The 144,179-nt window shown below is 34.7% G+C and overlaps 1 protein-coding gene and 2 long non-coding RNA genes across 3 annotated transcripts; 2 read left to right on the top strand and 1 right to left on the bottom strand.

Moving 5' to 3' along the window:
• Positions 1-32,534: 32,534 nt before the first annotated feature.
• On the bottom strand, positions 32,535-79,985 carry LOC135274163 (uncharacterized). The gene is made up of 4 exons (XR_010341947.1): positions 79,869-79,985; positions 78,412-78,510; positions 66,434-66,521; positions 32,535-32,741 (listed from the first exon to the last, which is right to left on the bottom strand). It is a non-coding gene; the product is annotated as an uncharacterized LOC135274163 (long non-coding RNA).
• Positions 67,066-78,423, top strand: LOC105729820 (uncharacterized). The gene is made up of 5 exons (XR_001110313.2): positions 67,066-67,158; positions 69,892-70,045; positions 73,434-73,540; positions 74,626-74,752; positions 78,243-78,423. It is a non-coding gene; the product is annotated as an uncharacterized LOC105729820 (long non-coding RNA).
• An 8,631-nt stretch (positions 79,986-88,616) lies between the features above and the next one.
• LOC135274197 (fas-activated serine/threonine kinase-like) lies at positions 88,617-110,975 on the top strand. The gene is made up of 2 exons (XM_064374521.1): positions 88,617-88,731; positions 110,302-110,975. The coding sequence occupies exons 1-2, from the start codon at positions 88,617-88,619 to the stop codon at positions 110,973-110,975; spliced, it is 789 nt and encodes a 262-aa protein (XP_064230591.1).
• The last annotated feature ends 33,204 nt before the right edge of the window (positions 110,976-144,179 follow it).

Below are 144,179 nucleotides of genomic sequence, written 5' to 3'. Positions count from 1 at the left end.
TTTTAAAATTTTGTTTAAAATATTCATGCTTGAAATTTATTCAGAAAGTGTGAACATCCATATGTTTGACTTTAAGGGTTGTCAAGTTATGTTCATTTTTACTTTAATAGCTGGTAATTCCTACCACAAGGAAGGTAAAGCCTGTCACATTTCCCCCTCAGAACTAGCATAAATACAAATGTGGTTATTTTGTAAGGCTCTTCTGATACCAGGGCTGTTAAATAATACTTGGAGTTCAATTTTGGAGTTACTAGTATTGAAAACATTTAAAGAAGATGAAAGTCTATGGAAGCCTTATAATTGTAAATACTGAAGGAGGGACAGTTTCCATAATTCAAAATCAGGAGTGTTAACATTATCACAGTCAGTATAATTATAAATATGAGATTTGTGGAGATCTTATTTAAGAGAACAAGATCACAAAATCAAAGACTGAAAATTCTGCTATGAAAAGTTGAGAGTCACCTGAATTCCCTTTACCCAAGCAATAGCTAAAATACATACTTCAAAAGATTCCCTTAAATTTTTATTAACATTTAAAATTTATTGATGATGTAAATAAAATGTTAAGAGAATTATGATGTGAATTATAAAAATTAGCTGCGTTGTGTCAAGTCAGAATATCTTGAGGGTAAAGAAGATAACGGAGTCATAAGAGCGAACAGGTGTTATGTAAAACTTCTATGTGTAATATTATTCATTGAAAAAGGGTATGCTTTTCCTAAGGGGATAAAAATTATGTGGAAATATGATATTTCTTTATTTTAACTATGCTGAATAGCACTCTGGGTCTTTCCACAACTTATTTTAATGGATTAAATTTCTGTAGCTGTTAAAATATATGAATTAGTATTTTGATATGCTGAGGACAATCTATTTCTTGGTTGATGTGGTAGAAAAATGACTAAATTTCAAATTTAGATTTTCTTGGTTCATATCCTATGTTGATAATATGGCATCAGGTGGCCAAGACATAAATAGAAAGAAAATATATGCTCAAACCTGTAGGGGCTTCTGAGGATGTGCCTATGTTTTTGAGATAGTGTTTTAGATTCTGTTGGTGGATGCATGGTTACTGATATGGAGAGAATATTGCCATATACATTAGGTAAAGGAATTTCTATTTGGAGTACAAGTGCTGATTACTTACAAAATGCAGAGCACAAATAAACATATGCTGGAACCATAATTCCAATAGGACAGACAATTTATCTAATTGTTTGAGAAGTTAGATAAATGCAGAAAACAGCAAATGTGTTAGATTTCTATTAATCTTTCCCAATAAGTGCTCTTTTTAGACAAAAAGGTTGCTATAAATTCTAACCACCTCATACTCTTTATGCTTTCTTCAATTTATTTTCATTTCATGCTTTCTTGCTGTCCCCTCTGCCTAGAATGCATTTTTTCTGTCTTTATTTAATTATCAGTTACATATATTTCAAATAGGTTTTTCTTAAATAAAGTCATCCTCAATCCAGCCTGAGGCAAAATTAACCACAGATCTCTAATTGTTCAGTTATTATAAAAGTATCTCCTTATCCCTCTGTTTCCACTTTTAGATTATTTTTTCACAAAGACAAGACCATGCCATTTTCTACTATCTCCAAACCCTCTCTTAAATATTTATTGAATTGAATAAAATAACTTAATGTTTAATAGTTTTGTATTACTTTGTAACTCTCACACACACATTGTTAATTTATTTCTGTGCATTGCTCAATATTCACAGTTTTAATATCTTCTCTATAGCCAATTTCATATTGTTTTCAATGTCCAGTTACACTTTTTTATTTTTAAATTCTTCATAGATTTTGCTTCAGGCTTTTGTCCTGAAACTCTAAAATATAAGAGAAAGACATTTATTTTATAATCCATTTAAAAGAAACCTCTTTCATATTGAGAGCCTACAAAAGTTATTGTATTAGCAGGTATTCTGTATTTTAACAAAAATTCAACATGAAGAAAGATTATTTGCCTCTTTTTTCTGTATATTTGTACACCACAAAATAGGTGGCCTACATGACACATTTCCACTATTTCATACTTTCATGATCTAATCTCAGCTGTAGTCCCAAAATCAGTTTGTCAGCAGCCTGCTGCTTAAATCTAATACCCTTGTCTCCCATTCATCTTAGTTGAAGTAGAATTATTGACAGAAATGATTTCTATAGGGAAATTAAGAATGATAATTAATGTGGTGCCCCTTATAGTTACTAAATGGCATGTCTATCTCTATTTGTGTTGGGGGAGGTGTAGTAACGTCATCCAATTTAAATGAATTGGTATAAAATTCGGCACCAAGAGGCACAACTCGAGACCTTATTAAATACAAGAATGATGCCACATTGCATTTAAGCAGCACCTGTTGAAAATTAACACCTAATAATAGGGTGCAATTGCTTAACGGTTTCCTCAAGAGGAAATCTGCCTTATATCTTTAATTCAATTCATTTTGCTTTGAAGAATTTGATGTATATTAATTCAGCTTCTGGCTCGAAACAGTGGCAAAAATATTTATTTGGAAGAAAGTAAGTGCCTTGGTTGTTAAGCAGACCTCTTACTCACCAGACACATTTTCCCCCACTATAGACTTTTGCTTCAAACACCTACTTGCATTTTATTTTGTAGATATTACACATAATGAATTATTTAGCATCAAATTGATCAGCTGAGAATAAAGAGCTAAATATAAGCAAATATATTTATATTTTAAATTAATTTTAATTTGACATCTGTATGGTTTGGATCTTGTGTCCAGTTGTAATACCCAGTAGGGACTGGTGGGAAGTGATTGGGTTGGGGTTAGATTTCTCAAGAATGGTTTAGTATCATCTCCTTAGTGCCATTCTTACCAGTGAGTGAGTTATTGTGAGATCTGGTCATATAAAAGTGTGTAGCACCTCCCTCATCTCTCTTGCTCCTGCTTGGGCCATGCGATGTTTCTGTTTCTCCTTCACCTTCTGCCATGATTCTAAGTTTCCTGAAGGCTCCCAAAAAAGCCTAACAGAAATCAGCATCATGTTTCCAGTACAGCCTGCAGAACTATAAGCCAATGAAACCTCTTTTCTTTGAAAATTACCTAGTCTCAGGTATTTCTTTACAGCAATGAGAGAATGGCCTAATACAGATATAATTTACACATATTGCTTAAATGGTCAAACAGCATTTCAAGGCTTCTAAAATAACAATTTCCTATCCCACTCTTTCCTTCTAAATTCCCATCCCCAAGGTGGTTGTTTGGGTTGTACTGATTGCTTGTGGACAGAGACTATTGGATTAGTTGGTATGTATGTAAGTTATTGGTTGTTAAATATTTTAATATTCAGCCTTACTCATCCCCCTCCCTAGTTCTTATTCCAAAGGACCTTTTATAAAGGTCCTTTAATAAAGAATTAGAGATACATGATGGATGAAAAGGAAAAACAAGGCCATTGTTATTCCAGAAAAATGGCAAACTGTTATACAAGAAAGGAAATTCATTTGTAATAAACTTGTTTTAGCAAGTAACATTGTTGATATAGTCATGACATTGTTAAAGCTGAATATTGATTTACCTCAGAGCCATGATATAACTATATTGGGAAGGACACAAGAAAAGAAAATGGTATGGGGTGTTAAAAGTGGTTAGATCACACAAAAGGCAAATAATTGATAGTGTTTAAAATTGATCAAGCATCCATGTAAACAGATTGCTTAGAAATATGAAAGTACACAGCAGAAGAAACAGCTAAAGAATTTATTTCCTCTCTGCTCACTTAAAAATACACTTTTTCTATTCTTTTAGTAATAACACTAGAAATAAAAATGTGCATACTTAATTTACTAATCCAATCGTACTCAATACTTTTGTCTTCCTCTCAGGCAATATTAGAACTGTAGAACATTGTATTTCCACTTAATGACCCTTTCCAGACTTACATGTTATTGATTTATATACTTTAATTTTAATATTGAACAACAAAACATATTATTGTTTTATATGACCATTCTTCATTTTTCGCTTGCTTTTTTCTCCATTCCTAGGATTACCATCCTTCTGCCTAAAGTTCCTCCTTTTTATGAGACAAGGTAGACCATAGCTTGGGTGAAAGACTGTGTTTGTGCTGGACACTGGGAATCTTTTATGCAGAAGAAATCTTACAAGGCAGCATTTTAAAATAAAACATGAAGACGTAGAGCTTTCCTGATTGAATTTAGGCACCTAAAATCCTGTGTAGGCATTGCTTTAATCATCTGTAAATTGAAGCTTTACAGAAAAAAATGGGCATTTTTCTCATTTAAAATTTTCAATTCTTGAACTATCTAAGATCTCTTCACTCTTCAATATAATCTATCAATTTGCCATTATCTATAATTGAATGACCTGCTATTTCTTTCATTCATATATAACTCCTTTATGATTTTCCCACATAAATAGCCACAGGGTATAAAAGGGAAGGAAGCATAATGTCGTATCATGGATGTAAAATGTTGCCAGTGACTTCTGTCCTTATCTCAGACTACTGGTACTTTTAGTGGTGATGGTGAAGCTAGTTTCATATAGCGTCTATATTTTACTGGAACCCAAGGTTTCGGAGGACTCACATAGCATGCCTTTAGCAAAACAAGTATGTCCCTAAACCCCAAGGGACAGCACTAACATTGTTTTCTATGTGAATAGTCCCTTAAGAACTCCAGGAACTTCAAAACATTTATATCCAGGCTTTTGCTATACTTTGATTAATAACCCTTAACATGGCACCCAAGTGACAATCCACTAGCCTAAAGATAAAGTCCTGAACAAATTCTTTTTTTTTTTTTTTTAATGACAAAAGAACAAAAGAAAGATGGCAAAGAAGATACAGGGAAAGAGAAATGAAAGTTGTTTTTGTTTGTTGCTTTGTTTTGTTTTTTAAGAATGGGGTCTTTCTATGTTTCCCATACTAGTCTTGATCCAGTCTCCTAAGTAGCTGGGACTCCAATGGCATGTCATCATCAAACAAGCCCAGTCAAGTTTTGACTCCTGGTTATAGCTCCAGTCATGAGAGCAGACTTTAGGAAATCACAAGATGCAAGCTCAATTAATAGCATGGTATTCTCTTAAAATCATTAGAACATCAGCCATAACAATCGGCATGTATTGCTTGCTGTAGCTGTCTTTTTATTTCAGGAAGCTCACTTCACTCCCAAAGGGGGAAAACATACAACACAATTACTTGCCTCCCCTTTCCATTTCCTGCCTAAAAAGTTTTCTTTTGGTTTGCTGAAAGAAAAAAATCATTGGTTGATACAGTTGTATGTTCACAGTAGGTGATGCAACTGAGCTCATTTTCACTAATAATACATACATCCACTGAAGTGGGATTTTTTTGAAGGAAGAAAAGGCATTTTCACAATCAATCAAATTCTGTTTCAATTTTTTCCTGTGTAGTAAAGTTAGAATTACAGTTATCCTGAAAAACTATGCAAATGACAACCTTCTTTCTATTTGTCTACCTATAGATTTCTTCACAAGTGTGGGCTCTTGGGAATAAATAAGACAACTATGTCATTGGTTTGACTCCATTTTTTCCTTTAAAAATCTTGACTACATCTCTGTAGAAAGAGAATAAATAATTTCTTTATTTCTTTTGTTATAATGTGGTTTATTATAAGGAAAAGTAACTTTCAAAATCTTCCAATCAGTTATTATTCTGAGATTTTAATCCTTTCAGGGGACTGAGGCACTTCCTTTTCTACCAGCATTAACTGTTGCTGCCTGAATTTGTATCCCTTTCATCCTTAATGGTACTCCAACTTATTTATCGTTTGTCCATTCCTGAGGCACCTTTGATTCCTTACTTTTTTATGTAATACATTTTGTCATCCACCTCTTTTGATTCTATATTTACCCATTTTCATTTGGACAGTTAAATATGGTTAAAAATCTCACTTAACTGCTACTAAATTTAAAGACAGAAAAATATACATACTCTTATTCTAACATTGGTAAATAAAGTGAAGTGGACATATTATACAATGTATGCATGTATTTCATTTTCAGATAGGACAACAAATTTTGAAGATGAAAGTAATGAAATGGTCTCTGTAACTACCTACATTAATTAATATGAAATGTACCACATATTCAAATATGTGTACAAATATCTAGATTTATTCCATAACCTTCCTCATTGGTTGCAAAATATTTTAGTAACTTCTGTATCAAACCAATTATGTAACCTTTTAGTGGTTAAAATTTTAACCACTAATCTAGTAGATCTTAACCACTAATATAGCTTAACCACTAAGTTATATTTCTAACCACATTTTAAACATTTGCAAATATAAACTATGCACCCATTTTCTTTAAAAGTTACAATAATATTTATAAGATGGCACTAAAAAGTGCCTTGTTTCATAGTGTAACAAATAATTAACTGTCTTCTAATCATTTATTTCTCTTTTCTCAGTTTCCAAAAGTTCTCAATTTCCACTGAGTGATACTTGTAGTTTTAGAGAAACTGCTTTCACTCTGGACTACAGTAGTGGAATATGTAGACTACAGTAAGAATCTTATTCCATATTTCTAACTTAAGTCAGAAGTAATGTGTGATTTAAGCTGTTCTAATTAAAATAAATAACAGAAATTCTGCTGGGTATATTGGGGTTAAGATTCATACATTTTAACTCTCATTATTATTTTTAAAATAAGTAATATAGAATATGCAGAATTTTCTGATCTGAAGATGTAGACTGGGTCACAATAAGGACCAATACCACCTATATTAGTCATCTTGCAATAGGTTATGACACATAGCAAGTATCTCTTAAATCTGGATTGCTTATGACAACAAAGTTATATGGCTTCTCTAATTACATGTCATCTGTAGGCCACTGCTAATCAGAGATAACCCAAGTCTACTCTTTTTCTATGAGTGTTTTTCATTTGAAGATTCAGGTGGAAGAAGCAGTCTCTATTTGGGCCATGCAGTTCTTACGGAATAAGTAAAATAGCTGCTAAGTGAGACCAACCACGCGAATGCTCAAAGCTTCTATTTGGTCGTGGCATACTTCATATCCGTTCACCTTCCATTAGCCAAAGCATATCACATAGTGAACTCCAAGATTAATTGGGCAGGGTAATTAGGATGTTAATAAGTAAAGTCAATTTGCCTTTATGTGTAACTGGTATAACTTTCTGAAATTTTGTACCTACCAAGAGATAATGGTTATTAAAAAGTAAAGAATAGTTAAATGTTATTAAAAGTTGGATTTTAGTTTTAATTACTCAGAGAAAAATTATGTCACTTTAAATAATGATTTGCCTTTGGTTTTAATGAGAGAAATTTGCAGTAAGGAGTTCTGAAACATCCAGTGGAACTTCTCTAAATTTACCAAATGTTTCTCCAGATGTCTATAAGTGTCAAATTAAACTTGCAAATTATTTTGCTTCATGTGGGGTTTTTAATTGAAGAATCACTCATTTTCTTCTTTGTTCAAAATTTGTGATGTTTGGTAATTGATAATATTATACAGGAAAATTTACTTTCAATAAATTTACCTTTCCAGTATAATCAAGAAATACTTTTTTCCAGTATAATCAAAGCATGCCCTTGCAGCTTTCAACATGTACATGTTGTGGTGAGTGACACCTATTTTAAATAAAGCTTCCATGTTGCTTTATCAACAGATTATGTAAATTAAAAATTATTCAGCTGACCACATTTTTTCTTTTAAAGTGAAAAGAACGTTGCTATGTATATTACAAAATTCTTAAGGCATATGTGAGTCCAGATTTGTTTTCTTGTTTAAATATAACTTCATTAAGCAAATTTGGCAAATATGTGTCTGACAATTAAACCTGAAATTTTGCTATACAAATTAAAAACAGAGGTAATAAAAGAATATATTTTGTATTGCTTTGTGTATTAATTTAAAAATAACAATTACATAGTCATCGGATTATAGAAGGCTTAGAAATAAGTAAAAGGAAAGAAAGTCATGGAACTAAGCCAGAAGTGGCCGTGCAGACAGGTGTATCAGGTGGCTTACATAATCAACATGGAGGATGAGAACCAAGACTGAGCAAGATCTTGGTTGTGCAAAAAACTTTGCACGGCTAAGATTTTCTTATAAGAAGTGTTTGCTTAGGGCATCACTATTGGCATAATTGTCCCTAGTCATATGACATTTCTGGTCCTGATGCCACTGGACAATTAGCTGATCTGCTGCTTGCCTACATCTTTGAATATTGGGTTTACATCATGCCACTATGGTGTCAACTCTTGGTAGTGGCTTCACAGAGCCCCTATTTGACCCTTTATCTTTGTGTCACTCCTCCAGTTTCCTTTTTCTTCTGTAACATCTACTAAGTTGCTGTGTTGAGTCACGTGCCTAATTCTAGCTGCTAAATCATGTTGAGAGAGACACATTTTCACATACTATAGAGGTGGGAGGAAATTGCTTGCCATACTGAATATTTGCATGCTGGGCAGACAAGACAATAATACTCTGTCTACCACTGTCACTTATGATATTATCACACAAATATGGGATCACTAGCATTTTTGTTTACATATTTCTAATTATTTTTATTACAATTAGTATACCAAATAGAACATTTTATTAAATACCTAATTTAATAAAACAAAACAAAGAGATTGAAAACTGGAGGATATCTGCACCATATATGATAAAAATGTTAATGATTTTAATACATACAAACATTTCAAAATCAGTAAGATAAAATGAACATGACAACTACAAATTGGCAAAGGACATAAACGAGCAATTCAAAAGGAAATGTAAAAAGCTATTAAACAAGTGACATGTCAACATAATTGACATTCAAAAACACATATACACAAAACAATGATGTTTCACATTTTGTTTGTCAATCTGTGAAATAGTAAAATGATTGACAATATTCAATGTCAGTAAAGACATGAGGAAACAAGCATTCACACTAAATTGGTACTTTCAATGGGACAGTTTGTTAACAAATGTAAACTAGTAAAACATAAATATGTTTTAGCAGAGATATCCTATTTTCCAGGAATTTATATGAAAAATAAATAAATAAGGAATAATACATGCCAATAGATATTGCTTATAATAAAGTGTTAAGCTAAATGGCAAATAAAAAATTGAGGAGAGAAGTTCTAGCTAGGGCAATCAGACAAGAGAAAGAAATAAAGAGCATCCAAATTGAAAAGAAAGAAGTCAAATTATCCTTGTTTGCTGATGATATGATTTACATTTGGAGAAACCTAAACACTCCACCAAAAAACTGTTAGAACTGATAAACATATTCAATAAAGGCACATAAAATCAATGTATACGAATTTCTGTCTCCAGCTATAATTTGTCTATTTCTCTCAGTTTTTCTTGCATCTGTTTTGCAGCTCTTTTGTTAGGTATATACACATTTAGGATTGGTATATCTTTTGGTGAGCTAAAGCTTTTGTAATTTTATCGTTAGAACAGGTAGTCAGGCAGACATGAGTAGTGCAGGAGAAGGACCCCCAGGCCTACCCCTGCCAGGAATATCAGGCAGCCATCAGGTGATGGTCAGGCGGTTGATAAAACTGTCACTTTAAAATAATGATTGGTTGCAGCCAATGTCAGGGAAAGAAATAGAAAACAACTGAAACTGGTGATCAGTAGCTTCCTGATAAGATCTCTGAAGTTGGGCAAGTGGGCTCAAGCATGTGCACAAAGAGACAAAATGGCTGAGTTTAACCAGTATATGACCTTCCTCAGGGATCACCTGGACTGGTAAGGGAAAAATACCTCAAGTCAGCATGTGCACAATTTCAATAAACATACTGAGCATGTGGCCACTGTGCGTGTGGACAGCCTGCTCCAAAGAAAGAATTAAGGGAGAAGAAATCCAAAGCTGGAACCATGCCAATGTGTAAAACCCCAAGTCAAATGCCAGACAAAGCACTTGGATCTCTCAAGACACCTGCTTGGCCCTCTTCCAAGTGTACTTTACTTCCTTTCATTCCTGCTCTAAAACTTTATAATAAAATTTCATTTCTGCTCTAAAAACTTGTCTTGGTCTGTTTAATAAAATTTCATTCCTGCTCTAAAAACTTGTCTTGGTCTCTCTTTTTACTTTAAGCCTACTTCTGCCTCTCAACCAAATTATTTCCTCTGAGGAGGGAAGAATCAAGCTGCTGCAGACCCATAGGAATTCACCACTGGTAACAACATAGTGCCCTTCTTTATCCTTAATAATTTCTTTGCTTTAAAGATGACTATATTTTAATAAATTCAAAGACATTCTTCATTTTTTTCCAGCTACTTTTTATTGGTGTTGAATAGTATGCCTTTTTCCATTTTGTAAATTGTAACCTACCTACATTATATTTGAAGTTGATTTTTTAATAAACAATATGTAGTTGAGGTCATGTTTGTTTTTACATTCTGACAATCTGTGTTTTTTAAATTTTATGTTAATTCATTTAACACTATATAATTTTGATATATTTGGATTTAGGCATATCACATTATTATTTGTTTTATGTTTGTCCCCTGTTTTTCATCCTTCTATTGTACCTTTCTTGCCTTCTTTTGAGCTAGTTGAACATTTTTTTAGCATTTAGTTTTATTTATCTTTTGTGATTTTTACTATATCTCTTTGAATTTTTTTTGTTTTGTTTTCGTGGTTGCTCCATGGATCATAAAGTACTTACTTAACTTTTCATAAATATTGATTCTAAAACTTAGAATATTTTTGCTGGATAATGATCTGGATTGACAGTCCTTTTCTTTCAACATTTTAAAAATGGTGTTCCAGTAGTTATTACTCAAATCAATATAATTGAAGGCTTAGGTGGGGGATTTTTCTAAAGCAGTTTGGGAAAAATAGTGGGACTGCCTAGGCAATGGGCGCTTGCTGCTGATTGGTTGCAGCAGAGATTAAATCATAGCTGGTCAAAGCTGTCTCTTGAGCTGAGTAGCTCATTGGTGGGTCCACAGTAGCAGTTTAGTGGGTCCAGGTGGAGCCATCAGTGTCAGACATGCAAAACACTTAAAAAGATATTTCAAAAGGCCAATGTACAATAGTGATGTTATCTGAAAGAGTAATTGGGGAAGTTGCAAAAATCTTGTGACCAGTCTATACCTTAGCAGAATTCAGCTCCTCTCTTCCCCCTAGCTTGGTGGTCTTTCATTAGCTTTATAAAAGCAGTTGAGTTTTGGGGAAGAACTATTATCATTTAAACTATAACTTAAATATCTTCCAAAGTTAGCTTGGTCTAAGTCTAAGAATAATTAAGGCAGCTCGAAACCTAAAGGCAAGAGTAGGGATTGGTTAGATCAAATCTCCCCCACTGCCATATTTTCTTGCTGATGTAATTTTTGCAAAGGCAAACTCATAATCAGTCTTTCTGCATTCCAACTACAATGATGCTATTATAGAGACTCAGGATTGAAGTAAGTATTACTGAAACTTAGTGGGATGGGAATTAAGACTGGAATTTCCAGGTCCTTCTCAATGTTTGAGTCAGTGTGGCTGGACTATAGCCTAGTTATTATATGCATTTAAAATTATCTTCCCAAATAATCTAAACTTGGTGGTCTAAGAGTATACAGTATAGATTCTACAGAAATGGGTAAAACATGTATAATATTTAAAGACATTATCAGAATCAACCAAAAATATTTTTTACATGTATAGACTCAATGCCTCATATTATTTCTACTCCATTAGAATTTTTAGTGATGTGCTCCAGAGATCTGTCATTGTTGCTGTTGTTTTAATGGTCCTCAAAGGATACTGTGATTATGTAGATTTGAGAATAACTGCTTTATATTATTTTTGTAGAAATTACTAGTTTATTATAGGAGCTGCATAATAAAATAAAACTACTGCTTGAGATCACTGGGGAGTAATAAGTATTTTGGATGTTTAATTAAATGGAGAAATTAATACATTAAAGATTTAATAAGAAAATGATGCTTTATTATGTGAAAGTAAAAAAAACATCATTTTCTTGTTCAAATAGAAAGCATTCCATATTCATACATTATAATAAAGCCAAATTGTAGCCACAAAAATATATTTTGTTTTCCATTTTGCAAAAATACATGCTTTCACTTCATCAATTTCACATACAAAATGATGGAGCTACAACTTAAAGAGGATGAAAGTTAAGGACCACCAGGTTTCTTCATGAATTTATTCCTTTAATATTGGAATCTTGTCAGTCTTCACTTGGGATGTATATAGTCATAAGGGTTGAGACTGGGTTGGTGCCATCTATCTCAGTTCAAAGAATTAATTATTTCTAGGATCCCCTAAGCTTTCATACCTAGTTATGAAACCTTGCTATAATTTGCTAGGCTAAAACAGAAAACATTAAAACAGAAATTCACTAAAAAACAAAAAAGGTAAATAAATTAAAAAAAGTTTTTATTTATCATAGTGACACAAATTAAAATATTGATTTTTTTTTGAGAAAAATGTAAACAAATGGACATAGTCATTAACATTGGTTGAGGTATAATTCCATATCATTTTTTGGAGGGCAATTTGGCAGTTTCTATTAAATCTGAAAATATGCATACTTTTGATTCAGTAGTTCTACTTTAAGAAATGAATGCTACAGAAATACTATTAAAACTGCCTAATAAATTTGTACATGGCAGTAAATATATATTGTAGTATATTTTATAACAGCAAAAATTGTAAGTAAAGTAAGTTCATCAGTAAAAGATTAGTTAAATAAATTGTGGTACAACTAGATTATGGTATAAAATGTAACTAGAAAAGAATAAGACAGTTTGAAATGACTGAACACAGAGGTAAACAGGCTAATGATAATTTAAATAACAGCATTCATAGAACAATATTTACCATGTAAGCCCACTTTTGAAAAATATGAATATGTGCAATTATAACAGAAACAGGCCAATACATCTATATAGATATATATGTAACAAACATTAAAAATAGTTACTTTTGGAAAGTAGGATTGCAATAGGACTATTCTGTGTCTAATATATCTATTTCTGTATTGTTTAAATTTTACAGCAAGCATGTGTTAGTTTCGTAAGAAAATACAAAGGAGACAAATAGAAAAAAAAAGATTAATGGGTTGCTGCCATCTGGGAATGCCACAAGGCTCTGTCTTCTGCCTTCATACTGTGGAAAAATGTTATCAATTATTTGGGTGAAGTCATATATGACAAGTTTATCATACTTTCAGATGGAAAAAAATTGGGAAGGATAGTTAATAGCATAGTTGATTGAGTCAACTGTTATCCTAACCAGAACTAGAAGGTTGTGTTGAAACTAACACAAAATTAACAAAGAAAAATATAATTTACTACATTTAGGCATAAATAATTGGTTGATTTAGTTTAAGATATAGAAATATCTGGCTTACATTTCATGTGGAAAGAGATTTAGCTTCCCTTAGCTCACTACAAACTGAAGATTGACATCCTTACAATTTTAGGTTATCCAGGTCTCAGGAGTGTTTGTGGTGCTTTGTGCTGGTCCACCAGGGTGATCATGATCTATTCAGAGTATCAAATCTTTAGAGAAATATTGCAAAATTAGAGCACAACAGAGAACAGGGATCAAAGTGATGAAGAATCTGTAAAACTCTGCCACAAATTTGAGTTCTTTAACTTAGAGAAGAAAGGAATAAGATGAGACAGGATGGTTGAATTCAAATATTTGGAGGTTGCCTTATGATAATACTTTTATTTGTTAAGGAAAGAACAGAAATGGTACCAGTGAAACAACAATGTGAGCTCACCTTATGAAATAAGAAGCTCATTAGCTGGATGTGATGGCAGGTACCCGTAGTTCCTGCTACTCCGAGGCTGGGGCAGGAGAATCACTTGGACCTGAAAGGCAGAGGTTGTAGTGAGCCAAGATTGTGCCACTGCATTCCAGCCTGGGTGACAGAGTGAACCTCCATCACAGAAAAAAAGAAAGAAAGAAACTCTCAGTTCTTGCACATCTGAGCAGAAACTAGACAATGTACACAGACCTTGGAAAATGTATTCTGTACTTGCATACCCAAAGCTTCTTACACTAGATCTTGCCCTAAATAATGGGGGTGAGGCAACTGAATATTCATGGAATGTTAGTAATACTAGTTTAGACTTAGAGAGCTATATGTGCAGGGAATTAAGCAGACTATTATACTATCATTTTAACAATGAGGATTGTTATATTCACACTGTCAGTAGTTGGCTGGTCAATAATATTCCCTGGGTTTTTGTTTTGTTTTGCAATATGCAAAATCTTAGGGTGACAATTGTAAGTAGTCTTTTGGTGGATTTTAAAAGTTTTATCTCAAATAGGAAAAAGATTTTTTCTCTAGCTGTCTAGTCAAGTTTACACAGAATATTAGTAACAAATTTATTATTGCAATGAAGATTGAGATCATTCTAGTTAAGTACTGAAAAAAGTAGAATAATTTGGTTGTCAGAGAAAATAAGACAGCATTGATGTGCTCCCTACAATCTTAATGAAATAATACTTTAATAAAATGATAAAATACATCATTGAGCATTTTTTCCCTGAAGGAACTAAGTTAGACAGTGTTCAGAGCCCAAAAATATTAAAACATATTTTAATATTCATAGCAACCAGTGACCTATGGCATATTTTTGTTTCAAGAATATATTCAAAGTATACTCTTTCCAATCGAGACAGCAATTATCCATTGCACTAGAAAACAAACAAAAACACCATGAAAAGGTAGCAAAAAGACAAAATATTATGAAGAGAAAAACTATAGAAACAAAATTCCAAATGTGCTTTCTAATTAATACCACCTATATTGAATTACTGTTAATTTTTGATTCTCAAAGTATGATCCATGGATCACCCTGAACCTACTGAATCAGAGTCCACATTTTAATATTATCCCCAAGTATATGCACATTTAGGTTTAAGAAACACTACTGTAAACAATTTATATTATTGTGAGATCACACTCAATTTCTGCCATCTTAGAGAAGCTGTTTTGGGCTTTCCACTCATAGCTAGAAATTGTGGTATAACTATATGATGGTATGATACATAAAAAATTAACAGTGCAACTTGACTGAGTTCTGGATTTCTAGTTATAAAACCATGCCTAATGTAGAGTAGAGCTTACTAAATAATTTTAAAATGAATAAATAAATAAATGAGCACTCCCTTGGAGAATCTAACCTTCTGTTGTATCTCCAGCACCTTTAGAAGTTGTAGACACTAAAAAGTGTCACAATGCAGAAATATAAAGGATCATATGCAAATATTAAAAGCAATTATATGCCAACAAATTGGGTAACCTAGGAGAAATAGATAAATTCCTAGACACAGACAACCTACCAAGACTGAATTATAAAGAATTGGAAAATCTGAACATATAAATAAAGGGTAAGGAGACTGAATAAGTAATAAAGTCTCTCTTAAAGAAAAGTCCAGGATTTTATAGCTTTACAGCTGAATTCTATCACACATTTAAAGAAAAATTAATCCCAATCGTTTCAAACTCTTCAGAACAATTGAAGAAGAGGAAATACACCCAAACTCATTTTACAAGGCCAGTGTTAACTTGTTACCAAAGCCAGACAAGGACACTTTAAGACAAGAATTTTGGAGGCCAATATTCCCAAAGAACACAGATAAAAAAAAATCCTCAACAAAATAATAGCAAGCAAAATCAATTGGCACATTAAAAGAACCATTCACCAAGATCAAATGTGGTGAATCACCAAGATCATATTTCAGGAACGAAAGGATAGTTTAACATACACAGATCTATAAATGTAATATACCACATTTGAAAGACAAAAACCATATGACCATCAAAATAGATGCAGAAAAAGCATTTGACAAAATTCAACATTCTTTCATGATAATAACTCTTACTACATTTGATATAGAAGGAGTATTCTACAACACAATCAAGGCCACGTATGACAAACCCAGAGCTGACATTATACTACGGTGAAAAGTTGAAAGCTTTTCCTCTAAGATCAGGAGCAAGACAAAGATGCCTACTGTCATCATTTCTATTCAACACAGTAGTTAATATTCTAGTATTGGAAGTCCTAGCCAGAACAATTAGGCAAGAGAAATAAAAGACTTCCAAATTGGAAAGGGTGAAGTTAAATTGTCACTGTTTGCAGATGACATTATTTATGTATAGGAAATCCAAAAGACTCCAATTAAAAACTGTTAGAATAAATAAAAGAATTTGGCAAAGTTGCAGGATACAAAAATCACTAGTGTTTCTTTTCAACAACAAAGAACCATTCAAAAAGAAATCAAGAAAACAATCTTATTTACAACAGCTACAAAAAAAAAAAATACTTAGAAATAAATTTAACCAAAGAGGTGAAAGACTTGTATATTGAAAGCAACAAAATATTGAGGAAAGAAATTGAAGACACAAATAATTGAAAATATATCCCATATTAATGGGTTGGAAGAATTAATACTGTTACAATAGTCCATACTACCCAAAGTGATCTATGGATTCGATGCAATCTGTATAAAAATTCCTGTGACATTTTTTCACAGAAGCAACAATCCTAAAACTCATACAAAACCATAAATGACATTGGCCTGGGCAAGAAGTTTTTGGATATGACCCTAAAAGTACTGGCAACAAAGGCAAAAACAGACAACTAGGATTATATCAAACTAAAAACCTTCTGCACAGCAGACAATCAACAGAATGGAAAAAAAACCTGTGAAGTAGGAGGAAATATTTGCAAATGGTACATTTGATAAGGGGTTAATATCCAAAGTATATAAGGAACTCAAAGAACTCTAGTCCATTCTCACACTGGTATAAAGAAATATCTGAGACTGGTTAATCTATAAAGGAAAGAGCTTTAATTGACTCACAGTTATGCAAGGCTGTGGAGGCCTCAGGAAGTTTACAATCATGGTGGAAGGTGAAGAGGAAGCAAGCACCTTCTTCAAAAGGCAGCAGGAGAGAGAAGAGCAAAGGAAGAACTTCTAAATACCTATGAAACAAACAGATATCGTGAGAACTCACTCACTTCAGGTGCACAACATGGGGGAACCATCCCCATGATCCAATTACCTTTCTCCCTCAGAATGTGGGGATTACAGGTCCCTCCCTAGACACATGGGGATTATAATTCAAGATGAAACTTGTTTCGGGACACAGACCCAATCCATATCAAATTCAATAGCAAGAAAACAAATAACCCGATTGAAAAATGGGCAAAGAAGCTGAAAAGTTTCTCAAAAGAAGGTATTCAAATGGCCAATAAATGTATGAAAAATACTCAACATCGCCAATCATTAGAGAAATGCAAATTAAAACCACAGTGAGATATTACCTCAAATCTATTAGAATGGCCATTATCAAAAATATGGATGATAATAAGCATTGGTGAGGATGGGGAGGAAAAGGAACCCTTGCTCACTGTTGGTAGTAATATAAATTAGTACAGCCATTATGGAGAATAGTATGAAAGATCCTCAAAAAATTAAAAATAGAACTATTATATTATTCAGCAATCCCACTACTGGGAATCCAAAAGAATTAAAATCAGTATGTTGTAGAGATACCCATACTCTCCTATTCATTGTAGCATTATACACAATAGCCAAGATATAGACTCAGTTCTAGTGTACATCATTGGATGAAAAAAGACAATGTGGGATTTACACATAATAGAATACTATTCAGCCTTAAAAAGAAGGAAATCTCATCATCTGCAACAATATGGACGAACGTGGAATACATTATGTTGAGTGAAACAAGTCAGGCTAGTAAGACTAATAACACACATATCACCTATGTGGGATCTAAAAAATTGAATTCATAGATGTAGAGAGTAGACTGGTGGTACCAAGAGCTGGAGTGCAGGTGGGAGGTTGAGGAGATGTTGTTCAAGAGACACAAAAGTGCAGATAGAAAGAATAAACTCAAGAGATCTATTGTGCAATCTGGTGACTATTGTTAATAACAATATTGTATTTTTGGAAATAGCTAACAGATTTTAAATGTTGTCATCACAAATAATACATATAAGAGGTAATGCATATATTAATTAGCTGGATTTAGCCATTCCCTAATGTATGTATACTCTAAAACATCATGTTTTATACCATAAACCTATATAATGTTAATTTGTCAATTTAAAAATACGTTAATTTTTTAAAAAAGTGTTATAGAACTGATAGCCCATACTTAGCCATACTAAGAATGTGGTTAAACATACTGAAGGTATGAGGCTTATGTTATACACTTCATAATGATATACAAATAGTAGTCATTCGTGAGTGCTGTATGCTATTACAGCATCACATATGGGGGATACAATGATGAAAAACACACTAGTCTTCACCATTGTCAAAACTGCATTTTAAGAATCCTGTTCCTAATCTCTGGGGTTTAATCCTGAGACTTTTCCCCCCCAGGTGTTAATCTCTCAAAATCATCTATAATTTTCCTACTGTTGATCTGACAATACTGTCTTTACATTTATGAATAATACTAACAATTTCTTTCTGAATGTCCTTCCTTTTTCCTCGTGTGTTAGATTTTAATGTTTAAAACACTGTCTATAGTTCCATTCAGTGAGTTGTTTTGCCTAAGTCTACCTAATGATGAAGAAAAATGTCTTTAAGATTTTTTTTTAAATTTCTATCCCAACCCCTATTTACATAGAAAAGGACAAATAAGATAATAAGAATGGGGAAGAAAAGAATACATCTCTTTGTTCTGGTTCTTGGATCAAGTATAAAGCATCTCACAGATAATATGGCTATTCAGACCTTCTGCTGACTGTGACTTTTTTTTCTTTTTGACTCTCCCAATTGGCTTACCTCTGGGATAGGAAAGCAAGTGATAAAGTTCTTATTTCCTTAAATCTGAATACTTTACTCATGCTTGGGGTCCCTTTTCATAAACAATTCTATTGCCTGAGTCTATTATGTACTGCATATTTTGCATAGGGTCCATTTCACTTAAGTGCTCACGGTCTTTCCTTCAATTATTACCCTCATCCTTCTACACACTTTCCTGCCCCCACCACGATATAAACATTTTCAGTTCTCTCTAGTTTTTGGAAAAGACACTCTCCTTTTACTTTTCTTTCTGAAACATATTTTTGAATATTGTCTCAATTCAAGCGGCTTTGCTTTGATGGAAAACTACAATCATGCATTGCGCTGGTACCTTTCCGAGAAATGCAACATTAGGCGATTTCGTCACTGTGTCAACATCACACAGTGTACTTACAAAATCCTAGACCAGGGGTCCCCAACCCCTGCATCACCTCCCTGACCTGTTAGGAACCAGACTGCAGAGCAGGAGGTGAGCGGTGGGCGAGTGAGCTAAGCTTCGTCTGTATTTGCAGCCACTCCTCATTGCTCGCATTACTGCCTGAGCTCTGCCTCCTGTGAGATGAATGGCGGCATTAGCGTCTCACAGGAGCGCAAATCCTGTAGTGAACTGCGCATGCGAGAGAGCTAGGTTGTGAGCTCCTTATGAGAACCTAATGCCTGATGATCTGTCGCTGTCTCCCATCACCCCCAAACCGGACTATCTAGTTTCAGGAAAACAAACGTTGGACTCCCCTTCATTCTACATTATGAGTTGTATAATTATTTCATTGTATGTTAGAAAGTAATAATAACAGAAATAAAGTGCACAATAAATGTAATGTGTTTGAATCATCCTGACACCACACTACCCTCCCTTCCGCTGCCACTGCGTCCATGGAAAAATTGTCTTCCATGAAACCGGTCCCTGGTGTCAAAAAGGTTGGGAACCATTGACCTAGACAATATAGCCTGCTGCACACCTAGGTTGTATGATATAGCCTATTGCTCCTAGACTACAAATCTATGCAGCATGTTGCTTTACTGAATACTGTAGGCAACTGTAGCACAATGTATGTTTTTATGTATCTAAACATGTCTAAACATAGAAAAGATATACCAAAATACAGTACAAAATATTTATGATAGGCTTGGTGGCTGAAGCCTGTAATCCCAGCACTTTCGGAAGCCAAAGTGGACATATCGCTTGATCCCAGGAGTTAGAGAGTGGCCTGGGCAGCATGTGAAACTCTTTCCCCACAAGAAAGAAAGAAAGAGAGAAGAGAAAGAGAGAAAGAGAGAGAGAAAGAGAGAGAGAGAAAGAGGAAGGAAGGAAAGAAAGAAAGAAGAAAGAAAGAAAAAAAATGAGAGAGGCCGAGTGTGGTGGTGTGCACCTGGAGTCTCAGCTATTTAGGAGGCTGGTCCCACCTGGAACTGGGAGGTGGAGGCTGCAGGGAGCTGTGCCCTTCAATTTACATCTACAATGCAATTTTGTCCTACAAACTCTTCCTAGAGTAATCTCTGCAAACACATTCGGTCATTTAAGTGCTCATGAAATACCTTAAATGTTTCAAGGATAAAATTTAAGCTCCTCTGGCTAGTATAATGAGCCTTTGGTTATCCAACCCTTTCCTCATATCCCCTTTTCCTCTATTCCATATTAATGTGTGTACTCCAGCCCAAATATGTCAAGCCATCAATTCCTTGCATTTGTACAGACTTTTTACTCTGTCTAGAGTACCCTTCTGCTATTTACACGCCTGGTTAAATTCTATGTATTGCTGAGGACTCAGGTGAATTGTCATCTCTTTTGAGAAGTCTGTAATCCCCTTCCCTCCCCATAATGTGGGTAGGGAATGTTTCTCCTCTGGGCTTCCAAGGCGTTTTGTGCATATTTCCATTACATCACTCATTTCTGTGTATTTGTTTAATTTTATGTCTCTTTCACTAGAGGACAGGAATTATGCTTTTCAATTTCTGTGTCTCTAATCAGTCCTGAGGACTTGAGCATATGTAACAGGCATGGCACATTGGAGAATATGACACAATTATTTAAGTAAATGAGTCAAACAAAGGATGAGATGATTGGCTTCTAGCATTAATTGATGACTGTTTTTTATTTATTATTACTGGGTTCTAGAGGAATATTATAGGAAGTATTGATTTGCCAGTGTTACAGATTATGAAGACATGCTTTTGTCCTCAACTCCAACTTATTATATATATATACTCTGCTTGGTTAAATCTGCCCCAAAACTTACCACGGTTGACTACTTAATAACTTACAACAATTTTAAGCTGCTAGATAGCTTTTTGGTTTCTGTAGTTTTATATGCATATTGTTTAATCAAATAACTTTCATATTATGCCTCAGCATGAGTCTCTGCTCCAGAAACACGATTTGTTTGAATATGTGGTACCTCACTTAGGATAACTAAGGTCAGCATCATTATACTAAAACTCATATTAATAATGTCTTACAATGCTTAAAATGAGAGAAGTGCATTTCCCTATCATGTTGAACTTTTTTATGAGCTGATTTAGACACATACGGTGGTTGCTCAAAATCACAGGGACCCAGATTATTTTCAGTGTGTTTCTTCCTCATCCTTAGATGTGTTACTAGAGCTAGCCATCACAGACAACTTCTGTGATGGCTATAGCAGGACAGAGGCAGGGCATAAGATGAATAAATAATCCTCCTGTAAGATCTACAGGACATTTTTACATTTCACTGGCTATGATTTACAATGAAATGTTAAGAAGTGCTGTTCAACCTCATAAGATTTCCACTAATTGTGTGGCTTGGGGAAGTGACTTTATCTCCTTGAAAGTAATTTTCTTCATTTCTAAAATGTAATTAATGAGATGAGCATTCTCATCTCATAGAAATACTATAAAGATAATAAATGTGCATTTGAAACTCTAGTCCAGTGACAGGCACATAGCAGGCTTCCAATAATGGTAGTTGCAGTTGTTAGTGTAGATGACATTACTGATTCAGAGATATCATGGCTCCTGCAAGGTCCCATAACTAGCGATGGTTAAGTAAGTTTTCAAACCCAAATCAGGCTGACTCTGAAACTTTCTCTCTTACAAATGCAATGAAATATGGCAGGGACTTGAACTGAGAGCTTGTATTTTCCAGTTCAATTCTCTATGTCATGAATCGTGATATACTTTTGGTCTGAGTTTTCAGGACCATTGAAAATAGAGTTAAAATAGAAAGATTTAGTTTCTTTGGTTTGACTTATCCAAATAATTGCCTTGCTTCCACTTATTTTTGTGGAGACTTGGCTGAAATCAACAGCATTAATTGAGTGTGTAATTCTGGAACCATCTAAGAAAGCTAAAATCATTTAAAATTAGTTGGGGTTTAGTAACTAGGTTGAACTTTGCCTTTGTGAGGCAGTTTCCAGCTGACTCACTGCAGCTGCAACAATTGACATCATTTTGTGCCTTTCATGCAAAGACTAATTTGGCAGGCAGCACTCCCAGTGGAGTGGGTTTCTGAGCCTCGGTGGATCTCAGAGTTGGAATGGACTTTAAAGGTCATGAAATCTAAACCTTAATGTAATGACTGAATTGGCTTACATCAACCCCATCAAGAGGTTTTCTAACCTACACTTGGATAAGCCCAGTGACTAATAAATAGTGAAGATTTCCACATGGGCTGAATTGCATAACCCATTCTCTATTTGAATAGCTCTTACTTCCTTATGCTGAACTGCAATCTATACTCTTAACCTTCCTGCCACCAGCACGACTTCTATCCCTAGTACAAATAGTCCTTTTTGGAACCTTACAGCCTTTCAAATGTTTGAAAACCATGACCTTGCCTGATCATAGAGTTTTCTCACTGCTAAATACCTCCAGGTTCCTTTAACTTCTCTCGTTCAATATGCCTTTAATTTTCTTCACAATCCTGAACTCATAGAGAAACCCATATGGCTTGGCTAGAATCTTCTTAAAGTGTTCATTCCTCTCTTATCCCAGGAATGAATGAAATCCTGCAGTGTAGATAGAGAGAATGACCTTATCAAACTGTCCTGGTAAAGTAAAAAGGAGTTGCTTGAAAAATGATAGAGAATGGTGACAGTTTAGGGAATAATCAAATTGTTGAGATTTTATTGGTTCTCCCTACAACTAAGCCAATGTGACAAAATAATTTCTTGCTGTAAAAAGCACAAAGGCGTAACAAAGTCATAGTACTCTTTAAGCACAAAGTAAGTTGAGTTATTTATTGTGATAGTCCAGACTCCCTCAGCTTTATTTTATTTGTATGGTTGCTTTACTTTAGTGCTGAGTGATATAATTAAGATAAAAAGAGGATGAACAAATGAATGGATGAATGAATTGATAGACAAACTGCTCAGGAACAAATGTTAGTTATACTTCAATAGATACAGATTTAAAGGAAAACAAACCAAAAACTTTTTCTCTGAATCTGACAAAATTTCAGGTTCTGTAGGGAATTAAAATAGCAGTTTTGATTCATTCAATGATGTACAAATGTAACCCTTCAGCATTCTCATAAATCTTGTCTGCTCTTGAGTAAAGAACATTACACTGACTTAAAACTTAATAACATTTATATCTGATACTAAATAACTGTGTGCTATTTGAAAAATATCACTAAGCATCTCTGCTCATGAAATGGTGAAACCAAAATACCTTCATTGTGTCATAAATATGTGGTCAGGATAAAATCGTATATTTTCATTCATTCTATGGGGATTTATGAAGTGATTTTCGTCTTTTATTTAAAGTTCTGCGCAGTGAAATTTCGGTGGGGAAAAACTTAGAGAAGGTCTATGTCCTCATAGAGCTTATGTTTTTATAACAAAATTTAAAATCAAAGAGTTTTAAGAGCCTTGAAACACAAGGTACTTTTAAATGGTTCTGAATCTTTGATTTTTAAATTGATGTTGTTGCTTTGTGGTACATATTCTCAAATATTCTCAGTTTTAAAACTAGGTTCTAATACATTTAATGCAAATTTTAAAAATTACTTATAGTTTTTTTCCTACACAGAAGGAAAAAACTTATATTGAAGTTTTCATTTAACCTAAGAGATATTCTTTTGCTTTATTTTGGACTTATACTCAATGTTTAATTGCCACTATTTACTGAAAATATTTTCTCTTTCTCACATCTTATATCCCTTCCAGAAGAAATGCTAATGTGCTTAAAATGGATTGTATTTTACAGAGTTTTAGGGTGACTGATTATATCAGTCTTGTGGACGTGGAGGTCTAATATTGCCGAACTTGATTGATTTCTACTTAAAATCCTGGAAAAATTCTTATTAAAAAAGAGCCACTAGTAAAGGATTGTCTTTCTTTTTTTCTTTTTCTTTTATTTAATTTTTAAAACTTGGTTGTCTGACAGGTACAACATACGATCTCTAACTTATGGATCTTGTATGTTTCCTTTGTAAAAAACAAAATTTTGCATTTGGGAATGAAACTTTATTCTTATTGATTTTTTAAAAATATTTACAACCTTGAGAGTTTTGAAGGCCCTTTACATAACAGTATATAACTTCCTTAAAGATTACCTAGTTCTGAAAATCATTCACTTGTTGGAGATATCCTGAAATGGAGATTAGAATTGGGATAAAGTATGTCTTAATTCTTACAAATTTGCTTTAACACAAATTAAAAAAAAGCATTAGTGTTGCTCTCATATGGTATGTGGCAGAATAATATTTTTAATATATTAACTTCTGTGTTACTTTTAGGATTTTCTATTACTCAGAACTACTCGCTGTCTCATACCTTGAGGTTATGAAACACCTACTCTTCAAGGAAAGTCATTACAGATTTTGGACACCTGAAGCCACTTTTAAGAAAAAAAAAAAATGACACTTCTGACCTTCAAAAGCTTAAGCCCTGAAGAATGTTGGGCATAAAGTTCAGTCCATGAAATATACATATTTGGGAAAGAGAGGATCTCGCTGTTGCCTAGGCAGAAATGCAGTGATGCAATCACCATGCACTGCAACCTCCGCCTCCACCTCCTGGGCTCAGGTGATCCTCCCACCTCAGCCTCCTGCGTAGCTGGGACTATAGTTACAAACCACCAAACCCAGCTAATTTTTTGTATTTTTAGTAGAGATGGAGTTTCACCATTGTGGCCAGACTGGTCTTGAACTTCTGGGCTCAACACATCCACCTGCTTCGGTCTGCTGAAGTGTTGGGATTATGGGTGTGAGCCACCACGCCCAGCCTCATAAACAATATATTTTTTTAAAAAATACACAGTAAGTCAGAAAATGTTTCCTTCCTGCCTCCTTTCTATCCAGATTAAATAATACTTCCATTACTCTGAGAAAAGCAGAGTGGGAGTAGATGTAGTGAGGAGACTTAGTGAGGAGGGACATAATTAGGTACTGAGGTGGGGGTGTGTGTGTGTGCACATGTGTACACAAACATGGCCTTTGCCTTGATCCTCTTCTATACACCAACAAATTGCCACAATAGATGTGATCTTCTCATTTTTTCCTTTGATGAGGAGATAATAGAGATGAACACTTGGTATATTTGAGAGGTATGTTTGAGGAAGCCAGAATTCAAATGTTTTCTGTGTGTAAGAAAGATGTAGACATAGCTAAGACAAAGCACAACTCAAGAGGCCTATGTTCAGAAATGTGGAAAACACATAACTGGCTTTGACATGAAAATGAGTAAAAAAATGTGGGACCAGAAACATATGTCTGTCAGCAAGTTGTGTGGGTTGAAGGCTGAGTACAGGATGGGATAATCGATAGATTATCATCTACCTGACTTCAAACTGTATTAAAAGGTTACCATAACCAAAACATCATGGTACTGGTACAAAAACAGATTGTACCCCAATTGGGGTACAAAAAATTGATTGTACCCCAATATAAAGCTTCATCAGCCATCTGATCTTTGCCAAAGTCAAATGGGGAAAAGACTCCCTATTCAATAAAAGGTACTGGGATAACTGGCCATATGCAGAAGAACAAAACTGAAGACCTATTTTTCACTACATACAAAAACTAGCTCAAGATGAATTAAAGAATTAAATGTAATGCCCAGCGTGGTGGCTTATGCCTGTAATCACAGCACTTTGGGAGGCTAAGGTGGGCAGATCACAAGGTCAGGAGTTCGAGACCAGCCTGACCAACATGGTGAAACCCCGTCTCTACTCAAAATACAAAAAAACTAGCCAGGCATGGTGGTGCATACCTGTAATCCAGCTACTCAGGAGGCTGAGACAGGAGAATCTCTTGAACCCAGGAGGTGGAGGTTTTGGTGAGCCGAGATCGTGCCATTGCACTCAAGCCTGGGCAACCTCAAGCCTGGGCAACAAGAGTGAAACTCCACCTCAAAAAAAAAAAAAAAAAAAAAAAAACAAGAATTAAATGTAAGGCCTTAAACTATAAGAATCCTAGAGAAAAACCCAAGAAACACCTCTGGATATGGGCCTTGGGAAAAACATTATAACTAAGTCCTCAAAAGCAATTGTGACCACTAAGTCCTCAAAAGCAATTATGACCAAGACAAAAATTGACAAATGGAGCCTCATTAAACTAAAGAGCTACTGCACAATAAAAGAAACTATCAACAGAGTAAATGAACAACATAAAGAATGGGAGAAAACAATCACAAAATATACATCTGAAAAACTACGCATCATAGATTCTAATATCTGGAATTTATAAGGAACTTAAACAATTAAACAATCAAAAAACAAAAAACCACATTAAAAAGTGGGCAAAAGACATAAACAGACACTTCTCAAAGAAAACATGCACCTGACTAATAAACATATCTAAAAATGCTCAACATCCCTGATCATCAGGGAAATAAAACTCATATACACCATGAATACTACACAATCATAAAAAAATTAAATAATATTCTTTGCAGCAAGATAGATACAGCTGGAGGCCATTTTCCTAAACAAATTAATATAGGAGCAGAAAACCAAATACCACGTTTTCACTTACAAGTAGGAGCTAAAAATGGAGTAAACATGAATGTAAAGAAGGCAACAATAGACACTGGAGACTACCAGAGTGGGGAGGGAATGAGGAGGGCACAGTTGAAAAACTAACAAAGGATGCTATGCTCATTACCCGGGTGGCAGGATCAATCACACCCCAAACCTCAGCATCATGCAATATACCAAGGTAACAAACTTGCATGTGAAACCCTTGAATCTACAATAAACATTAAAATTATTTTAAAAAAGAAAAGATGAATAAAAAAGATAATAATGAAAAGTGCTAAATATTTGGAATTGAATTTGCCACACCTCAATGTTTATAACATACAACTGAATATTACTTAGAGAGAAAGATATTGGCTTAAAAGTTACCTGGCATGATGTCATTACACCAGAGGGACTGAGATAAATGAGCTGAGCATTCAACCCAAAAATTAAGGGAAATAAACCCAGAATAAATCCAACTAATATAAAAGAAATGAAGAGTAAATATAATGTTACGTATTGAGAAAATAAATAAAAAGATGCAAAGAAGCAAGCAAATAACAAAGAAATTATTAATAATATTAAAATAAGTCTGCTAAAATACTAATAAAATAGATAAACATTTGAAAAACTGATCAAAGGTAAAAAAGAGATATTTAAAATAACAGCATTAGGAATGTGAAGAAGGACAGGACCCCACAAACACTACAGATTAAAATAGATAACTGCATTATTTTGGCCAGATGAGTCTGAAGTCCATTAGTTTCAGGTATGTCCTGTAGTTGCCAAGAATGAAAGTCAAGCTCCATTTTTGAAAAATAAAAAAATACAGAAAGTAATAGAGTTGAAGTATTTTCTAACTTTCACATCAAGGAATATATGCCTTGGGATACATATTTGTTGGATCACTAGTGACCCAGCAAAAGATCACAGATTCCAGAATCTCTTTCATGTTGCTCCCCAGAATATAGTGAAAATTCTACAGCAGTTTGCTCTAATGAACAGTAAAAAGGCATTCACAGCAGTATCTTGGTAATTGTTATTTACAGTGCCTTCTTCTACCCAGAACAATCTCTTCAGCCATACCTTCATATATCCTTGAATCCTGAATGCTACTTGTTATGTGAACTAAAGATTAAATGTCATTGAAATTGTATATTTTATTGTAATTCCCATTGAAAGCAAAGAAATATACAATCCTATTGGTAAAGTCCACTTTTATTCATTTATTCAACAAATATTCTGTAGTATCTCCTATGTCCTAGTCAATATATTAACTCCTGTGGCAGATACAGAGACAAATAATATTCTATAGGGTAGTTCTTACAGGAAAGAAAATTGGCAAATAAACTAATCAAATTTCATATCAGATTATCATTTGGTTACAGTTATCAATCCAATTTTTCTATGTTTGATAGGGGCTTTCTCTGTTTATAAACCTTAGCTATTTCACCGTTTTAGATTAAATAAACAAACATTACTGTTGAAAAGGTTGAGGGGCCTGGCCATTGAAAGTATAATAATCAGATGACTTTTGGGTTATGCTAAACTTTAAGAATCTTTAAAGATTATGCTAAACTTTAAAGTTTAAGAATCTAAAGTTTATGCTAAACTTTAAGAATCTTAAAAATATGAGTGTGCTTTAACATGACAGAATGTGATTTTTTTTTAACATGAGAATACATTAATTTAGAGGGAAACAAAAGGTTGCATAATAATTTGCCTGCATGATGAATCAGATTTTAAAAAACAAGAAATATACCTATTGCAACTGCAAATACACTACTTCAACATATACACGTTTTTTTTTTGTTTTTTTTTTTTTTTTTGAGATGGAGTCTCACTCTGTTGCCCAGGCTGGAGTCCAGTGATGTGATCTCGGCTCACTTGCAACCTCTGCCTCCCCGGTTCAAGCGATTCTCCTTCCTCAGCCTCCCAAGCGGCTGGGATTACAGTTGTGCGCCACCATGCCTGGCTAATTTTTGTACTTTTTTTTTTTTTTTTTTTTTTTTTAGTAAAGATGAGGTTTCACCATGTTGGTCAGGCTGGTCTCGAACTCCTGACTTCAGGTGATCCCCCTGCCTCAGCCTCCCAAAGTGCTGAGATTACAGTTGTAAGCCACCAGCCCAGCCTGTTTCCTACTTTTTAATTAATAAGGGCAAAACAACAACAACAACAACAACAACAAAGAACCAAAAATGTGCCCTCATAAATCAACAGTTTTCCTGTTAAAAATAAATGAAGCCTCATTCCTGCAGTATCAGTATTAGTGAAACAAAGACTTTGAGAATATACTTGCTATTTCCTCAACAGTAAAAGAATATTTGTTGAAAGGACAATTTTGATGCATTAAAATGTTATAATTCAGACTTTCTTATTAGTTAATTTCAAAGTGAAAGTACATCATCAGTTCTGGAATATTCAGACTAATGGAGGAAAAGCAGATCAAACCAATAATTAAATTGTTCAATCAATACAAAATTAAGAGTCTGCTGGCCGGGCGCGGTGGCTCATGCCTGTAATCCCAGCACTTTGGGAGGCCGAGGCGGGTGGATCACGAGGTCAAGAGATCGAGACCATCCTGGTCAACATGGTGAAACCCCGTCTCTACTAAAAATACAAAAAATTAGCTGGGCACAGTGGCGCGTGCCTGTAATCCCAGCTACTCAGGAGGCTGAGGCAGGAGAATTGCCTGAACCCAGGAGGCGGAGGTTGCGGTGAGCCGAGATTGCGCCATTGCACTCCAGCCTGGGTAACAAGAGCGAAATTCCGTCTCAAAAAAAAAAAAAAAAAAAAAAGAGTCTGCTGTATGTAAGCTAGGCAAGAGCGCAAACTGGAATGGTAAGTAGTGGTCAGAAATTTACCAGAAAAGGAACATTTTGAAAAATTATTATCATTATTAGTTATGTATAAAGCTGATGTTTATTTCTGGACATAAGTTGACAGGTTGCATTGTCTTTTTTTATGCTTCTCAATAATATTCATAATTTCTTTTATAATTTACTAAGTTACCTGTGGTTTGTAAGAATAATTGGTTTGGTTTGGTTTGGTTTTTCCCCAAAGTTAGATAACTTGCTCTTCTGGAGTGGCTTGAGTACTAAACGATTCCACTTAACTATATAAGAAAACCCACGGGGCAAATTTATTATTACAAGACCCAATTTGCAGTCCTACTTTATCAATATTGGTATAATTTTGTTATAGCATCAATATCATTCTTGAAATAATTTTAGAGGATTACTAGAAAAGAGAAGCATTTGTTTTTTATTTTTTATAATTTTTATAATTTTTAATTTTTATGAGTACATAGTAGGTGTACTCATATTTATGAGATACATGAGTTATTTTGATACAAGTATACAATGTGCAATAATCACATCAGAATAAATGGGATATCCATCACCTTAAGTATTTTTCCTTTCTTTGTGTTACAAATAATCTAATTATAGTCTTGTAGCTATTTTAAAATGCACAATAAATTATTGCTGGCTGTAGTCACCATGTTGTGCTATCAAATACTAGGTCTTTTTCATTCTATCCATATTTTTGTGCCCAATGACCATCCCCACTTCCACTCCTCCACTATACTTTTCAGATTCTGGTAACCATCATTCTAACACAAATATGAATTACAATGTTCTAATATAACTTTAGAAATGTTTTGTTTCTCAGTAATTTTGTGATGTGAACAAACGTTAAAAAAAACTGCTATTATTTTTTTCTAGTAAAAATATCCTATGTTAAAATTTCAAATATTATGTTAAATTCTTTTCATGTTTATTTGGATAAAAGTAAGGCAGGTTAAGTAAGTATAACTATCTCATTTTTGATTCTTTTTTTTTTTTTTGGAGACAGAGTCTCACTCTGTCACCTAGGCTAGAGTGCAGTAATGCAATCTCAGCTCATTGCAACCTTGCCTTCTGAGTTCAAGCAAATCTCCTGCCTCAGCCTCCCGAGTAGCTTGGACTACAAGTGGATGCCAGGAGGCCCAGCTATTTTTTTGTATTTTTAGTAGAGATGGACTTTTGCCATGTTGGCCAGGCTGGTCCTGAACTCCTGACCTTGTGATCCACCCACCTAGGCCTCCCAAAGTGCTGGGATTACAGGTGTGAGCCACCGTGCTTGGTGATTGTATACATTCTTTAGAAGGTAAGAACTATTTCTGCTCTGATAAAGATAATGACATTGCGTATACCTTCACAAAGAACAAGCACCCTCATGGGAAGTTATTTCGATGAACTTTTTTCCCCTCTCTTATTAGAGCACATTGCCAAAAATGACAAGAATTTGGAAAACAACAGCATTTTGCTGGTAGAAACAAACAAACAAATAACAACTGAATATACCCAGACTGTTGGGATTGGATATTAGAAATTTGCAACATATGTGGACTATGAGATTTCCCCTGATGTGGCACAATTTACACTATAAAATACTTGCTTTTGTTTATTAGGAAATTTACGTTGGGTTTTGCCAGCTCACTTTACCAAAATCATCTGGATTTTTCTACCCAGGTCCACTCATATGACAAACATAAATACATGAGAATAGTTTTCATTTTCTATAAAAGAAAATGAAACATTTCTTTGTCTGCTAAGAAATACTTTGGCAGACAGTATGGTGTAGTAAAAATGCTGTGGCTGAATCTCACCATAGTAACTGAAAGCTATGATATTGCAGGTGAAGGTGTTAGCGAGAGACTACACAGGAATTCCTAAGATTCACTTGCTCTCCTCCCTAACCCAGATATGATTCTGAAAGGAGATGGATTCTGTCATTTCCATATAATCATTTTTCCATCTCTACGTTTATCAATCCTAGTCTAGATTAACAGAAAATAATATTTTGGTGAGTTCTTCTATATTGATGCAAAATAAAGGAAGAAATGTGATTTATCTCATTATAGGAACACACTCATAAATTCCTGTGCAATTTCTTTGTTAACAATAAATACTTAGGTAGAAAATAGACATAATGAAATATTTGCATAGGACATATTAGGGTAAAGTATACATTTCTGTGATATATGTAAAAGAAAAATTCAGCAGCAAGGTTGTCTGTAGCTGGATTTTATATTTTATTGTAATTCCCATTGAAAGCAAAGAAATACACAATCCTATTGGTAAAGTCCACTTTTATTCATTTATTCAACAAATATTCTGTAGTATCTCCTATGTCCTAGTCAATATATTAACTCCTGTGGCAGATACAGAGACAAATAATATTCTATAGGGCAGTTCTTACAGTGAAGGAAATTGGCAAATAAACTAATTGTATCTGATACTGCTATGTTGGAGGTGTGGTCCTGAACAAAGGCAGAATGTTTATTTCTCTCTGACATGTGATTTCCAGTCACTAAAGTGATGCTGGAGTTAAGAATTAGAGAATGAGCTATATACACTAGATGAATAATCTTGGAAAAGCCATTTTTATATAGACTAACAGCTTCATTTTTTAAAAAGGAACTGAGTATGAGTATGCACAGTATATTTAGGGGATAAACAGGTAAGAGATGTGTACTCCAATAGAAAATGTCTACTGGGACTATATTGTTTCCTGGGGCCCTCTATCACACCTGTAGATAGAACTCTTTGTCAACAACAACAAAAAATCTCAAAGATTGCTGAAATTTTCTCTTTCTGGCTCCTACCTTTAAATGAATGATGCTATTATTTAGGGGAAAGCACATCAATTAATTAACAGTCTTAAGAAATTAGGACATTTTATCAGGAAAAGTACTGAAGAGAAAGCAACTTAAAAGATAGTTAAAAATAGAACATTTTGATGGCCACCATTTATGTGGACTCAATAGGCAGAAACTTATTACAAGATTCAATTCAAGTAGTGTAAATGGGGCATGAAGGCTTCAGTGCATATATATAGAATTGGAGATGCTTTCATTTTCCATTTGATGAAATTGAATTTCTCAGAATGAACTCTATATCTTTTTAATTCCATGATTTTTAGCAAGCAGAAGGACAATATCCTGTAATTTATGAAGATAGTTTATTATTATTTTTATTAGCTCTCAGCTTTAGCAACCACTTTCCTCTCCCTCCCTCCCCAGCCATGTTGCTGCTGGTGATCCTTATAAGGGAAGCTGCTTTTCATTTTCATTTTCCTCAGCACAGCTGGTGCTTACACTACCCTAAACATTCATTGAGTCATTTCCTGCTGATAAATGTCTATATGTAGTCACGATTGTCACCTATGCGTGTGATACTAAAGTGTCCTCTCTCTTTTTAAACCAAGATAGCATTTGTACCAGCCTCTAATCTATGTACCACTTTCTCCCCTTTCAGAACTAAGCTGGCAATTCTCATCTTGAATAGCTTTAAAATTGCTCATAGCAATCAATGACAACTGAGGCATCACTAAAGAATTTCTTTTATCTCCAAGCTCCAATTTAGATCTGTCATTAAGCTTGAGTAAGCTTGAACTGTCAGAACATTTTCCCTCATCACATGCTCTAAGCACAGAAAGTCAACTTCAAAATCAAATTTGTTCTATCTCTTACTATACTTTGTAATGGTTTCATATGAACAATAAACTTTACTGAAATAGTAGTGTCAGTCTTTAGTAACTCAGATCACTATGGCTTCAAAAAGTAGTGAAATGCTGCCAAAACTCAAGTATGACGTATGGTAAATCATTCACTCACATTCAGTTGCTCTTTGCTGTGCTTTAATATTGGGGGAAAGAGAACTTGGCAGTGGGCATGGAGATGTGGAGTCTCTCTCCTCCTTTTAGAGGAAAGGTTGTGTAATTTTTCTGGCAAGACACTTTCCCTCCCTACGCCTTTGTTTCCATGCCTGTAACATGAGATAGTTTCATTAGATGAATTCTAAGTCCCCACTCATTCGTAACTTTGGCCTCTTAATAAATTCGACTTTTCATTGTGTGGTGTTATTCTTCTTCAAGAAATGGATTAGGAAGGTTACCATACAAAGCTAGAAGTCATAAATTAATTAGGAAGCCCATAATCCAAATCTAATTGTCAAAATGCGTTGGTTTCATCTTCTGGAACAAAATGATGTTTTGTTTGGGTTCGGCTGATGAACAGAAACTGTCTTTTAAAGATCACAGTTTCTATCTTGGAGATCTTTTCCACTGACAGATACTTCAGTCTCATCCACATATTTAAATGTACTTTGATCTTTCTTTGTTTTGAAAATTTCCTTTTGAAACAGTCTGTGAACATTAGAGTGCCAAACTGAGACTAAAGACCACTAAAATCTGGCAGAGCTACACATATGAAGTGTTCAGCAGCTCAAATATGTTTACTTTACAGAGTCCGTGTTCAAAATAAATGATTGCTTTTTTACAATTTTTTCATCAAATCCAAATTGACTTGTATTTCTTCTTTTATCCATAAAGGAAATAGGAAGCTTGTTAATAATCACTTTTTAAATTTGTAAGTACCATAGTGTTAATGTGAATTTATTCTTTTCTTGTCTATCTTCCTGTTAAATGATGGCCTTAACAGAAACACAATTCAGGTCTTGATTATCATGATGTATTAGAGTGAGAAGAAAATTGATTATTTATTATTTTTCTTAGTGATGGGGGTCTCACTCTGTTGCCTGAGCTGCAATGCAGAGACTCAAACATGGCTCACTGTAGCCTTGACCTCCTGGGCTCCAGCAATTCTCCTGCTTCAGCCTCCTGAGTAGCTGGGACTACAGGCACATGCCACCATGCCTGGCTAATTTTTGTGTTTTTTGTACAGATGGGATTTTGCCACATTACCCAGGCTGGTCTCGAACTCCTGAGCTCAAGTGATCTGCTCATCTTGGCCTCCCAACCTTCTGAGATTACAGGTGTGAGCCACCATGCCCGGGCTTGGTGATCTTTTAAACCCAGAAATCAAGATCTTAATACAAATATTCTAGCAGATGACCAGTCGAATTAAGAGTAACATTCTGTGATTTTTTTCTTTCCTTTTCATTGTCAGATCTTCTTTATGATGGTTCTGTACTTTAGTCCAGAATTTCTTGGTATACTTCAAGATTTCTCATCACTAGTCTTTCATTGATGTCACTCTCAGCCTGAGTAATGTATCAATGTTAAAATATGATGGGAATTTTTACAGTCTTTGCCACGTTTTCTTGCTCCTAATCAAAATGTGTGTTATTCCTTAGGGAATCATTTGATAATGGCTAACAATCTTTTTATTTTTATTTATTTAATTAAAATTTTAATTATACTTTAAGTTCTGGTACACATGTGCAGAACGTGCAGGTTTGTTACATAAGTATACACGTGCCATGGTGGTTTGCTGCACCCATCAACCTGTCATCCTCATTAGGTATTTCTCCTAATGCTATCTTTCCCTTAGCCCTTCACCTCCAACAGGTCCTTGTGTGTGATGTTCCCCTCCCTGTGTCCATGTGTTCTCATTGTTCAACTCCCACTTATGAGTGAGAACATGCAGTGTTTGGTTTTCTGTTTCTGTGTTAGTTTGTTGAGAATGATGGTTTCCAGCTTCATCCATGTCTCTGCAAAGGACATGAACTCATCCTTTTTTATGTCTACATAGTATTCCATGGTGTATATGTGCCACATTTGCTTTATCCAATCTATCATTGATGGTCATTTGGGTTGGTTCCATGTCTTTGCTATTGTGAACAGTGCTGCAATAAACATACATGTGCATGTGTCTTTGTAGTAGAATGATTTATAATTCTTTGGGTATATACCTAGTAATGGGATTGCTGGGTCAAATGGTATTTCTGGTTCAAGATCCTTGAGAAATCATCACACTGTCTTCCACAATGGTTGAATTAATTTACACCCCCACCAAGAGAGTAAAAGTATCCCTATTTCTCCACATCCTTTCCAGTATCTATTGTTTCCTGACTTTTTAATGATCACCATTCTAACTGGTATGAGACAGTATCTCATTATGGTTTTGATCTGCATTTCTCTAACAACCAGTGTTGATGAGCTTTTTTCATATGTTGGTTGGCTGTATAAATGTCTTCTTTTGAGAAGTGTATGTTCGTATCCTTTGCCCACTATTTGATGGGGTTGTTTTTTTCTTGAAAGTTTAAGTTCCTTGTAAATTCTAGATATTCACCCTTTGTCATATGGATAGACTACAAAATTTTTCTACCATTCTGTAGGTTTCCTGTTCATTCTGATGATAGTTTCTTTTGCTATGCAGAAGTTCTTTAGTTTAATTAGATCCCATTTGTCTATTTTGGCTTTTGTTACCATTGCTTTTGGTGTTTTAGTCATGAATTCTTTGAATGGCTAACAATTGTTTTAGGCTATTTTATCCTGGAATGTTAAGGGCTACTAGTAGTTCAGGAATGAGCCATCTCAGATATAAAAAGCATTTCAAGAGCAATGTCTCAACCAGGTGGATCAAGGATCTGAGGCACTATGGCAGGGAGAGTTAGTTATAAATTTGTGGCCAATTTGCATTTTCCATCATCTTCTAGAATCTTACAACACAGGTTGATGCCTGCTTACCTTTTCTTATACTTACTGGTGTTAAAATAATCATACTTCTTTTGTAAATAAGTTTCAGACATTTCTCTTAGATACATGCTAATATATAGTTTTTAGACCTCTGAGAAAATATTAGAAATCTGTAAAATTGTTTCAGTGAGAAAAGGAAAGTACCAAATAGATTTTTCCATCTCCAATATAAGGAACTGTTTTTTTTTCAGATGTAACAACTATACATAGTTGATATTGCTCTACAGATCTTTCATATTTAAATGCTTTTACTTTCTTCTTTTAAGTAAACCTTACATGTCACAAAGAAGTATCCAACACTTAAGACATTTCTTAATACATAATCCTAGGTTATAATTTCTTAATTTTTAATACTAGTTTATAATGACTTTTTCTATAAACTGAATGACATAATAAAAGATAAATGAAATATATAGTTACTTTATTTTATATGCTAAATAATTGACTACATTTAATCAATCTAAGATGACATCATTTGTTACATGTACCATTATTATGTATTATTAATAGAAAAGAAAAAAAAGCTTGTCAAATTGCAAAACACCGCTAAATCTAAGTTACATACGTATTTAGGGATGTTAAAACATGAAACATGTATGCATTTTAGAATGAAGGAAATGTAATAGGATTATCTTAAACAATAAAAAATGAAACTTTTGTTTAAAACATTTGAAATAATTTGAAACATACAATTTCATTTGTTTTCACAGATCTTTATAATATACATTAGGATGCAACATATTTCCTTCTCAGGGATGCTAGGAAAACTGAGCAAGAGTAAAGTAGAAAGAAATAAAACCTTTCAATATACATTAATAATATATAATATCTATTGAATTTTTTACATTTTTAAAAATTGCTGTTTGAAGAGTATTGAAAATACTTAGAATTTTATTGGAAATATTTTCAAATTCAACTTCAGTTATACTGAGGCAGGCATACTTTTATATATTATATGCAAGTGAGAATTACTTGCATATAATACTATATATTATATATTAATTCTGAGAAGTTCTTTGTAAGATATGAATGGCTTTAATATTAGTATTAGTATTGCTTTCCAATGAATGACTACTGCTCCAGTTTATTTACATATTCATATATAGCTCTCACAGTAGAGAAAGAAGAATTCAGTGACACAGAACAAATCTTTGCAAAGAGAATCTAAATCTGGGGAAAAAACAGTGTTTATCTACATGAAAAATTTCTGAAATGTGTGTTATTATAAAAGTTAATTCCCCTCCTGAATAAATGATACGTGATTTTCATATTATCATTCTAGTTTGAACAGCTGCAAAGAACTGCTTAGATAAATATAAAAAAAGTGAAGTTTCAGATCCAAATTTTGCTTTCAAATTAACAGGTGCAAAAGATTCCAAGATATGCACTTCTGTTTGAAGAAAGTGTTTAGCTTGGGATACACAGACTAGCTTTGATTGAAATGCATTTAGTGATAGTAAAAACTTTTACAAACCTAAGGTTTTTATGTATATTAGAAAGAGGGAAACACCTAGCCCTCTTTACTGAGCAATATTAGTAATGGTAAGCAGCAAGTCACTGGACAAACAGCCCTACCACACAGGTGGTTTAGGTGCTGTCACACCAGAGCCTCCCATTTCTATGTATTTGAGTGTGTTTTAGAGAAGTGCTGATTGTCAAAGAGAATAAAGCTTTAGTGAAGGTTATTTGAAGTACAACCAGTTGGGCTACACAAAGCATATGAAGTATAAAAATACAAATTCCTTGTCGAATTCAGCTATTGATTATTGGCTTGTATAAAACGGCAAAAGTACTATATTTGTAATTTGTTACTAAGAATCATTGTTTAGACCATATAATAACACAATGTAACAGTATAATATTAGTATTTCTATTATATAGTACAATGAAATGCTAAATGCAATTAATAAAATATACACAATTTATAAATAAAATAAGCACAATTTATAAAATGAATTAGATCACTTTCAAATATTTAAATGTTTTATCCAGCGTTCATCTATAAATGCTTACATTTTATGATAATTTAAAGTCTGTTTAAAACTTTATAAATAATATAAAACTTTGTATTATTAGCAAAAGATGATCAGGAAGAGCATGAAATAATCTCCTGAATCCATTGGCTTTCTTCCCTACACGGACAACAATTTAAGTGTGTGAGGTAATGATCTTTTACCTGTGTTGCCTCACTTTGCTTCTCCTTGCTTGGCACCATTCGTAAATAATTTATTTATTCACTCATTTTCTCATTCACATGTTCACTGTTTCAACCAATGTTTATTGATGCTGCTATGTGTCAGCTACTATGCTCAACTTTAGGGATACAGAGATGTGCAAGGCAGGTATGAAACCAGGCTCTCATGGACTTTCTGGGTTTTGGAGAAGAGAAATGACTAAATAATTAAGTCTCACTGTATGTGAGGGATGCAGTGAGAGAGGATTATGCTATGTTGTGAAAGCACCTAATCAAGTTTGCAGGTCTGGGAGAAGCTTTAGTTTCTGTTCACATACTCAAATTATAAATTATTTAACCCTCAGTTTCTATTTGGTTAGAATATTTCTGACTTTATTGGTTTCCCATGGTTGCTGTAGCAAACTACCACAGATTTAGTCACTTGAAACAGAAATATACTCTTTTATAGATAAGGAGGCCAGAATCTCGAAGTGGATTTGACTGGGACAAAATGAAGGCATAGGCAAGGCCATGTTCCTTAGGGAGGTTCTCTAGGAAAAAGCGATCCCTTATCTTTTCCATTCTGGAGATGCATGCCTTGACCCAGGACCCCTTCTTTCACCTGCAAAGTCAGCAGCGCCCTCACATTGTCTCCTGTAATAACCTCTCTCCATCTGCTCTGTATAAGGTCACTGATGGTTAGATTTAGGGTCCATGATATAATGTAAGATAATCGCCCCTCCTCAAGATCCCTAATTAAATCACATCTGCATCATTTCTTTAGCTAGGTAAGAAAACATCCACACATTCCAGAGATTAGGGTGTGACTATTTTGAGGGGCTATTTTTCAGCTGACCATACTGGCCCATCAAAAATTCATGTCTATAAATAATTATCTGAATGTATAACCTAAGAGAGTTCTTGTAAATGATTTGAACAAATATTTTATACCCATTTTTGGAAAAGAAGCTCAAAATTTCTTTATGAGGTACTTAATCTTTATGCTTTAGTAAAGTTATAAATTCATGTTTTATAATATTATAAGCTGTTTTGTATGTAACTCAAGAAAGCTGGGCTACATTCATATAACTATTAGAAGGGCAGTGACAGCATATGGACAGAATCAAAATTCTGAAATTTCTACCTGTCTCATACAGCAGTTGTAGCCCTCCTTGACCATCTCAACTTGAGTCCCATGTGCACAGATACCATTTCACAAAAAGAAAAAGAATAATTACTCATTTGGCTCTAAAGCACTTATGTGTCCAGCACTCCAGAGAACTAACCTGTACTTCATATGTGTCATGAGGACTACCTTGGCCTAAATAATGTGTGGGCCTCACTATCCTGTCTTTCAGTTCCTTCTTCCTGGACTCTTCCTCCAGAATTGTGGGTGTTTCTTTTCCAATAGGATTAGAAACCTTTCAGCCACAAGGAATTCTAAGAGGGAGAGTATTTCATGAGAAACAGGAATGTGTTTGCCTGGGTCTCTCTGTCGTTATGATTCCCAACAGAAATTCCACCTTCTGGTACAAACACCTATTCTTATTAATTCCATTTGACTATTATTCTGTTCTTCCCCCAGCTATAGAGGAAGAAAGGAGCGAGGTTGTGGAGAGAGAAGGTCTTGGGGTATTTCAAAAGATATACTATATGGTCAAAGTGATGAACACCTTGAGATAAAGTAGAATATACAAGACTGAAGCCAAAATTGCATCAAGCAACCTGAAGCTTTCGAACAGTAGCTAATAGCATAGAAATCAGAGTGAAGATAATAACTGAAGAAAAAGAGATGAGCGAATAAATAATTATTGAATGCCTATTATGTTTCAGAATATTTGCTGGGTACATGCCTTCAATGGCTCTGTTTGTGTAGTGAACTCTCTTGCTGTAGAAAGAACTAAGGCTGAGAAGAGTTAACCGATTTGTCTCATGTGGTGAATGGCTATGCTTGTACTTAAAGTCTAGTTTGTCTGAATCCACAATCTATTGGTTTTTTGATATCCCAGGCCCTCTCTAGGGTGCCAGAGTTTGTTGTTTCATCACAGAATTACATGGAAGAGACTGGGAAGATAACTCTTCAAATGTCAAATCATTCTCCTCTAAAAAATTTTGCCACAGCTGTTGAAATATGGCCTTAGGGTGTATGATAGAATTTGAACCAGCCCCATGGAAAATGCATCTTTATTCTGCTTTTTTTCCTTTTCCTGCTGAGTTCCTAATAGAAAATGAATGTCTGTTGCTTTTGTCTTGATATTCACGGCACTGCTCCTCTACCTCCATAGGATTATCTTATATAAGTAATCAGTCTCTCAAATTTTGGGTAGATTTCAAAAGGACTTGCTCTAACAGGGTTCACTCTTCTAACTAACACATCCTCTGAGTAGGTTTAAATTCAATTAGTTTGGCTGGTGCCAAAATACTATCAGCTATTAATGAGTGGTCTGACACTTTTTTTTTCTAAACTGAAAGAGTGATTCTGTCATTCACTTCCTGAAAATTAGAAAAGCTCTTCTGATTTCATTTGCATGTTGAGATTTTCTATTATGACTTGTATTCAGTTTAGCACACTAAAATATGAAGCAAATCTATTCATTTAATCTGCTGCCTGAGCCAATATCTCTGCAGCAAGAGATAGGCTACCTTCATGTGTGCATGTGCTTGAGAGCAATTGTTTGACTATAGCTCTTATTAATATAAATCAACATCTACAAAGAAAGCCGCTTTTATTCCTGAAATTCATATTTATATAAATAGAAAAGTAATGGATTTCAAAATGGGTCCAATAGGTTTGAGCTTCCAGAATTATCCCAAGAGTACAGATAGGATTGAAATATTTCAAGGTGTTTTGGAGAGGGGTGTTGATAAAGTATTTTCATGTTTGCTGAGTGCCTCTAAGCTGGCAGATTCCTACTAATAATGGCAGAAGCCAGGAATAGTTATAATACGCTTAATTAACTCTAAGCTTATTTAATGCCATGGTCCAGATGAACTCTAGATAGGAAGACATAATACATATAGCTCATTAAAAAATAATTTGGACTTTTCTAATCTATATTTGCATAAAGTTCAGGTCCTTGTCCTGAAGGTATTAATTATTTTTCTAATATTTTTGTTGAAAAATGGATGCCCATGAAAAAATGGTAATTAGAGAAATGCTGGCTAACATAATTCAATTTCATATAACATGCTCATGCCAATTATGTTATGAATTTCCTTTGTCTTGAGGAAATACCCATTTGAAAGAGAGTTATGGTAAAAAAAGAAAGTGTAAATGAGATCCTGGCTGAGAGCTGTTAAAATAAAACAATAAACAAAATTAACCTATTTGTCTCTGTTTATATGAATTAGAAAGGTACATGCTAGAGACTTTGCGCTTCCATCAGAAACAGGTTATTTTTGCTTTGATCATATTTTAGAACTCATTTTCTTAAGGATACTATGTGTTATTTTGAGAAAATGTATGCAGAGAATTAAAAGAATCTGATTAACTGTTACATTTGATGAGATCTTATATGACACACTTCTTGAATTTTATGGTGAATTGCTAACAGCGAACAATTCTAGAAATCAACATTCTAGCAAAGAAGCTATAATAGCATCCTAAATAAGAACAGCAACTTTAACTGAATGTACTACTGAAATATTTTCTTCTAATTTTAAGCATGGTGTTTGTTTTTATATTTTCTCTTTTTATATGTATATAATGGATCTATTTTGTGCAAAGGTACAGGTCAGTGGCTCCATCATCCAATATCCTTCATATGTATAAACAAAATAAGGAAAGATGAAAAGGTAGGCAGGGAAAAGATTGCAAAGGTGTAGGGTTAGGGAAGCCAGTGTTTAACATTTATCCCCATGTTCTGCTGGGGCTTTTCTCAATTCTACATCTTAATTCATACCTTGTTTTTTTAAAAAAATTATTTCTCTGAAGAAACCAATATGGACTAAGCTTAAAAATGACAAACCAGCCAGGAGCGGTGGCTCACGCCTGTAATCCCAGCACTTTGGGAGGCCGAGGCGGGTGGATCACGAGGTCAAGAGATCGAGACCATCCTGGTCAACATGGTGAAACCCCGTCTCTACTAAAAATACAAAATTAGCTGGGCATGGTGGTGCGTGCCTGTAATCCCAGCTACTCAGGAGGCTGAGGAAGGAGAATTGCCTGTACCCAGGAAACGGAGGTTGCTGTGAGCCGAGATTGCGCCATTGCACTCCAGCCTGGGTAACAAGAGCGAAATTCCGTCTCAAAAAAAAAAAAAAAAAAAAAAAAAATACAAACAGTAGTTTTCCATATCTTCCTTAATTTCTACTGTGGAAACTGTAGCCTCTCTCAAAGTTCCACCAATTATTTTGGGACCTCTTGTGTAACTTTAAAAATTTTCCTTTTTGCCCTTGTTGTTTGTCTATATTTCTAAGGTAACATATGCTGCTAAAATAAATAATGTCCACCCAATCCTTCAAAGCAACTCTAAGGCTGCTAATATTGCCGTAATCTCTGGATAAAAATCAGTGAAACTAAGTAATGTCAATATTCTATTGAACTGAAGCTGCTTTGCTGCATCAAAACTAAAGTTATTGTTGAAACTGAGGAGTCTCCATGTGGCCATTCTTCTCTAAGTTTAGGAGAAGAGAAGCAATTTCTGCCACCTTTGTGGTGTGCTTGGATACATATGTTGCAGATATAAGCAACCAGAGTGGCCACTTCATACTGGACTTCATGGTCCCAACATCTTATGGAGATTTTGATGAAAAACAGCTCTTATTTTCTCTGGAAGTCAGTTTTCTTAGAATACAAATGTGAGGCCATGAAATTCACATAAATCACGTATTGAATAACTGTGTCCCTTTTCTAAGTTGATGTCATTCTCAAATTGAGCTTGCATGCCTCATTCTTTTGGATAAACTGCTTTATAGGTGGACATGTCAATGAAATAAATTCCTAGTGGGCTCAACCCACCAGCTCTCTAGGGAGTTACGGTAGCATCTGATTATTTGAGCACGGTTTACAGCTAAGCTGGGAACAAGCTTCTCCTTTCTCTCCTAATATCTAATTTGTGTACCACAGCACTGATTTACTGGACTAGATTTAATAGTTTTGTGCCAGTTCCACTTAATTATTGTTACTGTTATCAGGAAATGGAGTTAGGTCATGTAGAAAATGGGATATCTGAGTACATCCTTTTAAAATTGATTGTGTGCATGTTATTTAGAAGTCCCACACTTTGGCTCTGACTTTTCTACCACCTGAATTTAGGCAGAATAGCCATACCCAAATGACTTCCAGAAACTACCAGATACAGAATGCATGGAGCAAGAGTGTGGTTGTCTGAGAGTTAACACTGTCACAAGGTACAAGAAAATATCTTGATTTGAGTGCTAAGACAGAGGTACAAAGAAAATATCTAAGGTCAAAGCGGTGTGTACTTAAAGCCGTGAAGGTAGGGAGTAAAGAGTTAGGGGTACCATTCTGACTAATATGAGGCTTCTAAGACAAGCAGGGAGGTTGTTGTCTGTAAAGCTCAGATAAGCACCTAATCAATATGGCAAAGGGTAGCTTATTAATAGTAACAGATAGGGTTTTTGCTGGACAGTGACACATATGAGACTGTCAATAGTGATGAATATGAGCCAATGCATGTCAAGCACAGAGGGAGGCTTCAGATGAGGTCTCCTTGGCAACAGTCGAAAGGAGCTTCTTTATCTAGAATATTGAAGGCTGTTTTTGTTTGGTTTTTGCTTTTTTCCTTTAATCCAAACTTGTCTGATGAAAGTTTATAGGAACCTTTAAAAGCTAATTTTTATGCATCCTTAGAGGAGAGACAAATCGACCTGAGGTTAAGTATATGCATTGTTCACACCTAGAGATCAAATGTAGTTATGTAATCATGGAAATAGTATTCACCAAATGGGGCTTTTAGAAGGTAAGGTTTTCAGAATGGAAGTCTTCCTGGCCACTTTCATCAAGGAAAACATAAGGCAAACAATAACTGCAATAAACAATTACTACAGTTGAAAATTTAAGTCACATTTCATAGATCACATCCTCTTATCTATATTTAACACCTGCCCCCAAAAAATAGCACCTCCACTTTTTGTATACTGTGTGGAAGTACTAGAAATATTTTAGAGCTTGCTTGAAAAATAAAACTCCCAGAGATCTCCCATCATACGTGCTCTTCTGCAGTGTGATGTGTACACTCTCCCATCAAGACATAGAGTGTATTTCTCTATTCCTTGACTCTGAGCAGGCTTTGTGACTGCTTTGATCAACCATATAGGACAGAAGTGATTCTGTGCATAGCTAGTGGTTAAGGGATATCTTTTCAACCCTGTATAAGAGTTAATCTAGGGGAAGCGAAAGAAGCATTTCTTAAAACATTCTGGCTTCCATCATGGGCATTTTTATGGCAGACAATATTAATAAGTTGAAGTCTGAGCATTATAGATCAAATACTGGTTGGGGAAAGTATGTTAGAGAATCATCTTATTTCATTTGTGTTTTGATTTGAACTACTTTATGGCTAGTAGCTTAATGTACTTATTTTGATTTACATTAATGAACTAAGAGGGCACTTTAACATACCTGAGAGAGATGATATTATCTTACTAAGTGGCATTTTTCTCTTAAGCTAAGTACTGTTTTAAAATATTGACTCATTATTGGGGAAAAGTTATACTTAACAGTGTATTAACAGTAAGATGAAAGAATTGGAACAGATTAATATGATTCTGAGGATTACAAGTTTTGAGTTGTTATCCTGGTTAGATTCTAAAGAAAAATTGACTTGTAAATTCTGCCCTGTACAAACACATTCATCTTCTTTACACTTTCTCATTGCATTATTAAGTTGCTTCCAAGTGATAAAAAATAAACGTTTAGATTTCCATGTATGATGGGAGTTCATCGCAGGTTTACAGGAGAAGAGGGAAAGTACAAGAAGCTACTTCAGCAATCAAATCTCGAGGCCTCAAGGAGTTCTTAGTGTCTCCTTAGAAACTTTCAGTTGTCCCATTGTAGGCAAATGCCCATTAATTCCCTTACTAGTCACTCTATTCTTCCACTTTTTTCTCTGTTTTTACTTGTGGCTACTTTTTGCATTTCATTTTTTATCTCCTGGCTCCTTCTTATTCATGATGTGCACTTTCTCATGGCTCTTGTTTATTTATTTCTGCAAATCTTTTAAATCCTTCCACTGTCTAATCCTTCTCTAATTTGTTTGGATAGTCACTTATCAATTTTAATATAGCCTTTTAAGTTCAGAATATTCAAGACACCATATACTCTGCTAGCCAACTTCTGGCAACTTCTGGCCAGCAGGAGACAATGGGTATAGAAGAAACTCAGGGTTATGGTCAGCTCTCCAGAACTCCACTATGCAATTCATTGTTAGGCATTCTCAGATGGTATATTATGACTGTAAAAAATGATAACTGAATATATGTTTATTATTTCACAGCAAGAGGGAAAAATAACCTTCAAAGAGGTGAAATTCTGATGCCACAAGATCTTCCTTCTTCTGCTTTGGTTATATCTGACTACTCTTACCTTGAGGCCCTGAATGGTAGCTGAATGTGTACCATTTAAATGAATGTCCACAGGTTATTGAAATTAATATACATTTCATATATATATAGTCTCATTTTAAATATCTCAGTTTCTTTTGTGTGTATTTCCTCATTATTAACAATATAATTAAGGCGTTAACTCTTGAGGTAGAATAAAATTTTTAATGATTGATTGGCAATCCTCAAGGCAAAAATCATCTTGTCCCAGCACTTGGCCCATCTATTGCAAAAGTTGACATTCTCTCATTCTTTTGGCTCATCAGGTGTATGAAAATGAAGGCAGCATTACCACTTGCCTATTTTCATTGACACATTTAGTACCATCTGGAGAGCTGACTCTGGCAGTCTCTATAAGACTGACTTACCAGTCATTTTATACATCTGGAGAGAGCTGTAGGAAGTAATCACTGATTGAAAAGGAGTAAGTGGCATATTGCCTGAGATACTTTTTTAAGAGAGTTGAGGAAGATTCAAGCTTAGTCTATTTTCTTCAGTCTGTTTTATTTAATGTCAGGAGAATATATGACACACATCCTGAGTACATGTGTAATGTTTCCTTTTCACCTGGAAACTGTTCCTACTACCTGTCTCTAAGCTTATTCAGACATCAAATGTGTTGCACACTAGAATCTGGGGTTAGAAAGATGAATAAGAAGTCATCTTAATAAGGTGAGAATAGTCTATAAAAAGCAAAGACAGATATAAAGCAATAAGTGCATTAATGCACTACAGCTGTTATGACAAAAGTCTACACAGAATTTAGTGAAAGCATAAAATACAGAGTGAAAAAGGTACTCTAGGTCATTAAGAAAGGGCTTCAGATAGTCAAATAGTCCTTGAGCTAAGACCTGACAGATATATACCCTATGTATTTGTGTATTTTTACAATTGTGCATTTTTACATAAATACATAGATCAATATATAGACAAAAGGACTATGCTAAAAGAGTTTAGTTCACTTGTCCAAATTTAAATAGCTAGTTAGTGATGTAGCCAGGATTCAAATTTGAATCCTCCTTATTCCAAAGTGTTACATTTTTACTGATTTCCCTACCCTAGTTGTGTGTGTGTCTCTGCGTGTATGTGTGTTTATGTGCATGTGTGTGTAGTATATATATGAGACATTTGTATCAAACGAAATACAAGCAGAATCAACTAGGCTTGTCAAAAGAACACTAAATTATTCCAGACTACTATTACTATGAATTAGGGGTATTGTAAGAAGGAGCTAAATCATGAAGGGCCTTGCATCCTATGTCCTACTTGCAGTGGGGCACCATTGACGATGATAAGCTAGGATATCCCATGACAATATTCATTTTAGATAGGTTATTCTGGATTAGGATAGAATAGAAAGAGAAGTAAAATATTTCAGTAGTTATAAAAGGTAAAGCATGAATCAATATTGTAATAGTGGGAATAGAAAAGAAAAAATAAATAAGCAAATATTAAAGAGGTAGCCATCATGGGACATGACAAAAAATTGAAAATGTGAAGATAGGGTAAGCAGGAAGAGAGCTTCCTATTTTTCTTGCTCATTTGACCTGGCACATGGTGGAATCATAGAGTAGAGAGAATAAAGAACACAGAAGAAAATACATATTGGTAACGATGTGGTGAAGGGTGATGATATCAGTGATGAAAATATTAAGAAACCTGAGAAACACATAGGCAGCTAAAATAGAGTTCAGGGTGGTTGGGTAGGTGGACCATGGAAGATGACTGCAAACTGCATGTATATAGATATTTCAATGAAACAATGTAGAGATGCCACTAAAGCCCTGAGAAGTCATTTATCTAAGAATGGTTTATGGTATATCTAACATAACTGCAGAGATAGCCAACTTATTCATTCCTTCTTACAAAGGCATCTCTTTGCCTTGTGGCTTTGCAGTTACTCTCCTTAAAAGGTGGGGTTTATTTCTCTGCTCCCTGGATTTTACCTTCAACCATGTAATTTGGTTTGGTCAATGGAAAGCAGGTATAATGCATGAGGAGGTTTGAAAACATCAGTTTTATGATAGAGAGAATCAATTATAGAGTATAGGTAGTAAAGAATACAGGAGAATAATATATCAGTAATGATGTGGTGAAGAGTGGTGAAATCAGTGATAAAAATGTTGAGTCAAGAAACTTGAGAAACATTTAGGCAGCTGAAATAGTGCTCAGTGTGCGTGGTGAGAAATAGCCAGTGACAGGTCTGCCTTCTCCTTTTGTTCTTGAAACCATTTACTTACTTCTTTATTCTTTATTTTTTTAAACTTTCATTCCTCTGCTTTTGCCGTGAGAATACAGCAAGTGTAGATTGCTGGCAAGAGGTGTGTGAAGCAGAGCTGATTTACTCTAGCCAACACCCAGCCAGTCCAGATGTATTAGGCCCCAGGCTGGGACCTCAGAGCCCCAGATATGCAGGTGATCTCACTTGAGACTAGAAGAACCATGTGGCTGAGCTCAGCCTCAATCATCAACTTGTGGACTTGTGAGCTAAATAAAGGTTTACTGCTGTGGCCATTGAAGCTTTCTGTTGTTTTATAGCATTATTACGCCAATAGATAACTGATACAGGTAAGAAAAAAGATGCAATTGCTTTATTATGGGTTTATGGGAGTCACATGTTCTGCAAACAATCGTAATTCTCCACTCTTCTTCCCTCAACTAGACGTAGTCATAGCCAAGAGTCATTATCAAGAGAAGTGTCATTGCCAAATTTTAATGCTTTAGAATACATCAAGTAGCAAACCAATTCAATACAGACTATATGGTAGTTTTGTTAAAACAAAATCTTCTGTCAGAAGAGCATAGACTATGTCATAGCACATCTTCAAACTTAAGGGCAATTATGATTTGGATACTTTTCTAAGAAACATTTTGAACTGATTTGCAATGATTGCAAGGATTGACACCTGATGTGTTTTCAATCACTTTGACCTTGGTCTCTCTGAGCATATAATTACTTTTTGGAAACAAGAGCACATATATTGTATCCATAGTTAGACATATCCCCAGGTTAATATGACTAAATACACACTAAATAGTGGATATGGGAATGGTGAGAATTTTGGGACAGATAAAAAGAATATGACAATGGGATGGCTAGTGAAAAGTGGGAAGAATTGTGTTAGAATATAGGTTGGTAAGTGCTTTATTTTTTCCAGATTGATCATGTATTATTTTATTTTTTTAACCACGATTATTAGACAACAGTCTTTCTAGGGACAAAACCATATATTTATATTTTTTTTCTTGAAGAAACATATAAACACATTAAAAACAAATTAAGTCTAAGTAATATCTCAACATCCAGGCCTATGTTGATGAATATAGTCCCACATCTTGATTCTCATTTTCCTGTGCTCTCTGTGTGCTCTTTTAACAAAAGTCCAAAATGAGCAAAGCAAAGGCTAAATGTCTATTCACTGATGTTTTTACAATTTCCTTTCTCTTTTATTATTCTCCCTCTTCTCATTCCCCAACTTCCTTTTCCCCATAGTCAAAGTATAAAAAACATAGGGTACCTAACACATCACCACTTACACGTCCCAATGCCCCTTCAAGACCTGACTGGGAAACTTACGAAGTAGTTTTACATTTTTATCTCACTTCACCTTTTCCTCCTCTCTGAACTTGTAGGTTTTTCAATCATTCATCCTTCATTCTGCAGTGTATTCAGGAACACAATCCTTAGTTCAGCTCTTCTCCTTTCACCCTACTCAGATGAATCCTCACAGTGAAAGTACAGTAATGAGAAAAGCAGTGTTCTGGAAGTGAGAAGGTCTGGCTCCTAGAGGGTACTACTAATGTCGTGGATAAGGCCTTTCAATAAACACATTTATTTAATTATTATGTTGTTTATTTCTTTCTCTGATTATAAGAATAACAGTAACTACCATTCATATGACGCTTAAAGGATTTTAAAAGTGTTTAGCCAGTATTTCATTTGATTCTTTTGGACACTGAAATAGGCAGGATGGATATCATGCTCCCCTATCCACCTTATTCTTTTGATATAAATGAGGAAAGTAAGGCTTAAACAGTTTAAAAAAATGTGTACAAAGTCTCAGGACTAACAACTAACAAAGTAGGGGCCATAATTCTGATATTATTTCTGGTCCAGACCCCTTTCTATTATACCTTGATGACTATTAAGATTAAATCTGGGATTTTGGAAAACATTACAGGAACTCTTCTCGTTTCTCTTCAGAACCTAGGTTGTATTATCAAGTGATATGGTTCAGATCTGTGTCCCCATCCAAACTTCATGGTGAAAGGTAATCCCCAGTGTTGGAGTTGGGAGCCTGGTGAGAGGCAGTTGGATCACGGGGATGGATTTCTTATGAATGGTTTAGTACTATCTCCTTGGTGCTGTCCTGGCAATAATGAGTGAGTTCTTGTGAGAGATGGTCCTTTAAAAGTGTGTGGCACCTCTGTCATCCCTCTCTCTTTTGCTTCTGCTTTCTTCATGTGATGTGCCTGCTCCTTTTTTGCCTTCCACCATGATTGTAAGCTTCCAGAGGCCTCCTCAGAAGCAGATAAAAACAATGTTGCACTTCCTGTACAGCCTATAGAACCAATTACATCTCTTTTCTTGTAAATTACTCAGTCTCAGAGAATAAATTAATACATCAAAGATAGATAAAACAGAACTTGAGCTCTTTCAGCTTCTCTTCACTCATCAAAAGGAAAAGAGGTTGGATGAGCAAGTATGGGGAGGGGATGGTATCTATTGAGGGTGGGAGACTAGGTCTTCTGAACCTCAAATACTTGCTATTTGTGTGGGTTTATACACCTGTTGTGGGAGAGAGGGCCATAGTCATAATAATAGTTGATCACATAATCCAAACTGGGATGATTTTGATTGTCAGAGGGGATGCTAACCAGACATAAGACTGAGAAACAATAGGTATAACTTGGGATAGTCCTTGGCAAATTGGAACATATGGTCAGTCTAGGATTAGAAACTAGGGTCCAGCAAGAAAGCCCTGTTGGTTTGCAAGGGTTGGTAAGCCTTAGGCTAGTAATTAGCATTTGACTTTGCCATTCTTCCCAAGCTCCCACATCCATCTTTTGCGAGTGAGATTTCATGTGTAGCCACATATAGCAATTGGTTATTACTCAGTTCACACCTTCCCCTTCTTTTCTCTCAAGTAAGTTGTAAAACAACCTTTTTCCAAAAGAATGACCCTTTATTTTTATAGTATAATGACATTAATTTGCTGTTTTTGCAGTTAATACAAGGCCTACTTTTATTGATTACACAATTTTCTTGTACTGTTTGCAAATTTATTATAGTTTCTGAATAACTAGGGACATCAAAGTCTCTCCCTATTTCCAAAGAAATAAAATCTCAGTTTTTTCAAAATTCCATTTTTAATGTTGTGGATTTCTGTGGCCTTGAAGATGAGAAACTAGTTGTTATGGGCAGAAATGTGTCTCCCCAGTTTATATGTTGAAATTTTAACTACCAGTACCTCAAGATGTGACTGTATTGGAGATAAGGTTTTTAGAGATGGGATTCCATTAAAATGAGATCTTTGGGGGGGACCTAATTCAATCTGACTGTTTTTTTTTACAAAAAGAGGAAATCTGGACACACAGGGAAACACCAAAACCCTGTACAGGAATAGAGGAAAGAATGTGTGAGGACACAGGGAGAAACTGACCATCTGCAAGCCAAGAAGAGAGGCATCAGAATATTGAGTGTACACTTCTCCAAAACTGTAATCAAATAAATTTCTGTTCCTTAAGCCACCCATCTGTGGTATTTTTTGTGGAATCCCTAGCAAAACTAATACATTAATTTTCACATATTACTTTCTTTGTTACCAATTTGTGAACTTTTTCTTCTTTTTGTAAATCCACAAAGTTCTCCCTAGCCTCATTGTTACTGGAACAATCCTTGCTATTCCTTCCATGTTTATCTTCATGACTCTATTGAAGTGTTCTCAGCAGAAGTAAAGCATTTAACAAATTTATATGTTAAACAAATAGCCCTTGAATTATATCCCAGGCACTTTTCAAGCACTATGGTGGATTCCAGGATGTAATATGACTTTTAAAAGATTAGGAAAGCAATATCTAAAGATTAGGTATATATAAATAGTACCACTTTTTTGATACCTGTTACTTAGCAAATGAGAATAATTTATTCACGGCACTAACTTTTAAGAGGAACCCTGTATTTAAAGCAATATTTACTTTAAAGTTAAATTTTTAAAAGTATTCAGAAATGCATCTTTTTGGATATAGAAATTACTAAGTTTATTTAATGACTAATATAAAAATGAGTCTCCAGATAGATTGTTTTATATTTTAAAAATTTGGCTGGACACAGTGACCCACACCTGTAATCCCAGCACTTTGGGAGGCCGAGGTGGACAGATCACAAAGTCAGAAGTTTGAGACCAGCCTGGCCAATACTGTGAAACCCCGTATCTACTAAAAAATACAAAAATTAGCCGGGTGTGGTGGTGTGTGCCTGTGGTCGCAGCTATTCAGGAGGCTGAGGCAGGAAGTTGCAGTGAGCCAAGATCATGCCACTGCACTCTAGCCTGGGTGACAGAGCAAGACTGTCTCAAAAAAAAAAAAAAAAAAAAGACAAAATAGGAGACTCAAAGTACTCTGTTTTAGGCACTTTCAGATGGTAAGTGCTTCCCAAATTTTGGTTGAAAATATGAGCATTCAGCTGTCAATTGACATAGTTATAATATCGAAACCTTGATGAGGCTATCAATGTCTTGGTGAAAATTGTTACAGTGAGGACATCCTCCCCCGACCCACAATTTAGCTCACGATGACGAAATGAGCCTTAAGTTTGTAGTTTGGCACTTTCAGAGATACAATGATTGTATATTGTCCCCTTCTGTTGTGTTCTGCAAAAAGTAAAGTATAAACTAATCCTCTGGTAGTCTAGTAGCAATTTAGCAGCTACTGGATAAAATTACTTTCTAAGTTAATGTTCTTTCTGATTAACAAATGTCAGAAATGAAGATACGGAGGGAGCTTGAAGTTGGAATTTTCCTCTCATAGGAACACATCTCTTAGCTCTTATGGGTTTAACAAACTTTTAATATTTTAATGAAGGCTTTTTATGTGCCTATGCTACTTAATATTTCAAATTAAGGTCTGTTCTCCTCCTGATATGCACATGCCACTCCATTATGAACCATCAAGAGGAGTGTGGTAGAAAAGCCTCTATCTGAATGGAACAACACATGCCTTAAGCACAGAAGGTCAACAATTGTGCTTTGACTAAGCTAGGGCTACTTAATGAGAACTTCAATGCTTCAGCAGAAGTGTTTTACATTTTAGTCCAAGCACCAGAGTTGGATAATGATAAGTTTCAATATGTTCTCAGTCAAAAATAATTTCATAGTTATTTTAATGTCATTCTCGACTTTTAAAAGAACAACACATGCAATCTGTGGTGTGAGGGTTACCTCAGGATTTTCAGAAAAGCACAGATTTAAGCTTTAACGGGTAAAATAACTTGGTTAACTGTCACAATCTCTTTCCACTCAGACACTAATGACCAGAATTCACTGATTTCCTTCCTTTCATTAAGGGTCAGTGGTCTACCACTAGAAAAGAGAGATTTGAATATCTGGAAAAGATAATCTTTAGCTATCTAACAATAATTAAATGAACAAAAACTGGGAATACTTGTTTAAGAAGGAAAAAAAATCCTAGCAAATGAGAGTAATTTCTTTGCTGCGCTAACTTTTAAGAGGGGAAAAACGCACCTTTATTTAAAGCAAAATCTACTTAAAAGTTGCATTTTTAGAAATATTTAGAAACGCATCTTCTTTAATATGAAAATTAATCTAGAAATTAATGGTGATATAATGCCATTTCTAGTGATGAACAAAAAGAATGCATTGGGCAAAATACTGCTTGAGCAAATCTGATCCTTAGGAAACTTCCCAGGCATTTTTATTTGCCTTCCAGAGAAATAACTAGAAATACTCTGGCCCAATATTGTAGACACGAATGGCATTAGTATGGTCCTGAGCGAACTACTTCTCTGAATTATTGTGGAGAAGGAAAGTACCTGAATTTTTCATCAAAAATCACACATCTTATTTAAGAGTAATTAGGGAAGAGATGTAGAGGTAGACGTCTCCTGTAAAAAAAAAATGTTGAATTGACAGTCTCTAGACTAGAGTTAATGTCAAGCAAACTGATGAGAATGACAACCTAATGATATATTTTAGAGAATCTAAGCTAAATATTTGAAAATTAAATTATGCACCCATAAATGCTACCACTGGTGCTTTATTCCTCTAAGTTAAGGCACATCTCCTGAGTCCTACATAGATCCAAAGTGAAAGGAATCTAGGAGATTATATAGCACATACTCCTAATTTAATACTGAAAAAGCTGGAGGCTCAGAGACTTATATTAGATTATCACCTATTAACACCTTACTGTAAAGTTTCTCACATCCTTTACACATGATAACTGGCTGTCAAGGTTTTGTTAATGACGACATCGTTCAGGAATCAAAGAAACAACTAAAGCTTTGAAATGTGGGCCAGTTCTGTGTGAAAAACTACTGCACAAGTTAGGTCTACAAAACTAGAATCATTTTATTATGCTCATGGAATGACTGTTATTGGAGGCAATTTAAAGCAGTGAAGGCTGAAACAGTTTGGGTTGGAGGACACCCTTTAAAAATTATCTCTTTATTCTCATCTCTGGCAGGCAGAATGGATAGCAAAAAATGGACATAGTTAGGAATGTCAGCGGGAAATCTACATGACTCCACCCCAGGTCAGCAGTTTTACGCTGTTGTTTAGGGCTCCAAGAGCAAGCATACCAGTAAAGAAGGTGAAAGCCTGCACAGGTATTTTTATGACCTAGTTGTGGAAGTCACATAATATAGTGGTAAAAGCTGTTATAACCTTGGTCAGATTAAAGGAGAGGAGTTGTGGACCCCATCTCACAATGGGAGGAATGTCAAAGAATTTGTGTTTTAAAACTCTATCAGTGTGGGATAGACTAGAGAAAGAAGACAGAGGTCTAACCCTGATGAGCGGTGACATTCATCATATGCTTTCTCAACTAGTGTCTCTGGTTGTTACTTTTCATTTAGAAGTAAGTGAAAAAAAAAGAAAAATATCAAAAAGACAAAATCCGTGTCTTAAGATTCTGTTGTAGTTTTTGTTAAATAATGTTGTGAGGATTTTTTCCCCAGCTTTTTTTTGTAGAAAGTCGAGGGATCTAGTATCTTTTTGACAACCAGTGGTAATAACAAAACATGAACATTTAGGGGAGTAAAAAGGGAGAAGATTTAGTTCATAGTCATTAAAAAAAATTAGAACTCAGGATATCTTGCCTAAAGATTTTACATTGCCATAAATAAAAACTGGGCAAAATAATTTTCCTGTGTTGTGCTTAAAATTTTCTTTTCATCTTGCCTTCCGTTTCTTTTCCACTATAAACACAAGGTTATAAATCTTACAGTAAGGCAAAATAAATTGGCATAGCTATTTAAAGAGAATGAATGATGAACGGGACAAAGGAATTGATTTAATTAGAATGAATACTTCAACCTAGTCAAGATTCCTTTTATTGCTTGAATGAGTTTGGTTGTCCATTGGCAGTCTGCTGAACTAGGCAGGTTTTTATTGAAATAAGAGATTTAGGCCTATAGCGAGGGCCATTTAAATGGTTAGGAAAATACTTGAATAAAATTTGACAGGGTAAATTTTTATAGCTGTCATTATAGCTAGGCCAAAGCCCCTAAAACTGAAATGAGTCAAGTGTTATTTGAGGGAGAGTTAAACTAGGAAGCTATGGATAGCCATCTTTTGTTATATAAATACGAAGAAGCAATGAAATACTGTATGGGGATGGATTAGAGAGCAAAGAGAAGGGGTGGAGAGACAGACAAAATTGAAAAAAGTGTGCAGACAGCCAGAGATGAAGAAATATCTGGCTCAACAAAGATGTAGACAGGAGACTCTTTCTCACTTCCCAACATCTTTCCAGCGTCCTGGTTTTAGTTGTTTATTAAATATGGAAAGGAATGCATATAGAGAAATTTTATTTCATTTCAGTGACATAGTTATACATCAAAAATTAATTTACATCATTTAAAAACAGTTATTTTTTGAATTTGTATGTTTTGTACCAAAATTGTACTACAACTTACCTCTCATGTGCAAAGTAAGATACTGAATTTTGTGAATGCAGATATAGTTAACAAAAAATGAATCAGACACTGATCTTCTCACAGAGTCCAAAAACTGAGAAAGGAAATAAGCTATACACAAATAATAGCACTACAGTGTGTACTGCATAAAATTGCTTAAGAAAAGGAAGATTCATTTAACACCAATGTAGGAATTGGAGATACATTTGTGATCAAAATGCATAAAAATACCTGCTTTTATAGATCTATTATTCTAGTAGAGAGAGATGCAAAAAATATACAAACGTAAATTATATACTGTATTAGAAGGTCATAAATACCATGGATAATAAATAAAACAGATATTGCTGATCAAGAGTATAGGATAGAAGAGCATACATTTTTAAATAGGATCATCAGAGTAGACCTCACAGAGAAGGTGGCATTTATGCAAACACTTGAGATGAGGAAATTACCTCTGAGCATATTTTGAAGGACATTCCAGGCAGATAAACTAGTCACTGGAAAAGCCCATAATAGAATTTTGCTTGGTCTATGGGAGGAATTTCAGAGACAAGTGCAGCTTGAGTAGAGTGAATCAGGCAGAAAGGGAAAACCACAAGGTGAAAGAGGCAATGGGAATGACGGATTGCGTAGGTCTTTGTAGACTATTGGGTACTGTATGATGAATGGTAAGAATAAAATCTTAGCGAGTAGTTAGAAGGATGTTGCAGAAATCCACACAAGCAGATAATGGTGGATAAAACCAAGGGATAGTAGTGAAATTACTGAGAAGCAGTTTGATTCTGCATAAAGTTTGAAGGTAGACTCAGTAAGATTTTCTGATGAATTGAACAGGGTTTGTGAGGGAAAGAAAGGTAAATAAAAGGTTACCTCAAGTTTTTGGCATGAGTAACTGCAAGAATGTTATTATCACTCGAGAGGGGGAAGAGCATTTGTGGATGGAAGATCAGGAGTTCAGTTTTGAACAGGTTATGTTTGAAAGGTTTATTAAATATTCTGGAGGAAATATAAAGTATGCAGTTGGTACCATAGGTCTGGAACAAAGAAGAGGAGACTGGGTTGCATAAATCTACTTTATGAGACATTGCAAATACATGTTTAAGGCTATTAGATTGGACAAACTCACCAAAGAAGTAAGTACAGATAAAGAAGAAGATTTATCAGGGATTAAATACTGGGGTATCCAACATTAAGAGGCTGATTCAAAGAGAGATTGCTGCATGTGCAGAGTATAGAGAAATTATTTTATGTAAAGTAAGATTGTTTTGAATAGGGAACAATCCATGTTATTTCATGGAAGAAATAACATTTTAATTAAGTCCTAGGTATAGGAAGGATTTTGAGTTAGTAAAATTTGGGAATTGAGAGTTATGTCATAGAAAAAAAGGAATAGAGTGAGTGATATATGAATGATGAACAGCAAGTATTTTACCCTGACTAGTTAATAGTATATATCAAGGTTTTACAGTAGGTTACATAACTTATGTAATGTAGACTATGCTGAAACCAGTTGAGAAAAATGAAAGGCCTTTGCACACAGAATGATATGGTGGGATGGTGCTTTAGAAAGACTAATCTAGCAAGCATTATGGTATGGGTTAGTTTAAAAGGGGTTGAGTTTTGTTTTCAACAAGTGAATTAAAGAATAAATAAAATTTTTAGAGTAGGTAGCTAGTCAGGTATGAGCAGGGCAGAAGAGGGCCCCCACAAGCACATACCAGGGGTGTTGACCATCAGGTGATGGTCAGGTGGTTGTTAACCATTTCTGTAAAGTAATAATTGGTTGTATCCAGCACCAAGGAAAGGCAGGCTCCTGATAGAAAACACCTGAAACTAATCAGCAGCTTCCCAATAAGGTCTCAGGAGTGGGGAGAAGTTGAGGCAAGATCCTGGAAGCAGGCCAAGGTATAAAATCCCAAGACATTTGGTTTCTCAAGTTGCTAGCTTCGCCCCCTTACAAGTTGTACTTTTCTTCTTTTCTTTCCTTTCCTTACTATTCTAAAACTTTTAAATAAACTTTCACTCCTACTCTGAAACTTACCTCAGTCTCTTTTTCTGCTTTATGCCACTCAGTTGAATTCTTTCTTCTGAGGAAGCAAGGATTGAAATTTCTGTGGCCCCACACAGATATGCTGCCAGTAGCTCAGGGTAACTCTGATCTCTGCCACCACTAACAAAATGATATATAAGAAAATGTACCAATTGGCAAGAAAAACAGCCTTGAAAGTCAATATAGGAGGCATGATTTACCTCTGCTACTCATTCTGGACAATTGCAGGCTGTGGTCTACTTTGTCTCATTATTGAATATTAATAGTGGGATAAGGTGTTCTATTAATACATGGTTTACAAAGACAATAGTGTTAATTGGTAATGTCTGAATCTACAATTTCGGTCAGAATGACAGACAACAGATAGATAGATAGATAGATAGATAGATAGATAGATAGATAGATACAAACATACATGCACACATAAAGAAGAAAGAGAAAGACAGAGAAGGAGGCATTGGTGCCCATACATTTCGTCAAACATTATTCTGGGTGTGTCTGTGAGAATGCTTCTGGATGTGATTAGCATTTGAATAGGTAGACTGAGAAAAGCAGGTTGCCCTCCCTAATGTGAGTCAGTATTATCTACCAGTTGAAGGTGTGACTAGAACAAAATGTTGGCCCTTCTATGAGTAAAGGGGAACTCCTTCTAACTGCCTTTGAGCTGGGACCTCAGGTTTTTTTAGGTCTTGAACCTGGGACTACATATTCAATTCTCCTGGGTCTCCAGCTTGCTGATTGCTAATTGCATATCTTGGGATTTGTCAACTTTCATAATTGCATAAGAAAATTCCTTTTAATTAAGTCGTGTATCTATATATCTATACATCTATATATTTTCTATTGGTTCTATTTCTCTGGAGAAACCTAATATACTAACTAAAAAAATGAAGGAAATTTCAAATAGGTGTGATCAAAGGAAAAGTTATTCTAATAGAGTGTGGTCTTGTACTAGGTGATAATTTCTTAATGCCAGCTCTAGGATAGTAACTTTCATACCAGCAGCTGAGAACTACTAGTCTTTCACTTTGTAATTGCACTAAGCTTGCACCTCAAGTACAGGCTCCGTTTTTATAGCTCTACCTATTGCTTTAACTTGTGTTCTGCTGTTATGCTGTGTAATGCTGAAACTAAAAAAGTGTTTTTCTCATTCAGTGTGTGGCCTCTATGATTCCTGCTGCTAACAAGAAATCAGTTTCTCTCTAGGCCCTGTGGTATTTGTCATTTTGGACCCCATCTCTCTCCTATCTATATTGGACTATGGTGGCACACAGAGTTTTGTAGGTAATTTTTACGTTACTTATTTTTGGTTTTCTCCCTCACTACTCCTAGAGTATAAAGATAATTAGTTCAAGCAGGTTGTCTATTTTACTTAGTAGTATATTCCCAATGTCTAAAACAGTGCTTGACATATCAGAAGTACTCAACAAATATTTGATGATTAAATGGCTGAATGAATGAAAGACTGAATGTAGGGGGATAAGCTTTCATGTTAGATGCAACATGATAAAAGCTTTTGTACTATGAAGCTATTTTTAACCCTAAACTACTTCCAGTTTTGCATGATTAAGTATTATTCCTAGAGATGACAATCATAGTTCCATTTTAAAGGTTTTTTTTTTTTTCTTTTTAGAGATGGGGGTCTCATTCTTTTGCCCAGGCTGGAGTAGAGTTGGTGTGATCTTAGCTTACTGCAGCCTTGAACTCCTAATCCTCCAGTCTCAGCCTCCAGAGTTGCTGGGATTACAAGCATGAGTCACCATGCCTGGCCCATTTAAACACTTTTGTTTCATCTTTAAGATACTGGAAAATAAGAGAAGATTAACCTGTTTATGTGTTCAAAAGGAAAAAGCCAGGATCAAGAAGGGTTTTGAAAAGGTTTTATAGAGAATACTCTAAGAAATGTGAACTATTTATACCAATGTTGACAAAACTTAATACAGTATAATGGGAAGAAGATAATGATGGCAGTAACAGTGAAATGGAGTATATGGGATAGACATTAAATATTGTAGTGGGAATATCCATATGGCCTCCCAACTGACTATATTGATGAAGGCAAGGTCTATGAAGTTAAAAAAAACAAGAAGAAGAAAAGGCTGGGTACAGTGGCTGAAGCACGCAATCTCAATACCTTTGGGAGACTTAGTTAGGTGAAACCCCATCTCTACCAAAAATAAAAAACTTAGCCAGGCACTATGGTGTGCACCTATAGTCCCAGCTACTTGGAAGGCTGAGGCAGTTGTATTGATTGGGCCCAGGGGTTCGAGGCCGCAGTGAGCTATAATTATCTTAAAACTCTTAAGTTGAAACCTTGGATGAGTAGAGAAAATGCCCAAGCCATTAACTGAAATAGAGAATTAAATAGGATATTCATTTTAACTAGGAATTTTGGAAGTTCAACTTTGTGAATATGGCCTTTGAGATTTTGTTATGGTCTCAAAATAGATTTAGCAAATAGGTAATTAGAAGTGAGAATGAAGGAGTAAAGTGATGAATGTAGACTTGCTGGTGGGCCATAGATAATTTTTTTTTTTTTTTTGGAAGGATTTCGATGGACCTCCCTCACCAGATGTTCGAAATTTTTTTTTTAAATAGAGTTTTGCTATTGTTGCCCAGGCTGGAGTGTATTGATGCAATCTCAGTCCACTTGCAAGCTCTGCCTTCCAGGTTCAAGTGATTCTCCTGCCTCAGCCTCTCGATTATTTGTATTTTTAGTAGAGACGGGATTTCACCATGTTGGCCAGGCTGGCCAGGCTGGTCTCGAACTCCTGAACTGAGGTGATCTGCCCACATCAGTCTTCCAAAGTGCTGGGATTACAGGCATGAACCACCACACCTGGTGAGAAATAATATTTAAAGCCACTAAATATTTAATATTCAATAAGCGAGAGCTGGAGAAGAACAACAATAACAAAAAGGAGGGAATGGGTAATGGGGTGAAGACACATAGGTTGAGGAAAAGAAGCCAAGAGAAAAGACAGAGAAGAAATGGTTGTAGAAGTCAGAGGAGAACAGAAAAGGACAGGGTCAGGCAACCATAATTGGAAGGAGAATCTCCCATAGTAACTCTCAGGTTATGGAGGAGAAAAATTTTAAAAAAGTATATATATATGTATGTGTGTATATATATATATTTGAGTTGATGACTATATTATTGTTAAACTTTAAGAGAGCAGTTTAAATTTTGTGGCAAGAATTACAAAGGAACAAAGAGCAAATAAGGAAAAGAAGAAAAGAGAAAGCTGGGCTAGACAAATCTTTATTGAAATTTGGCTGTAAAGGCTGTATGTAAGTACAAAAATATACTTGTTGGAGGTATGTACAAAAACATACTCCTTGATGAATCTCAGTAATTATTTTTAAATGATTATCCACTTTTGATTTGAATCTGTGCTAAAATATCTGGAATATGTTAGGCCTTTTTGACTTCTTCATCTACAAATTCTTTTGTCTCAAGGAAGCTTGTTTCTGAGAGTCTCAATCAATTGTCCTCTTTGGTCAATTTACAGGATAACACTACAGAGTCCATCTGAATACACAGGCAGCATGTATGAGAGTTAATTAAGGAAAGTATTGATGAAAGCATAGTGTATTTCTGAAGCTTACCAACTGAAATGAATATTAATCCCATGTCCTGCAAAATAGCAGACTTGGCACATCTATTTCCTGGGGTAACAAATTATATTTATTTTTGAAATATCATTCATAAGACTTTACTTGACTTGATAAACGTAACTGTCTTGATATTATCATCCATAAACATTTTTTGTTACGTGAGAGACTATACTGATATCTAGGCAATGATATAGACCTATAGTAGGTTATCATAGCATAATAGAGGGTGGCATCACCGATATGCAACTCAGTTTTGCAAGGTAACCAATTGTGCATCTGCCTGCACAGAGAAGTTAATCTTGTAGATTTTATGTATTCTTAAATTTATGTTTTCCATTTGTTCATCAAAGCAAATGAAAGCAAATATTTATTGTTCAAACTTTCATTTTCTGGACCATTACATTTTCTTAATAATATCTAGAAGGCATTTCTTAATGTTAAATTAAAATGTTAGCAAAAGTTTACACATGTCTGACCTAAACTGGAAGCTGAGGATGTGAGTCCCATTGCAGTGAGTAGTATTTTGTGCATTGAAGAGAGGGTTTATTACTAAACTTGAACATTCACAATGAGTGATATCACCCTCATTGGCTGACATATCCAGCTTTTTCTGGATTTTCACTTAGCTATAAGTTCAGTAAGAATTTTTCACATGTCTTCTGTCAAGAAAAATAGAGTAATCTCATCAAAACTTGGCAGAGCAAGAATTTGAAGTGTTGTTATTTTTTGACTATTATAGTAAATGAATGACAGAAATAATATATGTTGTCATGACTGTTATTTCTTTGCTTTTGAGATAGGAAAATTTTCTTTTGTAATTGGATTATTTTAGCTAAACTATTTGCGTATAATTGTTTATACAACTGACTCCTAAAAATACATTCAGGGAAATCTTAAGTCATTATTAAGAAAAAATGCTTTGCAAAGACATAAACATATGATGTGAACCCTCATAAATATCTTCAGTCTGTATCCTGATAAAATAAGTAGAGAAAGATGAACAAATACATAAAATTTATTTTTTAGCCCTCAAAAATCTATGGATGTTCATTGTATTTATGAGAATTCATATTCAGGAAAAGATGCTTTGAAAGGTACAGTTTAAATTGATGTTCCTATAGAAACCATGTTGCCATAGAAAGTCACTTTCCTGACCAAAGACGTGATGCCTAACTTCTAGAAGAAATTATTACTGATATCATAGGTAACAAATTAAAAATAATATAAACTGTCTTTTACTTGGAAAACTTTCCAAAGATATACATGCCAACTAAACAGAGTGGTGCAATAGCTAATTTTACATCTAATTAATGAAATTAAATAATCAATAGAAGTGAGTATACAGGTCAAGGACAGAAGATGGGACAAGAGAAAACAGCCAAAGTTCCCCTGGGAGTGAAGGTCAGACAGTTTCCAAGATGGAGCCAGGACTTGGCAAGGCTTCATGGAAGAAGCATGTGGGCAGACGGCATGAGACAGTTTACAAATCACTGCTGGTGGTGCCTTTAATACTATAGATATTTTTAAATCTGACATGCCCCCATTATGTTATAGATATTCATGTATTTTTTTGTCTGTATGTGTGATGATGTCCTTCTCTTTTCCTAAATAATATTGTGCTTTAGTTAGGTATTATTCCATTTCCATTTTTGTTCTCAGGAATCCAGTTCAATGCTTCTACAAACTGTTTGATATATTATGACATTGATTTAATGCTATTTACTCTTGCCTCCATAAGTATAATAGAATCTGGAAAGTGAGTTTTTTTGTTTTGTTTTTTTTTTTTACTTCAATGAAGTAAAAAAATCTTTACTGGTTTAGAGGACTGTCTAATAAACCTAAAAAACCCTGCTATTTCCAGGGCTACTTCGACTGCCACCACATATACTGATGGTTAATGACAAGGGAGCAGAGCATTCAGCCAGTGTGAAGCAAAAACATTCCTGTCAAAACTTGCTTGCTAGCCACCACTGCCACTAAATGCTATGTGAATGCAGCTAATTCACATCTAGAAACCCAATTTCCAAAGGAGTCCATGTCGTATGATTTTTATCCTCCTACTCTCTTGAAATAAGAGAGTAAAATGATGTATGATAAAACAAGTTCAAGTAACTACCAGTTTCTATATAGTTGAGTTCATTTCTCTGGTTGTTCCTCAGTGACTTTGGAGTGTCTCATCCTCGAATCCCACATCCCTTCACACTTGGCAATAGCTGCAGTTCTACCTTGGTCTGTTAAGAATTATGCAGGTGGTGGGAGGATGGGGGAGAAGTGTGCCTCACCTTATGAAACAGTATTGTTGACTAAATTGCAATTCCTTTATCTCCTCCCAGTCAAGTTAGTGTGTATCTGCAAAGGTGATAGAAAGGAGTTCTTACATATGCGTATTCTGAAGAAGGATGTTACCCTTACTGAAAAGCTTATTCCAAGATATGTTTCATCAATCATGAGAAAAATACAGAGACATCCTTATTAATGGAGAATAAAGTCTTTTGGGATTTTTCTAATTCCTCATGTGAATAAAGAGCTGTATTATTCTAACTACAGTGTTTGTCAGAAGGCAATTGTGTCAGTTTGAGTCCTTTATCACTGTGACACTGATAGAATTTCTATCTCCAGTTGGAGGTATGTTGATATACAGATTCTTGCCTCACTTTTGGGCATTTACAAAGTGTCTTCATATTCCAGGTTACAATTCTCATAGAGATGCAAGAAGAGTCCAAAACTACCAAGGCAGACATAGAAATGAACCATTGAGCTCTGCTGTTTGAAAGCAAAATGAAACATCCAGCCACCATCATCACCCCTCTGGATCCAGCACCACAATCCAGCTATTATGAAGCCATGCTACCCCTGGATGCCCCAGCCAATGATCAAGTATGGTAAGAATATTGATGGTGGCCCATTCTGATAAGACATTGAACTTCTCTATTAGGAATATTTGGTTTGGAAACTCCTAGCTTTCTGGCTGAGCTTTTCTTAGAGCTGTACTGTAGTCTTAGACTCTACCTGTCCAATTCTCCTTCTTTCTCTTTCTTGTCAAAAACATCCGATCTGCATTGCTATCTGAAGGACTTCTCTACCTGCTCCTGCTTCCTCCCCTTTATTCTTTGCTGTCGTTTCCAACTGCAAAGTCTCTTGAAAGTCTACTCCCATCTTGCTGTCTGCTTTTCAGATGACCTAAATGAATACTTTAAAAATTATAATTGGTGAAACCCTGTCTCTACCAAAAATAGAAAAATTAACTGGACATGGTGACTGGTGACTATAACCCCAGCTACTCAGGAGGCTGAGGCAGGAGAATCACTTTAACCTGGGAGGTGGAGGTTGCAGTGAGCTGAGATCATGCTACTGCACTCCAGCCTAGGCGACATAGTGAGACTTCATTTCAAAAAAATAAATAAATTGTTTTGAAGATGGTGAACATGGGATTATCACCTCACCTGAGAACAGGAGTGAGAGAAATTAAATAAATATAGAGAAGCGAAGTTATTTCGCTAAGAATTTTTAAATATAAAGTCATGTAGATTCTGAGATAAAATCATAGTAGAAGACAAGTTAGAAATGGACTACTTAGAGAGCTTTAAGAAAAGAGTCAACATCTAGGTACATATGAATAATGGCTAAATCTATAAGCATTCTCCATGAATGATGAAACTCCATCTTTGTTGCAGCCATGGAATTGTGCTGTTGAATTTTTGATACTACCTCCTGGCCCTGTCCAGGACAAGTCTTAAATGCGTTAGCCCTCGTTACAGCTTAAAGACACCCAAAGTTCCTAATCAACATTCACTGCATGTGTTTGTAAATAAAAGCATTTGAGTTTCAATTATGGAACAGTCTTTATTGTTATATGGAGACTATCTGAGCTTACATTTGTTATTTCTGTAAAAGTAAGTTACTAGCCCACATTTATCTATTAACTTTCTGCAATAATTGTAGTATAATTTGTAAGCTTATTAAAAATGGGATTGTTTTTTAAATATTTGGAAACTCATTCTTTCTACAAAACACTAATAGCTCAGATGGGAAATATTTTGAATAATTACATATTTAAAGTATAGTCACTAAGATAAATCAAATACATTTCAATTCTAAAATTTTTTCATTAGATGACAATGTTATAGTTATGTAAACTTAATATAATTTCTGTGATAGGTTATATTTGTTTTTTTCTTCCATTCCCTTAGTTCATCTCGAAGCTCATTCTGGGTGTGTAACTTATTCCAAAGGCAATTTCCCTTTATCCTCAGTTTTAGGAACTCCTAGGAACCAAAACTTAAATATCTATTTTCTTAGGAAGGCTACATTTGTATAAATGTATTAAGCCTCATCCCTCTCTGAAGGCAAATATAATTATATTTCTTTTTCCCAGTTTGTAATAAAACTTTAAATAAAAATCTCTAGGTAAGGGACTTGTTCTCCTCTGGTTAAAATCTGCTTTCTTATTTACTTAACATTTGGTGATGATGCAATGAATAACATATCAGACAAAGAATGACTCTGTCTTTCTCCGTTTTTTTCCTTCTGCAGGTTGTTTCAGATGGATGTGGGTATGGTATGCCACAGCATCATGACATCTTGATTATGTGTATCTGTCAAGACTGTTTTTAAGGACATTGTCACCTCAGAGTTCTTAGGTCATATTTTATATTCTTGGTTCTCCTAGCCTAAACTCTCATGCAGATGGAATGCACTTTGCTTTCTTGATGATCTGTGGTAGAGATAATGAATTCCAGTTACTATGAGAGACATAATTATTTGTTGACTTGTTTCTTTTCTTAATAGTGGTTTGTATTAAAATCAGAAAAATCAGAAAATCAGAAAAAAAAACCTATTGAGATGTTGGCAAAGCAATATTAAAACAGAGATTATGAATCCTATCCATCTTAAAGAATACCCATAGAACAAATCTAAAGAATCTCAATAATGACCATAAGTTTTGTCATATAGTACATTAGCTATTTATATCTGTAATAAAGAATATTTTTAAAATTTTCCACCAGATATATACATATGTAATTTTCCTGCTAATATATCCTGGTACCAAATTCTATACATTTGAATTTTCCCTTCCAAAATTTTTTTGACTTGGATATAGTTATTAGCAGTCATCTGTAGCAGGTCAGAGTGCTGGAAGAGCAGGCTGGTAGACATCAAAATAAATGACTTATGTGCCACATCTGAGATGCCCTAGAGGCTGAGATTGTGATTCCCTTTGGCAAATAAACTAAAAATTCTAGAATTTTCAGATTACTGTTAGTTTCTTCTACCACTTAAATGTAAACAACAAATAATAGAGCAAACTTGACTATTATCTTAGTGTTCTAAAACAGATGTTGGCATGGCAGGTAATGCCCCTCCATTTGGATCCTGTTTTTTCTATCTGTATAGCCAAGGGGAATACATGCCACAATTTATAGGTATGGCCATCTTATCTTAAAATAAAATGTTCCTATCAGATAACACCAGTATTCTGGGGTGGGATTCTGTGGTATTTTAATTAATTTATTATTACTATTACTGTTAATTTTATGTCTGATGGAGTGGCAAAAAAGGAGCTCTACCTGCTTTGGTTGCCAAAATTAACATGAATATTTTAAAATAGTATCAGAGGCTGATGAGCCACTAGGTTTTTTTGTTTTGTTTTGTATGAGACCAAGTCTCACTCTGTCACCCAGGCTGGAGTGCAGTGGTGTAATCTTGGCTCACTGCAGCCCTACCTCCCGGGTTCAAGTGATTCTCTTGCCTCAGCGTCCTGAGTAGCTGGGATTACAGGTGTCCACCACCACACTCGGCTAATTTTTGTATTTTTAGTAGAGATGAGGTTTTACTGTGTTGGCCAGGCTGCTCTAAAACTCCCTCCCTCAGGTGATCGACCCACCTTGGCCTCTCAAAGTGCTAGGATTACAGGCATGAGCCACCATGCTTGGCCAAGCTGCTGTTTTTTATTCAAGAGTCTATAGCTGTTTTTCCCTTTTTTTTTTTATTTTCTACTTACTTCCAGAGGCATGAATGTGGGCTGAATGGAATATTAAGATTTCTTCCAGTTCTATGATTTTATAAATTATTACTTGATTAGCCTATATATTGACAATGACATAGATGAGAGTTTTCCTGATTTCTTTCCTTTATTTTTTTTTCTTTTTTTGCTTCTCTTTCTCCTGGAAAAACAGTACTTTTTCCCCAGATAACCGTATCTTACTGTAGTAAAGAATAATTTAAATATTCAAAAGCAAAGTGTCACTGGCTGCCAAGGCTCTTAAAAATGCTCAAACATATTTTAGGTCTGTAAAGATGATCTTTTCTCATTCTTCATTCAACACTAAAATATTAATCCTGATCATGGTGTGAATACATTAGTTTTAGTAGGAGTACTTTTAGATGCTTAGTAATTAGTTCAGCAAAGGATTGATAAAAGACACTATCATATCTATGAAAATCTGAGAATCAAATATTTTAAAACTGTTGTCAGTCTTATTATGTTCAGTAAAAAACACACCTTTCTCTGGATACATGTACCTTTATGTGGGAAATATAGATGGAATCAGTGATACATGTGTTGCTGAGCACATTATTATATCATTAATGCTTATATATTTCAAATTATATGCATATTCTCCCCAGGGTGATTATATCCCTTCTATAGTTAGGGTAATGAAGGCTTTATTTGCCTGAGGGGACACAGGGAACCATTTAGGAGAGTAAGGCAATTAAACAATTATATAACATTTTGAAAACATTCAATACTTCCCACCATTTGATTTGTACTTCTGGAGAAATGCTTTTCTCATACTAGCAGGTTGGACTAGTTAGAATCCTCAAACACCCCTCCCATCTGCCTTTTTTTTCATGAAATTATACTTCATTTTACAAAATGCATTTTTCAGAGAAACAAATGCTTACATTTAATTTTGAGGTTTAATAATAAAGGATTGGGATGTTTTATTTAAAATAATTAAAATTATTTTTTAAAAGTATCACTTGTGAAAGTAATTATCACCACCAAATTGTGTCTTGTAAATTGTGCCTATTTTATTGCTACCATTCATTTAGGATGAAAATAAAAAAAGTTTTGGGGGATTGATAATCTATCATAAAACAGAGAAAAACTCTTGAGTCTGTATTACTTTTGGTTGGGGAAAAGGCAGGTAGGAAAAATAGATAAATACAATTACTAAAATCTCATTACAGCTTAAAATATCAATCTCTAGAAATGCAAAACATTTGCCAAAATAATTGTTAATATGTGCAACACTACCCAAATTAAAAGATGCAGTTCTCCCTTCTACTAGTCCTCTTTCTGTACAAATATAATTAGCAATAAAATTGAAGGCAATGAAAATAAGAAAAGACATAATGATCCCAGAAAAATCCACAAAATGGATTATCATTTTCTAACAATTGTTAATAGACTGTATTTTGTGTGTGGTAGTGTGATAACATTTTTTCCTTGCCTTCTTGTAAGTTAGGTACTGTGTTATATTTATCTTTGACAGGGCACCTAGCATCTGATAGGAATTCTAAACAGCAAATGATAGCATGATATTTTTATTATCTATACCTCTTAATAGCTCCGGCCAATAGTAAATAACACCATTTCCATCTTCCAGAGGAGAAAGAGAAATACAAAAGGAACTTAAGTGGATAAATTACATAGCATGGACACAGAATCTTTTCTAAATAAATAGCCTATTATAATAGAAGTTGGCAGTCTTATAAAAAGAAAATAAAAGTTCTGATGAGGAAACCTGGTTTTGTTTCTCAGCTCTGACTACAAAAATAAACATCCTTGAGAAATTGCTGACCCCCCTTGTGCTTGCTTAATGTAAAATGAGAGGGCAAGATTAAAAGATCTCAAAGCTCCCTGTCAGTTCAGGGAGACTGTGAAATAATATGGTACCTTAGGCTTACTTACAACTTAGTATATGTCAGGCCATGTCAGGCACTATCACTTTAAGAATTTTACATGGATTGTATAATCATCAAAATAATTCTGCTTAATAGACACCATTGCTAGTTGCATTTTATGAGGAAAATGAGGCTTAAGGATTGAAGTATTTTACATAATGTCATATGCTTAGGGAGCAGCCAAGGTGAAGTTTTCAAAAAGGCAGACTGACTTCAGAGTCCACTGGCTTCAAGACAGTGCTTTACATCCTCCTTCCAACATGATTCAGAAGGCGATCAAGGCACAAGTGTGTGAAACGTGCATTCTTTTTTACTTCATTTTCCCTGGTAAGATGGTTAGTTGCCCATCAGTCTGGCTTATGCTACAGTGAAACACAACTCCTTTTCAGTTAATGTTTTTGTGCTCATTCTTTAGCTGTAATCAAGAGGGTGGCAACTCTTCCAATAGGATATTTCTCCTGTATATTTTCCAAAGACTGGCCATGCAGTCACTAAACATGGATCAGAAGAAGGTTCATGGAAATTATAAATGAACAGTCAGGAGAGAGTCTTTGTGGCAAAATTACAGGAATGTCTCCTCAGGTCAAAGTCAAAGTAAGGATGAATTAACTCCCAAAGCAATTTTGAAAAGGTGAAATTCAATGATATTGCAGTTGTTGGACCAGGTGTTAAAATGTTATTGGGTGTTAATTTAATTTTCATCCTGTCAACACTCATCTGAACTGTAACAGCTGCTAAACACAGTTCCACAAGAGCAAACTATCCTCACAGAGGAAGCAGATGCCTAATCAATAGGGCCAATAGAAATGTATGGCTCAGCCAAGCAACACACACAAGAGGGAATGAATCCCATAGGGCTGTGTCTAACCTGAATGAAAAAGAACTTTAATGATGGTGAGACTACTGAAGCAGTAAAAACAAGAGACTGAAAGTCCTGGCTTGGCTTCCTATTGACTTATTTTTTTCTTTTTTTAATTCTGCATGACCTTGGATGGGGCAATGCCTTAGTTTTTCTGTCCCCCTGAGCTTGCAGAGGTATTGTAATGTTGTTTAAAATCTGTTGTTATTTTTACTGCTATTATCATTTCACAGGTCTTACACAGTTCTGAGTAAAAATCAGCTTTTCTTAACAAAATGTAACTTTCTTCAGCTTCTAATATTAAAAAAAAAAAGATAATGATTGATGTAGTGATAGTTAACAGCTGTCCTTCCTTGAAACCTAGGGTAGAAAGGAATAGATGACTTTTCATTGAGAAAGGGAATTTTTAGATTTGAATACTTTCTTGAGTACTATAATTTAAAACATGCTCAGATATGTTATCTCCATTCTGGAGATTTTCAAATAGAAAGTAGATTTTTACGTTTATACCAAATATAATCTTACCTAGAAGCTGTGGTTTAATAATATAACCTCTTAAGGTCAGTTATAGCATGCATTTAATAATTTTCTATAAGCTGGTATGTCTCATAGAGAAGTTTACCTTTGTTTATGCATCTCTGACTTGGTTATGGATCCCTCTGGGTGCATGTGGTGGTGTGGGGCTGCAATATTACCAAAATGTTTGGGAATTTTGTTTGTTTGTTTATTTGAGAAGGAGTTTCATTCTTGTCACCCAGGCTGGAGCCCAATGGTGCAATCTCAGCTCACTGCAACCTCCACTTCCTAGGTTCAAGTGATTCTCCTGCCTCAGCCTCCCAAGTAGCTGAGATTACAGGCACCTGCTATCATGCCCAGCTAGTTTTTGTATTTTTAGTAGAGACAGAGTTTCATCATGTTACCCAGGGTGGTCTGGAATGTCTGACCTCAGGTGATCCACCCGCCTCAGCCTCCCAAAGTGCTGGGTTTACAGGCGTGAGGCACAGCACCCAGGCAGGAATTTTTAATAAATGAAAATAAGTTGGTATTTATTTAAATAAGTAAAATGAAAATTTTACATGAATATTAATGCATATTTCAAACAATTTGAAAGTTGAGATAGGCCCTTTGGCCTATATACAGACACTTGGCTAAGGGAGAGAATTGTTCTCTCTTGAGGGGTCATCAGGGGAGAGGTTCTCTGTGGCTGCTTAGTAGGATGTTCTCTTGAAGGAGAGCTCCTCCGTTTTCCTGGGCTTGTTAAACGTCATACCAACCAAAACAACAACAACAAAACACCTGTCTTTGACTTAGAATTTCACAGTGCTTCTATTATTCCTTCTCTTCTGCTCTCTACTCCTGCAGAAAGTAAAATATTTAAGGAGGTATGCAGTAGAAGTTATTTCAGAATATATAGAAGCAGTAGTCTTGTGACTTTATGACAAAAAAATATTAATTTATAGAAGATAAAAAAATTGTGTCATATGGCCTGATAAACTGGCCCCCCCTTTTTTTTTCAGAGATAGGTCAGTTTTTATTGGGGAAAATTCAAAAGACCATCAGATGCATGTTAAGGATTTTGTATCATAAAATTCTTATTCCAAAACATAAATGCAAATAAGGCAGGTAAGAGGAACAATGCCAAGCTTTAAAGTGAACAATCATTTTGAAATGGCTCTTTGTAGCCCTTGTAGAAAAACAAAAAAAACAAGGTCATGAATTGTATTTCTTAACATTTAACTGAAACTGTGGACAAGAGCCATCATTTGTTGTGTTTAGTATGACAACTTATTAAATGATTTTCCTTTTCTGTTAGGTATTTGAAAAGCTTAAAATTTGGCACAGGACTATAACATCAGGAATTCCTTCATTCCTACCTCTCTCATCTTTCTTCTTCACCCCCCTTTTCTCCTTACTAGTGGGAAATAAATTCAGATGAAACAATTTGATGAATGGATTTTGAGCAATTTCAGTGAAGAAATATGTACTTACAGGTTCAATTGGGTTTCTAGTGTGTTAACACATTATCAGAGTCATTTATAACCTGTATTCTTATGGCTGTAAATGAATTTCATTATATAATTTATATAAAAAAGATAATAGATTGATGCATGTTATTTCCTTACCTTCACTAATTAGGTTATTACTAAATGAGATCAGCTAAATTCTGAAGCTTTTAATGGAAAATTGATGTAGCTATTGTGAGCCCTGGAAATCTTATTTCTTTGTTCTATCAGTATAATATGTGTATAAGGATTCATCACCAAAACTTGATATTTAAGTCAAATGAAAGGGTATTTTTACTATAGTGATCAATCTTGTACAATTTATAAAAATTTGGTTTTAAAACAAAGTTCATAGAGAAATTAATGTTTCACCTTTTCTCTTATAACCAGATGGCTTCTAGGGAGTAAACCGCTTACAATGTATTCATTCTGTTCTCAATGACTTCAGTGCAAGATGAATAATTTCAGGGACCACTTTATCTTGACTATGCTGTTTAGTAACTAGTGTGATTGTTTGTACTGAAAAGAGAGAATGAAGAATATAAAAAATGAGAAACAAAGGAGGAAACAGGGAAAAGGCTATTAACTCATTTGAAAATACCTGTAAGATTTAACCATGCACCAAAGTTTTAACAAGTTGGGATACATCTTATTCAAGGATGTAGTGAGGAGAAAATTACCAAAACTTTATTTATTTTTGTATATATTATTTATTTGGGATTTGGGGCTTATTCTATATCTTCTATATAAAATTATAATATATCTATATTATATCTATATCTTCTGATATAAAATTATAATAATGTGATTTTCACTACTGTTGTTATACAAATATTCATTGCTGTTCTTCAAGGGAACCTCAAAGAATTCAAATATGCTACTTAATGTATGCACTAATGTATGTTCACCCTTTGAGTGTACGCTCAAATATTATCGTGGCTTATCTTCTCCAAAAAATGGGTAGGTCTCCACTTTTCTAACATGTATAATGAATTATTTAGTGTTTGTCTTCCTTGATGCACTCCCATGCTTGTCACAGTAGTTGGTACATTAGGAATTGAATCAGATAACAATTCTCAAATACTCCTTTATATTTATTTGAAAAAATTTATCCACATTTGTTAGTTGCATTGGAGAAAACCAACACAAAGAGATTAAGATTCGCCCATGATCTCCTGAATCTCTAGAATCCTCATTTACTGAATTTTATTCTAATACTCTTCTAAAGGTAATACTATAATCCTTAAAGTTAAATGTAGCCTATGGCTAATGAAAGCTGAAAGCTAAGGCATACATCTAAGCACAGCTCTAGAATTAAGAAAATGCTAGGTCTTACACTAATCCTGCCACTAATAAGTTCAGAGAAGTTACTTGTTATGTATATGAATTATCTCCTGAAAAGTTGTTTTCTTGTTTTTTAATTCTAACAATGTTTACTGAAGCTGTTTTAAAGTATATTTCCAACAGATGTGGTACAATATGGTTGTTTGAGAATGTGATACATTCCTTTTTCCTCATAGCATTTATCACTACCTTAAGTTTATCTATCTATCATCTATCTATCTATCTATCTATCTATCTATCTATCTATCTATCTATCTGTCTATCTATCTATCAAGGAGTTCTCCCCTCCTTTGCTTCATCTAAAATGGAAGCCTTATCACAGCATGAGAAGAAGGACTTTGTCTATGTTTTTCATTACTGTATCCCACCTCTAAGAACAGTGCCTGGATCAGCAATGGTGCATAGATAGCATTGGGTTTGTCAGCAAGTAAATGAACCATAAATGTACGTCATCAGTACCAGCTTTATAGCTTAGCCTCAGTCTTAGTCAACTCTATGACCTAACTTAAGTGACCCTATTGATACCCTTGAACCACAACTTTGATAACAGTTCTGGTAGTATCTTTATTCTGCTTTTGGCTTTGATTATTTCTTCACTTGTGTCTTTTGTCCAAATGAATTAACTATTTGAATGTATTGTTGCAAAACATTAATGTAGAATCTCCTTCCACCATTATTGTAGGATTTGTTGTTGTTTATAGGTAGAAGTTTTTGTAGAATAGACAAATCAATGATGATGACTTCTTAAGATGCAGTATTCAAGTTCAGAAATCTATACTCAGATGAGCTTACACAGGTCATCTACTTCTGAGGTTTATCTCACCAGTGGTAACTGAAATGGTATGATATATGATAGAGTGATGAACTAACTAGTCTCTGAGAACGATAAACTATTTTGTGGAAGAGCAACCACTCAAATATAAATGAATAGCTTACTCTAAGGTATAATTATTACTTATTACTGTAATTTGATTTTGACTTCAAATTCCAAACCTAAGCATCTTACTCATCCTGGATCTTCTAATAGTATTAGAAGTCTCTTAGTTTCCTAAAAATTAAGACTTTGTTCCACATGCAGGTATTGAAAATTTATTTAATGGGCCAAGTGACTGAAGTGTTAATTTCTATCTTTTGAAATATCACAACAATCATGTAAATATGGCATGTTTTTAAGAAGTGATTTCAGAGTAGATTTTATTGAACAAAATCTATTCATAGCATGTGGCTGCTCTGTAAATTCTGGTCCATTGTAGTAGAATATGTGTTGGTTTGCAGATGTAAGGAAAAAAAGTAATTTACTGCTATGCTACGGTAGTAATAAGTTCTTAGAGGGAGAGCAGGCTAAAAATAATTCATTGAAACTGGCCTCGATTTCTAAAGACATTTCTGAATTCTATTTAGAACATAGCCATTGATTACAAAGTGTGATTTGAGAAGGCAAAAGAGGCCAACTTTCCTGCAAACAAATTAAGAGATGCATATTGACTGTGGGGAAGTATGTCATCACTGAGAAATCGAAAGCAATGCGACTTTAGGAAATCAATCAGCGGCCAAGTCAAATTAGATTTTTTTCCCCTCATACTTGCTGAAACTCTATGTAAAATGTATAGATTTTCAGCAGATACAAACTTTTTATTTTTAGTAAAAAAAGCCAGTTCAACAAAATAAATGGAGGACAGTTACAGGTTCTAGTTCATTCATATTGCATATTTTCAGAGCCCGAATAGAACACAGAAGGCCCTTGGAATCCTATGTAGGTGTATATCATCTTATGATAATTTTTGTCCCAGTAACCCATTTTTCTTAATGGTCTAGTTTGAATGCCTTTTGGGAAGACATGACTCTAATCTGAGGCCAATAACCAGCTTGCCACATTTATCTGGACCCCTCTTGGGGGCCTAAAAAATATGCGTTTCTTTTCAATACATAAAAAGACAACAGTACTAGATGCTAGTCAGTTCTACTTGATGCTCTATGCTTATGCGGTCAAGGTCATTCTCCTTTCTGAAATGATGATAGGAAAATATTCCTAAAAGTAAAAAGTCAAATAATGAAATCAGTCAGATCTCAAGTATGTGATCATTCGTGGAAGCATATGTATATCCTCACAGAGCATGGCGTTATTGGATGCTACTTGTTAAGATAATAAACCAGAGAATCCCTATATTTTTTTATTTTCAACATAATGATAGGGAATATTTTTCAGACATCTTTAAAACATTTTTAGAGAATTAAAAACCTATCCCTTAAATATATCAAACTAGGATTTGGTTGATAAAATGGGGTTGAAGTGAATCTTAAGTCAGTCTTAACTACTTGTGCATTTCATTGTGTACTTGTGTAAGGCCCTGTGCTAGCTGCAATGAAGGGTATCAAAATGCATTTGGCACAGTGTTTATTCTCAAAGAGATTATCCTTTAATACTGTGTTCAGTTAATACAATCTCTGTGGATTTTTTTTCAAAGAGCTGAAAACATATCCTATATATATATATTAATATATCCTCTACATATATTAACTGACTTACTATCCACCTGAATTCCATTTTATCAGCATAAGATGGCTGATAAAATGGAATTCAGGTGGACAATAAGTCAGTCTCAAATACTTGGGTTTACTTCAAACTTGTTTAAGTGTATTTCTAATTAGAAAATGTCCATTTTCTTTCTATAAGTGACCTAAAACTATAAAAGTGAAAGTATTTAAAAATACTTTTTTTCATTTTACCAGATATTATTAGAGATATTAAAAACAGAAACAAATATTATAGATTTTATAGATTATAGATTTTATGATTATAAAAACAATATATGCCAAGAGTGAACAATTTAGATAGCATGGATTTACTCAAAAAAAAAAAAAAAGAAAGAAAATAAAAAACATTTACAATTCCACCACCCAATCATGAACACTGTAAACACAGAGATAAGTCAGTTTTGACAGCCATTGCCAAAATTTCTCCAGTTTTGTTTCAAGATTACAGAGTAAATGCATACTGTATCTTTCCTTTCCAGCTTCAAAATCTCAGCAATAGAAGATATTATATAATGAATAAGTACATATGTATTGGTAAAAGCAGTGGGAAAAATTTATAATTATTACCTTGAAAAAATTATAAAGAATCAGATTGAAGAAAAAAACCATGAACACAGCAATACATGGGAGGGGCCAGTTATGAAAGGTAGAGGTTGCTCAAGGAGTGTTCCTAAAACAAGATCCTGAAATAGCCCTCTTTGTTCCCATCTTGGGAGATTTATCTGCCTGTAGGTAGGAGCAGTAAGAGTTTCAAACTTTTTTCCCCTATATGTAAAAATATATATAAATATATTTCCAGAATATTTTCAAAATAAAAATCATTATTATAACATACATACCATTTTGTAACTTATCTAACAATTTATTGTATAAAAAAAACTTGCTTACAAAATCATAAACAGTGTAATTAATTTATTTCAACAATTATATTTTTCTTTATTTTGAACAATGCTGCATTGAACATCCTTGTAGTAAAATCTCTTAATTTAATTTATTTGCCTTTTTAAATACACATTTTGATAAATTAAATTTTAGTATTATTTTATGAGTAAAAAAATGGAATTTTGATTAGATTTGCTTTAAATCTAAAAATTGATTTGTAGAAATGTCTTAAATCTTTACAACACTTAAACTTATATATGGTAATGTCTCTTTATTCAAGTGCTTATATTATTCAATACTTCTGAAGATTTCTAAAGTGAAATACTTCACTTTAATCTTAAATATTCTGGAGAAAGTTTATTCATAAGCATTTTTATGTTGTTCATAATTATAGTTCTTTTTAATTTTCGAAGATATTCATATATATATATAAGTTACTGAGTTTTGAATATTTATTTTTAACCATTTAAAAAATTATCTTGTTAGTTTTAATAATTTTTTACTTGACTATGTTCATTATAATTCTTCATGTACTTTCAGGGTTTTTTCTGATTGCCAATGTTCTTTTTCCCCCAATAAGCATCCTGACTCAAGCTGTATACATTTGCAATATCTGATTTTTAACCACACACTCTTCATCCTATTGACCCAGAGTGAAAATTGATACTCTTAGCTGAAGGACTGTTCCCTTGAGTATATTTAAACCAGACCAATCTCTGTGTTTAATCTGGGTTCATCAGGAACCATTAGCCTTGATTGGTTTGTTTTTCTCCCCCCTCCATCTCAGGACTTGATTCTATCGAGTTAACAACTATTCTCTCCAGAGAATAGCTACCGCAAGTCTGTTTCAAGTAATTCCAATATCTTGCTCATAGAAATTGAACTGATCTTTTTTCTTTAGTTTTATGTGAAGAACTGCTGTAATGAATTCTGCATTTGTTCAGATCGTTGAAGATCTGTGAAGACAAAACAGTCACTGAAATCTCTATCATGTTAGCATGTTATTTATCATTGCTCTGTTCTTCATTGTTGAATAATGCAATTCAGTTAAAAAGAATAAACATATTTACTGATGACTCATATGTTGATATCCAATAAATCCTCATTAATTACAATTTGAAAAGCTTGCGATTTCCGATACTTCAGGAAAGAACTAGGTATATGTTTATCTGTGCAAAATATCAAAAAAATGCATTAGTAAGCATTTTAGTAATGTAAATAAGACTGTGGAAGAATTATTAGAACAAACTATATTTTGTTTAAAATATTATGGCATAACACATAACTCAGAAAGTAATACAATCATTGAAGTCTTACACATTGCAATCTGTTAGGCCCATCATAAATTTTATAAGAATGCTTAATTACATTGTGCTGCTGATATGCAGAACCCACATCTAAATACAGTTAAAACTTTCATCTGAATTTTTGAACATAATTTTGAGGGGGATACTAAATAGAGAAACAATTGGATTGTTTTTCAAATCCTATAGTTCTCTCTCTACTTTTGAATATCTGTAACTCATGATTACAAGTAAATATTTTACCTCTTCTGAATCTAACTGCTTATCATTTAAATAAAAATACATCCTTGTGCATATTTCATAGAGTTGCTAGTGAGCATAATGAGCTTGAATCTGAAAGCTATCTTGAATATTATAAGTCAACAATATACTAAATACTCATTAACGTGTTCTGGATTCCTCTTATTATAAATTTGTAAAATAATTTTGTCTTCAATTTTTGAATTCTCTATGGCAAGGAGCACAATGGCTTGTGCTGGCTTGTCTATAAAATTGTAATTGGTATGAAACGGCTTTGTTAATTGCCTCAGCTTCAATATTCTGGAAATTTTCAGTTTCACTTAAAATATTAGAACAAATGGTTATTCATAAATACATATTACAGATATGTTGAAAAAATAACAAGATTTCTTCTTTAAGCTCTCAAACTCTTTCCATTCTATAAATTAAACACATCAGTAATAGCTAAGAGCCAGATATAGGTGAAGGGGAGGGAGGCAGCAAATCATACTGCCACGTATGCACCTATGCAACAACCTTGCATGTTTTTCACATGTACCCCAAAACCTAAAATGCAATAAAAAATAATAATAAAAATTAAAAAAAAAAAAAAAAAAGAAGAGTGAATTCTGATACACTGTCATTTACCATTACACTATTATAGCCCAATCTTTGGATGTGACAAATTTCTAATTAGTAGATGTTATTTTCCCAAACACAAGGAGAATCTAATATGAAGCAAATTCAAACTACATCTTTATAAGACGTTTTATAGACATGTAACATAAAGGCTAAGTAGTCATTAGTTAAATGATTAAGTTCGTTTAACTTATTATTGATGACTAATATTGCAAAATGTTAAAGTATTAAACATTACAGCTCCTTGTGTCATTAGGTAATTTTCTTCCTTATTTCAGGAAGTGACACAAGAAAGTATTCATTGTTTTCAGGTTGGACAGTTTCAGGAATACAGCAGAACAAAAGCATAGACTTAAAATTCTTGCCTTTTGCATTTGAAATGGTTCTCAGGTATAAGACAACAAGATTTGAGGAAAACGAGCAAACAAACATGATCACACACAAGAAGTTCTTTCCCAAACTATGCTAGACCAGAGACTGGAGAAAGATCATTATATCTGAAGGAAGGAGTTTAGCAATCAAGAGACTGGTATGGGTTTCTTATCCTCTCCTCTGTTATTTGAGTTAATTCTAAACGGATGGGGGCAAAGTGGAATCCCTTAATAATTTTAGGGATCTGCAGTTAGGTAAAATCTGTGCTGCCAAGGTTCTATGTTCCTTCTTGGCAGTAGAGGATAAAATGGAGAGGCTAAATCAGTTCTCCATGCACCAAAAAGACTTTCAGTATAGACAGATAGTTTTTCTGGAAAAGGGTAGCATAGCTTTGCCAGTCAAATTGGAGAATTGCAGTAGCATATGTGGCATGAATCATATAAGAGACCACATGAGAACTGTACACCTCCTTGATATCATCATGAAGGTATTAATTCCAGAAACTAGATGGAGGATGTATTTTAGTGAATGTCATGATAGGCAGGTAGTGTTGGAGGACAAGATGCCACCTTTCACCTCATGTCACATATCACCTTAGTGACCTTGGCATTTATACACAATACCAGGAAGAAAGGGACAGGGAAGAGGAATCCTCTTGACTGCTTTGAAGTGGCAAATTATGTTTCTGTTCTGAGAAGAATGGAGTTAGGGTTAAATTATATTGAGTTATTCAAAATAAAAGCTACAATTTTTCATAATTGAGTTTGAAGTTATTGTACCAGGTACACTTAGTCTTCCTATTATGATGATTGTGTTCTCTTGCTAACATGGCATTCACCTTAGTAACTTATTGTTATAAACATAAAACATAAATCAGAAAGATGAGGAAACTGGTAAATTGCATCAGTCTAACAAGTTTCCTCCTTGTTTTCATTTGACATATGCCGAAGTTATCTGGAAGTGATGTCTCGGTTCTCTCCACCTTCTCTAGTTTTAATGTCAAGAACAATTTATCTGCTTTCTGTCTTCTTATTCACTTGAAGTGGTGGAAAGAAACTTTATTCATAAATAAAATCTCCCTAGGTAATAATGTTTTGGTTATAAAATATGTTTAACCATTGGCAACTCCTAAATATCTCTCAACAAGGAGCTTAGAGGCAGTAATCTGACTGCAAGTAGTGAAGAGGGCTGAATTTGTAGAGACGGCACACTGTCATATTATGCATTATTTGGAGAGAGGTAATGGGAAGGTTAACAAGGTTTACTAATCACCTCCCCAATAGCACCCACAGATATGATCTTGGTGGTACAAACTTTACTGATTAGCCCTCCTTGTATGTCGCCTTCTGCTTATTGCTTGTATATTTTATTTAATTGCTTGTTCATTTGCTTTAAATTTGGTCAAAAATTATAGATGATGATTCTCAGTGGTTTTATGTTGAGAAATAGGCTGATGAAAAAAATTCGTACACAATTCTTAGATGTGTTAGATTGTGGCTTCTATGTCTAGAAGCCACAATAGCAGAAATAAGAATTGAAATCTTTTAGATCTTTCATTTTTATTTTCAAGCTGTCTTAAATTATATCCCAAGAGGAATTTTGAGATCTACCTTTCCTGCTTTTCAGTGCTTTGTGCATTCCAGAATCCAGCTCACACCCTCATTCTTCACTTGAATGAAACACAAGCATACCAATGCATTTAATTTTAACATGGAAAGATAGCATTCCCCTATTTCTGTGCTTGTCTTCTGTAATTCCAAGTTCTAGGCAAGGATATATAGTAAGTTCTGGAAACCATGTGACTTAGTGATTTAACTCTTTAAATGAAAATACTGAGGATTATGGTCAAAGTAGTAGAACGTCACCAACTTGTACAACCAGAAGTATTCATATAATAAATATCTATTAAACACATGCTATCAAAAGATCACTGTCCTAGACATAAAGATGTGATAGTAAAAAACACCAGCTCTCTCTTAAGATGTTCAGATTCTAGTAGAGTGAACAGACAGCAGATAACTGATCATTAAGATTGATGGTCAACGAATGTTTTTCTGAGAGGTCAGCATTTAAGCTTATTATTTAAATAATAAGGTGAATATTTATTTAAATAATAAGGTCCTTTGGCAAAGCTCTCCCATGCAATCTTTGCATGGCTGTATTCTGGTCATTAGAGGACCAGAAATTTCAGTGTTTCGGGGCCTATTGGATGAATGTAATAGCAGCATGAGAGAAAAGGGTTTAGAGAGGTAGGTGTGGGCCAATATTACGGGTCTCAGAGAAATTAGACTTCATTCCAGCAGCAAATTGTAGGGTATCAAGAGCATATAGTGATTTGTTTGATGATTTTAAAATATTGCTCTTTTTATAGTATAATACCAATGATGAAATGATGTGATATTTGGAATTTGTTAAAAGGCATTTGGGGAGCTGTTAGGGAGGTTTAGTGAAACAAGATTAGCCATGAGTTTGATAGTCGTTAAAGTTGGGCACATAGAATTCATTATACGATTCCTTCTTCTTTATGTATAATTGAAAGTTTTCATAATACAAAGGTTTAAAATATATAAAAACATGACTTTCCTCCAGTATAATAAGCAATCCAGTTCCCAGATTTGAGTCTGTAAATACTAGCCCTTATGGATAGATACACTGCTGGGGACTAGTGCTTGGGAACATGAACTAATAGTGCCATTTACTGAGATAGGAAAGACAGGTCAGTGAATTGCAGCTTAGAGGGGGCATTGGAAATCAAAGGTTCGATTTTGGACGTGCTGAGGGCAAAATGTTTGTTAAATATCCAGGTGAAATAATCAAGTAGATCTAATGTCCATATGAACCTTGAGTTCAGAAAAAGGGTAGTGCTGTAGCTGGTATTATTTGTTCACAAGTATTTGTCCCCTCCCCTCTCTTGCCATCTTTATATGCAGAACATACTTCCTATCCCACATGAATGGCTTTGGGTAATAGAATATGAGCAAACTTGACATTTGCTGTGTGCAACAAAAAGCTTTAAATTTGCTTGCATGTTTTAGTTCTGCCCCTTTGTCTTGTCCTCCATGATGAAAGTGATACGACCCAGTGATTCTCTGATCCATAAGCCTAGCATCTGGGCTGAGAAGACACATGACATCAAGCTATTCCACTCAAGGCCATTCAAGTTGTAGCACTGGAGTTCTGTGCACAAGAAATACATGTTGAAATTCACTATGCTACATTTATTTGTTATCCTAGAAAAGCAGACTTACACAGTCAAGGAGGTAGATAGAGGTTTGGAAGTCATTGGCTTATTGGTTGTCTTTAAAGCCACTGGACTAGATGAGATGATCTAAGTGAGATGATAATCTATTTTTTTTATGTTGACAAATGAGTTCAACAGAACAAAACAAATCAGCAAACAAAAATTGCCCTAAATTAAGAAGTTCTTGAAAATATATGGGTAAAATAACACTAGTTTTCATTTCCATAATAGTTGAGTTATATTTCAAAAATTGGCAAATGAGTACTTTAAATAAGCATTTAAGAAATATTGCTTCTTGATTTCTATGCCAATCAAACAAAATGTGAAAGTCCCTACTCAAGTTAAATATTACCATGAGAGAGAAATTTCTGATAATTTTTCAAGTTTTGACAATGTAGCTGAAATTGGAGAAAGTTATCAGTTGGAATGAGTTGACCTATCCTATCCTAAAATCAGTCACTTGCTTTAAAACATAATAAATATGATTTTAAATTGTATTGTTTCCTGGTATAAATTTCTGTAACAAAATGTATTAAGCTCTGTTTTAATTAGATGAAATAAGGCATTTCTAAATTGATGATAAATGTTGCTTTAAAGTGCATATGGCATTGCACTGCTGGTAATTTGTTAAATTATTATGAAAATCGTATACTTCTACAGTAATTTGCTTTTTATTTAGGGTAAGGGTTCTGTCATAAACTACTCACTTGTTCTCTACACCCACTCTTTCTTCTCTCAGCACTTGCATGAACATTTGCACACACTTGTGTTTTCCCTAATCGTGAAGGTCCCAAACAACTCATAGTCAAGGTAGGTTGGTGGGGTTAGCAGAAACTGCTCTTGTACCAAACACATCTCTTTAGAATTTTCATGCTATATTATTTCCCTTTGAGTGGGTTTTCAACTATGGTTTTAAATTGTATTGTTATTAATCAATATGCCTCTTTAAGGAATTCCCTCCCTTTAATCATTTTTATAACACAGATTGGATTCTTTTCATTTCTTTGTTTCCATGCAGTTTATTAAAGTCCCAGGCATCATACTAAAATGTGGTTTTTATACTTCTCTAATGCATCCTGTCCAAATCTATTTGAATAATGTCATGGCTTGCCTCAATCCTTGTTTTCACATAAAAATTTATCATAAATATTTCATTAAGGTAAGGACAGATTTGGGGGTGACTCTTAGGAATTGTATATTTTCAGCTATTCAACTAGTTAGCAGCAATTATAACTGCTATTTTTAGGCTTTTACTATGCTTCATATGTTATTGTAAAAACAACATATTTAATCCTCATATAACCCTATTATGTAGGTTCTGGTAATATTTTCTTTTAATAGGTAAAGGGGATGGCTAAGTAACTGGCCCAATGTTATGTAGTTAGTATGTGGAGCCAGGATTGAAACCTTCTTCTGTTGCATGCTAAAGCCTGAATGCTTAACTCTATTAATTACAGTCCCTTGTTAGTTGGAGCAGTCTAACCATTCCATGAGACAACCTCCAAATCTCAGTTATTTAGCAAAGTAAAATTTCATTTCTAGCTCATATCACAGTTCAGTTAAATGATTGGCATGCAACCTTTCAGGCTTCATCTATCTAATGTCTTTGCCTTTCCCTAGAATTGCACAGTTCAACATGGTAGTCATTAGCCATACATAGATATTAATTAAAATTAAAAGTTCAGCTCCTCAGTTGCAGAAGCCACATTTCAAGTATTCAGAAGCCTCATTTGCCTAGTAACTATTTTATTGGTGTGTGACGATATAAAACGTTTCCATCATCACAAAAATCCAGCTGGACACTCTGAACTAGAGCCTCCAGGTCTTCCACTAGGACCTCTGTTTCAAGCTTGCAGATGAGAGAGAGAGCATGGAAGATTGCTAGGGGGATTTTTGTGAGCTAGACTGAGTCCAGTATATCACGTCTATTCACTTTCCATTGGCCCAAACTCAAAGAAATGGTTGCATCTAAATAAAAGAGAAACTGGGAAATGCAATCAAGCTATGTGTACAAGAGCAAAACGGAAATGGTTGGTGAAAGACCAACCAGGTTCTGTCTCATAGTTACTCTAAATATCTCTTTTTAAAGCATTCACTGAACACTTATTATGTATCCCTCTCTAAGGATTTGAAGTGCAGTTTAAATCCCTCACAAGACATTGGTAAAGGTTAGATTATTGTTTACATAATGATCACTGTCTTTCCCCTCACCACCTCTCAAGGAGGAGTTTCCTTCACATCTCCTTGATGTTGGCCTTGGCAGATGACTTGATTTGACCAATAAAATGTGAGCTGAAATGACATTGCTGTATTGAACTTGAGTCATTAAAAAAGAGTACGATTCACTCTTCAAGTCCCCAGAAGCTTGAGAACTCTACCAAGAGAAAAACATGTCTCCAGGTAATCATCGTCCTTCTAATCCAGGTTCCAGAAGGTGGCACATGGAACTGACCTGGACTTAATCTACAAGATAGATACCACCAGCTAACCTGAAAACTCGGAGTGATGAGTCAGAAAGTAATGCTGCGTATTCTATGCCTATGTGATTTAGTGTTTTCTGCTGTGCAACAAAAATTAATATAATTTTTTTGGTTTCTGCTGTGCAACAAAAATTAATGTACTTTTTTAAAGCAGAAGCTATTGTAAAGAAACTGAGACCCAGAATGGTTAAGTAAAGCATCCTAAGTTATATGATTATAGAACAAAAGAACTGGTACTCGAACTAGGGCCTTCTGATTTCAATACACATATTTTCAACTGTTATGCCATGCTGCTTCCAAGTAAACATATTGTTAATATTATTATCAGGCACAAGAACATATTATATAGAAAGTGCCAGGGTTGTTCAATGCTTCTTTTCAACATTTATGTTATTAATAGTTTAATTTTCTCACTGTGCTATTTAAGCTCTCTATCTATAAAACTATTTTATATGTGTGTGTCTGTACATGTACATGCAGGTAACAATGAATACAATTTTGAAATTTTATAAATGACATAATTTCTTCTGGTGAATTATTAGACTGGTCTTCAGTAAGTGCCCTTTTGATGAGTCATTTCTTCAATAGGTGCTCTTTATGGATAACATTGTGGCAAAGATGAATGAAGACTCTGCAGGAGACTGGGAGAATATTCCTTCAAGTTAGGTTTGAACAATGATCTCAAAAAAATGGCCCCTTTTGGTGAAACCCCAAGAGAGATACTTTTGAAAACGCTCACGTTTCCATGTGTGCAAGCAAACTTTGCTATTACTTATGCAGCATATGGCTGTGAAATGAGAGATCAGCTCTTGCTAAGCTGCCAAGAGTATGTGTGGACACTGAAAATATGAAAAATCAACAAATGAGCACGATACAAGGAAATCTTGTGGTTGAGTGTTATTATAGTTTGTGAAGTGCTAGTATAGTTGAGAAGTGTTGACTATTGAACTAGTTTGTCGCACAGTTATAATATGCAAAACACGTTCAAAGATTATAAAAGGGGTTTAACATCCATAAAATTATCCTATTTTTGTGTGCACTTCCCTTTGTGCGATTTTTTTCTTTTTGAATATTGTCATTTTAGGTTAATAGTATATGACTTTATAGTTATTGAAGCCAGGATGAATTTATAAAATGAAAATTGAACATTTGCCTGATGTGACTGCAATTTGCTATTCAAAGTCTGGTCCATGGACCAGCAGCTTTGACATCACCTTGGAGACTATTAGAATGTATAATGACTAGCCCCACCCAAACGTGACTGAATTAAAATATTTGTTTTAACAAGGTTTTAAGTTTTAATGAGAGAAATTACAGAGCGAATGTAAAGTTTCTGTCTAGAGGCCAACAAATTACAATCTTATTATTAACTAGGTTGATTTTTTAATATAGTCATAAGGAAATAGATTATTTGCTAAAATAAAATGGAAAATAAGATGAGAGAAAACCAGCTATCAGCTATGTTACCATTTAATATATGTCTGACTTGCAGTTAATGTTAAGAGCAGTGTGAAGAGAGATTAGTTTTTAATGGTCAAAATAGATGAGACAATGTGGTAAACCCACTATTATTTTCCAGTTGAGAATCCTATTCTCAAATTAGCATATTTTTAAAGTAGAGTTTAATGCATTAAAAAGGGAAATATTATAAACTTAGACTAGAACCTTTAATCAAAGCATAATTAGCAAATAAAATAGCTTTGGAAATAAAAAGAGAATGAACGTTAATATCAATAACGTGCTAATTGTCTTTCCTTTCTGTTGACTTTAGGAAGATTTGGGCTATAATCTATTTATAAGATTGAGACTTAGAGCTGCTATTTGATGCCTTAATTTCATATCTTTACAATAAGCCAAAAAATATATTTGTTCAAATAACATTCAATTTAAAGTTGATATTAATTTACATAAATGTTGATAGGATTCATGTCTGGTGAGATATCTATGGTGAATATGTTGCCAAAAATGCTATGTGTAATAGAGACTATGATGATGTTCTTGAAACATTTTCTTTTAGAGAGGATTTTTATGAAACTAGTTGTCACGTCTGTGTTCAAATTTATTGTTTAATTAAATATAATTAATTACAATTCAGTAACTAATTACTAAATTAATTAATTACAATTGAATCAACGAATCCTCTGTCAAATAGCTTCTTAATTTATGCTGTTGTCTTTTTTCTCTTATTTTGATGGGGTGTTATAAGGGACATGAGTCCTGTTATTCTAAATTTGTGTGTGTGTGTGTTTTGTGTGTGTGCAAAAAGCTTTATATTTGATCCAACATCATGATCAGTGTTGTTCTTCAGTATTGCCACTTCTGATATATACTTTTTTCTGTGTTTTAATTTCTATGGTCATTGATATTCAGTGACTAAAGAAGTTATCCTTTATGGACACACTGTGAAGGAAGAGTGTGACCTACTGATCTTTCTAAAATGAGCATGTAGTTGGAAGCTTGGCAATTTTTCACAAAGCCATTCACTACTTGATATGATTTGCACAAACTTGGAGGCTGCCTGGGCAATTGTTTGTTTCTCAATATCATTCCCAGTGTCAGAGACCACTTTTCATCTTCCTCAGTGCCATCGGCCTCCTGACATCATGATTTTTAAGGATACAGGAAAGCCCCCTTATTTCAAGAAGCTTATCTACTGCTTACCAATAGATAAAAGATTTTTTCTCTCAATTATTTGACATTTTGTCTTTTATGATCTATTTAAATATGATACTTTATATAATTAAGAATGAACCTTATAATGACAAATGTAATTATTAACATTTACATGTATAACATCTAAAGTCATTTTAGTTACTACAATTTGTGAAACATTGACGTCTGTTTTGGAGAGCTATTTTTCTGAGGAAAAAAAGTTATGTAGAATAGCTTGAGAGCTCAACTGATTGAATAAGCTAAATGTTCCTAGTGAGTTGAATCATGGACCCCAAATCCCATGATGTGTGTATTGGGAAAAGTGTCCAATGACAAGTGTTATCTAGAAAAGCAGAGGAATATTTGAGATGCACATACAGAAACAGAGGAGAAGTCCATGTGAAAAAGGAGGAAGAGATTGGACAGATGCGTCTGCAAGCCAACAAATGCCAAGAACTGGTAGTAGCCACCAGAAACTGAGAGGCAAGGAAGGACACTTCCCTAGAGTGTCCCTATTTGGAGGAACCATGATGCTGCCAAACCCCTTGTTTTTTGCAGAGGGGAAACCCCGCAAGTGCCATGGCAAGGGTCTGAAGGCTCAGCCTGTTTCCATATAAATATTGATTTAGAAAAGAATTAGAAATGTAAGCACATAGTTATTCCTTTATATAATCATATATAATCTTATAGTTACTCATTTATAATCATAAAGATATATGCTCAATATAACTTTTAATTTTATTAATGATTATTGGGTTATGAAACATGGAACTGAGGTGACACTGTGAACAAAGTGATCCTGCGGCAAGATGCTCTAAGCCCTGTCACGCCCGCAGAAGGGCTGCTGGAGGGCGCCTCGGCTGTGTGGCAGTGCCAGTGCGGTGAAAGAACCCACTGTTTAGCCAGCTAGGGAAGGAGATGTCCAAAATGGCCAAGATGTCTCCTTCCTGGGGAAGTTAGGAGAAAACTCCACTTCTCCAAGCTCTTGTGGCAAGGCAAGCCCGCAAACATCGGGGACTTAACTGATGCTGTGCTTCAGTGGTCACGTTCCATGTCTACTCTTATGCCCTGCTTCTGCATCTGGTTTCTCTTTTTCTTAAAATATAAGGAATGATAGAAACATAATCTTAGTGTCCTTGATATTTCTGACAAATACGTGAAGAGCGCTGAGGCATTAGCTTTTCTCCTCACCTCTGCTGCTTGAAAGTCTTGGGCCCCCTATCTTCAAGACATGTGATTTACCTGACCCTATCAGCGACCACCATTACGTCACCCTACCTTCCCTGCCCACTGCTTTGTACTCAATAAAAGTCAGAGTGTCCAGGCACTCGGTGCCACTGCAGGTCTCCGTGCTTTGGTTGGCAGTGGACCCTTGGGCCCAAACTTTCTTTTCTCTATCTCTGTGTCTGTGTCTTTCATTTCTACAGTTTCTCGTCTCCACAACAACAGGGAGTGGCTCACAGAACCCTATACGGATGGACCCTATAGGTTTTAGATTTTGAAGCTCCAGATCTGTGATAGAATAAATTTCTTTTTTTTTAAGCCACTAAGTTTCTGGTCATTTATCATGTCAGTTCCAGGAAACTAATATGCTATTGTACCAATCGATTCCCAAATCTAATGGGTTAACAAAATAAATGTTTCTTGCTTACTCACATCATAATCTCATGTTTTGACAGGTAGGACACTGCTCCATGCAGTCATTCACTGACCCAGGTTATGTCTATCAGGTGGCCCTGCTGGCTTCTAACATCTCTGCAAAACGGACAAAAGAGAACAGATGATCATATAGATGTTTTTCGACCATGTGTGAAAGTGGCATACATCACTTTTACTCACAGGCACACTCAGATGGCTAGGATTCAATCATATGACCCCAAACTAATCAAAATGATGTATGAAAAATGTACTCTTCTTGAAAGCCAAGAAAGGTGCTTTTGGTGAACACATAGCATTTTCTCTGTCAAAGTCTGACTTCCAATATGAAATACCTGCTTGACTCTTACTTCTACACATAGAAAACACTAACGACCTCTCCAATGAGGTGAACAAAATTCATTTAGTCACTGCCTCCTACTCGAAGTCTGAAATCTTCAGACAATGTGTTGTCTTTTTCATTGGGTCAGCATCCTATAACTTGAAAATACTTTTTATCTGGTTCTGTCCCCAAAACCCAATAGTATGACAACATCGTCATGTGAAAAGGTAATGAATGGGCTCCATGTAGCATATGCTGATATAGAAAAAGTCTAAAACTTGCTTGGTGAACATTGTAAGGACTATGTATTTTGGAAGAGGGAGAAGTTTAATGATTAGATGCTAATTCCATTCTCTGTAAGAAACTCTCCTAGGGGGTGCCTGGCTCTGCCTTCTGTGAGGACTGCACAGGTTTTGCAGCCTGCCTCTTAGCCTGCTGATTATTAAAACTAACCCCAAATCCTCCAATGTTTTAGACCAAGCTTATAATTTCCTTTATTAAAAAATAGTTTTGTCACAAACAGCATCTTCTATCTGTTTCTTGTCATTTACATAGGCTAGTAGCCATATCTAAAGTTCTTTCTCTGATATAATTTACAAATATACTCATTCTTTTAATTCCTCACTCAAGTCTCTGACTCTATGCTTAATACTAGCTCTTCTAAGGCTATCAGGAATTTTAGGAAGGGTGGATTCCTGGTCTGAATTTGAGCACTGAGCTGAATTACTTTGTTCAACTGAAAAGTTTCACTGGATGAGAGTCTTTCCTTAATTTTATTTCTTACTTTTTGGGATCTAGAAGGTGTTAGTAAGAAAAATTCTAGATTCTCATTTTCATTTATTTCTGCTTGCAAACTTAACCACTTTTTTTCTTAGTCTATCTCTTTATTACAACATATTACCAAACTCAACAGAAGCAATCAACACATACATTGATGGCTTTGTTTTCTAATCTTTTCCCTAAGATCAAGTTCAGCAGGCACAAGATATAGGCAATAGTGTATGAAATGTGTTCAATGCACACTGTGATGCCTGTCATAAGTCATGTCACAGTCAATGCAAGCTGCCCCACCTAATGAATTCAAGACCTAGGCTTCTTCATTCTTCAGCATGTAGCTCCAGGAGACTGCAGGAGAACAGTAGTGAGAATGCAGGATCATAGAAGAAGCTTTCTGGATGAGTCTGGGAATAGTATACATCAATTATACCCAAATTCCACTAGCCAGAATGCAGAGATATCTACCCAATATAAAAACAGGAGAGGCTAGGCGTTATAGTCTTCTTGTATGGCTGGGAAAATGAAAAGGTTTGGGGAAACACATAGCATTGTTTCAAACCTAGGCTCCAGAAATCACTTTTCTTTTTCTCTGTAGCCAAACAGTCTAAGGTAGTTCCAGTTCAGAGACTGGAGCTAGAAAAGGGTCATGATCAGTTCATTCTGCCATTCAGAGATCAGGCTGTCAGAATCTATGTTATCTTCCAAGACACCCCAGGCTTTGATATTCAGCCAATAGATAGTAAAAGAGAAGGGAGAAGGCATGCTCATTTTTCAAATATCTGGACCATTAAATAATATACTTTGCTTCCAGCCATTTTATCCCATTAAAAACTAGTCACACAGCCCCATTTTTGTGGCAAATGACTCCTAGAAATGAAGTCCTGGAATGAGTGCCTGCTTCCTAGCAATTATTCCATATGATAGAAAGAGGAGTGTTTCAGGAGGGACAGACGAAGGACCAAAAGTGCCTAAACATGAGTGAAGTTTCAAGAAAGAAGACAGCAAGGCTGATAGGCTTGCTCACTTAATATTTTTGGCTAGGATTTGTGATTGAGTCTTAAAAAGGTAATATATTTTAGTCATCAATTAAGACTGTGATTACATGGATTAATGACATCAATATATTTAATTTAATTATTTATTTAATTTGCTAACCTTTTTATAATCACATCACCTCAGTGTTTAGTTGAATGGGTGCCTTGCCTCTGGTGACCTGGGTGTAAGTGCACATGGCCATAGTGTAGCCTTTTTAGACCACACTGTGAATCATTTTTTCTTTGCATTTTATTTTGTAAAATGTAAATAATGATGAACCTTTTCTGGGACTGAGAATAAGATTCCCTGCAGCAGTAAATACCAGCAACAGTGGCAATTTCCACTTTAAAAAAAACCCACAAGGTTGGCCCATGGTCTTAACTTCATTAGTAAACAGAGCACCTAATATCCAAGGCAAGCAGAAATCTAGATGATTCATCTGCCTTAGCCACCCTACCAGCTAAATTGTATATTTACCAAAAGTCATATCTATTTTTAAGAAATTATTTTGTATACAGCTGAAATATTTCAGGATGAAATAAAGTTGTTGTTAGGAAGATTTACTATAGAACATTTCCAAAAAGCATTCTGTAGAATTAGTTGAGGATAAAATGATTGTGAAGGTTTGGGAAAGTAGATAAAAGTATGAAAAATAAATCACCTAAAGGATTCTGCACTTTTCTTTCCAAGTATCTTTAATTTCTTACTTCATTTTAAAGGAACATAAAGTTGTATTTATCAAAAAAGGGAAGAGTTGTGGGTTAAGCAAGAGAAATGCTGAGAAATTTCAACCAGGAACTTGCCTCTACTGCCCGTAGTAGTAGCAGACATTGTTGACGCTTCATGATCCACCCACAGCTTTTCTGTGTTCACCTGTACTTTCAGTAGACAGTGCCCAGCAGCTTTACGGTATTCCATGCCACATGCCTGCATTCCTTTGACTCCCTGCCTGAGGATTTCCCTTAGAGATACAGAAGCTTGCTCAGTCCAGAGCCAAGGCCAACTAAAGTGCTAGGGGTTTAATGCTCCCAGGTAAAACTCTCATTCAATGAAGCATAGAAATCAATGAATAAATACATAGTCATCTTTCTATCTTTTTTAAGGATAGTTTTGAAATACCACACAGTTCCTCAGAGAATTTCAAATGTGATTGAATTTCAGTTTCCACAGCTAAACTTACCCCTTGATCACTTTCTCCCCTTCTCTAAACCATCTTCCCTATATTATTCATTGTGCTTTCTGGAACCACTTTTAAATAAGCTACTTGCACTTCATCCTTATCTCTATTGAAGAAAAAATTTGCCCATATATGAAAATGTCTACAAATATATCTGTTAGCATATCCATTTCTTTCTTCTTGTGGCAATCATGTTGGACAAGGTTTTTTTTCAAAGGCTTTGTGAGATTCAGATGAGCAAAGTGACTAAATACTTAGGTTCTGAATTCACATCCCAGCTCTGCTATTCTTAGGAAATATACTTATCATTTACTCTTAGGACAAATTACTTATCCTTTCTGGACCCAATTTATATTTGTAAAATGGAAAATAACTAATGATTGGTTCTAGTTATTAGCATAAGTTATCATGAAGGTTAAACTGGCCAATGCATGTAAAAATACCAGCAATATTTAGTTTGTAAACTGCAAATAGTAGATTGTTAGTTTTGACTTTTGAAGATGACTTGAGCCTTCCAAAATGCATATTGACTTCTGTATACCAGATGGATCTTTCAGAGCCTGTGGTACATGTCATTGTATTTTAGGAGAGCAATCAGCTTTAAATTCTAGAAAGATATTTGATAAAAAAACACCTGATTAAATGAACTTCTGTGGGCAGTTAATTATATTCCCTTTTTGAAATCTAACAGGATATTGTGGGATGGCCCCTGGAAGGACTAAAAATCATTCTCCTTTCCTTCTTCTTCTCCTTCCTCCTTTTTTAAGACAAACCCTCTCATTCTATATTTTATTTTTTGGTCAGTGTGATAATAAATACATTTGACTTCCTTTTCAACTTCTAGATTTTATAATTTACTGACATAGAACTTGATAAGTGTATTTGTTGTAGGTTTTTTTTTTTTTTTTTTAACTCTGCATTAACAATATGAGGCATTCAGTTAGTTTGGCTAGTGAATCTCTGATGTTGGTTTAAACCAAGTATAATCACTGGCACAATCAATTTAGCTCTAAGTCTCTGCAAACTTTTGGATATTGTGCTGAGCAGATTTAGTGCAAATTCTATAGCATGCTGTTTTTTATGTTACATGGATATTTTCTATGGGATCCACAGAATTATTTCAAAATAATATAATGTCCTTGATCTCAAGGTATCTCAAATGAAGAGAACTTTTATGGATTAACATATAAAAGAACGTGGTTATATAAAGCCTAAAAAGTCACCATCTATTTTGGATGAAGCATTTATAGCTCATTTTATGCAAGCACTGATAGGAAAGTGCTAAAGTACAGCACTAATCCAGGAGTGGTTTTGCTGTACAGTAGAAATGTGCTAGTGAGAAAAAAATTAGGGGCAGAAAGATTAGCTTTCTTTCTTTTGTATTTCTTAGTCATAGAAATCTGTATTAAGAAAAGAGATTTAAAGAGCCTTTGAACAAGAAGAGAGAGGAAGAATGACATAACTGAACAACAGAGATGGAGAGCAGGGTTTCCTGAATGCTATGAACAGAACAATTGGAGAGATGAGGGAAGTCTGTGTCAATCCAGTGGTATCACACTGTGTGTTTAAGTAAATCTTCCTCTGCTCAAAATAAATTTTAAAAGGAAATTAAATTCTAACCACGTCTTTGGCATAAAATGACTCTATTTTCTCATCTATCCTCATTCTCTGAAGGTATACAAGAATGTCTCAGGTACCTGCAAAATTGGAAGAATCAACTATACTTTCCTTGTCTATTACATGTTGATTTTTATATAAAAATAAGAGAAAAAAAGCCTTCAAATTATCATAACATTTCAGTTAGTAGATTTTGATAGTCCTTGGATGGGATATTTAGGAACAGAAAGTAGACAGTTTTTTTTTTTTTTTTTTTTTTTCCCAGATAGATTATAGCCCAGAGTAGCTAAGTTCCTTTCAAAATTTCAAAATGCTGGATTGCTTTAGGTAAGTTACCTAAGCTACTAATTATGCTTTAAATGTAATAAAAGCCAATTCTTCCACTCTTTGAGGCAGAGATGCTATAGCTTGTTTAAAAGTTCTTGCCTTATTAACAAATGCTAATTATGAGTAATGGAAGTCAAATTAGTTTTCATTTCTCAAATAGCTGTACTGTATTTGCAAAGAATTTTAGAGAAATTGAATTAATTTAAGTTTGTTTTAATTATAATTTGTTTTCATAACAGGCAACTGACAGGTGATACTTGCGCTTGCTTGAATTACATCCACAATTAATGTTTACATGTTTATAGCTGTATAAATTATTTTAGCTCAATGATAATATTTAGTCATAAAATAAAACATATAAATACTTTTAAAACAGACAAGTTGTTTTTTTTCCTAAGTAGATTATTACCTATTGGGCATGCACTTAACATCTGTGATATCTAATATAAAAGCCAAATTACCTTGAATACTGCTGCTACATAAAGAGCTTACATTTTCCTCTTGTGAATCAAATTGTCTCATTTACAAATAAAAATAAAGAATACCACTATATTTTCCCCCATCTCACTGTTGCTTCAATTGTTATACTATGTGTATTTACTTTCAAAAGTGATAGAACTTTAGAAAAAATAAAGGAAATTTACTTTTTGGTCAACTTACCATAAAGCTACCCAGGGGCAGGTGTGACTAATCCTAGATTTAAAAATAGATTCTCTCTTTGGGAGGCCCAAGTAGGAGGATGGCTTCAGCCCAGGAGTCTGAGGTTATAATGAGCTATGAGTGCACCTCTGTACTCCAGCCTGGGTGACAAAATTAATTAAAATAATAATAAAGAGTCTCTCACTGGATACACTATGATTGCTTGTAGATCTAGTTCCAGCTCTATTCAGGTGAAATGCAGTGAAGAAAGTGGAGAGAAATGTAATTATCATGCGGGCATATTACATGCTTAGAACTAGCAAGCTGAAAGGTTATTTGGTTCTGTTAAACTTCCCTGAAGTTGTGTCTCATGAAAAGAAGAAATAAAGTGTTAGGTTATAGGAATTAGGGGTATACCTGGTTAGAAATTGTGAGATAAATCATAACTCATCTTTCTTGAAGTTTAAGTAGTGTTTCTGGGGTTTCTAGGTATTTTTGTCAATCAGTATTTAATGACTTACCCATTTCTTTGCCAAACTGGAAGATGCTTATGAAGACTCAATCTTCATCGGGGACTCTACTTGATTTTCAATTCTAGTACTGTATAATAAAACCTCACTTCTGCCATATATTAACTATATGACCTTGGGCGGGCCTTGGTATACTAATCTGTGATACTAGACTGGACAAATTTATTTTTAACTAGACTTAACACTTCTTACTGAATTAGATTCTCAACACAAATGAGTTTTTTAGATGAATTACACTGACATTTATATCAACTTATCTTTGGGTTCTCTTTTTTTTTCATGTCATTGTTTCATCTACCTATTTTAAGATTTTACCTTGATTAGATGTGTGAATACAGAATTAATCAAAAATATTGTGAAATTTGCTTTTCCCATAAAGTAGATATTTGACATATAATAGCTCTAATAAGCACTACTGAAAATTTTGTCCTCCTCCATTTTCTTCTTTTCCTCTTTCATCTTCTCTTGTTTGTTTAACCTCATACTCCTAAATAAGGGATTACCAGCAGGTCAGTTGATTTTATTATTTTTGCTAAATGTTTTATTTACTTAGACATTTTTTGTTAGTTTTCCCTGACAAGTAGGAAAGGAGCTCAAATGAAGCTCCAGCTATAGGAGTTTTCTCTTTTGCTTATTGGATCTTTCTTTTGAAAATATTTCATTTCAATCCTTAAATACCTTTCAAAATAATACTACATAAGAGAAATTGCAAACCATTAATTGGATAGACATGTAATACATTATATAAAGGCACTACCTATAGACCTGATATAGTGTAGTATTCTATAATACTTTGACTCCAGGTGTATACATAATTGCTTAGTAATTTGGACATAAACCATTTTTGGAATACTTACGGTAGCCAAATAAAAGACATTTCTTATTTCTAACATGGTTTCATTAATTTAAACAGATGGTATATGATAGCATGAAATTCTTTTTTCTAGGAGTGCTACTTTCCTATCTCAAATGGCTGTTAACAAAATATTCCATATTATTCCTTAGAAGATAATTTAAGTCTCATTCTCCCTGAAGTTTGCTTCTGGCACCTGCTGTGAACATCAAGAATATGTGTTTTTTGAAGACAAGAAATTGATCTCTTCAGTCTATGCTATAGCTCACTGCAGGGTCCTTACTTACAGGGTTGGCTAGACACATTCCCTATCCATGTGAACACCAGGCTTCAAGAACTCATATCTAAGCTGCACTTACCATTCTCCAGAAGAAGGAATGGGTAATGTTTAAGGATAAGAATAATGGAATCATGATTAACAGTGGATTACTTTAATGAATGAAAATAAAACTTCCTGGAGAAAAGATTTTAATCATCTTTTCATTTCTAAGTTTCTAAGGCATTTCAAAAATATTAGTGCCACAGCCATTTCCTAATGAGAATTGTCTTCCCAATAAATGCTCTTTATCCTCTCCATGAAGGCACAGCCCACGGGGTTTATTATAGACTTAATTTCGTGAGATATAACAATGTTAAAAATAGTTTTTCTGTCCACATGTTTTTCCAGGTCTTTATCAGAATCTTATTTCATCTGAGACAAAAATATGTCTCAAATATATGGCTACTTTATTAGGGAAAAAAGGCAATATGATATCCTTTTTGGATTTCTTTATGATTGCAAAATTGAATGGAAAGCTGAAATTATAATCTGGGAATTCTACCAAAATCCTATTCTTGAGACAAATATTTGGGACCTGAGCAATTAGTTGCCTGTATTGCTCACATTCATTTCACAATTACTTTTCTGCCATATTATTTTTCTTGAATTGACATGTATTTAAAGACACTCTTATGAGAGATAAATGTTACTTTCTTAGTAGCTATCTTTCAGACATAGCACCATGCGCTTATATATATTTACCTAACAGCCTGTTAATGAAAATAGGCATTTGTAATGCACTGGACTCTCAGGTTTTTGTGTTTTTTTTTTTAATGCTACTTCATGGCAATAGGATATTTAGTTGGCCAGAAAAGGTTCTTGAATGCTATTGAAGATTTATCAGTTTCTGTCTGACAAGAAATAGCTTGGATTGCCTATGAATGGAATGGGCCAATAACCTAGATAAAGATCAGATAATATGTGAGCCCTTAAGGCACTTTTGAGATATGATAAAACATGTCAAGGTATGAAGGGAAACTATCTCAGTAACCTTTGAACCACAGAGTATTCGTTTTGAAAGATTAATCTTAATAGATTTTGAATCAATTTATGTCATTCGAACACAGGATGAGACAGCAAGGCAAGGTGCTTCTCTATTCTATTTATAGTTCCTGAAGGTTAACTTCTCAAATGTATGTGTACTTTGCATTTGGAGAGCTGTCAGATGTTTTTTAGGACTAGAAAACAGATTAGATTTTGAGATTATATTTCCTATCCCCACAGAGAATTTACATTTGAGCAGAAAGTTGAGTTTTATATGTAAAAATGAAAGAAATTTTATGTTTTTATTTAATAGTTTTTGGAAAGGTAAGTAACACAGAGATTGCATTAGCTAAGCCACAGGTAGAAAAATGATTCTTTAAAGTATTTAAATACATCTTTAAAATGCTATGCTCTCACATTACATTGGGTGTACAATTTAAAATACATGATTTTTAAGTCGTGAAAAATATTCTGGGGCACATATTTTTACAGAAATTCTTGAGTTCAGCTTGTATGTTTTATGCATGAACACTTGCAGTGGCAAGCCAAAATGACTTATTAGAAAGGGTGAATTTTCTGTAAGCACCTGAGCATTTGGGTGATCTATGTTTTTGGAACAGCACTAGCTTAACTAGATGTGAGAGGGTTAGATATTTTGGGAAGTAGGGTCATTAGCATAATGTGGGTTCTTCTGAAGCAGAGGGAATGTAGGTGATCTAAACGCAATCAAGGTCACGAAGCAGCAGCTGATGTTCAAGTCAGCTAACATTCTTTTTGATTTAGGCCACCTTGATAGAAGGATTTTTTTTTTTCAAAATGTGTGTAAAGATGCTATGTCCATTACCAGATTATATAAGGAAAGCGATCATTATGCTAGCAAACAAATATGCCTGTGTAGAGCCTATCCTGTGAATGTTTGTGATTTCACACATATGCAATTAAGATAGCAAATAGCCAGTTTAAAGAAAAGGCAAATTCACTGTCACATTATGAAGTCGATCTTCCTAGTTCCTAAAATTCCTTTCTAAGCAATGATCCTTAATGACAGTGGATTACGTGTTGTCTTTCCTAAGAGAGAAGCAATGACAAGATAAGATGGCTATGGTACGATTTGTGATATTTCTTTCAGGAGCTTTCATAGTTAATAAATAAACCTAATTATAACTCACCCACAAGAAATTCTGGCATTATAAAGTTGACGACTGCTAAAACTCAGCAGGTTTGTGGTGTTTTCCAGCAGCTATTTTGGGCTACTTTATGAAGGGTGTGAAATGAAGATCAGTCAATCAAATCAGGGTGACATTCATTTATAAGACTTGTGAGAAGACTAAAGATAAGGTTTAAAGTGCAGTTCAATTATAAAACTGATACAGAGAAATGATGTGGGCTAGCCTATTCATTTTCACTCCTTGTCCTCTAGGTCAGACATGGTTTGATGTGTAAGTCCAAAGCTGCAATTTGCAATTTAAAGAATTGCTGATAGAAAATCACAAATAGTGGAAAAGCCTAGTTTTGCACCTCTGCCCTCTGACATCGTCGTGAGAAAAACATAAGTTATGCCATTACCTTAAGATAATATTGCATGATTACATCCCAGGCTCACACAAAAATTAAAGATTGATGTGGATATAATATTTGAGAGAGGGGATCAAAAGTTCCCTGAAGCCTGTCTCAGGTTTATAAAATTTGCTTTAGAGAAAAGAGCCGTAGGTTATTCTCTTTTTTTTTTTTTGTTACCTGAAATAGTTTATCTGTAATTCTACACAATTTTATTTCTACACCCATATCAATTCTTTTAGCCTTTTCTCATAGATCCTCTTTCCCAATCATTTCCATTACTCTACTTTGTATATGTTCCAAGGTTTCCACAACTCTCTTAGTAGTGGAGGCACAAGCGCCAATAAGGATCTTTTTATGAGCAAAGCTGAATGGAATCCCACTTGTTTTTCCCTCTGTTGCAATAACTCTGTGGGACTGTCAAGGAGAAAATAAATATTTGTTACTTTTGGTAATGAAAAAAGTATGTGTGACTCAGCAACACATGGGGAGCAGATGTGTTGAGTAAGAGCCCACTCCTGCACAACAGACCTGTCACTAAGTGAGGCTATAAATAGAGAAAAATTAGAAGAAAATAAACTTCATCCTTGATTCTGCTCAATTGCATTTAAACTAGAATTACTAAAGTTTTTGTTTCTGATGTAAGAACAATTCTCTATATAGGTGTCTGGTCAACATATGCTTAAATGAGCCAGGTAGCTGGAAAATAACTGTCCCTCCTCCCCTACCACCACATGCACAGGCAGTCTGAACAATGGGAGTCCTGGGGATGTTGAAACACGTAGAAGTTAAAGGGTAGATATTTTGCTCCAGAAATTGCTGAATTGGCAGGATTATGTTGACCATCTCTGCCTTTTTTTGTTCTAGCAGGTGAGAGCTAAAATTTTACCTTGAACTTGTCTGGGAGTTTTTCATAGGGGAGGGTACTGAGCTCCCCATTGGTAAAGGAAATGCTTGTAAAAGGCATATTCTACTGGATGAAACTCAGCTCTAGAAAGTTAACCACATCTCATTGCAGATAAAATTGTTCAGCCTGGGGGCTGGTAAGAAAGCTGGATATGGATTAATAAATAACTCTAAGAATTCAAATGTGTAGACTTTACTAAACAGCTGCCACTTAGACAGCAAGTATCCTTTTTGCAGGTGTGAATTTCCTAGAAATAATTCACTTGTGATTTTGCAATAGGACTTTTTCAAGCTCATATTGATACTTTGATACTTCCATCAGGGCATTTTTTTTAACACTTACAAAAATTCAGTGGAAAAGATCTGCTCCCATCTCTTATAATTTGCCAGATAAATTATCTGTATATATAACAATGGACTAAAAAGAAGGCAGGACAATTCGAAAGGTCCTATGACAAAGCCAACTATATTATCATCTCTTGAAGTCTAGAAGCCAGCCTCAGCCATCTATGTATATGGCAAAACAATGTAATATTGTCTAGAATATAGTCTATGTTCACTGTACATTTGTAGGATGACATGAACAATTCTCTCATAGCTACCTACTATTAGGATGAGATTTTGACACTCTCTCCTAAAACCTAATTCTGGAATGTTCTTGTCTCAAGACAATTCTTGGTTGCTTCACAAGGAAGTTCTCCTTAGCGAGAACTATAGCTTGAAAGGAAACAAACTGAGAAGGCTGAATATTAAAATGATATTTTGTTATGGTATCCCATAAGGTATGTTCTTTTATTTCAAAATAAAAAATAGCATTACGTGAATCAGCTGTGGTGACTACATTGTGATGGAACATATTCACTGGCTGAAGCCAATCAGTAATGGAAACATTACTTTGATATCTGTACTTCAATAAAAATTGACAATTTTTTTCATACATACCACATACAAAATGCGATTAACTCTCATTTTATTTAGGTAGAAGTCTCTGCTCTGAGGTAGAATTGATTAGAGTAGCATTCTTTGCTTCTGCCCTCCCCTCTCATCATGCTTTTTTCTTCTTTACTTGATTGCCAAGACTGCTTATTCACTGAAAATTACACTTGTTTGAGAATGCCTTACTGATAGACATAGAAGGAACAGATAATTTGCAGAATCACTTAACTAAACTGCATTGCAAAGAAATCTAGCAGCCAACTTTTGTCAATAGCAGACACCTGAGTTATTATCCTAGGAAGAATTCTTGCTCCTCAGGCCTGTGAATGATAGGCATTTTATAAGCTCTTTATCCAAATGCTGTAAAGCTAAGGTCAATAAACCTTTGGGCGAACTACAGTCAAGAATAATTTTATTTTCAGGTACTTCATGGAAATCAAAACAATAAAAATACTCATTCTTTATAAGAGCAAGTTTTCTTCTTATGTTTTACCAGTTTTATAGTCCCAAATTTTTCAATCCTCTTTCAATATCTTGAGTTAACTTCCAGTCTCCCAAAACCTCACTCCTCTTTCCTCTCTTTCCCCACATATCACAGCCACCAAACTCTCCTAAATGAGTATCTATTTCTCATAAGTTAATATACCATTCTACTGGCCTTACTTACAAATACCCTGTTTTCTTATTACATGGAAAAGTAATAGGCCTCTCACTGTTTAATAATACAAAACAATTATCCATGTACAAATTACATGCATATGGAAACACACTCCACCATAATTACTGCTTATTGTCATAAAATGTCAGTTCCAATTCCAAAGTTTCACCTGCAATTTTAGTGGTTGTTTTATTTTCCTCTTAAGAATAAATACCCTGTTTCCTCACTGCTTCATTTTTTTAAAAAATTAATTTTTTTTGTTGTTGTACTTTCGGTTCTGGGGTACATGTGCAGATCATGTAGGATCGTTGCATAGGTACACACATGGCAATGTGGTTTGCTGCCTCCATCCCCCCGTCTTCATTCTTAGCTCAGTTTTATTTTCAGGCATTGATCTATTACTGAACCTTGTTGACATATACACATGTGCTCTCTGACACCCCAGTATTCTGTGGTACATAATATGTGACATCACCAGTTCCCCATCTGTCTTCTGTCTTGTCCCAAACCAAGTCACGCTCATGTTAAAAATTCTATAACTGCCATCATCTTGGAAATGTCATGACATTCATGGATCAATAAAATCTTTTCCCAGGGAGGATGAGAAATATACGAAAAGAGCTTACTAAATACAAACAATTTCTTTTTAAAGGTTCAATGAACGAGTAAGAAATTTGTGTGAGAGTAATTTCAGGAAGGGGGTGTTGGATAACTGCAGAAGGGGACTGACAAGGTGGCTTAGAGGAGTGACAGTATGGGGAGAAGAGTTCAATCTGAGATGTCTGCAAGACTTCGTCTTAGAGGTTATTTTCCCTAAAGAACTGCAGGTGAAAGGAGGAGGAAAGTGCAGGGGCTCTTTCTTCATTAGGGACTGTGAAGTGCAGAGGCTCCTCAGTGGCCACCATGTCTCTGCAGTTTACTAGGCCATACCAAGATATAATGAGGTGCTTTGTATGCGCTGTGCATGAGAGAGAAAATCAGCTCATCAAATGACTTTTTTTGTGGGTAATGACTTACAGTCGGGGGCAGTTTTGTGAATGTGAGGAAACATAAGGATTCTGGAAGGAGCGCTATGTGTCCAGGGAATGGAATAGAAAAACAAAAAAAGGATTTTGATGTTCGTACTCTCAATGTCACCCTAGAGCAAATAAAGAAGGGGAAGAATTGTGTTATAAAGTCTGTGACATCAGAAGGATGAGCAAAGCAATTTTACAGTTATAGTTAGAAAATCATTAAACTCTGATGTTTAATAGGTAGCTGAAATGAAGAAGGTAAGCAGAATGTCAAGGTCCTTTTAAAGAGCTTAAAGATTACAAAACAAATAAAATTCTGGCAGCTTCTCAGACACTTGCAGGCTGGAGAATTCACAGAGCAACAAGGTATATGGGTTTTTCTCTTTTCCTTTCCTTGAACACAAACAAAATGTGAACAAAAGGGGTGCTAAGTGTGTCCAGCAACAATGTGTCAGGTGTGCCTGATGAGATCTTTTAAATTGATCCATTTTCTGGAATTCAATTAAAGTATTTTAGCTTATTACTTTCTGCGGATTTCAATATAAACAGTTCAGTTAGATGTGTTTTATCTAAGAAGTAAAAAAGAGTTAAGGTCAATTAAAGTCATAAGGTAGTTCTAAAATTCAACAAGATTTTCTCCAAGAGCTAAATTAATATAGTTATGTGCTAAATATAACTAAACACATGCTCTCCTACTTATATATTATTCATTAATGATATATAACAAACTAATTTCTGGAGTAAGAAAAAAGTTACAAAACTAATAATCAAACTAAAATTAACTTTGATTTTCTCAGGGTAACACAAATATAGATAAAAAGTTTGCTTTTCTCTCATAAGGTAAGTGGAAGTATTTTTATTTTGGAAGAGGTTCTAAAATTTTTAAATTTTTAAATTTACATAATTGGAAGGGCTATATCCTATCCTTTGTTTATTTGTTAAAAATAAAACTGTGAGAAATTATTACTTAATTTTATTTGAAGCAGTAATATAAATTATAAATGAGAATACGTTTATAATTTTATGTAAAACAGAGACACTTAACTTTCATAGGTAGTTTGGTATATTTTGCTTCTTGATTAATCTGGGAACTACATTTCCAGAATCCCATTCTGCTTATGAGTCTGGTTCAGAGTAGGCAAAAAAGGAACTTATGCAAAGTTGGGAAGGTGGAAGTGAAACTCTGAAGGTGGATGTGAAACTCTCTGAAGGTCATTCTGTGGTTTGATGTCATTGCAGACAGACTCAGAGGGGCCTCGGTAGGTTGTCATTTGTCTTTTCTTTCTTCTGCTAACTGAGCAGATCTTTTCAACTATAGTCTCTATTGACTAACAGTTTAGGTCCATGGCTATCACCAGATGGCTGGGGACTCATGGAGGTGGTAGCTATAAAAATACACAAGTTCTCATATATTTCCCCATAACTTTCCCCTTGGTAGACCACGCATGCTTAGAAGTACTTGGCTTAGTAGACTGTTTGGTTGGTGACTCTTCCTCTGAACCTCTGTCTCCCATATCCTGTCTTTCCTTCTCCAAATTCTCCCACAATTGTGGATTATGTGTTTGAAAATAATATGACTAACATTTGCTTTATTTGGGCCTGGATAAACATAGGCATTTTATTAGCATGTAGGTATTTTCTGTATCAGTTGTCATGTTAGTCCATATTTTAATTTCTCCATCTATTTCAAACAAAGTACTTTGTGATTATAAATGGCTGTACACCAAGACCTTCTTACAGATAGTTTTGTTCATCAAGTTTGTGGTTTTTACTGCAATACACGTAGAATTGAATATTTAGAATATCATTCTACATGGACAAATTGTATAGAGGTCAGAACTGCTTTGAAGTGAATTGGTGTCACCCTGTAATCCAAGTACTTGTTTCAGTAAATTGGAGCCTACTATTTTTTTTTTTAACAACAAATGAAGCAATTAGACAATACTGATCAAACTTCTTAAAAATGTATTTGTGCACTAGAAATTCTTCCCTTTTACAAATATGCCATTTGTCTCAAAAGGGGACATATCTGAGTCATACACAGTCATTTTACTTAAATTTTTGTTAAATTTATTATTGTTTATCTTTGTCACATGTGCATTTAATGAACTACATGAAATCTATACCCTTTAATGTGATAAATTGTGCATAGATTTTACAATACACATGGAGCACTAACAATACCTAAACTAGAGCATCTTTGTTGAAAAGAATTTGCTCTTATTCATGTAGAAACATACTAGGGTTGGCATTTGAATCCTTGTGGTAGTAAGTATCAATTATTTTACAACTCTAATAAAATTCTAAGCTCAAAGTTAATGAGATTATTGTGTATGTCTGAAAGACATTTAATAGATTTCGTCACATATCTTAACCACTCTTTTAAAGATACAAAATAGTACATTTTATCTACTTATGATGAGATGAATGAAAATTTGCTTATTTATGGCTGTAAGTGCTTTCAAGTTACTTTTCTGTGAATGACCACTGCTGGTTAATTCTCTCCTTTGTGGAGTTGAGCTACTTCTCTGAGAAACTGGAGAACTAGGAGAAAGATTTGCATTATATTAAAAGTAAGAATAAAATTTAGATGCTAGAAACAGACCTACATATGATCTAGATACACAAGTTGACAAATACTTTTAAGCTAATTGTGATGGAAAATTAAAGATTGAGAAATATATGAACAAAATCATTGTAAAAGAGAAATAATTTCAATAAGAATTACAATCAATAAGATAAAAATCAAATAATTCATAATTGTGGAAATATTATACAGAACTGAAGAACTCAGATGAGTTTAATAGTCAATTGCACAAAACAAAAGACAGGTTGAATTAATTCAAAGACAAGTCAACAGAAAATACTAAATGCAGAGAAAAAAGAATAAAAAGCAAAATAAAAAAAGAGAATAGCATAAGAGACACATGGGCATATTAAAAGCTTTAATATAATTATAATTCCGGTAAGAGAGATTAATCTTTTTCTGTGTCAGAGGCAATATTCAGAGAAGAAATAATGAAGAATTTTCAAGATTTGGTGAAATATATTAACTTATTCCAAAAACTTAGCAAATCCCAGGCAATGACAAATACAGAGAAAACCACATCAAGAACCCTCATAGTAAAGTTATTGAGAATCAAAAGCACAGAAGAAACACTCAGAAAAACAAACAAAAAAGGACACATGGCTTCCAAAGGAACACTAGATGTCTTAGAATAAATTATTCAAATCAGAAAAAAATAAAATAATATTTCTAGAAAAAACTGTCAGCTAAGGTTTCTAAATATGTTCCAAATATTGGTCCAAAATATGTTCCTCAATAACAGGGTAAAATAAATTTTGAAAGAAATGAAACAGGCAACCTATTATTAGCAGACCAATGCAAATAGACACACTTGTCAAGGGAGAAATGATCTAGATGGAAATGTGAAAGTGCTGCAGAGAATGAAAAACACAGGCAAGAGAAACATATAGGCAAATATTAAATTCTACAGACTACCGAAAGATAATAGTAATATCTTGTGAGTTAAATTATATGCAGAACTAAAAAGTATGATTCTAATAATATAAAAGGTAAGAAAGGTCAATGTAATTTACAGGTTCTATGTTTCCAGGTAGTATCAGGAAAGTAGTAGGAATACAAATTTTATTAGATTGTAATAAGTCAATGATTCATGTTGTAATATCTAGCATAACCACTATAAGAATAGTAAAAAAAAAAAAAAAAAAAAATCAAATAATCACACTACTTAAAAGAAACAAGAGAAAACATAAAAATAATTGATTTTATCCAAAAGGAGAAAGCAAAAGGAAACATAAAGTAGTTGAACAGAACAAGTAATAAGTGGGTAGATATAGATCAACATGCAATTATATTTTATGTTAATGGATAACATACTCTAAATAAAGACTCTTCAGGTTGAATTTTTTTTATTATTGAATCTAATTTTATTGGCATTGTAGCGTATCTCCAATGCAGGGGACAAAGTAGCATGTGTGATACTGACCCACTGATGTGAAATTATAGACTGTGTTTCTCTACTTCGTTCTCCTATAGCCTTCAGTTCTTCCTCTCTCAGCATTCAAAACCCTTTACTGTTATTACTGAGTTAATATTTAATTCTCTGCTAGACTAGGCTATAAGCTTCATGAGAGCAGGAATCTTATCTTTAGCCCCAGCACCTAGACCAGTGTCTGACTCTGAATAAATAAAAGTCAATACAGAATTATTAAATGAGTGGGTAGTCTAAGGAACTCAACTTGTTCTTGATGTTTCCTGGTTCCTTTTCAAACTGCTGACAAATCATCCATCTGATTATCTGTTCTGGAAGTTTGCCTAAGACTAACATCAAGCCAGCAGAACTTTCCATTTTCTATCTGTGAGTGTTTGCATCCTTATTCATTTGGATTCTTAGTTTTCACAGCCTCTCTTTTAAATTGTCAGCCCTTCAAAGACTGGGACCATGTTTAATTTGTTCTTTTTTTTTTTTTTTTTCATATGATACCCAGAAAAATTTTCTGCCCAAAGTGGAGGTCTTTTCAGTGATTAAATGATTTGGCAAATACAGCCTCCTAAGAGAATAAATTATCAGTTGGGGATCAGTTGGGGGGTTATTATAATTTAATGATAATTGAAAACACTCCCTTTCACAGGCTAGGCACTGTGGTGGGAGCTGTATGTCAATTATCTCCTTGATATGAAACCAACTTAAGTGCCCATCGACCAATGAGTGGATAAAGAAAATGTGGTATATACATACCATGGAATACTACTCAGCCATAAAGAGAAATGAAATAATGTCTTTTGTAGCAACTTAGATGGAGTCAGGTTGAATTTTTTTAAAAAACACAATGACTGTATTATTCTTATAATAGAAACATTTTTTTCATCAGCTTTTATTTTAAGTTTTGGGGTTCATGTGCAGGCTGTGCAGGCTTGTTACATAGGTTAAAATGTGCCATGGTGATTTGTGGCACAGATCAACCCATCCCCTAGGTATTAAGCCCAGCATCAGTTAGTTGTGCTTCCTGATGCTTTTCCTCCCCCATCCCCACCCAAACAGGCCCTAGTTTGTGTTGTTCTCCATGATGTGTCCATGTGTTCTTATCGTTCAGCTCCCATTTATAAGTGAAAACATGTGGTGTTTGCTTTTCAGTTCCTGCATTAGTTTGCTGATGATAACTGCTTCCAGCTCCATCCATGTCCCTGCAAAGGATAATGATCTCTTATCTTTTTATGGCTAAGTAGTATTCCATGGTGTACATGTACCACATGTTCTTTATCCAGCCTACTATTGATGGGTATTTAGGTTGTTTCCATGTCTTTGCTATCGGGAATAGTGTTGCAATGAATACAATGCAGGCATGTATCTTTATAATAGAATGATTCATATTCCTTTGGTTATGTACCTAGTAATAGGATTTTTGGGTCAAATGGTATTTCTGCTTCTAGATCTTTGATTTTTGAGGAATCACCACACTGTCTTCCACAATGGTTGAACTAATTTACATTTCTACCAATAGTGTAAAAGCATTCCTTTTTCTCCACAACCTTGCCAGCATCTGTTATTTCTTGACTTTTTAATAGTCACAATTCTGACTGGCGTGAGATGGTATCTTACTGTAGTTTTGATTTGCATTAAGTTAAACATTCTTAATATAAGAATATAGAGAAGTTAAAATAATCACGCACCAAAAAAAATGTATCACAAAAATCCTAAACAAAATCAAGCTGGCCCAACAATACTATCAGATAATCTTAAAAGCAAGAGTTGATGGAGTTGAGGAGAGACAGTTTGTAACGATATAGGGTCTAACCCAACAAGACGATATCACAGTCTTAAATCTGTACATTACCAAAAACGTATTTTCAAAATATTCAAAACAAAACTTGACAAAACTAACAGGATAAATTGGCAAATCTACTATTATATTGGGAGATGTTAACAAACCTCTCTCAATGGCAAATAAGACAAAAAAATTAAGCATATTAGTATGCTGAGCAATGCAATTAACAAATTTATCCTAATTGATAAACATATATAAATAGCTGCAACAAAAGATGACAGAATTCATATTTTTTCAAGCACACATAAAACATTTACCCAAATTGTCCATTTGCTGCCACAAACAAAACCTCAACAAATTTGAAAAGATTAAGATAACACAGATGATGTTATCTGATCATGATCATATTACTAGAATAAATAACAAGAAGACAACTAGAAAAACTCCCTGGAAATCATACAATATACTTGTAAATAATTCATGAGTCAAAGAGAACTGAAATTCAGAAATGTAAAGTATCCTGAACTAAATATGAATGATGACACAACATCCCAAAACATATGAGATGTAGATAAAAGAGAACTCAGAGGTAAATACATAGCCTTACAGCTAGGCAAGCAATAGCACTTCAAAGATAAGGAAAGACCTAATAAATACAAAACCAGAGGACAATAAAATTTCTCACCCCCTTTCTGTTTCACTATCCACTACCTGCATCTGCCAAAAATCACTACACTTCTAACTTTATATGCTAGTTTTGTCTGTTCTTGAAATTTATACAATGGGATATCATATTTATTTATGTGTTTATAACTTCTTTGCTCAATATTATGTCCACTAGATTCATCCATGCTTCTGTATGTATCTGCAGCATTATCAATAAGGTAAATTAAAATCATATTCTTTTGTAATGTTCATTCTTGTCACAAGGATATAGTAGCTGAGGGGCTGCGCCAGCTGCTGGGGGAGGAGAAATATCGCCAGGACCTGACCCCCCTGGCTTTATCAACTACATCAGTGGCACCCCTCATGCTCTGATTGTGTGTCGCTACCTCTCCCTGCTGGACACGGCTGTGGAGCTGGAGCTCCCAGGATACCAGGGTCCCCGCCTTCCCCGAAGGCAGCAAGTGCCCATCTTTCCCGAGCCTCTCATCACCGACTGTGCCCGCTGCAAGTACAGTCACAAGGATATAGTAGCTGAGGGGCTGCGCCAGCTGCTGGGGGAGGAGAAATATCGCCAGGACCTGACCGTGCCTCCAGGCTACTGCACAGACTTCCTGCTGTGTGTCGGCAGCTCTGGTGCTGTGCTTCCCGTGAGGACCCAGGACCCCTTCCTGCCATACCCACCAAGGTCCTGCCCACAGAGACAGGCTGCCTCTAGCCCCACTACCCGAGACCCTGCCCAGAGGGTGGTGCTGGTGTTGCGGGAACGCTGGCATTTCTGCCAGGACGGCAGGGTGCTGCTGGGCTCGAGGGCCCTGAGGGAGCGGCACGTAGGCCTGATGGGCTACCAGCTCCTGCCGCTACCCTTCGAGGAACTGGAGTCCCAGAGAGGCCTGCCCCAACTCAAGAGCTACCTGAGGCAGAAGCTCCAGGCCCTGGGCCTGCGCTGGGGGCCTGAAGGGGGGTGATTGAATTCCTAGGATTCTCTCAATTTTGATGTACTCTTTGGTACATTGAAAGAATCAATTTTTTTTTCCAAATTTTATTTTAGTTTTGGGGGTATATGTACAGGTTGTCAAATTTCATGTTTCTAGGGTAAATCACATGTCACTGGGATTTGGTGATTTCATCACTCAGGTAGTGAGCATGGCACCCGATAGGTAGTTTTTTGATCTTCGTCCCCCTCTCATCCTCCACTCTCAAGTAGTCCCGTTGTTTATTGTTCCCTTCTTTGTCTTATGTGTATTCAATGTTTAGCTACCACTTATAAGTGACAACTTGAGGGATTTGGTTTCTGTTCCCACATTAGTTTGCTTAGGATAAGAGCCACCAGCTGCATCTATGTTGCTGCAAATGACATGATTTCATTTTTTGTATAGCTGCTTAGTATACCATAGTGAATATGTACCATATTTTCTATGTCCAGTCCACCATTGATGGGCAGGTTGAGTCTATGTCTTTGCTATTGTGAATAGTGCTTCAATGAACATACGTGTGCATGTGTCTTTATAGTAGAACAATATATATTCCTTTGGTATATACCTAGTAATGGGATTGCTGGTCGAATGGTAGTTTTGTTCTAAGTTCTTTGAGAAATCTCCACACTACTCTCCCTAGTGCCTGAAGTAATTTACATTCCCACTAGCAGTGTACAAGCATTAAAAGAACTAGTTTTCTAATATGAAGAATTTTTCATCCGTTTTAAGAAATCACACCTACTTGTCATTCTGCCCTTATGTAATTTTCACATTAATGTAAGTCCCATTGCATAAAATAAATTATTGAGTTTCAGGGAAAGCTTTTAAAGGAGGAGACTATTTGTTAATTTATGGTTTTGGAGAACTTGTACAGGCACACTTCAGAGATCTTGTGAGTTTGATACCAGACCACCATAGTAGACCAAATACCACAATAAAGTGAGTCACAAGAGTATTTTGGCTTCCAAGTGTATATAAAAGTTCTGATTACACTATACTATAGTCTAAGTGTGCAATAACATGTCTCAAAAAACAATGTACATAGGAAAAAGTGCCAAAAATCATCTGAACTTTATTCAGGTTGTAATCTTTTTGCTGGTGGAGATTCCTACCTCAACGTTGATGGTTGCTGACTAATCAGTGTAGTGATTGCTGAAGTATGGGGTGGCTGTGGCCATTTATTAAAATAACCCAAAAATGAAGTTTCCCATATCAATGGACTCTACCTTTCACAAAAGATTTCTCCGTAGCATGTGATGCTGTTTGAAAGCATTTTGCTCACAGTAGAACTTTTTCAAAATGGAAGTAAATCCTTTCAAACCCTGCTGCTGGTTTATCAACTAAGTTTATGAAATATTCTAAATCCTTTCTGGTCATTTAAACAATGTTCATAGTATCTTCACCAAGAGGAAATTTCTTCTCAAGAAGCAACTTTCACTGCTTATCCAAAAGAAGCAACTCTTCATTCATGTTTGACCATGAGATTGCAGCAATTCAGTCTCATCTTTAGGCTCTACTTCTAATTCATTTCTCTTGCTGTCTCCACAACATCTGTAGGTACTTCCACCACTGAAGTCTTGAACCCCTCAGTCATTCATGAGAATTAGAGACAAAATTACCATAACTGTAAGGTTACTACAGGTACTATAGGGACCAGTTACACTGCTCAATATCCCAAAATGTACAGGGAAACTTTTGAAAACAAGTAATTATTAGTCCAAGACATTGATGGTGACAAAGTTGAAAAACACTGGAGTAGACCAATTTAATTTCTTGAATGGTTGTAGGTCTTTTGTGAAATATATTTGCAAGTTGTCTTTTTCTAGTAAGCCTTCTATTTAAATGTTTATATTCATTGGTTAACTTTGTTCTTAGTTTTTTTCCTAGTATTTTAAATCTCTGCTATAATTGTTTCACCGTTACTATATATTGTTAGTATTGTTCATTTGTAGGTGTCTGCATTGGCTTATGCCATGTGCTAAAGGTATTATAATCAAACTGGTGCTGTGTTTTAATATTAATTTTGTACTTAAAGCACCATAGAATTTGATATTTTGATTTTGAACTTCAAATCCATGTTAGGTTCAGCACTATTTTAGATTCTCAGATTAGTTCTTTATTCACCTAAATTCCAGGGAAAAGCCTAAGTTTAATTAGAGTCCCTTTTTACCTACAGGTATCTACCCTTTTATTGAGGGTGAGTGTCTTAGCTTTATGAGAGGCTATCACTAATAATCCCTTCCTTTCTCAGACGCAGAGTTTTAGCTCATCTCCACATGTTTCTCATTATAGTGGGGCCTGTGTGCCACCAGGGGTATCTTCGGTTCATGGTAATAGCTAAAGACTCCTGTACCAGGACACTGGTACAAGTACATTTGAAGCCTCCTTGTCATGTCTGCTCACATTCCCATTGATTAAAGAAAATAACACAGACTATCAGTGAGGCAGGGAAGTATAATCTGCTACTGTTGGAAGAACTGTAAAAGATATAAATATAGAGATGCGGAAAGATTGGGAATAAATTACATAATGTACTCCAGTTTCCTGAAGGGAAATCTGTGTGTTTTAACAAGAGATAAACAAAAAAGTGTATCACTGGAAAAAAAAACCTCAAATGTACACTGCAGTGTCTAAGAAATGACTTAATAAGTACATTTGATTAAAAAGTGAGTATGGACAAAATTGGAAAAATCAATTTTTATTAACTATTTTAGAAAAGAAAAACATTTTTTCTTTTTAGTCACACATAATTTAATTGCACAACACATACAGATTCCAGTTAAGCCTCTTTGAGTATGAGAATCTGGTAATAGAGTTATCAAAGAACAACTTGTCACAGATAGAGCTGAACCTAGAAGGCATCAGAATACTTTCTCCTTTGTTTTATCGACAGGACTTCCTTTCTTTTGAAAACATTTATACTGAAGAAATCAGATTAAAATGTGTATGATTTCAGTCATAATGGGGAAAAGGGATGTTATTTATTTTAGGAATCTCTGAGATACAATCTTGGAGTTTCTTCAATCACTAACTTTATCAACCAATTCTCCACTCTGCTTTAGTTTTCTAATTCATAATAATATACAGAAAAATCATGGGACCATTCTAAAGAAAATATGGCAGGTTACATTTAAGGTAATATATAGATACTTATCCCTCAAGGGAAGTATTTCAATTAAGTAAGGAGAAGGGAACTAATCTGAGTTTAGGTAGGGAGAAATGTGTAGACTAGCACTGAAGAGTATACCCCTTTAATGAGAAAGCAAAAATCTTACATTCTTATACATTTATATTCTTCTAAATTAACTTACATGCTTATAAATTAAACTGTGTAAGTTCACTGAACGGTGCCTTAATTGCCTAACTTCTGCATACTTGAGGTGTGTTACCCTTATTAGAATTTTTCTCTGTTGGATTTCTTTTTTTTTTTTTAATTGCATTTTAGGTTTTGGGGTACATGTGAAAAACATGCAAGATTGTTGCAAGATTGTGGCAGTGTGATTTGCTGCCTTCCTCCCCTTCTCCTATATCTGGCATTTCTCCCCATGCTATCTCTCCCCAACTCCCCACCCCCCACTATCCCTCCCCTATTTCCCCTCAACAGACCCCAGTGTGTAGTGCTCCCCTCCCTGTGTCCATGTGTTCTCATTGTTCAACACCCGCCTATGAGTGAGAACATGCAGTGCTTGATTTTCTGTTTTTGTGTCAGTTTGCTGAGAATGATGGTTTCCAGGTTCATCCATGTCCCTACAAAGGACACGAACTCTTGTTCACCTACCATTTCCAAAGTGATGTGGTTCTTCCTAAAACAATTTCTTAGGTATCTTCTCCTCTTAGTCCACCAATTTCTGGAATCTAGACCTAATGTCTAGGAAAATGCCTAGCACAATAAGTGTGCTCTTTAAATTTTAAAAAAAGAAGCAAAGGAGAAAGGAAAGTAGCCATTTACAGTGTACTATGAAGGAAAATAGATGCCACAAGTGCCCATCTGTGGAGAACCTGAGTTTTCCCAGGAGTTCACAGCACTGTACACTGTTAGATGAGAGGACTTGGCAGTAGATTCTCATTTCAGAGATCCAGAGTTCTTGTTTGTTGTGACTGTCTCCTCTTGGGCTTGCCTGCCTTTTCCTTCTCCTAAGAATGACAGTGATATCAGCTGAATTTCATTCCAACTCTTCTGAAATTGGACAGCTTTGTATTTCCCCCTTGGCTCCAAGGATCAAATTTAAATGCTATTTTAGCCTCTTGCTGCATAGGGAGCCTGCAGGATATATTCTGCCTTTGCCATAGAGAACAGGCCTTTCAAGCATGTGGTAGAAAACCTAAGGGAGTTGGTTGAGCAGTGGAATTGGCCAGTGTAGCCAGCAACTTGCCTCAGCCCTTGTTGCAAACATGTTAATTCAGGCTTAGTTATGCTAAACCTCGAAGGCTTGTTGTTTAAAAATTAAACTGGTACTTCCACACGATTATTGGCTGAATATAGTTTACACTGAGGTCCTAACTAAAGCTTTGCCATAGGGGTGAGAATAGTTAAACACAGACCAGCTATCTTAGTCTGAAAAACTGCCCCTGGCATGGGAGAAATAGAACTTTTGTTCACATGTGTTTTGCTTTGCCATATGTGAAACTGCTGTTATGGCAAAGGACTGTTTCTTGAGTAATATTTTAGAGCTCTGGGCTACTGTCTTTTGGGAATGTCCTACCTGCGAACTGGCTTATCAGCTTTGGTTAGAGAAATTGTGTGGGTCAAAACTTGTATTTTACATAATCCAGAGTTATTGGTATGTTTGAATTCTCATTATTTTGGTCTCCTATGCTTGGATTGGTGTTAACAACCATGTTAAGTTAAACCACACTAAATTGTCACTATTCAACCATTTTGATCTAAAAAGATGACATTTTCACATAGTTCAACCTAATAGCTTTGATTTCTAAAACCATTTAAGTACTATTTTATTATAGCAATCTCAGTATCATAATCACTAAATTATCAATCAGCAGGTGAATATGAGTAGTGAGAAAACTGGCTCATCTTGAATTTTCCCTTGTTGAAGTCCTAGAGTTTTAGGACACATTTCTGTTTTGACTGCTGGAGTCCTTCAGGGAGAAAGGGGGTTTTCATACTCATGTTTTTCTTGTTGTTGTTGTTGTTTGTTTGTTTTTTTTCTCTATATTTCCAAGGCAGGAACTCTGAGAGTTAAAGACTACTTTCCTTTCCTTTTCTCTGGCTCTCTCTTTCAAAGTTCCCCTTTCTGTTCTGTCTTTTAATTGATAGTTTTGAAATGGATTTAAAAAAATGATTCTTCAAGACTGAGTTCTGAAGAAGAACCTTGGTTTCTCTTTTCATAAGTCCCAGAAGCCAGAATAAGCCCAAGCAGATGGCTCTTGCTCAAGAGCCAATCTACTTCAGTGGCAAAGGCTGCCACTGAGTCAGACAGAGACTTCTTTTTACTAACAGTGTGATCTTGAAATGTTACCTAACCTTTCTGAGTGTCAGTTTCATCATTGGTAGGATGGGATAATACCACCTACCTCACAGGACTAGTGCAAAGATTAAATATATAATGTATAAGCCATGGAATGTTGTGTTTTGTTTGTAATGTACACTCAGTAAACGTCATCTCCTTTTTATTCCCCTAGGTTCTTTAGACTCAAAACAAATCTCAAGAGGAAGGCTATGTAACTCCAGACGTTGTCTTCTTTTCTGTTACTAATGGGGGGAAATTAAAAGAAGTCTTATGTTCTGCACTCTTTGGATGAACAAATTCATTGCCCTAGTGGTGGAATTGTGTTCTAAAATGGTTATATTTTGTGCCCTTGTTGTTTTCCAGGGACTTCCCTGAAAAATTTGAAGTAGATTGTGGAGTGTGAAGGAAAGGGGACTGCTGATACTACTTTCAAAATCAGGTCCGAAATTCAATAAAGAGTGTTTGTGAATATGTACACTCCCTATTTTAAAACACTTTGCAAAGTAATACTCTATACTGTAAGTTTAAACTGGTAGTTGTAAATATTAACATTTTCCAAATGCCTGGGGTTGCACACAAGTGCTGATTTGCATGTAGATGGTTGTGAGTATGTCTAGTTTCTTAATTTGAATGTCTTCTTGCAAATTGTTAAGGACAAGGAGAGATGAAAAACTCCTAAATCAGTGATTCTGATTATAGGAAGTATAAGCTTTGGAATTTTTTTAATTAATTAATTTTTTGAATAGCTATTAAGAGACCAGTACAATGCTAAGAGCACTTTTTCTCTTTTGCTGTTCCTTGTCCTGGTCTGCAATTACCTATGCTTCCTTACCCAACCTTTTTTAGAAACGCCCTGAGAGACCACTGTTGGCTCTCTGGAAAGTCTCTGCTAAGAAACAAAGAACTCCCTGTGTTGTACCTCTAGGGAACAGAAATGTGATGGATGATGGATAAACTGGGTGCAAACACAGCTATAGAGCTGAGTGAACTGTCAACTGGAAATAGCTCCTTCCTAATTCTAATGAACTTCTTTATTTGTGGAACATTGCCTCAACTACCAGTATTGCTTTGGGAAAATTCTATTCTCTCTGGCAATACAAAGGAGCCTCAGAGTACAAAATGTAGGGATGGAAATTCCAAAAATCTGTTATGTTTATTGTTCAAGTCATACTTTTTTTTTTTCCTGCAGACTTTTATTTTCTCAGCCCACAAGAAGAGCTGAAGAGAAGCAAATTTTTCAATTCAAGGCTTGAGAATACAATTTACACATGTTATATATAACATTGCCAGAGGCAGGGTTTAAGCCCTCTTGGATTTCTGTTACTGGTGTCATGGTAACATAGTGGAGGGCTTCTGTGTAGTGTCAGGTGTTTTACTTGTATTTGCTTTTATTTTTATTTTCCTCACAATGGTAGAATCTTGTGAGAAGTCCCCTTGTTAAATGAACTTTGGTATAGTATTAAATTTACTACCCAATTCTTCCCCTACAAAATACAGCAATTTTGTCACTATGTGAGTACTGTTACCTGGATATAACTGTTAGTTTGTTGATGGCTAATTTTTAAAAGATTCTATAATATACATTTCATTATTGCTATTGAATATAATACTGTATATCTTACATTTTACATGAATGACTTGAGAACATCCACTTTGGTGCAATTATTTTACTAACACAATTAACTACAATATATGAAATAGAAATCTTTTTTTTACATAAAATCAAGAGTGAATTTTCAATCAAAATTCTTTCTATGCTTAGAGAATTGTACTCTAACCAAAAGATAACAAAAAAATTGTTCTCTTCCCTAATTCACCAAAATATATTCTTCAGCTTGATCATTTTATGTTTAAAAACTGAAAACATTCCTCTGTAGACATTTTCATTATTTGTTGTTTTGCAGAAACTCTAATTATTGTTGATCTCGTTTTGTTACCAGTGCATTAAATAAATATAGAGATTTGTGTGTTAACTAAATGTTGCTCAGTGAATTTGTGAGTGTCAGGTACTAGAATATGCACACATATCCTTCATAGGGAAACATTAATTTATTCTACTTCATTCTTTTCAGATTACTTATAGTTACTGTCTATTGAAGAAAATAAAAACAATTGACTATTATAAATTGTTTTAGTAAAATTGCATTCTTATGTCTTCAGTGTCTCTGTAGCTTTTAGTGTGTAACAGTGGTCTTCTCAGGAATGGGGGTATGAAGGTCAAGGTGATGAGAAAGAAAAGAAGTCACAATGATTTGTAGAATGATTTTGTTCTGGAAGAAGAGATAACAAAGAAGCCACTTCACTATGGATGCAAATGAAAACAAATTTTGTATTTGCTATGGACAGATATTTGGGAATGATGAATCATAGAACATTAATTAAGTAGAGCAATGGGTCTCAAAAGAAATGGAAATATCAGAGAGAAATGAGCAGATATGTGTGGTTCCCTGGTCTCTTCTCTACTTTGTTATGGTTGCTGACAATGATTCCATTAAATCCCACTGAGAAATTAAGATGGAAAAAAAAATTAGGTCATTTTGTAATCTAATAATACTCATCTTATTTTGGTATCTAGTACTCTAGATCTAGGTCTTGGACCAATTCCTGATGGACATTCTACATACTTTTGTAAACTCTACATCATTCAGCAAGAATAGCCTTTGTGTAGCTAAGGCCGAGGACATAATCACAAAGGTATATGATAAAAATATATGTTGGACTTATGAGGCAGAATCCTTTGCCATTACTAATTTCATTTAGAATAGGATTTCCTCCAAAGAGCTCAGTCTCAGTATTTGGGAAGCAGAGTCAAATTTAAAACATAAGTACTTAAAAAGGTTCTATTAAGCACGATATTTATAAATAAAACAAAAAATTGCATGGAAATAGCTGAGCACATTATAAGAAATAGTCTACATGTTGATTCTAACGTTTATTAGTAGGCTTTCATTACAAGAATATTGCTTAAGTCCTGTCCAAGTGTAGCTGAGACATTAGTATATGGGAACCTGGCTCCTTATTTGGTTAACTCTGATACAAATTGTCTCTTACCATCCCATACTATTCTAAGCTTGTTTTTGTCATTCCTCAATACAATGCTAAATTATCTATCAGAGAGAGCCTAACACCTTTAAGTGCCATCTTTATAGGCATTTTGACGTTATCATCAGAGGTTTCATAAATTCTACTAATATAGTTTAAGGTTTACCAATGGCGTTTGCTATTTCATAAATTCATACAGTGCAAGAAATGCTGGAAGTATGGAGGACTATCTCTCTTTACCAGAAAATAGACTAATGCTTACTGTAAAACATCCTTTTAAAAATACTCAGTGCTTGTGGCTGTAGTCTAAAGCAGGAGTTTTAAGAGGCTTTCCTGATTTTTTTTTAACACAATGGAAGTTTATTTCTCATTCACATGAAGTCCCACCTCATGTTTCCTAAGAAGCTTTCCATGATGAATTTTGCAGACACAAAAGACCTTTCTTTAGTGTCTCTACCTGAATTTTTGTGGCAGAAAAAATAGCTCCTAGTTGTTGTATAGCTCTAAAGGTTCGCATTTATTCAGATGTACATTATGTTGTTTTACTTTGCCTTCTAGTTTAAGCTATCATTCAAACAATAAGGATTAGGGTTAAAAATGCTCTTTTTACAGCCCAGTAGTGTGTTATTTGGCTTTTATTAAAGAACTATTTTATTTAAGCTTAATTAAAAATATTTATTAATGATTTACCTATGTGCCATTTGATAGTCAAAGGTACATTGAGGATTAATATGAATTGTGTAATATAGCAACTAGAAATGAAGCATGGTAGTGAGACATATCAAAAACAGTATAGCAGAAATAGACTGGAATTTGTTTGTAGTCTCATTAGAAAAGCATGTGTTTGAATCTTCTAAGATTTCTATGCTCAATGTGGAGTGTCACAAATGAAGAAGTGATACCAGGAGCTTGTAAAGCACAAGAGAAAAACCATTAAGATTATAAGCTTAAAATATAACACATGAGTAAAATGAATATATAAATAGAGTTAGGATATCTAGATTTATATTATTTTATTAGGCAATAGTTTAGTTAGGGAGTAATACAAGAGACTGAGCAGCTGTATCTTGAAAGAGACATGTATGGTTTTATAGTAGAATTCTCAAAGTTTCTTATAATACCGTGAAAAATGTGTGATTTTTTTTCTAAGTTTGAAGGATGGCAAAATCAGTAAGTTCAAACGACTAAAATCGTTGTTGTAATCCTAATATTTGCAGTTGTCCTAAATGAAGCTGAAAGAGAGGCCAAAAGACTCACATCTTGTTTCCTCTTCCCCGTGGTCTACCTCCTTGTTCCCACTCACCTGAGAAAACACAGTTGATCATATCTGTAGCAAAGAGAGCCCGGCTAATGTTTTGTTCACAATGGCTTCTTAGTAAAGAGTTGTTGATGATAAAATTGAGCTCTGTTAATGCAATGCAAATTGCATGGAAGGCCTGCGTTCTTGGTGGCATTTATTTTGGCAATGATTGTTCAAGCATTGCTGTTATAATTAATTAAATCTCCATTCAGAAATATTTATTACAAGTTTTGCTGCCAACAACTTTTTATTATGATGATTTCAGTTAAATAAAGAGGGCTTATGATCTAAGATCACATGTTTTGAAATCACTTTTATAAATTAATTTTATAAATACATACTGACCACATGTTCTAATTTGTAAATAGGTCAAATGATTCTTATCTCCTAAAAGCTTGGATTCGCTATTCTTGATTGTAAGTTTTCATTATTTTGTGTTTTATAGCAGCTATCAGATGAACTCAATTATTTTCTTCTACTGGATATTTGAAAAGAAAATTGTTGGTTTTCTCTTCAAGTAAAGTAAACTAGGTCAGTATCATTTAGTATTTGTAAGCTTCTACATGAGGTTGAGAGTTGTACAATAGTGTTCTGAAATCATGACTTCTGCAGCATGTCATCATCATAATCATTTATATTTATTAAGTGCTTCTTATGTAAAAAGCTATCAGTCTGTCTTCAGCTATATCTATCTATCTAAAACCAGAGTTTATATAATCACAAATTAGATAGAGAAGTGATAGAAAAAAATAATCCTAGGAAGTGATGAGTAATAGCAGAGTGGTTGATATTGTGGTTAGTCTTAATGATTCAGTTTCCTCTTTGGGGCCTTTGAGGTCTGTGGGCACGTGAACATGCATTTTTACTTTCCACATTCTCAGTTTATCACTATAATGAGAACAACACTTAAAATTATGTCAATCAGCCAGGTGCGGTGGCTCACGCCTGTAATCCCAACACTGTGGCAAGCTGAGGTGTGCGGATCACTTGAGGTCAGGAGTTTGAGACCATCCTGGACACCATGGCGAAACCCTGTCTCTACTGAAAATACAAAAAGTCACCAGGCTCTGTGGCACACACCTGTAATCTCAGCTATTCCAGAGTCTGAGGTGGAAGAATCACTTGAGCCTGAAAGGCTGAGTTTGCAGTGAGTGGAGATCATGCCACTGCACTCCAGCCTGGGTGGCAGAGGGACTCTGTTTCAAACAAATAAACCAACAAACAAAAAATCATGGCATGTTTTTTTTTCCTACAAAATAAACTTACTCAAGAAACAGAATAAACATTTAAAAATTTTTTTTTTAAATCTGTGTTTGTAAAAAGTTAAAAGAGAAGGAAACGACATGGGATAAGAGTGCACACTGAATAAAACGGAATGAAAATTGTTACATTAAAACAGTGGGAGCAATAAGTAACAACCACGACAGTGCTGAAAGTCCGCGAAGAAGATGAACAACTGGAGAGTTTCTTCTAACTGAAAGGGAAAAGATGTGATGTGGAGGACAGACACAACATATAAGATTTAAATATATATTTTTTAAAGTGTTGAGTGAAAATACAGAACTGATGAAGCAGTAGTGATCAGTTCTAAACTTCAGAAGACTTAAAACTTTGGATTGAAAAGGTTTACTGAACATAAGTGATAATCTACTTGAGGAAAATATATTTATACCTGTGCTAAATTTTTATTTTACATTTAAAAATAGATTTAAAATGTTTTTCAACCTTCTAGCTCAGATTAAAAAGTAGGTTAACATAAAAAGTAAAAGACAATCGAGAGAGATCCAAGATGGCTGATCACTAGCAGCTCGGGCTCATAGCTCCCAGTGAAGTGCAGAGAACGAGAGGACGCCACACTTTCAGATGAATATTTGTTGCTCACGGACCAGGAGATTCCCGCGGGGAAGCCCCACGGGTCGCCAGGGCGACTCTTGTGGCCGGCACGGCAGTTTTGCTGGTGCCTTAGCACGCCAGTTTTTGGTGCAGAGTCCGGAGATTCCCGGGCAGAAAAGCATCATCAATCTTAATGCCGCTGTTTTGGCCGGCACAGTGGATTGCTCAGATTTCGGCTCTGGGAATCAAAAGTTGGACGTCCGCTCAGAGACCTAGTTAGAAAGTCAGTAATTACAAAGACAACAGACGGATAAATATATAATGAAGGGAAGAAATCAGCGTAAAAAGGCAGAGAATACTCAAAATCAGAATGCCTCTCCCTGTACAGGGGATCGCAATTCCTCATCAGTAACGGAACAAGGCTTAATAGATTACGAGTGTGTTCCAATAACAGAAGCAGGTTTCAAAACGTGGGTGGTAAGAAACTTCTGTGAATTAAAATAACTTGTTCTAACCCAATGCAAAGAAACTAAGAACCTTGAAAAAGGTTTGACAAAATGTTAACGAGAATGGACAATTTAGAGAGGAATATAAGTGAATTGATGGAGCTGAAAAACACAACACGAGAACTTTGTGAAGCATGCACAAGTTTAAACAGTCGAATTGATCAAGGAGAAGAAAGGATATCAGAAGTCGAGAACCAGCTCTGTGAAATGAAACGAGAAGACAAGATTGGAGAAAAAAAGATGAAAAGGAATGAGCAAAGTCTCCAGGAAATATGGGACTATGTGAAAAGACGTAATTTACATTTGATAGGTGTACCTGAATGTGATGAAGAGAATGAATCCAAGTTGGAAAATACTCTTCAGGATATCATTCAGGAAAACTTTCCCAACCTGGCAAGGCAGGGTAATATTCAACTCCAGGTAATACAGAGAACACCACAAAAATATTCTTCAAGAAGACCAACCCCAAGGCACATAATTGCCAGATTTATTAGGGTTGAAATGAAGGAGAAAATACTAAGGGCAGTCAGAGAGAAAGGTCAGGTTACCCATAAAGGGAAACCTATCAGACTTACAGCAGATCTCTCAGCAGAAACCCTACAAGCCAGAAAAGAGTGGGGACCAATATTTAACATCCTTAAAGAAAAGAACTTTCAACCCAGAATTTCCTATCCAGCCAAACTAAGCTTTATAATCGAAGGAAAAATTAAATCTTTTGCGAACAAACAAGTACTTAGAGAGTTCACCACCACCAGGCCTGCTTTACAAGAGCTTCCGAAAGAAGCACTATACATATAAAGGAACAACCAATATCAGCCTTTCCAAAAATATATCAAACAGAAAAGAACATTAACACAATGAAAAATTTACACTAACTAATGGGCAAAACAGCCAGCTAGCATCAAATGCCAGTATTAAAGTTATATATATTCTAATCGGATAAAAAGCCAAAACCCATTGGTATGCTGCATCCAGACCCATCTCACATGCAACGATACATAAAGACTCAAAACAAAGAGCAGGAGGAAGATTTATCAACCAACCAGAGAGTAAAAATAAACAAATAAATAAACAGCAGGAGATGCAATTCTCGCCTCTGATAAAGTAGACTTTAAAGCAACAAAGAGCAAAAGAGGCAAAGAAGGACATTACATAATGGCAAAAGGATCAATGTAACAAGAAGAGCTAACGATTTTATAGACCAACGAGACAGAAAATTAACAAGGACATCCAGGACTTGAACTCAGACCCGGAACAAGTAAACTTAATAAACATTTATAGAACTCTCCACTTCAAATACATAAAACATACATTACCACCTCACACCTATTCCATAAGTGACTATATAATTGGAAGTAAATCACTCCTCAGTAATCGCATAGTATTTCATAGGTTTAAATGAAATATTGGTTGGCTGCTCGTTTGTTATTTTCTTCCCTTATTCCTTCCTGTTTACATCAAGTATAATTATTGGTATAAAAGAGGTTTTCAATACCCATTACTAAACTGCATTCTAGCCTGGGCAAGAAAGCAATACTCCCATTCTCTCTCTCTCTTTCTCTTCCTTTTTCTTCCTCTTCCTTATTCTTTTTCTTTCTTTCTTTCTTTCTTTAAAAAAAAAAAAAAAGACAATCATGCTGATTTCAGATTTCTCATATCAAAAATATTGGATTAACATCCAAAGAATGTCCTCAGATCTAAGTGCTCTATATTTGTGTTTGAGGACAAAAGAAGCACATTCTGTGATTACTCACATTTTCTGCAAATAAAAGTATAAAAACCATAACTTGACAAAGAAACAAGTTGTACAGTTGAAGTACATTAAAGTCAATTACATAGAGAACTATGTTTGAATTAATGCAATTTTAAAAGAAATTCCTGAACTTGAAAATAGATCATTCTAGAAAATAAATTATAAGCTGCTAATATTTAACATTTTTTAAAAATGGGAGTGAGGGGGTATATAAGGATGGGCATCCTAAATATTAGGTGCTCTACTTAGAGATTTAACAGATTACAAGGGAAATAAAGGCAAACACAATTGGAAAATGTTATAAAATGATATGAGGAGTCATCTCAATTTTACAGAAACATTTTACGCAAATATATTAAGTTATATTGTATATATTTTTAACATATTCTAGTGAAAGAGATATTTAGATGTTGGATGACAGATTATTATAGTTTCTTCATGTGTTTTTATTTTACATATTTTCAACCATAACTGTCAACTATGTAACAGAACACAAAATAATAAAATAATGATTTTGTATTGATAATATTTAAAATATTTTCACATACATACAATGACATTAGTCTATATAGAGAATTTTAGCTCATAGAGTATATTCATTGACAAACTTGAAGAGATAAATTAAACCCAGCAATTTTTGAATGACTTAATTATTTTATATATGTAATGAAAGTAGCATTTATTAAGGAGAGATTTAGTTGTATATTTATTATACATTTAAATTAACAAAAAATGGATATTGAGAGTTGCTAACATGGCAAATGAGAGAAATAATAGCCAAGGTGAGCCTTAAAATAAGTGCCATGATAGAAATACATGTGTTCAACTTTATCTTAGAAAAAGATCTCAAAGATCAAAACTTTTGGGAATAAGCATATGTGAATTTTTAATAATTTTCATCCATAGATTAATGATTGAGATATGATGCTAAAAATTTGTTCTGCTGTTGCAATTTTAATGTGAAGAATTAAAGAAGAGAAAACAGATGTCTTTGCACATTTGGCAGGGAAGAGCTTATTTCAAATTCTGGGCTGATTTAAGGCCTGTTTAAAGCTGATTTGTCACCTGGATGATGATTTTTTACTAAAAAGTAGAAAGTTCATCTTGGGGGAAAAGTTAATCTGATGTACTGACTGTAATTGAAAATCAGAATATGTTTGTATTTTGAAGTTATGTTGCAATAGAAACTAGTATTATATCTCAATCTTTGTGAAAGCATTTTTTATTAAAAGAAAACATTGTATGGTAAACATGTTTTATTTCAAAATTTCCTCAGAAGTTAAATAGAAAAAAATCTTAGGAGCTAAATGTGCCAGAACCTATTTTGGTCCATGGAAATTGCATATGTCACCCACTTTTCCCTTTCCAGCACCCACCCACCACAAGCTGACTCAATAGGTGGAGCAGGTGTCACGAATTCCAGCGAGCTCATGAAGTGTTGAATGTGTTCCTGTTGCAAGTCACTTACTATGCTATTATTCCTCAATCCCTGTGGAAGCTCGTTCTTCTGTGTTTACTTATTTTAATGTATTTGACCTACAGAATAATTCAAACAAAATTCATTTTCACTTGGTTTATTTTGACTTTTTCTGATTACTAAGGCAAATACATGGGAAGTTAAGAGAGATGGTGGCTCTTTTTGGACAAACTTCAGACACAGAAAGTCTCTTGCAATTTATGCTGTGTTACATTGGCTAAATAAATATATTCCACTTATGAAACTTAATAGTTTCTAAAATTGGGATCTGTTTTCTTCAAAATTGTATCATATTTGTTTCCCTTTTCCCCTCCGTGTGATAGAAAAAGATTAGGGGAATTTTTCTTGGCTATTTTCTATTTGTTTATAACAAGTTGTAGTGAATTCAAGGCTTGAAATTAGTTGATTTTTAATCTATAAATGAATCTCTACTTTTGTTAAACTACATTTATTAATTATTTTATCTTAGGTGGGCTAAACATTATTGTCAAATTTTATTGCAAGATCTAGAATATAAAGCCAAATTACAAATATCTGTATTGTTGGTAATGTATTTTTCTTATTCATCCCTAAACTTACTTTTAGCCTCTGTTTTATTAACTAAAGTTTCTGCATTTACATTAATTGTGGAGGCAGTCTGGTGTAGTTGATGAAATGTGAATTTAGAGAAAGATTCCTTCAGTTTTAAGCTGAGCCCTTCAACTCAATACATTAGCATAATATAACATTAAAAATTTAGGAAAAATTAAAAGGATCAGATTCTTCATCTGTAAATGGGGACAACTATAAATAATGAATAGAAATATTTTGAGGATTTTTATGGGGCAGTATATTTTAAATGCCTAATATTATCTAGTTCATGATTGGTGTAAAAAACATCTCTGCTTCTGATCATCCTGTGTTAAAATTTCTAACCAGCTGTGAAATAAATGTTGTAATGCAGGCATCAAGGGAAGAAACGTAAATAATTTACAGACACAAAGATATTAGTCTTTGGATGATCATCTACAGTTATAGTAGTTGAATAGATGCTGTGTTTCTTGGTCTTTTGCAAATGACTTTTGGAGAATTATTAACCTCTCAAAAATATATTCAGTTTTAAAATGATCATTTTATGGCATTTAAGAACATTAAATAATTATCCAAGAGAATACTTGAAAAATATGGTAAAACGACAACTTGTTATTCAGTTTATAGTTCATGGTGTTAACTCATTTTGTAATACCTAATTTTAAGAGCTTTCACAGTTTTCTCAATATTTATCCAAAAGTGTTCCTATGCAAGTAAAATATTATTTTAAAAACGATGTACAGTGAGGTCCTTTGAAATTATAATTGCTCACAGACACTAGCTGTAGCAGAGACTGTTATGTGTCTGAATCAGTTAGCTACTACTACAGTAACAATATTTAATAAACTGTGTCTTTTTCCGTCAATTCTGCATCCTAAAGCAGCAAACTGATTCTCACCTACCAGGCTAGCAAACCATTTATGGTTTAGCTGATCTAAGATGGGCTACACTGAGTGGCTCTGTCTCAAAATGTCGGTTCACTGGATGTGGCTTCAAATTCATATCTGCACAAGTTTTGGTCTGTGTCACCTGTCTTTCATCCCTCCTGAGGTATGTTCTTCTCAAAGTTAAGGGAACAAATTGCAAGGGAAGGTGAAACTTGCTGAGGACATTTAAAATTTTTGCCATTGTCGATTCTGCTGACTTTCCATTGAGGAAGGAAATTTTATGGCCAAAGCCAATATCAATGAGGTGGGGAAATAGCTATTGCTCACTCTCCTGAGAAGTACTGCAAAGTCACATGGCAAAGGTGTGGATGCATGGAGAGAATGAAGAAATTAGAAGAGTCTGATCTACTATGGTGTTCACTGAACTTTCCTTCCTGAGAAAATACTTAAATTATATTTCTCTTGTTGCTAGGCTGTCACGTGGGAAGGGGTGATGCCAATGAAATGTAGTTGGAAGTGACAAATACCAATTCCATGCTTGGCTCGTAAAACCTCTCACACTATGCTTCATGCTCTCCTTTTATTAATTTGCTGGCTGAATGTGGAGGACTCTTGGACATAGAATAATATGTCCAAGATGCACAATCACAGTGGAAGGAATCTGGACCCTAATTTTATTCAGCAGAGCCTCTAAATAGTCTCACATTTATGTGTGACATTGAGGCTGAATAGACTTTTGTTGCATATGAATCTTTTCAGATCTTTGGTGCTATTTGTTATACTAGCTAACCTACCATACTGTATTCCTAAATATTCAAGTGTCTAAAATAATTCTGCCAAAAAATCAAATAAGTTTTCTGGATAAGAGAGCATTCTAAACACTTCCATCAGGGCCCAGATGGATCTAAGTACGACATACCTATCAAGCACCTCCTTTGGAATATGGGGGGAGATATTACACTTCTGAACTCAGAAGGCTGTTATTTAAAATGGTAGGATTTCAGTGGATGTGGATGAATAGTTATATGTGCTTTCAAATTGAGGTATTTGAGAGAAATTATTGGGAAAAAATTGAAAAGCTGTGGGCAAATTTAATTTTTATTGTTTAATTACTACTTCTAACAAAGCTAATACATGCATATGTAAATAAATTCAAATGGTATAAAAGGATATAAAATTAAAAACTAAATCTCTCTTTCTTCTCTCCAGATATAACTAAAATAATGGTTCCCTATGTAAATCCTCAAACATTTTTTTCTGTGTATATACCCTACATAGGAGCTGTCTTGTGCTGGTTCTTGATGCTGGTAAGAGTACTGATTCTCCCACTTTTAAGAATGAGGTGCTAGGCCTACACCTTTTCTATCTACTGCTTTATAACTAATGCCAGATGGTACCTTGACAATATCTGAGGTGATGCTGTGTGACAGTACCTATTGTGATGATCAGAATTCATGCTTCAAAGATTTTATGACTTGCAGAAGATGCCAAATTTCTATCTAACCAAATATATTATGTTCAGACTAAATGCAATGTAAAATATTATAGTTCAATTTATTTCAACTTGGGATTGCAGTCTGGAATTTAGGAGTTTATGTTTTTGGTATCAAAATGATGCATGGTGTCAGGTCAAATTATGTAACTTCTCTCAATAGAGGAACAAAGGTGTACAATCTGCATCTAAGCTATTCTACTCACCTTTCTGTAAGTACCTTGGGTTACAGCATGTTTTTTCTTGAAGTGATGGAGAATTTTGTGTACATTTACCTCTGCCCTTAGTAATTGTAATTGTGTGGGGCCCTGAGAGTCCAGTTTCCTGAAGCTGAACAAAACCACACTTTGTATGAGGAGGGATATTGAGAGGTCATTTGTACCAACTGTGGCCAGATGGCTTTGAAATTTTGAAGAAGCTCGGTGTGGGGGCTGTTTGGAATCAAGGGCATATTTGAAACCATATGGGACTGTTTTAGTCCAGAAAAGTTAAAATTTATAAAGAAGAATGGCTAAAAATAAACCCAGTCTTAGGCAATGGCTAGAGGACGAGCAATTTCTCAGAGCTGGGAATACTGGGTTCTTGGTTTCTTGCTATAAACATGTGATTCCCTCCTCTCTCCTCCCCATTCTTTGCCTCCTGTGACCCCCCATCACTTTGCTTCCTGTTTGCCTTTTTTCTCAATGGAGACTTTATAATTTCGTTGTTTACTGTCTGTGGTGCAGGGACTGTTACTGTCAGGTCTGTTGAAAGGCTGCCATGGAAAGGGTCAGTCTCGTCATTTGTTTTTTATGGAACCTCCTGCTCTAAGCTAGCAAAGCCCTAAATCATACCCTTGTTCTGGGAGACAGAGTAATAGACGAAATGGTTACTTAAAACAGGGGAAATAAAATGTCACTCAAATATCCCTAACAGAATTGTTTATTTCATTCTCACCTTTAATCACAAGTAAAATTATTCTTTATTCACAAATACAGTGAATCTAAGCTTTTAGCTGAGCATTTAGTGGAACATCTACCCAGTAAGCCTTGCTTATGTTGCAGACAGCTACCCTGAGGAGTGATTTGAATTTAAATGTGATTCCCTTATTAGTTTCTGCTAACTGCAAATATCCTAGGCACTTAATTAAGTGGCTGAGTAATGTATGAATGCTCACTTCTGCTTGTCATGCAGAACAAAGTGATGTATTTATATTCCATGCACAATATGAAATTTAATGACACAGGCAACAGTAATTTAGAAAACCTTTGTTTTATTGTCCTTGTTTTTGCTTAAGCAATTTCTTCATTTTGTCATAGTTTGGCCAGGACAGTGATATAAGGCTTGGTCTAAATGTTAGCTTCTGGCAGGTGACATTTCCTAATAAACCATAGGTTCTTCTGTCCCATCTAACGACTGCAAACATTGGTGGGTTTTCATTAACTGTGTTACTTTGGCTTTTGTTTCTGACTCTAATTTTGATCTAATGGCAGAGAACAATTAGTTTACGTGGCTGGTTAGCCATTGAAACAAAAAAGAAAATGTAGATTCTGCTGGGATTGGAACAAATGCATTGGGTAGCAAAGTAAACAAATATAGAAGCAAGCAGTACTTCTTTTTTGAACACTAGATCGTGGGGAGCAATAATATTGAGGCCAACTCTCCTGATAAGTATTTCACGGGACAGGTTTCATGTTTGCTGTTTTTCTAATGTATTTTTTACTTCAGGAGTGCAAAAACCCAGATATTTTTGTTTGTTATTCAAGGTGAATCCCAAAGCTTTGGAACCAGTTTTCCTCTATCCCAGTATCTCTGGATTTCCCTTAGGCTCACATAATACTTCAGATAACCTCTAAATTAAGTGTTTATGTCTTGTCATTTTAAACTGGGATGTGCATATGTTTGGTCGTTTGGACAGATGTTTGACTTGTCAGATGGTGCTATTGTCATGCACAACAGAAGGAATCCATGTCCTTTCTGTTTCAGCTCCTTTGCTCCACGTGCAGGGTTAGGAGGCTTCTTTAATTAGAGTCTCAACTGTTTCTGTTCTGGAAATCCTAACCTCAATTCGTCTAGTCTCTTTATTTAGACTGTTTCGTTTGTTTCCTAATGGATTTAGGTGGCCGATGAATTAGATCAAATTTGCAACGTACTACTTCCTGGTATAAAACATATTTTATATGCTGAATTCTGTGCCACAAGAAAGCTGCAACCTTCATCTGAGCCATAATTTCTGACTCCATGGGAAACTGTGGGTAAATTATGTACTCTCACTTTCACATACCTGCATAATCTCTTTCCTTTCAGCTCTAGCCACACTCAGCCCAATCTCACCCCAACCGATGCAGAATGACGTCAGGCTGCTGGGGGAACGTTGCTGTGCAGTTCCTGTCAGAGAAGCCCTACTGCTCAGTAAATTCTTGGCAGTGCTATTCCTTGGTGCCTTGATAATCATAAACTGCTGTTCTGTTTAAAACAATTATTGTATCCTGCAAAATTCTTAGTTGTGTTTGAAAATATTTCAGTCTTACTTTTCTGCTCCTCTCTTGTCACACCCTCAGTTCTAGGTGTGCTGACATGACAGTGAGCAAGGGAATGGGAAAATAGTGGAAATGTAGCAAGAAGTGCAAGGAGCTGTTCTGATGTCCTAATTTCTGTGCACCTGCATTTGATGGGATTACTCTCTCTGGCTCTGATATCAATAGTCTTCTGTCTCATCCCCTTCAGCCATTGTGACCTCACCATATGCCCCAGACTGGAGAGAAGCCCAGGTTGGCTGCCTACAATCAAAGCCCACATATGTTCAGGGGAGGGACCTCAGAAGACGGCTGACAGTATTCCTTTAGCCAGAAATCCCTTCAGGGAAGAGAAAGGTGCTCCCTTTTGCCTGCTTTTATGCTACAGACTGTTTTCAACTCCAAATAGAAGTGACTATTGCCGATTATGGTAACTTACCTTTACCCTCCAGCTGTAGAGCTCAGCTGGTGGATCTTATCCATCTTGGCAAAGAAATATCCTCCTTTATTTATCTTCTTTTTTTTTCTTTGTTTTCAACTAATCAGCAGTGACAAGCTGCCTTTGACTGCTCACTTCTCCAGTGAGGCTTCAAGCTTCTAGGCATCAAGATTAGTGAGGCTCTTTCTTGGGTGGGTCAGTTTGTTTCTCAGTGACATGGGAACATTGCCTGGGGTGTGCACTGGGTGAGGCTTGTTAGTCAAGATACAATTTTGCACTTCTGATGGCTTTTCCAACTAGTCACTACAAGTTAAATATACTAGAAATATACAGTTCCCTATATTGCTTCTTCTAATCACATTGACTTTTTTTTTATTTGAACAGTTGAATGTAGCATGACAGCAGAATATTAGGGTTCAAAATACACTTAAGTGTTGTCTATACATCCAGCTGGTGCTTAAAATCCTAACCACAGTTCCTGACTTTCATCCAGCCTAGATTTGAATGCTTTCAGAAACAGGAGACTCACATTCTTCCAAAGCAACTAATTCTGTCCAGCACAGGAGCATGCACACACATAGTTCTACCTACACATTCATATGCACAGACTGAGCCCTTGCCACTGAATTGCCTCTGTCCTTTCCTTGAGTTGTGTAGTTTAAGTTTGGAGCATAGATGTAGGATAGGGCAATTACTGATTCCTGGTGAGTTCCAGCTCCCTCTTCCATACCAAGTTATCAAGGTATTTGTTCTCCTGACGGATTTGACATCAGCAAGCTTAATATTAGTGAGAGACAGTATAGACTATTACTTAAGTGACATTATTGTAAGATGTACCAGGATTCCAAGCCTAAAAACAGCATAACTAATTGTTAAGATTTGGTCGTTGTTACTAAACCTCTCTGAGCATAAATTCTTTATCTGTAAGAAATAAAGATAATAGTACCTATTCCACATAGTGGTTATCAGTAGCACAGAGATAATATAGAAAAGATACTTTGCAAAGTGCTGTAGCACATAGCTGAGAGTTAATAAATGCTATTATTATTGCTATGATTACGTCTTAACCTATATTCAAATTGATGGCCAAAATGTTTATTAGAAGTGAAGCAAGTCCAGACTCTTTTAATATATATGCCTTGATAGTTTTTATATTGGTGTGGATCAATTTAATAACAACTCATTTGGGTATAATTTTTTTTAATAGTGAAGAACGCAGCTAATTGTACTAACATCCAGATATTTTCTTTTCTCCATTTTGCTCATGTAGTTATTTTGAGAGTTTTCAATATATAGCGAGGATTTATAAGTGAAGACAGACAGTTATTGTTTGCTCTTTATGAACCTAGATTATTAGAACTCATATATTTTTTCATCTAAGTATTCCTTTTATTAATTTCCTTGCAGCATTTTCCAGAAAATATTTCAAGCAGAATATACTTATTTTCCAGTTTTGAAAATAACTAGACTGCCCATCTCCATTTCTTGCTATCATCTACTGTATTATTCTATGGACAACTACCACCTTAATAAGCTATTTTGCAAGTCTTCACCATATTCTTGTAGGCATTTTTAAAGCTTATCCTTCATGAATGTTGTTTCAGAATTCTGATAGAGAGTTGTTAAACTAATTTGACTTTGTTAATTGATAAGAAGATAGATGCAACAATTCTATCTCAAGATCCAAACTGTATCTCTTCAGAACCTGAGATTTTGAGAAGAAATTTGTTAAATAAATGCTCAGAAATGAAAAATAATTTTTGCTAGCCAAAGACATACAAGTACAAGCACTACTTGTCAAGTACCTACATTAAACTATTGGCATATGAAACAAGTATGGAAAATGGGTTGTGTACTATATGCCATGTATTACTTGAGCTAATTTTATAAACCTTTTTTGGTTTGCTTTTCAAAACAACCTCATGATGTAGAATGACATTATAGACATTTTATACACAAACAAACTGAAATTCAGAGCAATTAAGCAACTTGCCCAAGACATTTATATAAGTCAGTAGCAGAGTCTGGATTCAAACTAAGGTATCACATATTTCATTTGGTATTACTCCATGAAAACTAGTGTGAAACTTATAAATAAGTCAAATACAACATGCATATGGATTTGATATTTCATATATTCATATCTGCAGTTAATTTCATTTTTACTAAATCCTCTGGGGGAAGCACACTACGCATGTCAAGTTCCTTAGGTAGAAGCTACTCAGAATCACACTACATATATATATATATATATATATATACCATCAATTTAGGGAAGTGGCTCTTTTTTCCTGACCTTTTTGCGGTAACTCTGGCTTAGGAAATTAAAATAGTATTGGCAATGGTAGTATATGTGATGGCAAATATTTTAGAAGAAAACGATGCTTCTATAGCATAGTGTATTAGTGTAAATACAATTTTTGTTTGCTGAAACATTCCAGATTAAACTTTATAAAAGTAAGATTGGTTAGTGTTGTGCTAAATCACAACATGCTTGATAGTAGTCTACCTAATTTTGATCTTCTTCTCTGAAGAACTTCATAGGGCAGACTAAATTCAGAATTGTAAATGCCCATTGGACTAAGTACAGAAAGTATTTTATCCAAGAAGACTGCACCTTCACTAATCTAAACTTTCTGTTTATTGGAGAGAGAAAAGTGGTAATAAATAAATAAATAAAACAAAATTTTTTAAAAAGGCATCTTATCTGCTAGGCCAAATGTACTCGACACCCCTAAGATGTCTCTGCAGAAATATTACTAATCACATGTTGGTGAAAGAAAAAGTAATCCTGGCGACATTGCTTTTCCCCCTTCTCATGATGTAATATTTCTTCATTTTGAGTAGCCTATGGGGTATAACACAAATGCCTGGTCTTATTTAACATTTACATAGATATATTTTGATATACCGTATTGAAATTGCTAAAGCATATCCAGTGTCAGCAAATTGGCACGACCCTGATGTGTATTTATATTTGATGGTCCAAGAAGAACCTCACATTGCTATAGAGAAACAAGAGGTTGCTCCTCAAGATGTGGAAAGGGCTGAAGATTTTCAAAAAGGTTTGATTGTTCCCCTTGTTTCAGGTACCTCTGACGTTGTAAGCCCAGTTAAGTTGGAACTTAAGAGTTCAGTGTGAGTCTTAACTTGGAAGCCTCACAGACTCATAGAGGGAGGAAGCCTCATTTCTGTTTCTCATAGTTGTCTCCTTCCATTAAGAACAAAGGGATGAGGCCAGTCAAGCTATACATTTTACTGAACATGATTTCTTCATAAGGATTTTGAAGTTAGTTGAACTCCAGTTTAACAGAAATATACTGTAGAAGTGTCTTAGTCAGTATGTCTTGCCCAAACTCCAACTTTTGTGCTCCTATCTCATTAGCAAAGATCTGAGTTGAGGACCAGTCTCATCCTACAAATGAATTCAGAATTTGGAACTCTTATCTGGGTATATTATTGCCTAATCGAATGGGTGCAAATCTGGAATATTAGAAACACCTGTAAATCTTTCTTTTAAAAACTACTCAGATGCCTAATTCTGTGGATTTTATTCTGGTGATCTGTACTTTTAGGAAGCATATCAGACAATTCACATGAATAGCTACATTTTCAACCAATACTTTAGCCGGAGCTGGACAATTTTATCCCTACTCTCTAAGGGATTTATCTCTCTCCTCTCTTTCTGTCTCTATCTCTCTCCTTTTCCCCTCCATAAATATATTTTAAAGACTTAGTGTACACCAGGTACAAGGATGTAAAACTATTAAGAACCTCTTCTGATCCTCAAAAACATTATAGCCTTTTAAAAAATATTCATTATCAACTTCAGAAAGAATTTCCATTCTGCCATCCTGAATAAAACTTCTTCAGCCTTTATGAAGAGTGACAAATTAGACATACAGCTTTTGTGTCAATGAAATCATTCTGCATCTTAGTTTCTCTGTTACCAACCACAAGAGAAAACAAAACAAAAAGAGCTCTACTGAAACTTTTTATATGAACTCTTTCTTAGCCCTGTAATCATCTTTTTGGTTTTCCTCATGACCTGTTCCATATGCTACAGATGATTACATGGCTCATAATTAGATCCAATATGCATATTTATAATCATATTTTAAGTATGTTAATTGTCATTACACAGCTAAACAATGAGAGCAGTGTTACTGTATTGACTTCAGCTCAGTTGCTTCATATCTTCTTTCTACTTGTTTTTTCAAAATATTTCTAAGTTGTTCATTCTGTAATCAAAGTGTCTTTGTAAGCTCAAGTCTATTCCTCCACACAATAATTGCTATTATTACTGAAAGGTCCACTACCTATCAGGTACTCAAGGAGGGCATCTCACAAATAAGTGGAGGGAAGAATTGAGGAGATGATACATGTACATCATAGACTGAAGTGCCTCAAACATGAAATACAGGTTATGGATTAATACCACTAATTGGTGGCTATGATAGTTAAGAACATTATATACTTTTATACTTACAATAAAGGACTATAAATTAGTTTTAGTACCAATATTATGGCTGAGCAAGTTGATTGTCAGAGAATGTTATTGGTCTATTGACTCATGGCTGATAATTGCTGTCTTGTACTGGAACCCAGGTCTTAGCAATTCCAGGATCTGTGTTGCAAAATGATGTACTATATCACATGTCATAGGAGTAATAATCATGACGAATATCTGCTTTTAGAGTCTTCAAATTTACAGCAGCCTTTTTTGTTTTGTTTTGTTTTGTTTTTAGATAGGATCTCACTCTGTCACCCAGGCTGGAGTGCAGTGGCACAATCTAGGCTCACCGCAATCTCCACCTGCTGGGTTCAAGCGATTCTCCTACCTCAGCCTCTCAAGTAACTGGGATTACAGGCACATGCCACCATGCCCAGCTAAGTTTTGTGTTTTTAGTAGAAACAGGGTTTCACCATGTTGGCCAGACTGCTCTCAAGCTCCTGATCTCCAGTGATCCATCCACCTCAGGCTTCCAAAGTGCTGGGATTACAGGCATGAGCCACCATGCCCAGCTTACAATGGCCTTTGAATATCTAGAATTACTTTCATAAATCTTTGCAATTTAATAATAAAAAGACAACTTAGGGTCTAACTACATATATACCTACCCTAACACATATAGTAATGATTTCATAAAGAAATAGGGAAAGTTATATAAAAATGAGAGATGCATTTCCATCTTTGATGCTGCTCAGCACTCATTTATCCATTTATTTAAAAACATGTCTCACATTCTTACAATGAAGAATAAGCTACTATACAATTAAGTTGATAAGATTACTTTTGCATAGGAAATAGGTGAACTCAAACTATTCTGACTTAACTCTCACTGTACTCACTATTTAACCATACTGAAAGCATTCAGCACATACTTGACTTCCAGGTGTTGCATACATAAAACATACAATTCTTCAGATCTCTGCCCTCTTCTCAATGACCTTGTTAACTTTTCGTAGTGAACAGATGCCTAAATATATTTTATTTAATTTGAAATGGCAAAGAATGGCCAAATAATATTTTTTCCAAAAAACTTTTTTAAAGGATTGCAGAACAATCTCCGTTTATTAATTTAGGAGCAGACTTCCCTACAAAAAGGAGGGGAACTTAAATGTTTGCTGACATCTCTTCCGCCCTGGTATTGTATTGCTGGGTGTATTAGAGATACCTTTCTATAAAGGTCGACAGATAACCACATACAGAGTTCTGCCTGAAGATAAAGATACTAAACTTGTATGATCTGACTATCCACTTGCCCTCAGGGTCAAAAACAGTCTCTCTCATTTCACATTCTTCTCCTATCTCCTCATTGTGTAAAATAACTTGCAACATAACTCTTCAAAGAGTGATGGAGTTCACATTGCATAGATTTTACAGGAATATTTTATGTGTAGCTAAATGTTTGTTCTTAACCAATCAAGTTTGTTCTTAACCAATACTTTCTCAACTTCCTAAGTTTTTCTCAAAAAGTCTAGGACCGGTATCCTGGAAAGCATTTATTTTTAACATGCTTCACTTTGCTACTCTAACTTATCAAGGTGTGACTGGGTAGACTAGAAATGCTTGGTACCTCATGCGACTACTACTGTGGCTGATGTACAGCACCAGGTATGATATTGCTCACAGTTTTGTCCTTGCTGCTTCACTGTCATGTCCATTTTAGATGTGATATCGTTGGTATGAAAGAAATCAAACTGTGGCTCTGTAATATTTCTTTAATATTCTTAGTTTCATAAGAAATTAACAATTTCTTAGCATTGGCCCATAACAAACTTGACGATTTCCCTGTTCTGTCTCTCTCTCTCACTCTCTCCTTCCCTACCTTCTTATACTCAGTTATGTAATTTATTTTTGACGAATACTTAATCAGTCAAAATATGCTTCAGTTTGACATCAAAATATTAAAGATGGCCTGGCACGGTGGCTCCCGCCTGTAATCCCAGCACTTTGGGAGGCCAAGGCGGGTGGATCACAAGGTCAGGAGTTAGAGACCAGCCTGGCCAACATGGAGAAACCCCGTCTCTACTAAAGATACAAAAAATTAGCCGGGTGTGGTGTAATCTCAGCTACGTGGGAAGCTGAGGTAAGAGAATCACTTAAACCCAGGAGGCAGAGGTTGCAGTGAGCTGAGATTGTGCCACTGGACTCCATCCTGGGCAACAGGGTGAGACTCTGTCTCTCTCTCTCTCTCTCTATGTATATAGATAGAAAGATAGATAGATAGATAGATGATTAGAAGGACATTATTCATAATTTTAAGCTGCCCTCCCTAAGTGAATAAAATAAATATATGGCTTTTAACTGAAACCAAACAGAATAATACAAAACTACTTCATGCCCAGAGACTGTTCCATATCTATTCAAGTTTTCAAAAATACATGCAAAACTTATGGTTTCAAATTTTTATTTTTAATAATACAATTTTTTCATTTTTTGGTCTCAAAACAACCATGAGTTTGAAATGTAAGTTTTTCCACCCTGTGATCCTTATGTCATAGAGAAATAAATATAAACTTTAAGAATACTTTTTAAACAAATGGGTTATTTCCATTTACAATAATATATTATTTTTTTTTTTTCTGTTTAATTCATAGCTCAAAGGAAATCATGAGAGAGTGTCTAACTAGACTTCTTGCTTCTTGCTTTCCTGGACTCAAGAACAGGAATGAGGAGCTTTTTCCTGGTAATTTTACTATAGAGCAATCAATGGGTTTGCTTCCTCACGTACATGGAAGCCAACACCATGGCAAAGGCTTTTGAGAAAAGAAAAGCTTTATGGAGAGTTGACTAGCAAGGAGACAGAAGGAAATGCTCATTTCTGTCTCTCTGAGCTGGGGTCTGGACCAGATTTTATATGCATAGGGTAAAGAGACATGATCTGATTGGATAATCGGGCAGGATCTTGAACCCAATCACAAATAGCCCTGGTGTCACCTGAAAGCTTTACAATCCAGAATCCAGTGGTGACATCAGAGGTTTATGTGATTGGATTCTGGATCCTGCCATACAGTGTTCACTTTTAAAATCAGTCCTTGCACCTCAGTCTTAGCACCTGAGTTCCTTCACTGATTGCATGCTTTGTTCATCTGGGTTTGTTCACTAAATCATAAATAAAACAATGCTCAGGTTATGAGTTCTTCTACCTGGACCATGGCAACCAAGAAGGACTCACTTTGTTACTTAAATGTTGAGCCAGATTAGTCTGGTGCAGTTATAGTTTCCTACTGGATATTTGAGTTCTCATGAAGAAATATTCTATATTAATTTTCTTTTAGCTTAGAAATAGTTTAGTATAACTTTTCCCAAGCCTTCCAGACAAAGCAGCCATTTTCTCATACTATTTTCAATGATTGTTTTCCATAATTAAATTCACGTTTTTCTTCTCCTGCAGAGAGATTTCATAAAATAAGAAGCAGCCTCTATAAATATTTATCACTTTTATTTCATGTTAGCAAACGTGCACTTACGTATTTAAATACACTTCACTCCCTGTATTTTGCCTCTTATATTATCTTTACTTGTGCTTTTCATATACTATTTTACATATTCAGTAGATGGTTTTGGTTTTATTTTATTTTTCCAAAATTGAATCTTAGTATCCTGCATTCTGCCTATCCAGGTTCATGGACACCTACTCTCTGACAGTAAATATTTCTTAGTCAGGTTGCCCCACTCAGTGAGTCTGAAACTTTACAGCTCTATCCCTCTCACATGGCTGTGTCCTCTCATCCTTCAAGATCACTTTTAAGGCTACCCCTGAGAAGTATCTCTTCCCATTTTAATTTTCTTAGTCTCTCTATTCCTTCTTTGAATCCCTTTTGTAATTAAGACTCTGAAGCACAGAATTTAATTCTTTTGTATCTTTGGTTTAATTTCAAGTAGATAGTATAATTCTGAAGGACCAGCTAAATCTCTCAATGTGCTTTTGTGATTAGAGTAGCAACTGCAATGAAATGTAAACATACTAATATTGATTGGGATGTTACTACTTTAAAAAATTCAGACTACCATAACATATTTTATTGCCAAATACATGGAAATTTTTGTTATTTTACACTCTAAAGATTATTTAGAATATAACTTTTTTGTGTTCTTAGAGAAGGAATAATTTAGCCATTGAAAAATTAAATGATTTGAGCAAGAACTCATTGTAGATCATCATATTTGGGATTGTAAGTTGCAACTTCTTTGTTGCAAGCATTTTAAAATAAAAATAATCTCTCCACTTTTCTTAGGTTAAAATATACTTACTCTCTAACACAAAACAAAAAGGAAAAACAGAAAAATCACAAGACAATAAAAAATAAACATGCTGTTATTCAATACTTGCTATGGCCTGAATATTTCTGTTCTCCCGAAGTTCATAATGTCTACAACAAATATCCAATGCAATAGTATTAAAAGGTGAGACTTTTGAGAGGTCATTAGAGCTCAGCCCTCATGAATGGGATTAGCGCCCTTATAAAAGAAGCCTGCAGTGGTTTGTTTTCCTCTTCTACCATGTGTAGACACAGCTAGAAGGTGCCATCTATGAGAAACAGTCCCCCCAGATACCAAATACGCTAGTGCCCTGATCTGTGAGCAACAAAATTTTGTTGTTTATAAATTACCCAGCCTAAGGTATTTTATTATGGCAGCTGGGACAGGCTAACATAATACTCATGTTTCACTGAAGGAAAGAGTATTTCTTAACCACACAGTGTATTGATCATTAAAATTCCTTACTTAATCTGATATTAGTCATATTTTATAAAATATATCTATTCTGAAATTGTATATTGAAATATATCAGTACTAATATACCGAAATTATCTTCTATTTTTTAAAGTAGCTGTCACCTAGTCATAACTAAAAAAATTATTTTTAAAAATAAAATTATATACCATCTACAAGTTTAAGTATATTATATTATAATAAATCTTGAGCATCTTCTTGACTTGGATTCAGCACAAAAACACAGAATTTGAACTGCATCATTTGGAGCTGGGACAAAGTTAAAAAAATTAGCATCATCTATGGCAGATAATATTTCATGGAAAAAGTCCTAAGTTAGATAACCTTTGTTAGCTTCACCTGGACTCTCACTTTTCAGGAGGAATGGGAAATTTGACACTGATATGTACAGAAGGAAAACCATGTGAAGACACAGGGAGAAGATGGCTGTTACAAGTCAAGGAGTGAGGCATCAGAAGAATTTAACTCTGCTGTCATCTTGATTTCAAACTCGTATCCTCCAAAATAAATTTCTCTTGTTCAGGCCATTAAGTTTGTGGTACTTTGTGAGGAAAATCCCAGTAAACTTATACACAAGGTATATGTATATATATATTTAAGTTTTAACTTATTTCTCTATGTATATTTAAACTGGTAAGCAATAGAGAATTTGACAGGTGATATATATGGTAGGCAATAGTTGGTTTTTGCTTTGGTATCTAGTCTGACAATCTCTGCTGTTTAATGGATGTTTAGCCCATTTATATTTAAGGTGAAATTTTATATGGTTAAGCTTAAGATCATAATCTTACTACTTTTATAAGTGTTCCTTTTTTTTCTTGGTTCTCTTTTCCCTTTCAAACTAAGAATTTTTTATTATTTCACTTAATATTTTTATTGGCTTTTTACACATGACTTGTTATTTTAGTGGTTGCTTTAGAGTTTATAATACATACCATTGTTATATCAAAATATGTAGCTTCAACTGATAACTGATATAGCAATTCACATAAAGTATAAGACCTTTACAGGAGTAAATGTCCATTTCTTACCTCCTGGCCTTTATGGTACTACTGTCATATATTTTGCTTTTACATATTATATGAGATCCACATCACACTGTTATTTTTGTAAAGTTATATTTTAAAGAGCTATATATGTAATAAATTATTTTATATTTATCCATGCAGTTAGCATTTTCAGTGCTTTTTATTCTTTTGTGTAGATTCATATGTTTATTTGCTATCATTTTCCTTCAGCACAAAAGATTTCTTTAGCATGCGGCTCGTTTGAGATGAATTCTTTTACCTTTCATATGCCTGAAATATTATTTTTCCACCTTCATTTTTTGAAAGATATTTTTTATTCAGCATATAATTATTTCACTATTTTGAGATGTTGCTCTGTCTTTTTACTGGTGTTGTTCTAGCAAGAAATAGGCTGTCATTTATTTTTTACTCTGTATGCTTCTTTGGCTGCATTTAAGATTTTTCTCTTTTTTTGTATACGGTAAAATATATACAATGTAAAAATAACCATTTTAATTATCTTAAGAGTACAGATCTATGGCATTAAATACATTCACACTTGCTTTATAACCATAAACACTATCTCTAGAACTTTTTCATTTTCCTCTACTGAAATTCTGTTATTTTTAAACACTAACTTCCTATTCCACCCTACATTTATTTATTCCCTGGTACCCACTGTTCTGCTTTCAGTAATGACTACTCTAGAAATCTCATGTAAGTGGAATAATACAATATTTGTCCTTTAGTGGTTTAAGTGAATTTTATTTCACTTGGCATAATATCTTCCAGGTTTATTCCTGTTTAGCATGTGTCAAAATTTATTTCCTTTTCACAACTGAATTATATTCCCGTGTATGTGTATATCATATTTTGTCTGTTCATTCATTCGTCAGTGGGCAGTTGTGCCGCTTCCACATTGTAGCTATTGTGAGTTATGCTGCTGTGAATGTGGGTATACAAATATCTGTTTGCATCCTTGCTTTCATTTCTTTTGACTATATACTCAGGAGTAGAATCACTGGATCAAATAGTAATTCTATATTTAAGTTTTTGATGAATTATCATATTATTTTCTGAAGGAGCAGCACTATTTTACTTTATAACCAGCATTGCACAAAAGTTTCAGTTTCTCCACATCCTCACAAACATTTGTGGTTTTTTGTCATTAATTAATTAATTAATTAATTAATTTTCATAATAGCCATCCTAATGGGTGTGAAGTAGTATTTCATTGTGGTTTTGATTTGCATTTCTCTAATGACTAATGATATTGAGCATCTTTTCATATGCTCATTGGCCATTTGTACATCTTCTTTGCAGAAAGATTTATTCAAATTCTTAGCCTATTTTTAAAAAATCAGGTTGCTTGTTTTTGTTGTTTAGTGGTAGGAGTTCCTTATTATTATGGATATCAATTCCTTATCAGATATAATATTAAATCTTTTTTTTCATTTTAGGGATTGCCTTATGACTGTGTTGGTATTCTTTGATACACAAAATTTTCAATTTTCATAATGTCCAGCTTACCTCTTTTTCCTTTTGTTGTTTGTGCTTTTGGTACCATATTCAATAAATCATTGCCAAATCCAATGTCATGAAGCTTTGTTTTTTTTTTGTAGTTTTAGCTCTTACATTTATATCTTTGATCTATTTTGAGTTAAAGTTTGTATGTAAGGTTC

The sequence above is a fragment of the Aotus nancymaae genome, unplaced genomic scaffold (assembly GCF_030222135.1).
Source record: "Aotus nancymaae isolate 86718 unplaced genomic scaffold, 86718_ANA_hifiasm-v0.15.2.pri h1tg000011l, whole genome shotgun sequence".
Taxonomy (NCBI): Eukaryota; Metazoa; Chordata; class Mammalia; order Primates; family Aotidae; genus Aotus; species Aotus nancymaae.
The sequence above is the reverse complement of the archived record's forward strand: the minus strand, read 5'-3'. Positions and strand labels throughout refer to the sequence as shown.

What these genes read in the sequence shown, in the direction of transcription:
- LOC135274197 (XM_064374521.1), top strand. Translation starts at nt 88,617, where the DNA reads ATGCACATACAGAAACAGAGGAGAAGTCCATGTGAAAAAGGAGGAAGA. An exon ending in TAGCCACCAGAAACTGAGAG is followed by an intron (nt 88,732 to 110,301) that starts GCAAGGAAGGAC and finishes GGGCTGCGCCAG; the next exon opens with CTGCTGGGGGAGGAGAAATA.